General features: G+C 47.7%; 5 protein-coding genes and 2 long non-coding RNA genes across 20 annotated transcripts in view; 4 read left to right on the forward strand and 3 right to left on the reverse strand.

Moving 5' to 3' along the window:
- KAT7 (lysine acetyltransferase 7) overlaps positions 1–7379 on the reverse strand; it is a 13331-nt gene extending 5952 nt beyond the window's left edge. Inside the window, exons 1-10 of the mRNA XM_074849334.1 lie at positions 7158–7379; positions 5477–5624; positions 4018–4194; positions 3588–3827; positions 2944–3026; positions 2611–2700; positions 1792–1890; positions 1510–1620; positions 447–638; positions 160–249 (exon numbers count right to left, since the gene is read on the reverse strand). Of these exons, the coding sequence (XP_074705435.1) occupies positions 160–249; positions 447–638; positions 1510–1620; positions 1792–1890; positions 2611–2700; positions 2944–3026; positions 3588–3827; positions 4018–4194; positions 5477–5624; positions 7158–7172 (1245 nt within the window). The 5' untranslated portion in view covers positions 7173–7379. The remainder of the gene's footprint in view (positions 1–159; positions 250–446; positions 639–1509; positions 1621–1791; positions 1891–2610; positions 2701–2943; positions 3027–3587; positions 3828–4017; positions 4195–5476; positions 5625–7157) is intronic.
- A 9902-nt stretch (positions 7380–17281) lies between these two features.
- Positions 17282–41866, forward strand: FAM117A (family with sequence similarity 117 member A). Of its 9 annotated transcripts, XM_074849341.1 has the most exons (10): positions 17282–17938; positions 18327–18718; positions 31402–31527; positions 33224–33390; positions 36844–36960; positions 37512–37625; positions 37943–38077; positions 38573–38795; positions 39145–39265; positions 40082–41866. In XM_074849341.1, the coding sequence occupies exons 3-10, from the start codon at positions 31497–31499 to the stop codon at positions 40419–40421; spliced, it is 1248 nt and encodes a 415-aa protein (XP_074705442.1). In that variant the 5' UTR covers positions 17282–17938; positions 18327–18718; positions 31402–31496; the 3' UTR covers positions 40422–41866. The 9 variants fall into 9 exon arrangements, with proteins under 9 accessions (XP_074705442.1, XP_074705445.1, XP_074705443.1 ...); XM_074849344.1 differs by lacking the exon at positions 31402–31527 and having other exon boundaries at positions 17287–17938; XM_074849342.1 differs by lacking the exon at positions 17282–17938 and having other exon boundaries at positions 18050–18718.
- Positions 41867–42353: 487 nt separating this feature from the next.
- Positions 42354–51717, forward strand: SLC35B1 (solute carrier family 35 member B1). Its single transcript, XM_074849287.1, has 9 exons — positions 42354–42574; positions 42766–42869; positions 43632–43762; positions 44261–44291; positions 44476–44633; positions 44981–45107; positions 46885–46991; positions 47755–47908; positions 48237–51717. Exons 1-9 carry the CDS (start codon positions 42381–42383, stop codon positions 48287–48289), a joined length of 1059 nt encoding a protein of 352 aa, XP_074705388.1. The 5' UTR covers positions 42354–42380; the 3' UTR covers positions 48290–51717.
- Positions 51718–51862: 145 nt separating this feature from the next.
- Positions 51863–59811, reverse strand: LOC141934062 (uncharacterized). The gene is made up of 3 exons (XR_012626275.1): positions 59710–59811; positions 55349–58098; positions 51863–54060 (listed from the first exon to the last, which is right to left on the reverse strand). It is a non-coding gene; the product is annotated as an uncharacterized LOC141934062 (long non-coding RNA).
- A 1849-nt stretch (positions 59812–61660) lies between these two features.
- On the forward strand, positions 61661–90720 carry SPOP (speckle type BTB/POZ protein). 5 transcript variants are annotated; one of them, XM_074849799.1, is made up of 12 exons: positions 61675–61782; positions 62483–62626; positions 65194–65263; positions 77317–77459; positions 77830–77951; positions 79647–79798; positions 79900–80027; positions 83690–83867; positions 84450–84505; positions 84930–85052; positions 88585–88727; positions 89471–90720. In XM_074849799.1, exons 4-12 carry the CDS (start codon positions 77382–77384, stop codon positions 89613–89615), a joined length of 1125 nt encoding a protein of 374 aa, XP_074705900.1. In that variant the 5' UTR covers positions 61675–61782; positions 62483–62626; positions 65194–65263; positions 77317–77381; the 3' UTR covers positions 89616–90720. The 5 variants fall into 5 exon arrangements, with proteins under 5 accessions (XP_074705902.1, XP_074705900.1, XP_074705901.1 ...); XM_074849800.1 differs by lacking the exon at positions 61675–61782 and adding an exon at positions 63564–64251 and having other exon boundaries at positions 62357–62626; XM_074849801.1 differs by lacking the exon at positions 62483–62626 and having other exon boundaries at positions 61661–61782.
- Positions 90721–91757: 1037 nt separating this feature from the next.
- Positions 91758–102745, forward strand: LOC141934392 (uncharacterized). Of its 2 annotated transcripts, none has more exons than XR_012626309.1 (3): positions 91758–92076; positions 101315–102152; positions 102610–102745. It is a non-coding gene; the product is annotated as an uncharacterized LOC141934392 (long non-coding RNA). The 2 variants fall into 2 exon arrangements; XR_012626308.1 differs by having other exon boundaries at positions 101409–102152.
- NXPH3 (neurexophilin 3) lies at positions 102716–110754 on the reverse strand. Its single transcript, XM_074849803.1, has 3 exons — positions 109679–110754; positions 107694–108460; positions 102716–106908 (listed from the first exon to the last, which is right to left on the reverse strand). The coding sequence occupies exons 1-2, from the start codon at positions 109733–109735 to the stop codon at positions 107729–107731; spliced, it is 789 nt and encodes a 262-aa protein (XP_074705904.1). The 5' UTR covers positions 109736–110754; the 3' UTR covers positions 102716–106908; positions 107694–107728.
- Between the last annotated feature and the right edge of the window lie 28197 nt (positions 110755–138951).

Below are 138951 nucleotides of genomic sequence, written 5' to 3' on the forward strand. Positions count from 1 at the left end.
GAGCTGCAGGAATGGACAGATCAGACTCTAGTAGCTTTTCTGCAATTAGAGGGAGAAAGGGCCATTTGCATCCTGTTTCTCTACAGGAAAAGCAGTGCCCAGCACATCGGAAAGATGGACTCAACGCTCAAGACTGGCCTAATAATCACAGTTAGTTACCTTGTTCTTTTTCCCATCCACTTCAAACACCGAAATGGAGCCTTTGCGGTAGATTTCATCACCCGGTGGATGTTTCCAAACACATTTTGCCTATGACAGGGAAACAAAGTCAGGGTCACACTACTGTTTTAAGGACCGAAAAGGTTACAACAACTACTGGATATACCAGGAAACAGGCAGTCTTCTCACCTCCTAAAGCGAACAACTGAGCTAACAGTAATGTTTTAAAACATTTACATGCTGACATCAGATTAAAACTCAGGAAGCAGCTCTGCACTAGCCCTTACCATGTGTCTGCGCAGTATTGTCTGGCTCTTCATATATTTGAGACAGAACTCACACATGTAGAGACGTCCCAGACGAGCATACTCCTCTGGGTAGGGAGAATGATACCAGGTATCCAGCTCATAACGGCCAAAAGCGATTGTTTTAATCATATTGCTGCCTTCTGTGATCTGGCCCTGAAGCCGCAACTTTTCCTATGAATGAAAAAAACAGATGATTATTTTTTAAAAAATTTAAAAGTAGGTAGAGAAGAAGGGGGCCCTATTTATTTCACTCAAGGAAATAATTTACTTGAAGTCTTCTAAATTCATCTCTCATTGTGACCACATCTAATAATCCCACCCACAGACCTCTCCTCAATCAAACTCAGTCTGAGCCCTGTCCACAATCAGTACAGTTATTACTGACTGTTCCTTTCACCAGGAAATGTCTTGTGAATCAGCACTTAGCAGCACGCTAACACTAGGATCACACTCCTTCTGTCATGGAAGCAATGTAAGCTCCTTGCCACTTCACGCTTCTTTCCTAATCTGTAGGGAGAGGACACAGCCTAATGCTCTGCCTCAGATATCCCAGACTCAATTGTCACTGGTAAGCGTGAAAGTATCTTTTGGTTCATCTCTGGAGATGAAAGGTGGCTTTGGAAAGCACCTACAGAAGCCTCAAGCGATACAAGGTTTTGAACTCCATTCCACAGTCACCAGCTACTGCCAAGATGGCTTTTGTCTTTTGTTATCATCACTCCTTAGCCATTCTTTCAGCAGGTGAAGTGTCCATCCTTTCACTGAAAGCAAACACCTATTAAACGGGACTGTTAGTGATTATTCCTCTTGCAGGCACTGCAGCATTCGTGACTGAAAACGCTTCACTCCAGCTGTAGCTCAAGCAAACCCCCTGAACCACTTAAACAGTAGCTCTAGTGCAACATTGCTGACCTGGCTGGGCTGTAGCTGCTCTTCTTACAAACTCTGATTCTATCTGCACAAGTACAACAAACCCTCGCGAGCATTCACATTTCTAACAAAGACATTTCCTACGAGATATATGATGAGTTAGAAGTCTCACCAGGTCCTCAGATGCCCGTGCTTGTGCTCTTCGGAAAAGCTCGAGGTCATACTCACTCGTCAGGTTTTCAAGTAGTGGTTCCCTGGTATTGCCATAGGTTTGTCTGTGCTCCTAGAACAACAAAATAATAGGAGGTTTTGCTGTCATGCTGCTACTAAGCTGTTGGATCTTGCAGCTTTTTTAGCTGAGAATGTTGTAGGATGACTGGGAAAGCCCAACTCCCGCTTAGTGGTCTCATTCCAGACAGTAGGGAATGAAAGAATATAGAGTTATTGTTTTTACCATATATTTTTCTTTTTGCTCCTTGCTTAGTCCTGAGTTCCTCTTCTTCCTGAGCTCAGCTACTTTCTCTTTGTATCGCAGCTGTCGCTCTGTTGGTGCCTGAAAGAAGCCAGAGGTGGAAACCTTCACTAGGCGTCATCCACTTCAAACATTTTTCTTCACCGTCCCACCCTAAAGGACCCCTGTCCTGGCGTTCATTTTATTTGGTTTGTTGCCTCTGAATCAAATCCCGTGCTAATAAGAGGGCACTGCAGGTGCAACATGGGTATGTAAACCAGGAAATTTTTCTTCCTACCGCAGCTTGCCTTTCCCAATGTACCTCAGTCCCACAAGACAGGCTGCACTCCTTATGCGCTGCTTAATCATGGGGAAAAGCTCAGAGCTGACTCATTAAGTTATCTTGACTCAAGTCCAAGACTCGTGAGCTGAAAAATGTAATTCCCCTGGTTTTATTCTTTTCTATTTAGTCAGAGTAAAATTATAGTTTACAGTTGTGCAGGAATTCTCTCGTTCTACACATCAAAGCACACAGAAAAGATCATCCTGAGAACAGCTCCAGCCTCCTTTATAGTATTACTGGCCAGTGCCACCTCTCTGCTCTCACTAGCTGCTCCAGTCTCTCATTTAAGAGATACAATGAACTGCCCTTGCTGAAACAAACTGGAGAGGACAAATGGGCAGCGTCAGGACTCAGCACAGTAGCTTATCTGGGAAGTGAAGGAGGGAGATCCAAGTCAAAATCATTGTCGCCAGAAACCACAAGGTGAGGTTTTTCCACTTTTAACTGAGCAGCCCCTCCATTGCATCCAGATCACCCACCTGGTGCCTGGTGGCGTGCCGGTTGTTGTCATCCTGCCGATGGGCCAGCATCCTCTCCTCAATCTGCTTATCCCGGCTCTGCGCTCGCACCTGGAAGCCAAAACTCATCCATCAATGCTGCAGCAAACTACTACCAAAACCTTCATCTTTTCCTTTTCTCATTTAGGTGAATTTTCTGCACTGTCATTCACAGAGGATTTGACACACAAATGCTGTCTTACAGCTGAAGACATCAGCTGTAACATGTTAACTCTATTTTCTGTTCACAAATGACAGACTGTGGCATTTTGTTCCAAAAAAAAGTAAGGAGGTTAAAACAGAAGACTCATTTACCTTGCACTCATCCGCTGAGAGGTTATGATATAGTGGGCATCCTGATATGGAGAAGTGTCGCTCATGTTTTCCAGTTAGGTGTCCTGCAAAGGATCAGAAGAAAACCCCAACTTTCAACATGTGATCACAAAGACGTTTAAAAAGTATCCCAGATGGGCAGATCCCTCACTTGAGCTTCTCAAGGAGCATGCTCTGTTTATTACCAGTGTGATAGAAGGAGCACACTCCACGGTTCATGGCACAAGCTCTAAGAAGGAAAATCCTCTTCACGCTAACTCAAAAGCTGCACTCCATGCAAGCAGCCAGGTATCCTAGAAGTCTGCAATAATTTGTTTCTGAAAACCTGCTTCTGGCAGAGATCAGTACCCTACCTGCAAGACTCTGCGTTTTCCTCCCACACCTGTGCTCAAACTCCTACCTTGTTCTTTCCCCAATCATCCCCCTAACACTCCTAGCCAGAAAACACCTCCAGGAAAAATATACCTGCAGATATGCTGCATATCCCTTCTCTACACCCACTTCTCAGTAATACTTCTGATCCTAATTAAGTGCATATTGTTAAGGATGTATAACTTGACTGAGTGGGACTTTGAATATCACAGCAGGAAGGCAAAAACCAAGATTAATCCTGGAGTTGAAATTACCTAAAGAGTTACAACCAGGAGTGGGACATTTCATGTTGAAATTGTAGCTTTCATGGAAGCGGCGGCGCTTAGGGCGGTGAGACAGGTCACTTCCAGAATCCTTCATGGACATGTCCTTGGCAATGCTCTCATCATGGGATACATTTGGACTGGAGATATCAATATCAGACTCTGAGGAAGGGGCATTCCCGGTGGGGGTACGAGGTGGAGACTCATCGTGATCCGCTGCATTTTTAGTGTCTGAATAAGGATCAAGATGTTACAAATTTGCCTGAAAGAAAGCTTTCAAAAAAATACGTAAAGAAACTCCAGACAGCTGTCTCAAACCCTCTATCCTCAGGATATTATACTGTGCCCTCAGAGAATGGAGTCACACACTCTTTCCAACAGCATTCTGCAAGCTTTCAAGGCCTCACTGCACCCTACGTACCTCTGTCAGAGAAGTCAACCACTTGCTCAGTCTCTGAACCAGACGAGCGCGTCTGCCGGAGCGGGTATTTCTTTGGGGTCACAGGAGTCGGCTGCTGCTGGCTGCGGGTTACCCTCCTCGTAGAATAGACGGGCTCTTCTGCTCCAAACGACGGTGGATTACGAACTGGGCTGGAATCTAATTCCATAGAAACACCATAATTACACCCACAGTAACCACTGTAAGTCAGAGACCGGCCTCGCACGTGCCCTGGAGTCTGTAATAGCAACATCTGGTAGCTGGGTATTGACACAGGGTTCTGTCCTACCGCTCGCCGCTGCACATCATCACAAAGATATGCTGCTCTTCTGAGCTTAAATCTTTTGACACTTTTACCAACACTGAGGAATCAGGAATTAGATCAGCTTTCTCTGGACTTAATTACTTAATGAACTAGTAATTACAAACCAGTTCCCATTTGGAAAGCTAAAGAACCGTTAGTTTAGATAAGAACTATGAGTGTTTAGATAGCCCTTGGGAACAGCAAGATTGCTTCTGGTGTGGAGCTGTATTTGGGACCCTGTGCGTGGTTTTGTGATCCTGTACTGCTCATAAAACAATTATTTTTCATGCCAGGAATATCACAGGCATCCCATACACATTCAAACCACCTTTCCGCTTGTTTTTAAGACCTAATGACCAGATGATCATGCACATATGTTCCCTACCTGCAATAAAATTTGTCACAAACCAGATTCTTTATTCAAGCATATACATGGAGCAATGAAAAGAAGTTGTTATCTGCTGTCATTTCCTCCCCTTGATGCCAGATGGCAGCTTATTAACTAACAGCCAAGAAATGACTATACTAACACTCAAAATGAGGAGGTGGACACATTCAGTGTTTCCTCTTACAATCTGGATGCCAAATTAGAGCAAACAAAATAACTGGCAATATGTTGATTACATTCATTGCAGAGTAGGGTCAGCGTCAGCAAGTCATGAAAATACATCTTCCCTTGCAGTACAGAAAACCCCAAATAAACAAACCAAGCAAACAAAAACAGCTTTCACCCCTAAACAGCATCTCTCTAACTTGGCTCCAGTGCCAATACAACTGACTACATAGAAAGCAAATTTTTAGAGTTCTCAGAAAAATCAAACAAAGCTGGCATCAGTATCAGTGTTTGATTTTTACTTCCTTTAATGAGTAGACAGCTTTTTGAACAGGGGATACTCAAGGTTTGACTTCCACCACCAGTGTAATCTTCAGATTATATTACTTCACTTGTGCAATATGCACTTATAAAGACTGCTTTTTGCTGTGGTACATTAACAGCCAATGAAAAACTTAGCCAATTTAGGTATAAACGGCACACATTTAAGTTCTAAAGGCCAGGAATATGGAGTACATTGAGACTCTTGTTGCTTAAGAGGCTGCTGCTTTTCTTTTCCTTGTTAAAGAAAATAAAGCATTTACCTTGAGAGCTTTGACTGAGTCTGGCTGAGGAACGGGTCACACGGGCGGATCGTCTCGATGTGCCATCGCTTTCAGAGCTGTCTGTATGCTCAGGATCAGTAGAGAAATCAGAGTCTTCTGTTCCATCTGAGCTACTGCCCGCATTCCTCTGCAACACCACAGACCCAGACATTAGCACAGGAGCACTTAAACTTGCATATTGTATTTATGCCATAGAAAAAGAGAGAAAATACTTGGTGTAGGCAGATAAATTCAAGCTGACACAATGACATATGCAAACTAATAAGTGTCAAGTGTATTACTCTGGAGAAAATATTTTAGTTTAATAAACATGCAGTGTCAGACAGTGCCTTCAATAATAAAGAGTTACTGCAAACTGATCCACTAAGGAATATCCCAGTCGCACCCGATTTTATTTAAAGCAAAAGGTAAATGAAGTCTCAAGGCTAGACGGAATATGCTCTGAGGTTCACCCAGCCAAGCCAGCAGCCCTGCCGCACCATCTGCCTGCCCAAAACAGCAGAGGCAGCCCAGCAGAGCACAAGGCACCAGGGGAGCAGGTGGTGGAGAAAACAGATGGACTCTGGCAACGGCCAACTTGACTCTTCACCACGCAGCAACTGAGGGCAGCGTCAGGACCCCCCGGTGGAAGCAATGCAGAGAAAATGAAGGCACTCAGGGAAGTGGCTGGGCCAAAAGGGGCTGCGAATGCAGGTGTATTCACCTCATCTTGGCCCACCAGAGCGGCCGCCCGCACCACGCAGCGGCCTGGGCGGCTCTCTGAGGGAAGCAGGTCTCAGGAGTTGGCAGGCAGCCATCAGGTCTCCGAGAATCCCTGCCCTGCCCGGTAGCCCTGATTTTTTCCGGTGGTGGGGTGTGAGGGTGTCAATAGGTCATGGTCAGGGCGGCCAGAGGTACCCCCGAGCGACCGCCGGCCCTGAGGAGATGGCGACGAGGCCGAGGCAGCCGCCGCCACCCGCCTGAGGGGAAGGGCGGAGGCGGCTGCCGAGGCCCCGCGCAGACGGTGGCGCGAGCGCGGCCCCCGCGCCGCTTTGTTTTGCACCCGACGGAGACTCGCCGGCCGCAGCCAATCACAGCGCGCGTGGGAGGGGCCGAAAGGGGGAGCCCGCCAATGTCCGCTCGGATAGCACAAGGGCGGGGCCACCGGGCGTGACTGACGGCAACCGCCAGCCTATCAGTGCAAGCCTCGCTCCCAGAGAAACATCAACCCGGGGGGAGCTGAGCGGGATGGGGGAAGGGAGAGAGGGAGAAACAAGGCACGCGCGGGGAGGTGACCGTTGGGGGCGTAGATGGGCAGCCGCATACGCCAATCAGCGACAAGCCCGGCAAGACAGTCCGACCAATACGGGACCAGCTTCCCAACTGCTTGCCCAATCGGAAAAGCCAAGAGGCGGACCGCGCTGCAGGCGCGGGGGAGGGGAAGCGGTAACCGTTGGGGGCGATGAGTGACGAGCAAGACGGCCAATCAGCGCCCAGCGTGCCCGTGCGGGAGCCACTCAGAGAGCGAGCGGGGCGGGCGCTGGGGGCTGAAGGCCGCTATTTTCCCCCCAGTTTTGTGCCCGTGAGAGGTAGCGGAGGGGGTAGGGAAGGGAGAAAAGCTGCGGCCCGAGCTCGCCGGTTCCCCCGCCGGGCGCCTCCCCACTTCCCCGGCCGCGCTCACCTTCCTGCGCGGCATCCTCGGTGGGGGCGGGGGCAGCGAGGTTGGCTGGTCCCCGGCGCCCCCGGCCCGCGAAGCGGCGGTCGCCGCCGTGTTAGCGCTGGCGGGCTCCGTGGTGACAGCCGTGTCTCCCGTCCTGCGGCACGTCTGCTCCGGCGGCGCCAGTCCGCTCCCGCCGCCGCCAGTCCCTGTTCCCTGCTCGGTCCCCTCACGCTTCCGCCGGGACACGGTCCACACCCCCCCGTCACGTGACCCCGAGCCAGCCTCACGCCAGCGGGGGCTGCCATCTTGGATTCGGACAGGTATCCCGGCGGCGCCGCCGACAGTGAAGCTACCAGCGGCCATCTTGGGTTCGGGCGAAGGGGCTCTTGGCGGGGGCTGGGGCGGCAGCCATCTTGGGTCCGGGTGTGAAGTCAGTGGGCTCCCGGCGACGCCCGGGGACCGGAGCGGGTGTTTTCCCCGGGGAGCCATGTTGGGTTCGGGCAGGCAGAGCCCTCCCGCTGGGGCCATCTTGGGGCCGGGCAGAGGCGCGCCGCCGGCTCCATGGAGTGATTGGGTAGAGGAAGGCGGTGAGTCCCCGTTGCTCTTGAGGCGGAGGCGGGGAGCGCCGCGCCTCCGTCTCCCGGCCCCCCTCCTGCTGAGGGGGGGTGCCGCCGCCTGCCCTCTGTGCGGCCTGCTGGAGGGAGAGGCCTTTCCCGGGCCCTGGCTCCGCGCTGGGCCGGCCCGGGGCGGGCCGTCGCAGAGGCCTAAGGGGCCTGGGCGGGCCTCGCAGGACTGTGCTGCTTTGGGCTCTCATTCGGAAAGGCTGTTGTCGTTAATTAATCTTTCCGCTCTCAAAATACCGTCGGGAGGGGAGGGGCGTGTTGGTGAAGCTTTGCCTCTGTAGCTGGTCGTGTTTCTGCCCTGAGCTGATGAGGCACTTTGTTGTGAGGCGGCTCTCGCTAACTGGGGCCTCTGGCTGGCCTGGAGCAGAGAGGCAGCAAGTTCATCCCTGTGGGGCTCCCTGCACTGGCCGAGCACTCTGTGGGAGCTGTTTCCCTGGTTGTGATTAGGCTAATAGTTGGTTAAGCATAATATATCAATAATGTTAATGTGATAACACTGTCTGTGAGCAACAGTATAGTGCTTTATGTAAAAACCTGGGGGAAAATAGGAGTATTTAGTCAAACACATGATTTCTTTCCAACCGTGGTTATCTTTAGGGATTATGAAATTCTCAGGGCCTAATCCTATAATCCTCATGAGTGCATGTCATCCTTAGTCATGCAAGTAATACCATTTTTCTCATTCCAAATTGTTATTGCTCCTAGGTGTATCCACTCTCCTGTGAAATGTTGAAAAGCAAACCTGAAGAAGTCAAGATGAAATACCTCTGCTTTTGCCCAAGCAGAGAGGAATGGGAAGCAGTATGTGTGGTATGTGAAGTGGGAGTGTATGTACTGGTTGCAAATAAGCATACATACAACCTAAAAATTTTTACACATTAAGATCAGCAATACTGTGGGTGTGTGAAAAACTCGCTAGTAAGTGTTTTTTTTCAGTGAACTAAATTGTAAACCTACTGAAAGGTGGCTGCAGGAGAAAACACTACGGCACAAATGCATGAGTTCTTATTTAATAAGAAAAATAAAAGACTGCCTGGGATTTAATAGAATTTCAAATTGCAGTTGAGCCAAAATCTAGTGCCAGGCTAATAAGCGTTATGCTCTCAAAGTTATTAGACTGACTTGAAATGATTAATTTGAGATAAATTTGGGATGAACTAAAGCATTGCTTCAAAGGGCAAGAGGAATGGGAACAAAGAAAATTAGTGCACTATTCCTTAATGGAAAGAAAAGGGAGGAGTTAGTCTGGACACTTCATAGTTGCTCGTCTCTTGTGTATCGTCTATGAGACAAAGCTCAGGCCCCACAAGAGTGAACGTGTCTAATGTTGCCAACTGATGAAGGACTCTAATGGAAATGTGGGACAGGAGCAATAAAAAAGATTTCAGAGAGCTTGTAGATTGCAGCTTCTTCATCGTTTATCTCTTCTTGCATTAAATGGAATCTGCCTGTGGTAGAAAAATTACAGTTAGCTTAAAGACTGTTTCTAACAAAACATATTTGGACCTTGCAAATATGCAAATTCAATTGCAGATTTGCTTGAATGAAAAACACTAAAGAATACGATGACCATGTGAAAAGTTGCACGCTGCCACATCCCATTGAAATAGTTGCCTGTTGATGATAGCTAAAGGATTCCTCTTTCAAAAACTGGATTATATGCGAGCTATAGTGCTTAATTGTATCAGATAAGTAAAATATCAGTTAGAGCTTCTAGGTGTTACTGAAGGTTATGTCTGAAATAAGTTGTTTATGTTAATGCATATTAGCAGGATTTATCACCACCAACAGGATGATACTGGAAAAACAAAGCAAACAGAAGTGGGTGGTGTTTAATAACTTTCCTAGAGGTGGCAGTACTTGAATAGAAGCCAGGAATCCAGTTCCCTGTGCTGTCTTACTGTCTCCTGATAATTACAACGGTAACACAAATTGTAAGTCCTCTGTGCAGTTTGATGTAACTCTAGAGTAGCCACTGCCTGTAGAGGAAGGGGGCAATGAGAAGGGAAGATGGCCTCATATTTGCTAAACTGTCTTGTGCTCTCAGAAGAGCGTGCAGCAGAGCTTGCAGGAACTTTTCTCTATGTGTGTAACTACCAGTAGAACAGACTGCAAGGAGTAAACTTAGTAGTACTACACTTCAGTTCAAAATCCAACCCAAACTTGGGAGGCTTATGGCAGAAATAAAAATGTTTTTTCATTAATTTGTATGTCAAGGATGTGTCCAGGCCTTGGCCATGTGCCAGGGGTCGGTACTGAAGAAACTCCAGCCCTGACATTTGTCAGAGCTGGAACTGCAGGGTCTGTTCTAGGGGAAAAACACGAAGGGACGTGGAAGTTGAGGGGCTGCGTGTGGCGGCAGGTGCCTTCCCTGTTGGCATCACCACTAGATGTCGGTGCAGGAAACTGTTGCTTCGCCCTGAGCACGCTACCGAAATGAGGAATCGGCTTGGGAAGAGCCAGCGATTTCTTCAGGGTGCAGATCTGGTGTAGCTTCTGCTTACAAGGATCTCCACTGGGGTTAAGCTCATTTTGGTAAGGTTCTTAAGCCAGACTTGCAGTCTCGACTCTGTCAGCATTTTCCCAGTAGGAAATAGGGAATTTCCTGATGCTACACCAGAAGAAAGTTTAGCAAGTGCTTGATGACTTCAAATTTCATGGTAAATCACACAGAAGTGACTTTTGGTTTTTTAAATCCTTGGTTATCGAATATGTGTAGGTGCCAGATTGCCACTGATGTCAGCAGAGTTAACTGCCTGAAATACCTTGGCTCTGAAGATCTTGCTGAATCTTTTGAAATCTCTCAAGGCCCTTACTTCACTAAAACTCTTTGGAACTTAGGTTTAGGTACATCCACTGTTGTATTTAAAAAAAAAAAAAAAAAATTATCTCTTGCTGAATCTTAGAGGATATAGGCAATGAAAAGGGAATTTTCACCTAAACCAACCTCCATAAGGAGGTACAAGCATCAATAGATAGAAATTAGGTTTACAGCTCTGATCTCCTGCCTTGATTCCCACTTGCTCTGGAGACGTGGCATTGAGCGAGCTGCCTGTGGGACCTTAATATAGCCATCACTTATATTAGTGATAATATAAAGTAGGCTTGCTTATGTAGGGATTGTTACGAAGCAGAATAAATGCTTTTAAAGTACTTAAGGTTTTTTCAGTTGCTAAGTGCTTTATAAATGTTATTCACTTTAATTGTGCTTTATGTGTTACTTGCTATGATGCATTCCTGCAGGGCTACTTTACCTGCTTAAATGTGTTTTAAAGCAAATGAGAGAAATGTTATATAATGAAAATACACCATAAAAATATCTGAAGTGCTATACTTGAATAAATCTTACTTGTTTTTAGGTATCATCTCAGTCCAGCTCTGGGGGCTAGACTTACAGAAAGACTGGGATAATGGTAAAGTGCTGCAAATATCCAGAGCACTGTTACGCAGATATGAAGATCCAGGACCCCAGATGCTTATCCTTTCACATCTTCAGAAGGTGAGTAGAGGTGGCTTCCCTCTGGTTTGGGTTCCAGCTTAATATTTTTAATGTTTGGATTTTAGGTGTGGTAGGCCTAGACGATAGAGCAGCATCAGAGAACCTCTTGACCCAAGCATGTAGAGCTTGAATTCCTGATCCAATTTGATGTGTCTTAAAGACCCATATGGGAGTGAGTCACTGTCTCTCATGAGGGCACTTTTACTATAGAATAACTGAGGGTTAGCTGCTGTTTGCTGGTTGTATTTTTGGACAGGGACTGAGCAACCTGATCTGTGTTGGCCTGGCTCTGAGCGGGGGTTGGAGCTGAAATTATTCTGTCAGTAGTCGAGAAGCTTGAAGTTGGTTCTTGCCAAAGTGTAGTCAGTGATGTGCAAACAGGTTAAATGCAGATATGTGTATACAAATGGCAGAAGGTGCAGAATTTAATGTAGAAAATCTGTGGAACCTGGACTAGCTATAAGCTTGGCCCTATGTATTTTTAAGACTTTACTTCTGTTTACAGCTGAAGAGACCAGCTCTCCAATGGGCCTTGGTACACTCCAGAAGCAAACCCAACAGCAACAAATATGTTTCATTCAGACAATTGTAGCGCTGAAGCTAGCTTGTGGGATTTATTTGCAGGTTGGCGTAGTATTTTCTACTTTTGCATTAAAAAATCATCAGCTGTTGCACATCAGGACTCCAGTTTTTAGAGGATGTGTTTGCAGATAGTTCAGCAAATGGCTGGGGAGGGGGTGTGTTTATTTTTTTAAAGCCTGAAGCTGGTTTAGATTTGAATGGATACTGACCTGTAGTATAAGTAGTCACAGAAACCCCTGTGTGGAGAACTGTGGCCCTGTACCATGCATGGAGCTGAAGGTCTTGCAGAACACAACTAGCTGTAGAGGGACAGGGGTGTTTCAGTAAACTTGAACAGAATCCATGCACTTGCTCTTTTCCTGGGGCTCTGGCATGCAGACATCTGAGTGGAGCCTGTGTTTTCTGGCATCAGGAGCAAGGTCAATCCAGTTTGGCCTACATCTCTCTTTTTTTTATTATTATTGTAATGGAAAAAAATCCAGTCTGAGTTTTGCTGAAAGCCGTTGTTTTTCACTTAGTTACAGCTGAATATAGCCACACTTCCTGGTTCCCTCCCTCCCTCCCCTGGGTCTCATAGTATAATCTAATTATTAAATAGCTGCAATAAAAGTACATTTTGCCCTGGCAGGACTAAAGCCTATTGATAGGCCAGATATTTTTATGCCATCCTCGTCCTGTTCCTGCCAAAATGGGTTATTTTTTGGGCTCTCTTGTCTGCTTTTGGAGTTGTGATCTGCTCCTTTAATACATTCCTTCCAGTCTAGGCAGTGCTCTCCAACTGCCTGGCAGTGATGTTAGTGCCTTGCTTCCTAATCAATCAAGTCCTCTGCATACTTCCTTAAAGGAAAACTCTGTTCATGTTGTTCAGCCCAATGACACAAACTTTCACAGGTGCAAGAAACATTTGTCACCAGCGATGATACTGATGTGGGAAGCGAAGGCAAAACTCCATCCTGTTTGGTGTTTCTGAGCCCATTCTGTGGGCAGTTCCTTTTCATAAAACTTACTGTGGGCAACTAGCCACAGACTTTGTAGCTCAGTTTCCAGCTGACATGAATATCTTGATTGTAAGAACTATGGGGATATTAAGAACAGGTTATATGTGAGTATAGTAAGGACAGAATTTGTCTTTGCTTGCTCCGCTAATTAGAGAGCGGTCCCTAATCACCATATTCTGTGCCTCAGGTAGTTGCCTGCAGTAGTGGAGGTAGAGGGATTGTTTAGGATGTGCCTACTGCTTAGATCCAAAGTGAAAACAGGAGGCAGGTAACAGAAACCGAATGTCATCCCAGACTAAAGGGTGGAGTATACTTGGAGGCTTAGCCAAAGGTCAAGAAAATAAGCAGCCTCGAGACAAGGAGTGAGAGAATTGTAGTAAGACAAGGTGGAAGTAAGAACCAGAGCTAAGCAAAAGGATTTTGAGAACAACAGACCAGTTTGGTACATTGAGCACCACCATAGCTGGGATGGTCTGATTTACTCTGATATCAAATATGCATCAATTTGGCTGCTTCTCTGTTTAGGCAGGTTTATCTTTCCCTTAGTTTCCTAGGAAACTGATTAGCTCTGTGCTTTTAACACTGAAGGAGCCAAAGAAACACCAAACAGAGTGCAAATTGGCAATACAGAATGGAGGGAGAATGGGAGGATGTATCTGGAGGAAGCGTATCACAAGATGGGAACAGCAACTTTTATACCAGTTTGTATTGTGCAATATGATCACTGTCCATTATACTTCTAATTAGAAAAAAACATTGTCTTGGAGAAATTTGTCAGATAAGTAAAGATTGGGATGAGCAATGTTACTGCTTTCTGGGGGCTTGTGTCCTGTTAGAAGTGCGCTGCTGCAAAATGGCTGTTCCTAGCCTAAGGTTTATGTGCCAGCTGGAACTGCTGATTTCCTTTGAAACTCCTGTTTTTGTAATTATTCATGGCAAAAAAAAAAAAGTTTCTTCCCATATGAACTTCTGGCTTGCTGAGTTCTGGGGTGAGCCAAGTAGGTTATTTTCTTTGGTGTCTGCATTTTTTCCTAATTACATTGTGCCAGTTGTTGCCACACAAGTTTTTATTTACCTGTGCTTCCAAATTGGTAAGTTCCATGTTCTGGAAAAGCTCAGCAGCACTTCCTGGGGAGTTTGTCTTGGGACTGCTTTGTATCTATGAGGGAGTAATATTCTTGTGCCAAATACAGCCCTTTATGTAAACTTTTTTTTTCTATAATGTGTTTCTAACACTTTCTAATCTAATTTGGTTTCAGGAAATGGAAAGGTAGTGCTGTGTGTCTGAGCTGCCATGCTTTGCCAGGCAGTAGCTGATGGGTGAACTAGAGCTTTAATTGCTGACGTTCTTCTGTGCAAACTGAGAAACCATGGGTTTGCCTGTCCTAAAAACATAAAGTTTCCTCTAACAGTCTCCTAAGCAAGCTGTCATTCCTTAATGGTGAACATTTACATCTAATGCAGCCCATGTTATTCTGGGAAATCTTTACAAAGTCTCTGATGTTGGCTGACTCGTGAATCCATGTGGTTGGGCATGGGAAGAGAAACAAGATAATCTCTTAGGATGAGGTAAGTGGGATCTACCAGCTTAGATCAAAAGTCCTGGTGTCCCCTAGATGTGTTGTCCTGCTGCAGACAACCTCTGTGTGTCACTTTGAACAGTCAAATGCCAGCTCCTCTACAGATGCACGGCCTGGCACAAAACAGGGGGTTGCCCTGCATGTCACCAGCACTAATAGAGATAGAAAAGAAAATTGGAAGTCACGTACCCAAACTTCTGCAAGTGTATGATGAAAGGATCCTAAAAAAGAGAGTAAACTTCATCCCTGCTGTGTCTGTTTTCCAGCAGGAGAAGCTGCAGGGTCACAGTAGTGGGATGATGAGATGGCTCTTGTAGTGGGTAGAAGGAACCCAAGCAGCAGCGGAGGATGTTGCAGCAGCAGGTATGAGACATGCTTTATTATAGCTGTAGTTTTGAGTCCCTTGTCTGTTTTAAATTGATTGCTGGTACTTGACTGACTTGCTCTCCTTGGTGTCCTTGTATTCATTTAGATGCTCTATTACGATGTTGGCAGTGCTGGACATCAGTGATTACTTTTAAGTGCACTCTTTCTGGTATATTGATGATTCATACTATTAGGAGAGGCTTCCTGCCTTTCCATGACTTAGTGAAAGCAATCTATTTCATAATGTCTCCTTACTCTTAGCAGGGCTTGTGCTCTGTTCCCAAAACTCCCACTGTTTTCACTGCGAGCATGACCAGACTGTGAAATAGCTTGGCTCGTCTGGTGAATAATCTGTTAGTCTCTTTTAATAAACTGCAGTTTTATTTATCTTGCTGCTCTTTAGAGCTTTTAATCTCAAAACATTTGAGTGCAGAAACTGTCCAGTAGTGAAATGCAGCCATCTCTCTTGGGGATAGAGTGGGAGGCAGACAGGCAGGCATTTTACTCCACAGTTTAGAGTGAGAGGAATTTTGTTCAAGGACAATGAGGGAAAGCTTAGCTTGTATGCTGAATGACCCTTTGATCTTCCATGTTCATGCTCAGCTGATCAGGACTTTAAATCTAAGCTCTGTCTCCCTCCTACCCATAGCAAACAGCCAGAAATATCATCTCATTTAGGACTTGAGCACTGGACCAGAATGACAGGACTGCAGTGGCAACTGCTCAGCCTTATACATTTCCTATCTGCCTGTCACTTCCTCAAGGGACGCTGACATAAAGCTAAAGAATGGTGGGTAGCAGTTCTGGGATGTGGAGTAGGGTGTACTCCGAGGGTGTACAGAGGGTGCAGAGGGGAAGGGAAGGCCAGGTCTGTTACACAGAAATACTCTCCTACATGCCTGTAAATACTGAGGAACTGGACAGTGCTGTAGTGTTAAAAGGTGACTTTCTGGAACATACTGAATAGGTCGGTCCATAGCCATGAGATGCATTTGATAATTCTGAAGCGTTGTGGTGTTTGCTAATCGTGATGAAGTGACTGGCTTTCTGAGGCTCTGAAAACTGAGACTAGTGAGCTGGTGGTGTGGTAGGTCAGCGCTCCTGTGCAAGGGGAGAAGGCTGCAGAAACTGCTGTGGCAGAAGCAATGGAAACGAGCAGGCAGAGTATGATAAGAAGCTGGATCCTTGACCTGCAGCCCTTGAGCAGTTGTAAAAGATTGTGTTACTTCTGCTACTATGCAGCACATCATTAGGAACCTTAATTACGGGGAGATGACTGCATTGCGTAGGCTAGAGTGTAGCCTGCAGGAATGTAGGAGCTTTAATTTTATGCTTACTCCGTGGTGTGTGTCTTACTTGGGGAAGGATACAGAAAGGCCTGTTCTTGTTGCAAATAAACTTGGCTGGCTGATAATGTGCAACTCCTCTGAGCTAGAATAGCTGTAGCCCATTTGATAGGTAACAGCTGGTGCTTTTTTGCCTCTTCCTACATATTAAAGCAAAATGTGGGGTTTTAAACCTTGAGGGAAGCATTTGGTGAAAGCAAAACTTGGACTTGAGACAGAGTGGTGCTTAGCTTAGTTGTGCCGAATGCTTCATTATTTTTTTTTTTCAGTATTCCTTGCTGTATTTATAGCATGAGATATGGTGAGAACAATCAGAGGCACAGCTGTGTGACCTCCTTTATGCTAAAACAAACAGTACAGAGAAGTGAATATTTTTAGTTTGTTCCAGCTGTGGGTATTGGGTTCAAAGTGCAGTGCCTTAAAAAGACAGCGTGTCAGAGAAACTGAAAGGTGAATTTGAATTTCTAGGTTGGTAGGACTGACTCTGAAGGGTTGCTAGAAAAGTTGAGCTACTGGTCTGTCAGTGAAAAAAAGAGTATGGTCAAAACCCCTCTATTTGGCATTCATAACTCTTTTTTCATTGCAATTTTATGTTTTGAACACCTGTACTTTGGTTGTTCCCTGTCCATTTCTTTTTCTTACATTTAATTTCCTGTTTCTCTGCTAATAGCTACTATGGACCTTGGGAAGGAAATATTTTCAGGAAGAGTGTCTTTGACTTGAAGAAATGTCTGTATACAGAGTAGCAGCAGGATTTCAAAGATCGGCTAGGTATGGTTTTACCTTGTTGCTGCAGAGCTGGGATAGAAACTGTTAGGAGAACAGACACTTGAGGACCCTTGCTTAGTTTAAAACTTAATTTTAGGTTGTAAGATTAAGTGAACAGAGAAATACTTGAACTGTCTTCTGTTAACTCTCAGAAATGCCCCCTAACGCTACTGCTGTTCTGGAATGTTCCCCTACCCTTAGGACAGTCCCGAGCAGAGATCAGTGTGACTGGGTTTCCACCTTATCAGAGATCTGGCAGCACTCCTTGCTAGAAGAGATAGGACTGATTAGTTGTTTGGGTGGCATTTTGTTTGTTTACAAAGATCTAATAACCAAAGCTGTGGTTTCTGTCTCATCTTTGCTTCCATCAGGAGGTACGTTCTGTCTTTTCCTTGCAGTATTGCAATACACGCCACCTCTCCCCCTGCCATGGGGTTCTTCTAGAAGCGAGAAGATGGCACTGTCTAGATTCCCATCTGTTGCCTGATTACATGCAAATAGAAACAGCCGGCCTTGTGAGCAGAGAGATACAGGAAGAAGATGGGGAGTGCTGTGCTGCTGCGATAGCCGCTGGGGGAGACCCAACTGTCAGCTGCTTCCACAACCTCTCCTCTCCAGAGAGGTTGGCACGAAGCCCAGGCCACTCTGCCACCTCATGCTTGTCCCCCTGTTGTTATCTAGCCATGCCACAGCTTCCCAGGCTCCTGGGTTAGATAGATCAGCCCCACCCTTCGCTTGGACAGACGCTTCCTTTCCCTAAACCCACATAACTGAGTCTGTCTGGAGGCAGAATATGGGCCTGGACCCATAGCAGGTGGAGTCTGCTTGTAGGTTTAGTAGAGTTATAGTGAGTGGAAAGGGTGAAACGTAACAACCTTTATTTGAGGACTAGTTAAGACTAAAAATACGTTTTACGGAGCGAGACCAAGGGGGTAAAAAGCCTGCGTGTTGTGATGTCTTTTCAAGAAATCAAACAACATGGTATAGTTATAATGTTTAAATGGAAGATGTGATCAGAAATGATCCTGGAGGAACAGAAGGTGAGGGGATGGTGAGTGGTGGCTGCTGAGGGCCCTGGGCGGGCGGAAGGAGCTTTTCCTCTGCACCTGCCGGGTGTGAGGCTGCAGGGACAAACGGAGGTGAGGCACCTTGGAGGAACCTCCTCTTGGAAAAGGCTGTGGGAGCAGATTCCCAAATGCTGAGCACTGGGGAAAAAGTGTATTTTTAGTACTTACAGCTTCAACTTTGCCTCCCGCAACATCCTTTGGCACCCCAAATCCTGAGCATTCAGTTTATCCCTCTCCAGAGCTCTGAGTTTGTCATTCCTGAGGCCGTATTCCCCCACCGCCTTCTTTCTGGGCCCAGAAATAGGTCGGTGTTCTCAGGTTTTTATCCCTCTCCTTTTTAAGTAGCACTTGATTCCCGCAGGTGACATGAGATGGCAGATAGTGGAAGGAACAGAAGTTTTCTGGAAACGTGAGCTCAGCAAAGCTGACTCAAGTCAAAGGCACGTGGTGGTGGGGACAGGGACACCAAGACAAGGAACCAAAGGAGAAGGGTCCTCATCCAGCTGCGGCTGGAGCTGCTGTTCACAAGGATCAGGCCCTGCGAGCGGGCTGGGACACGAGTCACATCCTTGGTACAAAAGTCAGAACGTGCAGAGCAAGACCTGATCCTGCCCCGCCTCCCCCAGGGACTGCACCCCTCCAGCTCCATGACCCCCCATCTGCCAGCCGGGCCCCGAGTCTGACAGAACCAGCGTGTGACCAGCACTGAAAAAACACTTCAGCATTTTGATTTCTGTTCTCGTTTTTCCAGAGGTGTGTTGGGTTTTTTTAACTCTTCATTCAGCATGGGAGAGGTTGTGGTGAGTGATCTTGACTTCCAGCTGTCTGAGGGGTGCACAAAATGGGAACTTCACTCTGTGGTAACACTTGTGTTAGAGTTTTCCACAACAGGTTTTTTGAGTTAAAAGGCAAACAACGACTGTGATGTTCACTTTGCTTAGAGCAGAGCTCGGGTAAAATGGGGAAAAAAACAGCTAAAAGCTGGTAAAAGCCTCAAACAGCAGGAGGGGGGTGTGGGTGGGGAACCTGCGCTATGATCTTGACTGTTTTTAAGCTTTTTGCCTTTTTCTGCCTTTCTTCTTCCTGCGTGTAGCGTAAGCCCCGCTGTGGGGGAAGGGGGGGACGGGGGATGACACCCGGCTCGCCACCTCCTTGGGGGTTGCTGAGGCTTGTTGCTTCCCGCTGCCGCCGTGCCCTGGGGATGAGGCGGGGCGGGAGGGGCGGCTGCTCCGGGACGGCCTCGGTACCCCCCCCCCGGCCCGGTCTCCCTCCCAAGGTGAAAGAGAAACCGGGCCCGCCCACGTGACCCGCCGCCGTCACCGCCGGACGCAGAACACAAACACTGCCGGGCGGCTCTGATTAGTCCACGCGGGGAAGGGGCGGAGCCTTAGAGGAGGTTTGCGATTGGTGGTTCGCAGTACAGTGGGCGTGACGCAGCTGTTCCCTGTTGCGATTGGTTCTGCCGCCGTAACGGGGCGGGAGAGAGGGCGTAGCTCGAGCATCTCTTTCCTCTCGGGTTGGCTCTGGCGCGAGGGGTGACGCCTGTTGAGAGTGGCCGCGTTTCTGATTGGCTACTCTGACAGGGCGTGCGGGGGCGGAGCTCGCGGAGCGCTTTCATTGGCTGCCGTTAGGGAGGGCGGGGCTGTTGGCTGCGGACACCCAATGATCGCCGGGCTCCTCCCGCCGGCACCGCCCCCGCAGCGCTGATAAGCGGCGTTGGCGGCGTGGGGGGGTCAGTGCGGCGGGTGGCGCGGGCCGGGCATGGCGGGGGCCGGCGGCGCGTCCTGCTGCCGCGGCGGGGCGGGGGGGCTCCAGCCGCTCCGCGCCACCGTCCCCTTCCAGCTCCAGCAGCGCCGCGGAGACGGGGGCCGGGCAGGTAACGGTGGGAGGAGGCGGGCACCCCCCGGTGGGAGCCTGCGTGTCCCCTGCGCCCGGGGGCGGCGGACGGGCCCGAGGTGGGCTTCCGAACCGGCCCCGAGAGCCGCTCCGCCGCTTCCCAGCGACCCCTCCCGGCGTGGGGAGGGGAGGCGCGGAGGGGCCGGTCCTGGTGGGGACCGCTCCGCGATGTGCCCCCGCCGGGGAGCGCCTCTTCGCCCCGGGCTCGGCCCCTGCAGCGGGGGGGTCCCGCGGAGGCGGTACGGGATTAGCGAAAACTACCGTGTGCTCGGGAGGCTGCTCCGAATGGGTGCGGCGTGGGTGGAGGTGAAAGAGAAGTGAGAGAACCCAGGGCAGAGGCGAGGGGAAAACAAAACGGGGTGGGGGTGGGGGGGCCACGACACCAAAGGCAAGGAGCGAAGGAAAACTTCAAGCCGCGGGACGCGGCCTCGAAACAGCCGAGGCATTTAAAAATGCTGCCCGTGGGCTGTGATCACACACGCGAGGGGTGAGCTTTGATCTCCGGCCCCGTGGGGTCAACAGCTCTGCCTCCTGTGCTGGCCTCCTTGCAGGCGGGACGTGTCACCTCTTGCGGGCTCCCGTGACAATGAGTTGCCTATTTGGACATGGTTTCACAAAAAAACTGAACCCTGTGTTTTATGCAGCTGATCTGGCTTGATAAAGAAGCAATAATTTGATTTGCGCTAATGGCAATTTGTCCCTAATTGCATTACTGAGATTTTTTTCTGACCACTTCAGGAATGCTTATTTAAATATAACTTTTTGGTGACCTAATAATAGTCTTTGGCTTTTCTTTATGTATTACTTTTGGCTGTTCGTGGGACTGCTCTTGGATGTTGGGTCCTTGCTTGGCTGTTCGTTATCTCAAGTATTAAAATAGCAACGAAACACTTTTTGGATTAAATGTAAGATTAAACAGACTTCTGGAACAGAGAGAAATATTTGTCAAGCTTTGGGCCAGCTGATCTTGGTGGCATCTGTTCGGAGTGCTGGTCTCTTGTTTAATGCAGTGGCCACTTAATCTGCTTTGCAGAGGACAGTGCTGCAGCCCATCCTACAATGAGGATTAATGGCCCTTCCTGAAGTGTCCTGCCTTTCGCTAGTTGAGACTTAAAGTCATTCCTGCCACTGGCAGGGTTGGTATTGATCAGAGAAGCTATTAAAAAGCTTTTTGCTCAATTTACACTTGAAACAAGTTTAATGAAATAAATTCTTTTTGAGTGCTAGTCTCTCCTTACCTCTCAGCAGTATGCTGAAATCGAGGTGAAGTTGCTGTTAATAGGGCAATTACTCAGTAGCTTCAGATGTTACAAAGAAAATAAAGCAAATCTCAAAGAAAGGAGAGCCAGGCTGCCTGTGATCTCTTGGTTGTGTTGGAGCTCTGTGCTGTACCTACTCCATAGCGTGGTGAATACCATGCAGCTTTCTGAGGGCAAAACGGCTGGTGCTCCTCTGACATGAACCAGAATTGCTGGTCTTCATTTCTTCCTGGCTCTGTGCCTTGCTGTTCAGGCTCTAGGAGCTTGAATTTTTCCTCTTGATCATAGTAATTTCATCTACAGTTTTGGAAGTGTTGAAATTTCCATTGCTCTCTGCCTCATCACTCTTTGTAAGCTTCAATTTGCTCCCTGCATGTGTGGGAGCTGTAGCAGTAAACTGGCAGGGTTTGAGCGAAAACTGGTATCCTGGTGATTCATAATCTAACACTTTTGCTCCTACCTTTTGGGAGCTCAGCATGGAAATCCATTGCTTTATCACATCTTTCCCCATTTGACTCTGCTGGCTTTCTGAATTGCTCTCAGGCTGCACCACGGCTGGGGATCTCTGGGGGTCTGGCTCGGGGGTATAGAAGAAGAGGTGCGGGGTGATCTGGGGTCTGATCCTGCAGCTGCTCTGATAATAGAGGATCCCATTGAGATGAGGAGCAGCTGCTGAGTCTCTCAAAGGGCTTCTGTTATAAAAGGAAGAGCTGGAGCTGGGGGATGCCAGGAAGGAGGCCTAAGAATATTTTAAAAGGACTTGACTTGCTGTTTAGAAACCCAAGATGTTAGGGCTTTAGTGATGAATCTGATATGTGTCATTGGGGTCAATCTTTTTTTTTTTATTCCTTATCTCTTCAGTGATGTGGCTTTTGGTGATGAAGCAGGTAGTGTGTTAGTGTTTGATCCTCTTTAGGTGCAGGCCAGACCCATCCCTGTGGCATCCGTTTATGCCAGGGTAGGTGGCTCGGAGGCGGCTGCTGGGGTAGAGCTCTGCAGGTGCTGTAACACTGGCAAGGTTACACGTTCTCTGGGGTGGGATGAGCTTTGTGGAGAACTTTGAAGTTTAAATCGGTTAACGGCAATGCTCGTGCTGTTTGTGGCCTCAGTTGTTTCCTCCAAAGCCCTCACAGAAGCAAGTGCTGGTTGGAGAGTTTCCGTGCTTGCATCCAGACTTCAGCCTCCGTGAGACGCACGCCTTCGCACTTGTGAATCCACTGCCTGGGTGTAACCCTGTTCCTCATCAAGCTTTGCAGGTCTGAAACCTGATTTTCTCAATCAAGACACAGAGAAGTCTTTATTCCTCTTTTTTTTCAGTATGACACTAGAAAAAATAGGATTATTTAAACTGCAGCTCAGATTTTAATTTGTGGACCCGTTGGTGAACATAGCATTTTGGGAACAAGACCAGTACTTACCTAGTAGGCTTAGTCATCTAAACTGGTTCATGCACAGAGAGGGAGAAGATGGAACATGATGGAAAAGCAAAGTCGTGTCATGTTACTAGTTGAGCAGACTCCTTCAGTGCACCCCTTACTAAATGTGTAGGGGGGGGTAAGATGGGATGAAGAGCTGCACCGGGAGTTTGAGCTGCTTTTCTGTGTAGTGTTGGATTAGATTTCTTGGGAGGGGAAAGGAAAACTGTTGGTGTACCTTCTGAACACCAGTGACAGCGTGGTGTAAGAGAGGAACAACAGCGGGGTGCAGGTCCTCACCTCTAAACCTATAGGGTTGATTTGAGGGTTTCATGAATGGCTTTGACAAGACCTGTGTCTTTTACTTAATGTATTTCACATTAACCCTCCAGGAAGCCAGAGCTTTGCTCATAGTCTCTCTTCACCAGAATCCAGAGAAATTCACCAGTTTTCCCACCACCACCCCTACAACCCCAGAATTATGTGGTGCCTTTTAGCTTTTCAGGAAGTTACTGTTGGCTGAGCTGACTCATCTAGATGGGATTTTGTTGCTTGCCTGCTGAACTTGCCTGTTTTTGAGATGTCCAGTTGTTTTTGCTGTGTGGATCCTGCTAGAGAGACTAAGTGAGCAGACTGCCAAATATCTTTATTTGGTATCTGAATTAAACCCGTGCCTGGTGTATATTATAGAGGCAAACGAGTGGGACACTATTCATAGGCAATACTGTCTGAGTGTATGTTTAGCAAAAAGAAAATGTTTCTTTAGGAATAAAAATGTATGTTTACCACTTGAAAGTGCTGTGGGATTGCTGCCTACATAGTAGTGATACAACAGAGCTGTTAACATCTTTCTCTGCTTCTTTCCTTTGCTGCAGGCATCATGGATGAGTGTGGGGGTCTCCTCCCCCCTCCCTCCATTTTACTGGTTGAATAGCTGAGTGCTTCAGGCCTTACTGTGTTTGCTTTAGCAGTTGGTATCTGATGGGGTTTTATGTCCTGAGGGATGGGTATAAAGGCTTTTGTAACCAAAATAGTGGTCCAGATGTTTGTGGTGTCTGCTCTTGAGTTTTCTTTTATGCTGTTTAACACCTGTAGTTTTTCAGGGGGTGCTTAAGCAAATGAACATGGGACACACAGGTTCATAATGTTTATATTCTGTATCCAACTTGAAAAAGTCCATCTTAGAGAAGGGGTATCTCAGTAGGAGCAGCTCTTTTGGTATTAATTCTCTGAAAGAGAAAGAAGAACCCTCAAGCAGGGATGCAGAGTGCTGTCATGGGAAAACTGCTGCTGCACCGTGCAAACAGCTGCTTCGACAAGCTTTGCAATTTCCAAATTTTGGGATTCATCACTATGGAGTAATTCTGCCTTTGCCGTTAGGGTTTTGCTGTGGGTAGGCAGGCTGATAGAATTAAAGGGTTAAGCACAGGTAGGGAGCTGTAATGGGGAAAAATAGTCATGTTGGGACTGGTTGAGGGATGGGAAAATCTTGAAGATGTCCTGCTGTTGCACTAGCCAGGAAGAATCCTGCCTCTGTCCTATGGAATCAAATCAGTCTTTGTGCAAAACACAGCTGAATACAATATGTGGCTCAGGTTTGGAGGCAAAGCATTGCAGGTGGCTTTGTTTAATGTAGAACGAGTTTCTCACACAGTAATTGGAGCCCATTCATGGTATTGCAGTCCTCAGCTGATACAGATCATACCTTCAATCTAAACTTGCTGCTCCCAGTTTGTTAGCCTCTGGATACGGGTGTGGGAAAGGGGAAACAAAGGACACATCTATAACTAATCTTGACTTGTGTTGACATTCTGTGGGTGAAACAAGTTTTTCCCTGCTTTAAAATGCTGGAGATGACATTTAAAAACAAATTTGCAGGGGGAAGGGATGAGACTGTGCAGTCAGTTTGATCTGTCCCCTCTATAGCAGAATGCTCCAGAGGAACTAGGAAGCTCTCAGGTCATTTACCCTGGATGGATTTTTATTTGTTAATCTTTCAGCTGGGGCTTATCTAACACAATTGCATGGACCACAGCAAAGTTTTCAACATTTGTTGGGTGAGTAGAGAACTGATGGAACCTGGGCACCTATTTGTGCAGAGAAGCAGCAATTCTGTTCCAGGTGTGGTGAACGTTTTACTGTCTGTGTGGTGCAAAAGAAAAAACAAGTACTTTCCCTAACCCTGTGAGAGAAATAATGTCGAGCACCAAAGTGCAGTGAGTTCTCTTTATGCAAAGCTGGGATGTTGAAATACAGCGTAAATGGCAGCGTTGACTACACCGTGCTGGTCTGGGCACTTCCCTCGTGGCTCCTGCAGTTTAAGATGACAATACTGATTTAGTGGGATTCACAGTTGTACAAGAAAGGTCTCCATGGAAGACCAGTAGTGTTGAGCCTGTAAAAATATTCCTTCTTGGGATTGATATTAAACAGGTCTTTTTGCATTAAGCTTGTGGTGCTGCCATTCAAACCCCCTGATAATGCAGGGTTGACTGTAAAGGAAATGAGGAAGGTTGTGTGGTTAGCCCGTTCTTTGAAAATAATGGGAGATAATTGTTTCCATGCTTGCCTGGAACCTGCTGCATGACTCTGGGCAAGCTGCTTCTCCTCCTTGTGCCTCAGTTTCTCATCGTTTGTGTGCCATCCTTTCAGGCTGGAAGCATTCAGGAACAGGAATTACGGAGTTTGTACGGTTCCTGGCATGCTTGAGCCTGAGGCTGCTCTGTGCAAGTGCTGTATGCATAATGCTGTTGTGCTTACACTGTTTAGGCTGGCTGTAACACTGAGCTAATACTAGCTTTGGTATCCTGCTTCCCAGTTAGAAAAGGCACTGACAAGGTAATCAGAAGGTATATCAGATGTTGTGATTTATTATTTTTCTCCTTGCTGACAAGTTGTTTCGGTAGCTTCCTGTTGGGCCCTCCAGGCAGATGGTTTAACTGCAAGTAGCCATAAAGATGACTGTGAGTATGGGAGGAGGGCTTGTCAAAGTGTTGATGTGATTTATGTAGTTATATGTATATAAAGGAGAGGAAACCTTCTTTTTCCTTGTTTTCCACCTTGTTTGTAACTGTAGAAATATCAAGGATGTCTTACTCTGTTTGCATTTTACTTTGTTTTATCTGTACTGGAAGATTTCCAAAGGCTTGAGAATCAAAGGTTTCTCATCTTGAGAGTGAGAGCCCTGCCTTTTGCAGTAATCTCGATTCCTAGATGCTTATCAGGAATTGACTTAAGTAAAGTTAACAAAAAGGGGGGGGAAAAAAACCCAAACCCACAGTTCTATTTTCATTGCTTGAGTTTCACGGTTCTGATACGGGTGACTTGGATGATGCTGGTAGCTCCTTAGTCATCTGTGTTCTCCAGAATCAGAGTGAACAAGTCCTAAAGATCTAATGTTTGAACAAGTTTTTGCTTGTTTCTAAGCCTCTTATTGTTTGTGAGAGGCTGCCTGCCCATCTGGTTTTTTTCCTAGTTCTTACTTAAATTTCAGAGTGTAAAGCCAGTCCAGAAGCACTCCCGGCCTGCATCAGTGGGTAAGAGATGGGCTTGTTGAAGATCCCACCAAAGTGGTGCCTTGCATCAGGCTGGATCTAGGAAATGTGCACTTCAGCCAAAGACTTTGAGGATGTTGAAATTCTTCAGATTGTTTTATCATTTGAAAAACAAACTTTGCAAGAATTAAGTTAAAGGTGAAGAGTTCAGCTCTTTCTCCATCAACTGGGTGTTCAGCTTCAGGCCTTGAGCTGTATTGGAGGGAGTTGCTGTTTAACAATGTCTGAATCCAGGGAAAGAAAAAAAAAAAAAAAGACAGCTTGAACTGCTAGTGTCCGCTATTAATTTCCTTCAATGATATCTGCAGATGCTGTGTCCTTTGGGCAGCTCTCTCCAGCTGTACTCTTAACGCAGCTTGTAACCAGGGGAGTGATTACAAAGCCTGGAATTTCTTCCCTTGTGTTCCCGGGCCAGTTGTGAAGCCCTCGGGGCCGATTCAGCGAAGCCTGCGGGGCAAGTCACTGCTGCCTTGGATCAGATGGGAATCCAGCTCCCCAGCCTGGTGTAGGATCCTTTTTGCCCTTGTATTTTTGCTTTCCTGATGCCCCCACCTCGCTGGGTTGTTTGCTTCTGTGTCAGTGAAACAGAGAAAGGTTCTTGAGGGGTTTCGTAGAGCCCTGTGCTCTGGGAACAGCAGGTACTTTTTTTTGGGTGTCTCGGGCTGTGTGCGTACAGTTTGAGCAAGAGTCATGAGGGACAGTGTGGTTTAACCACAGCTTCTGCCTCTTCACCGGAAGGTGCAATGGATTTCACTGCTCTGAGGGGTTTGCGTTTCTGTATTAATGTTTACTGAAATGAGCAAAGAGCGATGAAATCCCATCCTGGCATGGGTGTGAATTTCCCTTCAGTTGTAAATCTTCTTTAAAGGCAAAGTATTATAATTGTAAAATACTGAGAGATGTAGAATACCTCCTTTGCAGAGACTTGAGGTGAAAAGACTTGGTGCCAGGAGTTACTGCTGTGGACACGTTAACTCTCTTGCAGGAGCAGCTGAGGGTGGTGTGTGTCATTACCTTTTAATCTGCCTATAAATTCCAGGTTCATTCTTCTCTTGGAAGCTCCTTAACATTCAAATTGTTCTTTTTCTCTACCTGTACATATCAATTGCAACTGGTTGTCTTACTGCATTCTTCTTCCCTGTTGCATTGCTACAGAACATAACTGTCCTTTCTCTTGCTTTTGGGATAAAGTGAGATTTTTCTTTTCCTAGAAGATGCAGACTATGTCCAGCCTTCAGAGTTACTCTGCTGTTTGTCCTGTACTGGAGATTTTTCTCTACATCCCTGCTTGGCTTCATTTTCTGGTGGGGTTTTTGTGAAGACCCCTCCAATGGTGTGGATTTATAGCCTCGCTTGTCTTCTGGTACCTTCAGTAAGCATGTTCTGGCAGGCTTTTCTGGATCTCCTACTCTGTTTCTGGTTAAAGCTTGAGATCTTCCCCTTGTCTCCTCCACTTAAAAAGACCTGTCTGTAGATGTCTTTGTGGAGAGGATATTCTTCTCTCCAGCTTCTATGAACTTTCATCCCAGCACCTCTCCTGCTTTTGATCCTGTCTCGGTAGCTAGCTCTGACCATGCTGTGAATTCCTGTGAAATGCTTCTATTTTCTACCACGTTTGCAGATTTCTGTAGTGTACTAAGCACGGGATTTTAAATTTCATTAAGAACAAGTAAAACTGCCTGTTCATCTCCTTTCAGGCTTTCTGGGATTCCCAAAGCAAAAGCATTTATTCCTTGCATAATCCTGCATTGCTTTCAGATTGTGTGATAGATTAAGGTCCTCTCCGGGAGTGCTTTTGCAGAAGCAGCATGCAGTAGCAGTGCTTTGGTGTGCCAGGAGGAAGTGCCTGGGCTGACTGCGATGGTTTCTTAAATCTTCACATTTTTTCTGAACGCAGAGAGTGCAGTAAAGGCCCAATGCTGGGAAAAGGCAATTCTTTCCCTATAAAGGTTTTTAGTCTTTGCTATGTTAAAGATGGGGACTGTTAAAAAAAATAACTGCTTCTGTTGCATTTCTTAAGTGCAGCAGTCAGGACACACAATTTCCTTTACCTGCTTCACCTGGGGGAAAAATAATTAAATAAAAACTGAGGATATATTTCTGAAGCTTGCTTGCTGCTGAGAATTTTTTGTCTTACTTGGTGACAACCTGTAGGTAACTTGAGTTCACCATGCTGAAACTGCAGAGAAATTGAAATGAGATTTAGATGGGTTATAACGTTGAAGGTTCAGTTTTGATCTTTATTTCACTAACACTTCTGTTGCTTGTCACTGCACTTGGAAATGCCTGGTTAATGTGGGTTTGGTCCTCAGAGGAGATACGTTTTCTGATCAAGCACCATCTTGCAGAGTGAGGTTAGCTGAGGTGCGATTCCCTGACGTGATTTGTGGATCACTGTCCTTAACATCCTCTGGAGGTCCTGCGCATGTCTCTTGCCCAGTTGCATTTGAAGACAATAAGGGAGGACACTGGGTTTCTTGCTGTGCACCAGCCTCACCTCCTGCTCTGTCAGACTGGAGCCAGTGAGCTTGGGGTGATGCTGTGGCCAACCCTACACCAAAACTGTTGGTGAGAGCTGTAACTCGTTAAGCGGTGCAGTCCTTAAGGTGAACATAAAGTGCTCTTCTAGTGCTCTGGCATGGTGGGATAGCTAATTTCCTTTCTGCTGTAGGAGCTGCTGCCCTGGTAGCCACCACAGCAATGCCAACCTTGTGTCCCTTCTGCTTGTGCCACCTGAACTGTGTCTGGTAGCTGTTGTGCAAAAAAAAAAAAAAAAAAAGTTTCATGTAGAGATTTCCCAGCTAGATTGTCTAGGAAAATGTTAAAGATCAAGGAAGCGGTGGTGGGGTGCAGTAGGGGACACTGATACACATCCAGCAGCCTGGTTTGGTGTGAATATTTTGTCTGAAAGAGATGTTTGTGCCACAGGGTCCTGCTGTGGTTTGACAGGCCCCTGAGAAATTAAATTTAGGCATTTATGTTATCTTACTGCCCCCATCCCCCAATTCGGGAGCATCATCTGAATAAGATGATGTGTTGTGAAGAGCATTAAAAGGTGTAGATGGGGGAAGCTGATACTGAATTTAAATAATTAGCAGTAATTTATTTTACACTGGGATGGAAGATACTTGCGTAAGTTATTGACAGAGTTGCTTATGTTCCATCTCAGCTAAACTCTTCTGGCAAATTCTCTCTTGAAAGCTTACAACTCTTGTTTGAGCCAAAAAACTGAAAACTGCATCCAAAGCCATTAGGTACGGCCTGATACTGGAGAATGAGGGGAAAGCTTCCCTGCGTGGTGGAGCTCCGGACAGCCCGTCATTCCATGGTTAACTTGAAAGCTGATTATATTTAAACACGGACTGTTATTTTATGTTTCATCGCTTTAAGACAGACCTTTGCAGGGGCATATTCCAAAAATGTCAGGGTCTGAACAGCATGTCCCTAAATTTCTAAACATTCTTCTGATATTAAAGGGTCAGTTTCCCCGAGGTGAAATCTGGAGAGGGAAGGAAGAAAATTTTACAACTCTAAAGAAGATAGTAATGGGAACTTTATTTTTTTGCTTGCCACCGTTTTTTGATGCAGCTGTAAGTATTCTTTATTAAAAAGCAATCCTGGACATTTTTAAAATCTTACTGAAGACTTCTAATTTCTCTTTTTAGACGCAGAGATTGGCTGGCCTAGGGACACTGTTTAGGAAGCTCTGAGCTCACTGATGTTGGTGCGGTTGGGAAAGACTAGGGACACTGCAAATCTAGAACTCCGGGACTGAAAAGTTTCTACTTTTCAACACATGCATTGCACCAGTCTCTTAACTTGTGGCTGCATGAAAGCCTCATGCAGCAATTGGAGGCAGCCAAATGGCTCCTGGAGATACGGTGACGATTCTGTTATCTGCAGCAGCTTTACTGTCACATGAAAAGTAAAAGCGCCACAACCTGACACTTCTCAGCTGTGGAGCTGGCTTGGACCAACTCCAGAGCTGGTGGCCAGGTGGCAGCTGTGCAGGCTCGGTGCGGAGGGATGATAATAGCACGGAGCTGTAAACAGGACACTCCACCCTGCCGCGGCGCCTCTCCCGCGCCCTCCTTGTGCCCCAAACGCCGTGCTGCGCACGCAGCCTTTGCACCCTGAGGAAGGGCAGCCTGCTTCCCTGCCCCGCGTCTCCCAGCTGCCCCCTGCCCTTCGGGCTTCTCGGTGCTGCTCAACGACAAACTGAGTTGTTCGATATCAGAGTTGTACTTTGTGAAGAGGAATGACAGTTGTTGCTGTTCGTACATTAATAGCTTTAGGTGTTTGTCAGCCATCGTCCACAATTGATGCAGTGGTCGCTGCAGGACGCCAGGGCTCCTCTGCTCTCGGTCGTGTCTGTTCTCCAGGTCCTCTCAGGCTGGTTTTGCTGTCGCCCTGTTGAAGGTTTGGAGTACGAAGGTGACCCCGGTCGCTCTGGATGCGATGGTTATATCAAAGGGGGCCTCTTGGAGAGCTCTGGGGGGGACGTGTGCTGTCAAAGCAGTGTGGGAGAGGCGCTGCCCTCTTGCAGTAGCATTCTGTTCTTCTGCAGCAGCCTAGCTGGGCAGAGCAGCGTGAGAGGAAGAGACAGCTGAAGTCATACATAATGGAGATGCAAGTAACACAGCCTGTGGGGGCAATGAGGCACTGAAGAGGAAGCTGCAAATACTGACGAGTTACTAAATTAAAGTTAGTGGTAGCTGTCTTACTGTTAACTGTTGGGAGCAGGGAGTGTGCCTTGAAATGCCAGCTGGACCCAACACAATAAGCCTTTAATCCAGTGTGGACCTTACGAGGTGTGGCTGTCATGCAAGGACTAATGCTTCTCTTGCCCTCCCACATGGCTTTTTGTTCCTACACTTTTTCTCACCTAGAACTGGAATTCCACTGCTCAAATGGTATTTTAGCTGATAAAAAGATGTATTTAACAGGCCATGTCCCTGGAACAGTCTCAGCAGTGGGTGCCGCAGCACCTTTGTATACAGAGGTATTTGGCAAACACAACATAGCGCTTAACAGTTTTAATGCTGGGTTTAGTGTGGTTAACTCGCTACCTGCCTGCCATGCCCTCATTTTGGGGAGGGAAAGAGAACATCTGTACACAAAGCACCTGGAGCATTGCGCTGTGCGTGGCCTTAATACCTTGCCAGGAGGCCACAGGGCCGGTTCTAATGTGCGTGGTAATTTGCATGTCTAATCAAAATGAAATGCAAACAAACCTTCCTGCTGGCTTGAACTTGCCTCTTTCTTGCTACCTTTTTGGTTTTGGCGATAACACCTTTTTTTTTTTTTTCCAGCTGCAAGGGTGACGACAGGGCTGCAGAAGAGGGCAGGTGCGCTGCCTGCCCGAGGGCCACGCGTTAATCACTCGTTTGGAGCTGGCCGGGGTGCGATGGAGGGGAAGGCACAGCAAAACGCATGCTGTACGTCTCCCCTTGCCGTAGCCTGCCAAGAGAGACACTTGGCTCTCCCTCCTTGCGACGGGATTGCGCTGGGGTGCATCACTGCTGACACACAAACTTAAACTCATAATGTTTACAAACCTTTTCTGCTAATGATGTTTCTAGCTACTGTTATGAAAGTAACATCTGAACAGGCGCTATGGCCATCTCGGGGAAGCTGGGCAGACCCAGAGCTCCTGGACCTGAGCTTGGGCCCTGCCACAGAATCACAGAATCATCCAGGTTGGAAAAGCCCTTGAAGCTCCTCCAGTCCAACCATGAACCTCACCCTGACCGTTCCCAACTCCACCAGATCCCTCAGCGCTGGCTCAACCCGACTCTTCAACCCCTCCAGGGATGGGGACTCCCCCCCTGCCCTGGGCAGCCCATTCCAACGCCCAACAACCCCTTTGCAAAGAAATCCTTCCTAAGAGCCAGCCTGACCCTGCCCTGGCGCAGCTTGAGGCCATTCCCTCTTGTCCTGCCGCTGGTTCCTTGGCTCAAGAGACTCCTCCCCACTCTCTGCACCCTCCTTTCAGGGAGTTGGAGAGGGCCAGGAGGTCTCCCCTCAGCCTCCTCTTCTCCAGACTAAACCCCCCCAGTTCCCTCAGCCACTCCCCATCAGACCTGTGCTCCAGACCCTGCACCAGCTCCGTTGCCCTTCTCTGGACACGCTCGAGTCATTCAATGGCCTTTTTGGAGTGAGGGGCCCAAAACTGAACCCACTCATCGAGGGGCGGCCTCACCAGTGCTCAGCACAGGGGTCAGATCCCTTCCCTGTCCCTGCTGGCCACGCTATTGCTGATACAAGCCAGGATGCCATTGGCCAGTGATGGGTTATGTTAGTGAAGAGGTTGCACACCTCCTCCTCTGGGCTTTGCTGAATGAATGCACCCACTGACTAACGCATCACGTGCTCACATAGTCCCGCTGGGGGATCCAAAACTTCACAGACCTTCTCTTGGCCTTGAAACTAGAAGCGAGCAATAGCCTGCTTCCTTGGGGGAAACGGGCACGCAGGCTCCCTTTTGCTGTTGGGTCTTACCATGGGTAATAGCCTGAGTATCTGACTAAGCATTGTGCTCCAGTTAGTAAGAAATACAGCGTTACAGACAGCGTAGTGGGTTTTTTCTAGTGTCCATGCGAAAGCAACGTGGACATGCCGAGTATTTCACTCGGCTGCGTAGCAGCTCCCTCAGCTTCGACTGGAATGTCTAATCAATGACTTCAAGCAGCCACTTAAGGACTGCAATAAAATCTCTGCTTCTAGAGAAGCAATCTCTTGGTGATAAGCCTGAATACGGCGCTCTGCGGAGGAGCGAGTAGGAGGGCAGATTGGGCAGTCAAGCCCTTGCTGGCCCACTTGACTAAAGTGGCATTTCTGTTGCTGCTTGTTTTCAGTAGCTGGCTTGGAGCAGCAAAACTGCCCGTGCTGAGGCTGAGCAGCCGCGTGGCCTCGGCGGGGAAGAGCTGCTGCTCTTGGGAGAGTGGGAGATCCCTGGGCGTGTTTGAAGCAATAGAACTCTGGTTTCCAAAAAGCAAATGGATTTCTCCAAGCTGGATGTGCTAGTTTCCTTCTTGTGATCTTTGCAACGGACGTGGGCTCGTTCATGGTGATAGCTGTTGCTGAATCTTGGCTTTGGAAGTCTAATTTTATTTTCTTTTCCCCCTTGTCTAGCCAGCGTTCCCTGTGCTGCTGCTGTTGAGAAGATCTGCCGTCCCCGGCAGCCCCGCGTGCGGCGCACCTCTTCGTTAGACACCATCGTGGGCTCGTACCTGTTGGGACAGTGGCCAAGGGAAGCTGAAGGAGCTTCCACTTTGTGCATGAATGACAAAGCTACCCAGGTATAACCACCTGCAGACCGCCCTTGGGGTCTCTGGGCCAGGAGAGGGCTGCAGAACTGAAAGGAGCTGTGTAAACTGGGGGTGAACTGGGAAGGCATTAAATTTCCATCCGTCCAGCTGCAACTTTCTAGGAAGGCTTTTTTTCCCCTTTTGCTTCTCAGCTTCAATTGATTCCACTTTGGTGCAGAGTTAGAATTTCCTTGGCCTTGTTTGGAGGCAGATGGCCTCTGGCTTGCTTCTCCAGTACTGGCTCACTGCTACTTTTTTTTTTTTTTTCTGGCTTGCAGTTCTGGGCCAAGTCCTTATACAACGCTCGCGGGCTGTGTGCCACACGCTGCGAGAAGTCAGGGGTGCTCCCGCAGAAGGGCTCACTAGCAGGAACAGCACAGCTCTCCACTGTAGCATGGAAAAGCTCCAGACCTCGAGGAACTCTTAGCAACCTGTAAATATTACTGTATGGCAGCAAATAGCGCTCGCCTATCTGCAGAGGTGGAAGAATTTAGAGGGATAAGAGCATCCGTTTGCTTAAGTTGTTTATTTAGTGCATTCAATCTCTGTTACCTTGCTGTTTGATCTTTGCTGTTCAACAGTTTATTACTGGGCTGTTTGCAGGAAATTCTCAATTGGATTCCAACTTCCATTGTCCTTTCCCAAAGTATTCTTGCCTGCTTTTGTTTCAGTTCTAGTGCCCAAGAGTGCTGCTGAGGGCAGAGGGCATGCTGGAAAGGAAGGGAGAGAATTTGTCTAGCTTTATTTCTGAGTGAGGGAAGCACACTCTTCCTTTCTGTCTTCATCAGCCATAGTGGGAACACTTAACCCTGGTGTTTTGGGGCTAATTAGTTTTTCTTGCTTGTGGCCCTTTTGGGGAAAGGGTGGGAGAAGAGGGGCACCTCCTTCTTCCTGGAATGGAAGGTACCATTATGTTAATCCAGACTCTGCTGAGCATGGAGCTGATTGCTCCTCTCTGCAGTGAATAGGCCAGGAGTGCCACAGGCTTTCATCGGTTATCTGCAAGTGTCTTGCAAATGCTAATTTTACCTTGCAACATGCCTGTGAAATGAGCAGCCATCTCCACTGTTCACATGCAAACACCTCTCTGTCAAATGACTTGTCTGTTGAAAGGCTGGGAATAAAGTCCTGGGTTCTAGACTGCCCTACCTATTCACAAAAGTATTAACAAAATATTCCTCATTGTAACCTGCAGGATTCAGCCTGAAAGGATGGAAGGAGTGACATAATAGTTACCAAACTTGGGACTTTCTCTGCTAGCCAGTACATGTTTATTCCCTCCTTATTCAGCTACTGATCAGCTGTTTTGCAGAGCTCTGTAGATTTACTATCATAAGGTGGTTAAGTGATACAACTGCAGGTGCTCAGCGTGGGGGTGAGGGTGGCAGCACTGTACATGATTGGAGCTTGTGGCTTTATCTTGCTGTGCAAAGCAGGTTTTTTTTCTCTCCTTTTTCTGAGGAAGCGGTTTTGCCGCAGTTAGTACAAAAGGTTCTGTAATTTCCTTCTGCCTTGACAGTCTGCCTGTGAGAGGTGTGACGCGTATGCGCTCTTCATTTTCAGGCCTTCCTATTGCAAACAGCGTCTTTTCTTCCTTTTTAGGCCCTAGATTTTTGTGAGCACCAGTGCAGTGCTCTGGATACCAGAGCAATAGTCTGTCTCAAACGGGGCTCAGAAGGCTTCCAGTGACACAAGGAGAGTTTCTGTCACGTCCTGCAAAGCAGGACTGTTCTTAGCAGCTGAAGTTCAGCTTCCCACAGACTTGCTGTTGCAGTAACGTGGGATAGGGCTGTGGTGTTGTCTTAGACCTTTGCCTCTTCTTATGTGCGTGATCTGCTGGGATATAAAATGACAAAATGTTTTAGGATAATGGCCAAATAATGATGTTTAAGTTGTTTAGGAGAGAATATTGGAGGTAGGAAATGAGATCAGATGTGCCACGCGCTGACAGGTTGGTCTTTGCCGTAGGATTTCCTATCGCTCTGGGCTGTTCCTCTGCTCTGGCACAGTCCGGGGTAGCATGGGGAGGGCTGCGACCTCAGCCTCAGCGGGACCTCGGAGGTGGCTCAGGCTGAATGGATTTCTTCTTTCAGATCAAACTGAACGCTGTAAATTGAATCAAATAACTTCTGTGCCACTATGTCTGCTGCTTACAGGCACTGCGAAATGGAGACCTGGACAGCAAATGGTTTAGCTGTAGGGAATGCAGCGTGCTCTGCTTAGAGTGGTGTGTCTAAGGAGGGGTTTCATTCAGAGCCTGCTCAGTCAGGAGAGGGTTGGATTTCGGCCTAGAAATCACCTGTATCCCTTTACAGACAGGAAACCTGGTACCTCTAGGTAACTTGCCTTGTTCCGTTGGTTCAAATAGACTTTAAAACCTGTTTTGAGAGAAGAGGCTTCTGTCATCCCTGTGACTCAACAGGGTTGTTTAAAACAGCTGCTGTTCTTGCAGTAGCCTCTGGGGAGATCAGTTAAGCTGCTTGGAAAGGAACTGTTCTCAGGCCCTTGCACCTTCTGGCAGGCTGTCACTGAGGATGGAGGAGGGAAGTATCATCCAAAGCCTCCCACAGAAATGGCAGACAGCAGTGACACAGGGTGAGTGTTCTGAGCAGCACTGAAATGTGATGTTGGGAAAAAATGATGGCTGGTCTTGAAAATGATGTGCCTTGGGACTGTTAGGATCCTGGAGTCTCTGCCGAGAGGGCTGAGTTCAGTGGAAGGAAGTTCACACCCTTTGCTGATCAGATTAACAGCCCCTTCTGATTTCCATTGATATTCAAACTGTAGCTGTTGCTTGGAAAACAGCTGTGTAACGTGCTGAGGCTGTTTTTCTGCATGAAGAGAGACAGCTGAGAACTGCCAGCCCTCTGCAGACGGAGGGACGTGAGCTGGAGAGGCAGCTGGGTTTTCCAGCGCTCCGGCAGCAGTCAGTCTGCAGGCCAACCTCTGGTTTTGGTTACGCCTTTGAACTCCGATACGGGAGCCTGAGGTCTCAGAAGCAAGTTGTGTGTTCTCACAGTTGGGTGAGGCTTTTCCTCTCGGTACTGCTGCTCTGTACAATGAGTGCCTGAAACCCTGCGTCACCGCTCATCAGACGGGAGCCTGTGCAAGCAGCGCAGGGGGCGGTTGCGGTTGTTTCTCCGGAGTAATGGTTTGGGTGCCCTTTATCTTGCCGGGTACTTGTGGTGATTAAGCCACTGACTTCTGGGCAAGTCTCTTGCCATGTAGGTCTGTGAGGTCCAGTTTCCTGATAGGCAGAAATCTGGCCAAAATGACTTTATTTTGGCAAATAATAAATAGATGGCTATCTCTTAATGCACATTACTGAGCGTTGTATTAATGGGGGGAGACTGGAAGAGGACTGTGAACAGACAGTAGTTGATTGCTTATTCTTAGGACTCTACCACCAGTCTCTAAACCAGTAAATGTTGTGATTATTCTCAGCCGTGTTTCTCATCACTTCAGACTCCAGTGTCCTGGCATGACGCGGAAGTGGGGAAAGCCAGCTCCAGTGCTCACAAGCGTTCTGCTTCTTGGGGTAGCACAGATCACCGCAGAGAGGTAAAACAGACCACTCCCAATGCTCGAGCAAGATCTGTGTTAGTTGCTCACGTACAGGATGCTCCTGCTTGCATGGGAGGGGAGTGGGAGGACAGGACGCTGTTGAAGATGAGACCTTAGCCCTTGTTCTCATCCCTAACACTCTGTGATTCGACTAAAGACTGATCTTGTTGGCTTCCCCTAGCAGGCAGCTATTGTAAAGTAGCTCCACTGAAACTCAGCACCTTGCTCGTCGGTGTGGTGGCCGATGTGGGTCCCAGGAGGACCTGGCTCCTCACGCTCTGTAGGTGGAGGATAACCCAGACCCACTAGAGGAAGGGCGGTGGCCACGTTGCAGCGGGGGAGTTTGTGACGAGGCCTTGCGAGTGCTTCTGGTCCATCCTTTGAGAGGTGGCCAGAGCCGCTGCTTGCGTGATTGAAACCGGCTCTATTTTGGCACTTCCTTGTGGGTTGGGAGAGAGGGGGAGGAGAGAGAGAGAGACAAGACATGATCCTTTTTGGTGGAGGTGTGTTGGCTTGTCTGGTTCTGTAGCTGAAACTTTGTTTGCTAGATTGCCAAACTGAAGCAACAGCTCCAGCGAACAAAGCTAAATGGCAGAAGTGGCAAAGAAAAGGAGAAGAGCTCCCCGCTCCAGGGGGACCATGCTGTCCTTGCATCGCTCAGGGTACGTTCACGTCTCCCCCTGCTCTGCTGTCACCGTATGTCCTAGGGAGGTGGAGAGCAAACTCCTCTGGGCAGGTGTCCAAGCTGTTCACAGACTCCTGCTCTCATGCCTGAGAAGGGAGAATTTTTTTTTCTTCTCTTCTCTCACCTCTTCAACGTGTCCTTGTGCTTTGATCTGCAGTTAGTGACTCTGCTGTCAGTCTTCTCCCATCAGCCTCCTGGAAGGCTTTGGCTGAGCCCTGGAGAGCTGTGGGAACAGGATGTAACTGCTGAGTTTGTGCAGCTATAACTCTTAATTTTGATTCTGGATTGTTACAGGACTCTCCTTCAGGCTTCCTTTCTCCGTCTCCCATTTTGAGGCTCAGCCCCTGCTTGCATAGGAGCCTGGAAGGGCTAAACCAGGAACTGGAGGAAGCGTTTGTGAAGGAACAGGGAGATGAAGAGCTTTGGCGGGTAAGCAAAGGCCACAACATTGCCCTGAATCTTCTGAGTGATCTCAACCTGTATCTGTTCTTGGCCGTGGGGACAGTCTCTTGTGTCTCGTTTTAGTTAGTTCCAGTTGTGTAACTGTCTAAATTGGGTCACATGGCTGCTGGCTTCCCTCTTTAAAACTTGCTGGTGCTCTGAGGGATCAGCCAGTAGCAATCTCGGGATAGATGACACCTCACTGACAGCTTTAAGACACTTAGACTGGCATTCAGAGGCTACTTTGTCCCGTGCAGATGTGGCAGAAGCGTGATCCCGGATGGCTTAGGAACTGCAGCACGTTAGAGATCCGGAAGGGCTGATGACCTGGTTGCAGAAGCTGCCTCGCTCCCTGCGGTGGAGGCTCTGCCCCTATCTGCATCCAGCACCCCAGGGAGCTGGACCTTGAGCTGCAACTGCTGTCAAACCTATTCTCTTGTGACAGGGGTTTCTTGCTCCTCTAAGACTTTCCTTCTTCCCCAGATACTGGATGTCCCAGATGGCCACAGGGCTCCCGCGCCTGCCCAGAGAGGCTCTGGAGATACGTCCCTCACTCTGGAGCCCAGCAGTGGCAGCTGTAGCAGCCTCTCTCTTTCTCCTTCCCCCTCTGTGCCTCTCCACCTTTCTCCGCACACCCCAGGGAGACTGGCAGCAGAAGAGCCCTCCTCTGCAGCAGACGAGGGGCAGCCAGATCCAAAGGAGAAAGGTAAACACTGAAAGCAGAGGCGCTGGGAGGTCGGGGAGACAAAGGGGACCAGGGCTACGAAAACCACAGTGCCCACGTCTGCCTGCTGGGCTGGAAGCTGCAGCTGAGATGGGAGAGAGGGTCTCAGCTAAACTGTAGTGGACTTCTAAAACTCCAGTAATTACCCTCCAGGTGGGTGGTTTCCAGTATAAGATGGAGGATGTGAGCTGGGAACTACACAGATGAAATGCCACAAGCTTTGGGGTATTGTAGCCTGCAGCCCTCAGAGTCTAGAAGAGCATGTCTGGTGTTGAGTTAGTGCTTTTGAATTCTTTTTAAAATTTCTCAACAAGTATCTTTTTCCTGCTAGAGGAGGGCAGCCCTTCACCAGTCCTGGCCTTTGCTTCTTCTCCTCGACCCAACCACAGCTACATGTTTAAACGGGAACCTCCTGAGGGATGTGAGAAGGTCCGGGCCTTTGAAGAAACTTCGTAAGTATGAGGAGTTGTTGGCAGAAGAGAACTCGTGTGAGGTTGGTCCTGTGGGAGGATGCTGGAGTGGGGGCAGCTGAGGCTTCTCTTGCTGCAATTGCCACCCCTACCCTGTTTTAAAAGTAGGGAGGAGCCTCTGGGAAAACACTCCCAGGAAAAATGTGGCTACTCAGACCCTGGTGAGAGCTGAAAGCTGGAATTGCAAACCCTCAGCAGCTCTCGGAAGGATCCTGTGATTCCTCGCCCTTCCCAGGCAGAGGGTTTTCCTCAGCCAGCAGAGCCCTTGAGGAGAAGGGGTGGTTCTCCTATAAAAAATGTGCTTCCAAAACAGGAGGTTGCAGAGAGGTGGGGATGAGTCTCTTGAGCCAAGGAACCAGCGGCAGGACAAGAGGGAATGGCCTCAAGCTGCGCCAGGGCAGGGTCAGACTGGCTCTTAGGAAGGATTTCTTTGCAGAAGGGGCTGTTGGGCGTTGGAATGGGCTGCCCAGGGCAGGGGGGGAGTCCCCATCCCTGGAGGGGTTGAAGAGTCGGGTTGAGCCAGCGCTGAGGGATCTGGTGGAGTTGGGAACGGTCAGGGTGAGGTTCATGGTGGGGCTGGAGGAGCTTCAAGGGCTTTTCCAACCGAGATGATTCTCTGAAAACAAAACTGGCTCCTCGTGCTGCTCTGTACCTGAGGAGCGATCCAGCTCCCGGGGGCAGTTCAGCTCTTAGTCGGGCTCTTTGCAGAGTGCCCAACTCCAGGGTTTTCCCGGTGGCTGCCTGCTGCCCTTGGCCGCGTCCGTTCCTAATCCTGCCCGCTCCGTGTCTCTCCTTCAGCTCCCCCAGCCCCGATCAGCCCTTCCGGCCTTCCTGCCCTGATAAGAACAAAGTGCACTTCAACCCCACCGGTTCTGCCTTCTGCCCCGTCAGCCTGGTGAAGCCTCTCTTCCCAAACGTTGGCTTCCTCTTCCGGGGTTTTCCGCCTCCTTCCAGCCCTGGCCCGGGCCCGTTTCCATCCTGCCAGCCCCCCGCCCCCAGCCCGTTCCTCGGGGTGCGGAAGGACGCTGCGGTAGACGGCTTCAGCGAGGTCTCCAAGTCTCCTTCGCTGAATTACGAACACTGGAAGCGCGGCCAGCCCGACGAGAGCGTCGTCTTCCACAGCTCTCTGGTGGTGTGAAGCCTTTGGGAAAGCTCAGCCAGCAACAGCAGCTCTGGCTCCTCAGCGTGTCTCTGCCAGCCTGGGGAGACTTTAGTGCCTTGAAGTTGGGACATGACAGCCAAGAGGCGGCTCTGGAATTGCAAACCACAGCAGTCTTCCTCCCGAGGACAACAGAAACTGTGAAATACGGCGTGCCACGGGACTCCTCACTGCCGGAGGGGCTTGTTTCTCTGAGCCTCCCCTGTTCAAAGCACTTTCCTGTGTTGAATTGTCTTTGTTTCCTGTGTGATTGTTTCGCTGGTGAAGAGCAGCCGGGTGCTGCTGCGGGGGAGCAGAGGCAAACTCCTGCTCTGTGGCTCTGGGAACAAGGTTGAGCTGGGAGAATTCAGGTCCGGGGGGGAGGTCTGTGGCACCGCTGCAGCTGTCTGGGATTGCTGAACCGTGGGGAGTGGGAAGGGGGGAGAAGGGACATGTTAGGGCAGCTGCCCCTGGGTGTATCGGAGTAGAAAACGTTGGTAGCTGCACTGTGAAGACGGCTCATCGCCCTCGGAGCACAGAGAGGGCTGGCGAGCAGCAGCTCCCTCTCCGTGCCTCCCCTGGCCACCTTCACCCCTCGAAACAAGCCCGGAGCTTTAAGAAGGCCGGTGCTCAATGGGGGGGATGTGGGTGGCTGAACGCAGCTGCCACAGATCCGTGCTCTGGAAAGGGGTGACCAGGGGTGAGGGTGGAGCCAGGAGCTGCCTCTCTGCTCTCCCCGCCCGTGGGCAAAGGTCTCCCAGGAGCCTGTGGGAATGGAGGGAAAAGTGGCAGTGCAGGAAGGGCCCTGCTTGAGGGCGGGGGGGTGCTGCTGTAGAGAAACTACCTGCTGCTTTCCAGCCCGGAGCTCCCAGGCCAGCGCTGGCTCCCTGGGGGTGGAGGGATAGATGGAGGGATGGGAGAGAAGAAGGGAGGGATGGATGGATGGAGGGATGGATGGATGGAGGGATGGATGGATGGATGGATGGATGGATGGATGGATGGATGGATGGGGGAGCCTGGGACCCTGCTGGAGGCTCTAGGGGGTGTGCACAGCTGTGACCGCAGCTGGGCCCAGGCCGTCTCCATCAGCGCTGCCCTGGCGCGAGGCCTCGGTAGGTGACGCGATACCACGGGAACACGGATTGTAAAAGCCTCTTGACAACAAAAGTATTTGATTTTTGTGTTCTGTTGCAAAGGCTCGGGGTTGTATTGAAGAAGCCTATTTTCTTGTATCTGATGTAGAAACTCTATTTTCTTCCAAAGACACTATTTTTGCAGCTGTTTGAAGTTTGTATTTTATGTATGTTTTGCAAAGCTTAAAGGAGGAATGTTTAGCTTTGGAGTTCCTGTCTTGTGTTTAGAGGGTTGGTTGTTGTTGTTTATTTTTTGCAGATGCTGGTATTGCCAGTTAAAAGGAAACAAAATAAATATTTCAAGCATCCAAAGTACTTCTTGGGGATTTAATACGCATCGAGTCTAAAGTGGAGTCGGGAGGGAGTTCAGCAGATGCTGAAGCCGTTTTACGGCGGGCGGGCGGCGGGACCTGCGCGGCGCCGCGGGCGACCCTGCCCTCTGCGCATGCGCGACCCTGCCCGAGTCGCTCAGGCGACGGCGGGAACGCCAACCAAGTACCGCCCGTTAGCTCCGCCCACGGCCGTGCAGCCAATCACCGCCCTCCACATCGGGTTACGTCACCGCAATGGCCGTGCGCAGCGAAGGTCCCTAGGCTGGGCCTGCCCTGCGCGCTGCCTGATCCGAGGGGCGCTCCGCGGCTGTGACCGCGGCCGAACCGCGGCGGGGACGGCCCCGGTGTGTCCCCGGGAGGTCTCGGTGTGCCTCTCCTGCCCGCCGCGCTGCCGGAGCCGCCGCGGGGCGGAGAACCCGCCCCGCGGCGGCTCCGGCGGCGCGGAGGGCGGGCCTGGCGGGCCCTGAGCGGCGGGCGGGCGCAGGCCGGGGCGTATGAGGCCGCCCGCTCCGCCGCCGGCCGCGCTGCGGGATGCGGTGCTGGACGTGGCCCCGGTGCTGAGCGGCCGCGCCGCCGCCATGGGAGCGAGCGCGAACGGCGCGGCACTGCCCGAGCGGCTCCGCCTGCCCGTCTGCTTCCTCGGCGTCTTTGCCTGCTACTTCTACTACGGCATCCTGCAGGAGAGCATGTGAGCGCCGCCCCGGCGACGGGGGGACGGGGCGGGGGGAGCGGGTGGCCGCTCTCGCTGCGGGCCCCGGCGCGGTCACGGCCCGGAGGAGCCTTCCCCGGGTTGGGGCCCGCCCGGTGCTTCAGCGCGCCCAGGGGCTGCTGCTCCAGGCCGGGCCCCGCCGCTGATGTCAGCGTGTCCCGTTCTTGCAGCACGCGGGGACGGTACGGGGAAGGCGCCAAGCAGGAGAAGTTCAAGTACGCCCTGACCCTGGTGTTCATCCAGTGCGTGATCAACGCCGCCTTCGCCAAGCTCTGTGAGTCGGGTCTCGGGGAGCTGCCGGGGCGCCCGGGGGTCCCCCTGCCCGGGGAATGCGGCGGGTCGGGGCGATTTAGCCCTCAGAGGGGTCAGTTGCCGCCATCCTCACGGCGGAGCGTCACCATCGCAGAATCATCTGGGTTGGAAAAGCCCTTGAAGCTCCTCCAGCCCCACCATGAACCTCACCCTGACCGTTCCCAACTCCACCAGATCCCTCAGCGCTGGCTCAACCCGACTCTTCAACCCCTCCAGGGATGGGGACTCCCCCCCTGCCCTGGGCAGCCCATTCCAACGCCCAACAGCCCCTTCTGCAAAGAAATCCTTCCTAAGAGCCAGTCTGACCCTGCCCTGGCGCAGCTTGAGGCCATTCCCTCTTGTCCTGCCGCTGGTTCCTTGGCTCAAGAGACTCCTCCCCACTCTCTGCACCCTCCTTTCAGGGAGTTGGAGAGGGCCAGGAGGTCTCCCCTCAGCCTCCTCTTCTCCAGACTAAACCCCCCCAGTTCCCTCAGCCGCTCCCCATCAGACCTGTGCTCCAGACCCTGCACCAGCTCCGTTGCCCTTCTCTGGACACGCTCGAGTCATTCAATGGCCTTTTTGGGGTGAGGGGCCCAAAACTGAACCCACTCATCGAGAGGCGGCCTCACAAATTGAGGTGCAGTCGATTGTCCCTCGTGCCTCTGGTGACATCCCGAAGGTGCTTCACGCTGGCAGCGGCTGTTCGCAGCTCTCCTGACCTTCGTCTTCTCTGTTTGCCTTCCAGTGATCCATTTTTTCGATGCTGTCAAAGCGGATCGCACCCGGAGCTGGCTGTACGCCGCCTGCTCACTCTCCTACCTGGGCGCGATGGTTTCCAGCAACTCGGCTCTGCAGTTCGTCAGCTACCCGACTCAGGTGGAGTGGGGCGAGGGGGAGGCAGCGTTACCGTACCCCCTAACGCTGGGGGTGCCCCAAAAACGGGCACTGTGCTGAGGAAGTCAATGCTGCGGAAGAAACGACGTGGAGAGAAACTGCGATTTTGACACTTGGTTTTTTTTGTAGCTGCTGTCGTGGGGCCGTGTCAGTGGGTTTCAGTCAGCACAGGGGAGGGTTAAGAGAGCTCAAACAGTTCCAGAAAGGGAATAGCAATCTCTAGAAATCAGGGGAATTTTCTAATTGGGAGTTGGTGCTAATGTTGGAGGCCTTGAGATGATTCTGAAGCCTTCACTGTTAATTTTAGCAGTTGCCCAGTGCTGGGGTTTTTTGCCTTCTTTTTGTGAAGCACCTGCTGTGTTTTATTGGAGGGGTGTGTCAGGGTGCTCTGACCCGTACGATCACCCTCCTGCGGCCGCCTCGCTCTGGTTGGAGGCAGGTGATTATACGCAGGGAGTTAACACAGTTTTTCTTTTACAGGTCCTCGGCAAATCTTGTAAGCCCATTCCAGGTGAGCAAATTTTACGTTTCTTCTTGTTCGTTTGCGTGGATTTCTCGTGTCCTCAACGAGGATCTCAGTTGTCAAAACGGCACCTTTGCCGCGGGAAGAACACGTGGTGTTTTGTTCTGTTGGGCCAAGTGAAAATCCCCTGAGAGGGTTTTGGGAGCGGTTTGCTGATGTTGCTTCTTTACAGTCATGCTTTTAGGCGTGACTTTGCTGCGGAAGAAGTACCCACCGGCCAAGTATCTCTGCGTCCTCTTGATAGTCGCAGGCGTGGCTCTGTTTCTCTACAAACCGAAGAAGGGGGCTGGGAGCGACGACCACGTCTTTGGCTACGGAGAGCTGCTGCTGGTGAGCGCTGCCCGCGCACGCATCACCCGGCGGGGGCGAGGAGGAACGGGCGGTTCCGACACCGAGAAGGCCGCGTCCTTTGACCCTCAAGCGTCCCCTAAAGCTGGTGTGGAAGCGCTTGCGCAAGAGGGCAGCCGGGTTTGAGGGGTGTGCTCGTAAGCTGTGGTATGAGAGCGTGTGAGTGCACATGCACTGCTCTTAGTGTATGTTTTGAGGCCGTCTAATTGTGTTTAATAGGTGATTGGGGTGTAAAAAAAGGGGGGAGAATGCTCAAGATCTTCCCCACAGAGAAGAAGTGAAGAGTGCAGGTTTTCTTGGCTGTCTCTTATCTCTGTCTCTTTTCTTAGCTGCTGTCGCTGACCTTGGACGGGCTGACTGGTGTCTCTCAGGACCACATGAGAGCTCACTACCAGACAGGCTCCAATCACATGATGCTGAACGTTAATCTCTGGTCCACCTTGTTCCTGGGGGCTGGTAAGGAAACCCGTCACACCCCCCACACACCCCCCCCTCCCCGCAAAACCCACAGCCACCGCGCCCAGAGACTGCCCCGGGACACCCCGCGGGGAGAGACGTTGTGTCCTGCCAGTCGGAGAGGGACCTGGGGGGGTTGATCGATAGCCGGCTGAACAGGAGCCAGCAGTGTGCCCGGGTGGCCAAGAAGGCCAATGATATCCTGGCTTGTATCAGCAATAGCGTGGCCAGCAGGGACAGGGGAGGGATCTGACCCCTGTGCTCGGCACTGGTGAGGCCGCCCCTCGATGAGTGGGTTCAGTTTTGGGCCCCTCACCCCAAAAAGGCCATTGAATGACTCGAGCGTGTCCAGAGAAGGGCAACGGAGCTGGTGCAGGGTCTGGAGCACAGGTCTGATGGGGAGCGGCTGAGGGAACTGGGGGGGTTTAGTCTGGAGAAGAGGAGGCTGAGGGGAGACCTCCTGGCCCTCTGCAACTCCCTGAAAGGAGGGTGCAGAGAGGGGGGATGAGTCTCTTGAGCCAAGGAACCAGCGGCAGGCCAAGAGGGAATGGCCTCAAGCTGCGCCAGGGCAGGGTCAGGCTGGCTCTTAGGAAGGATTTCTTTGCAGAAGGGGCTGTTGGGCGTTGGAATGGGCTGCCCAGGGCAGGGGGGGAGTCCCCATCCCTGGAGGGGTTGAAGAGTCGGGTTGAGCCAGCGCTGAGGGATCTGGTGGAGTTGGGAACGGTCAGGGTGAGGTTCATGGTGGGGCTGGAGGAGCTTCAGGGTCTTTTCCAACTGAGATAATTCTGTGAAAACCGGGCCCAGAACACTTTTTGCCAATAGCTTTATAGTTTGGGTTGTTTTTTTCTTGTCGGTTGTGTGTGAGGAGTTGGCGTTGCTCGGTGTAGCTCTCCCGGTGCCCACTAGAGGACACCGCTCCACGCACAACGTGGCTGCCCAAACCCACGGGCTGGCTCAGGCTCCGGCCCGAAGGCTCTCCTCTGCCGGGAGCAAACATGAAGCTTTCTGTGCCAATTAGGGAGTAGCACTTCTAATTAATTGCTAGGGACTGTTTTGTCAGAATTGGATCTGCAGTTAATGATTGCTTCCTTCATTAATTAACTAGGAAGGTGATCACTTTTTCTCCTGTTCTCTTTGTTTTCCACTGTGTAGGATGGAGTCTTTGCTTTTAGTAGCTCCTGTTGAGTTATGAATCACAGGATGGGTTGGGTTGGAAGGGACCTTAAAGTTCCAACCCCCTGCCCAGGGCAGGGACACCTTCCACTAGCCCAGGTTGCCCAAAGCCCCGCCCAACCTGGCCTTGAACCCTTCCAGGGAGGGGGAAGCCACAGCTTCTCTGGGCGACCTGTGCCAGGGCCTCATCACCCTCACAGGGAAGAATTTCTTCCTTAGATCTAATCTAAATCTCCCCTCTGTCAGTTTAAAACCGGTACCCCTCGTCCTATCCCTACACCCCCCGATCAAGAGTCCCTCCCCACTTTCCTGTAGCCCCTTTAAGCCCTGGGAGGCCGCTCTAAGGTCTCCCCGGAGCCTTCTCTTCTCCAGCTGAACCCCCCAACTTTCTCAGCCTGTCCTCACAGGGGGGTGCTCCAGCCCCCCGAGCATCTTCGTGGCCTCCTCTGGCCCCGCTTGAGCAGGTCCGTGTCCTTCTGCTGTTGGTGTCCCCAGAGCTGGACACTCCAGGCATGGTAAACTGAAATTATACTACATAGGCAGTGGCTGCTCAGGCTGCCTCTGGGCTTGTAATTCAGGCTTTTTATCTTGATCTTTCTTCCAGGGATACTGTTCACTGGAGAGCTCTGGGAGTTCTTGAGTTTTACGGAACGCTACCCCAGCATCATTTACAACATCCTGCTGTTTGGCCTGACGAGCGCGCTGGGTCAGGTAAATACAGAATCCCAGAATCATCTGGGTTGGAAAAGCCCTTGAAGCTCCTCCAGTCCAACCATGAACCTCACCCTGACCGTTCCCAACTCCACCAGATCCCTCAGCGCTGGCTCAACCCGACTCTTCAACCCCTCCAGGGATGGGGACTCCCCCCCTGCCCTGGGCAGCCCATTCCAACGCCCAACAACCCCTTTGCAAAGAAATCCTTCCTAAGAGCCAGCCTGACCCTGCCCTGGCGCAGCTTGAGGCCATTCCCTCTTGTCCTGCCGCTGGTTCCTTGGCTCAAGAGACTCCTCCCCCCTCTCTGCACCCTCCTTTCAGGGAGTTGGAGAGGGCCAGGAGGTCTCCCCTCAGCCTCCTCTTCTCCAGACTAAACCCCCCCAGTTCCCTCAGCCGCTCCCCATCAGACCTGTGCTCCAGACCCTGCACCAGCTCCGTTGCCCTTCTCTGGACACACTCGAGTCATTCAATGGCCTTTTGGGAGTGAGGGGCCAAATACACCTCCCTTGTCGTGCAGCCTTCCTGGGATGTGTTTGCCCAGCAGAGTGAGGCTGCTTCGCTTTCCGTCGCTTTGGCTGTTCCTTGCTTTCTGTACAGGCTGCCTTTGGGGTAAAACTGGTTTAAGTTTGTATGTAAATAATCCAGATTTGAAGTAAGATTCTTTCAGCTCTGGCTTGATGGCTTTTCACCTGAAAATATGACCCGTGTTGTACTTTTTTTCAGTCAGAGTGACGAAAGGTGTCTTGTTTGGTTTTTACAGAGTTTTATTTTCATGACTGTGGTATACTTCGGACCTCTGACTTGCTCCATCATCACCACAACCCGCAAGTTCTTCACCATTTTAGCGTCCGTCATTCTGTTTGCCAACCCCATCAGTACCATGCAGTGGGTGGGGACAGTCCTGGTGTTCTTGGGTAAGTCTGGGAAGCGAAACACCTGAGGCCTGGCCCCTGTTAACAAAAGGAGAGCTGATAAAAGATGCTGGTCAAGAAAAAAATCTAATTTCATTAGAATACTCGTTGGAAGAGCATGTTAGTACCTCACCAGCACGGAAAAGGGGAAGGTGACTTCTACCAGATCTATGTGCTCCTTTCCCCCCACACTGGTTACGTCGCTGCCTCTGAGTGACCGTTAATAAATCGGTGCTGTTAAGCTGATTTTTCACAAAGTTCCTTGTTTTATGTTTGTAGAAAGAACATGAAGAAATTTTCTGTGCACATGGATTATTTTATCTCTTTGCAGGCCTTGGACTCGATGCCAAATTTGGGAAGGGAGTAAAGAAGACATCGCATTGAGGAAATGGTTGATCTCTGCAGTTGGAATGAACTTTTAATTTATTGTCTTGTACCTCAAAATCTGTTATGAAACTGGACTCAGGATAGGTAATCAGAAGGGGAGTGTCTGGATTTTTTTTGTTTTAGTTTTTTATTTCTAAATTGTCTTAAAAGTGTAATACTTTAGTTTTAACTGTAATTAAGCTTTTTTTTTTTTCTGTAATCAAAGCTGCATTACTAGATCCTAGCAGCAGGATGAAATTCTTGCCTTAACAGGAAAAAAACCTTCATATCTTTATTAAAGAAAAAGAGACAATGGCCACTTTTCCAGAACATTAATTTCAGTATTGCTGGCTGATCTTGGGGAGAAATGGCACACTTCTCTCCAAGGAGAGGACTAGTCGTAGAATTATGTTAGTTCTTTGGTGTGGCCTGGAAAGATCCCTGGATTAAAGGCCGGTGTTGAAGACCACCCTCTCTTCTGACTGCTCGTATGGTTTTTCCAGAACTGGGTTGGTGGAGCAGCCAGTTGGACGTTGTGCCGTTAAGGTCATGTGTGTGACCACCGAGATGTGTCACATCCTTCATCCCAGCCCTTCTAAACCAGAAGCAACTCTTGGCATATGTCAAAGTTTACAGGAAACCTGTTTAACCAGTGGGGCCCCAATGAATTCTTTTCATCCCCTCCGCTAATGAAGGAAGGGGACCCTCTGCTGCTAAAACCATGCCAAGGTTGTGTGACAACGGCTTCTAAACGTTGAAAGGGCCCTTGTTAATTAACCACCATCATGGTGAGCCTTCGAACACCCGCTCCTGGGCACAGGCTGGCTCCCCAGTGTTGTACGGGGAGGAGTTATTACCATAATGATGCCTTCAGAGTTGGAGAGCAAAATTCTCCAAAGAGCAAACTTTACACATGAAAGCATGTTTCTACCAGCTGTCGCTTGGTCTCCATCTGTTCTGTGGCTTTGGCCTTTTGCCCCTCCAGATGGGATCTTGATCTCTTTCCTGAGCGGCTGTTGCAAGTCTCTCTCTCTCTCCATCCCCTGCTTCCTCCACCCCTCCAGCATTTCTTTACAACTTTTTTGGCCTCAAATTTGGTTTTCATTAATCTTACTATCCTATAGTTCTACTCAAACAACACGTTTATTGCAAAATTAAACCTGAGGCTATTAAAGGGTTTTTCTCTGTCACCTTCACCTCTTTGCAAACTTCCATTGTCTTAAAGGTCAAGTGATAAGTAGCAAACAAACATGTTCTCAGTAGAGAAGCCTGAAGTAAAAGCTCCTGTGACTTAACTACTGCCTGACAAACACCATGCACTGGCATCTTCTGCCTTCCCTGAAGACAGTCACACTTCCCAGTATCTCTAAGGTAATGAATACTATTTCCACTTTATAAAAGGGAGCAGAGAAATTTCATGACTTGTTCATGAACACTGTGGCAGAGATAAGAATTATCTTCTGTGTGATTTAATCATAAAACTATCTTTGCTCTCTGTTTATAGGACTTGTATTCCTCTCTCTCAGCACTATCTTAAACTTAATCAATTCTCAAACTCAGCTACCAAAAGCAGCAGAAGTATTCTAGGCGAGCTCTCAATTCTATTAGTTTTGCAGACTTGTTTTCCCTTCCATTAAATTAGTAATCTAATGTAGGAATAGACCCAGCTCCCACATCACTGTGCAAATACAAACACCTGAAAAATGCATTATAAATCACTGACTCCCTCAACCATCCACTTCCTTGTGATAATCTTGGAATTTCTGTTCAAACATGTCGCCTGTTAAGAATATTTGAGTCATTGCTGTTACAAACTACTCTGTTCTAGCGAGTGTGCTACAAATCAAAAGGGAAATAGCTCTGTTTTGATTCCACAGAAGCAGAATTGTTTATTAGCAATAATTCTATACTGACTAAAGCTCTTGAGAAAGTATATGATCAGAAACTACGGGAGTGAGATAGCAGCAGCCTTTCTCCGCTGTGCTGTCAGTCTGTTATCGGTGATCTCCTTTTTATTTACAGCATCTCAAGCCAAATTGCCTTTTCTGTGTACAGAGACTGCTCTTCTGAACTCTTCTCCCCCTTTTGCCCCAAGTCTAGGTGTAGCTTTACTGAGTCTTAAAGAAAAAAACACCAAAACCAAAAAAAAAACCCCACAAAAACAACCAAAAAACAAAGACTTTGTTAATTCTTTTCTTAACCACTAAAAAGAAGCCACTGTAGTTTCAAGGGAACTTGCTCAAAGCCCCAGGTCTGTCCCCTTGCCCACACTGCAGCAGCCTAGAGGACCAGCAGAAAGAATGAAGCTGGGAGCTTCCCAGGGTCTATTTTCTAAGCCAAGATCTGTCTTTACCAATATCTTCAACTTGTCTGTATTCAGAGCACAGATTTAAAGATCAGTCTGCCAAGAAGAAAGAAAATAAAGGAGATTTTTCTCTCTCCTGATTGCTGCAGACTCCCTTGACCCACTTTAGCTCTAAAGCCTGTTCCTGGTATTGCTCCAACTTGGTTCTTGCTGCACCTCTGACTCTTAGTCAATACGAATTTCTTAAAACAAAGGCAGCTTTTGTACCTACCTTGAGTCTGAATCCTTTGGATTTCCTTGGACAGCTTGCTGTCTTCTCTCCAGACCTCACGTACTGCGAGATCCCAGAGGAGGCTACAAAAGCAATTCAAGAAGCTATTTTCAAATCAGCACTGGCTTTTCTTGGACAGTTTTAACAACGCTGCCACAAAGCAGGTCCCCAGCACGGAGCTGCCGGGAGGATTGCTGTAATAACTCTCCCCAGTGACAGACTGGTTACCACATTTTGAGAAGCCTGCCTGGTGGCTTTTGGTATGTTGCTGCTCGAGTTCAGCTGTCTCTAAATAAAGACAAGTAAACTCCAAAGGAACTGGGTTAGGATCCAGTAAAGTTTTCATCTCCTGTGTTACTTTTTCCAATTAGAAATGGTAGCTCCTCTTCGAGGCATCTTTTGCAGAAGGATAATTTCGTTTAATAGTTTTTTGGCTTTGTTCTCTTTTTTTTTTATAAACAGCTCAAGTGTCTTCAGAGGCAATGCTTGAATTTCTGGTGAAGTGTCAGGAAAGGCTTTCTGTCTTCAAGTAAGAGATTAGTAACCAACAAAGTGTTGACAGAACTTACTCTAGTTTATCTAGATACTGCATAACACCCAGGGTATGGCTGTGCAAAGGAATTCTTAACTACTGCTGGCAAGTTATATTTTGCTTACTCAAAGAAGGAAGTGTTCCGTGGTAGCATGTGCACCTGTAAACATTTTCGAGGTTTCAGGGAATTAAAGCACAGCGCCCAGGTTCTCCACCAACTGGGCTTCACCAGTTCTGCTATGACTCAGTTTGTGTGTCTGTTTTTTTTCCTAGACATTCTCCAGTTTATTAAAGGGTGCAAATCTAGTTAAATAAAAACCACTACCTTGTTCTTTTTAGTCCTGTGTGCTTGATCTGTCTTTCCCAGCCTGTAAGCAAGCAATATTTTGTGATAATGCCATATTTTCCAAAATGAAAAGTTTTTGTAAAGTGTAAAACATCGCCATTCGCAGCCAAGATGGTGGGTGCTTTGAACACCCCCTGGGTAATGTTTGGAGTTTGGGTTGACTTGCCAAGGAGTTACTAAAGGGAACACCTGTGGTTTGCTCCTTCCTTCACAGAGGTGACTGGTCTTTCTCTGAGTAGAAGAGGAAGGGATATCAGTTGAGCAGGAGATTAGTTAATTAAGTGCCTTAGACAAAGCCCTGCAAGTGCAAAACATGAAAGTTAGACTGAGAAGTTATGAAGAGATTCCATTTTCTTCTACTTTTTGTTGGCTCCAGAGTCCCAACCCTGAGTCCGTTTATGACTCAGCCAGTTACCAGCAGGGGGAACCCTTATTTCAATCATTTTCAAGAAATAAAGGAGAAAAACAACCAAAAAAGCAGCTCCTGTTTAATTAGCGATATAACTGTACTTCTAGAGTCTTTGTGCTTACAGTAAAAACATAATGTGGAAATAAGGTCTTCCTCCATTTTTATTCTGTTTCTTTTTGACCGTCAGCAGAAGCGAAGTCGTTAGAAGCTTTAAGACAATCCCCATCTCTTCTGCAGAACAGCCTTCGTTACAAATAGCATCAGTATAAAGAAGTATGTGCACACCTGCATGTCCTCGTGTCCTCATGTAACACAAACAGCTGGCGTCCTGCACAGCAGCAGCCACTGGCGTCACAGTCGACAGTTTTGAAAACATTTCTGCCAGAATTCTCCTAGGAACCTTGTCAGTTCTTGGAGGTTCCAGGGAGATGAGAATAAACAGATTACATTGCTGCAGTGTTTGTGCCTGTTGTCCCTCCAGGAGGAACTCGTTGATGTATCAGCTAAGAAAGGTGAAGTTTTATTTCATAGCTAACTGAGGCACGGCATCCGCAGGGGGGAAAACTTGGCAGCTGTGTTCCTTTTCCTTTCATCTTCCTTGTTTTTACGAGCTCCTTCTGCAACTCCATCAGCAGATGTTTAAAAAAACCCAAATGTTTAGAGAGCGCATAGAATAAGGTAGATGATACCGTGTGCGTGTATATTTTGTAGAGGTGGATATAATTGTGTAACACTGATAATTTTCTGGTCACAGGATAGTAAAGACTCATACTCAAATGACAACAATTTAAGGGACAAGGAAGTTACTGAAATCAATGAATTGCCAGTCTTGAAGATACCACTTAAAAACCCAACCCTAACGGTCATTCTTCAAGAATAACTAGGATTTATGCTGTGCCACTCGGTTAAAAGTTGCTGATTATTCTGCATCAGAGGATAAAAAAGAAAATAAATCAGAGTTTATCCTCTTCCACAGTCTTGCAAAGGAAATAGGAATTCCTAACAGATTTCATGGACTGAAAAGCACATGAGAATCAAAATAGCACCCATCAGGGAAAACACATGCTAGCTTTAGAGTCCCACTTCAGCATGTAGTAGGTTTATGCTGACTAGTAGTAGGAAGTTTGTAAGGCTGATAGGGGTGGGAGATGCATTTGAAATAGATCCTCTATAATAAACAGTTTCACATTTACAGTTCGTAAGTAATAGATCTGCAGCAACAGGAATGCAAGTAAAGAACAGCAAAACCAGTAATTGCCTCAGACTGAAACGGAGACAGTCAGCTGTTGTTGTGTGTCACACTGGAATGAGGTATTTGGTTTAAATATTTTAAGGAAAAAATGAAGATGAAGACTGCATTTAAGGCTTCAGAATTCAATTAGCAAAAATGGTCATATGGCTTTTTTTTTTCCTTTCTCTTGCTGTGCTTTTCCACAGTGCTTGCAATGTCACTTTCATTCTTTCAGTCTATTTATGCACATAGAGGATCCTGAATGCTTTTCATACCTTCTTCATCACCACATTTCAGCTACTTTGGTAAGCCCACAGCCTATTTCTGAAGTTTTTATCAGCAATTAACGTGTGTTGAAGAAAAAAACTGTTCAGAAGACGGCATGGTTTTCATACACAGTACTCGTTGAAATCCTGACTCATTCAGCAGAGATGTTTTGCTAGGAGAATGCAGGACCAGCCTGCCAGAGTCTGGGATGGTGGTGTGTTTTTTTCCTGGAAGTAGGTTCAGGCCCTTTACCGGGTCTTCAGTTACTCCACGAGCAGCACGGACGTGCAGCATCAGGCACTCCCAGGAGTGGTTCTATTAGCACAGGCCAGATGCTGAAGAATCCATAAAAGTTAAAATCCAGCCAGGTCAGTCATGGAAACCTTCCATCGCTTGGAATGAGTACGAAGTCTTTTGTTTGACTGAAACTTGAAAATGGGAATGAAATATTTTAACAGGCATCCATAATTCTGGGGACAGCAAGGACAGATTTCCATAAGGGTCCTTGTACACTGCGATTTGCTTTGCAGGACCAGCACCCCACCCTTTAATCAAATGTTGTTGCAATTTCCCCTTTATAACAGCCAGTTTAAAGACACTAAGGAATCTTGCAGCAGCCCTGGAACATGAGCAGAGGGCATACTAGGCCCATCTGTAATGGCCTCTTCCCACTGATAGCAGAGAACTGTCCTCCAAAGGACAATTTCCCACCTAAAATTAAACATTACAAGGCAATAAAAATCTCAACCCTCTCAAGTACACTCAAAACAGTAGGGATCATTGTCTCCAGTTTCTGAGGGAGTGGAAAAAGTAGCGTTGAATTTGTGTCCTCTGGCAGCATGACTGCCTGACATTCATTAGCTAAACTTCTAAAAATCACTTCTCAGAACAATGCAAATGGTTTTCCAGGCAAAGGCTGCCTCTCTTATTCCTTATCAGCTTTGAGGAGCTGAGGCTGCTTTCCAGACAAATTTGCTGCCTGCTCTGATTTAGTTTATTCTCAGAATTACAGCGTCACGTTCTCCCAAGGTCTTAAGAGATCTCATTCATTGAACGTGATAGGCTATAATTTGTTAATTAGTTTTACAGTGAATGTGGCAGGAAAAACCAAAATCCTTGTTTTGGGATTAAGAAACACCACCAGTTTGGATTAGCAGGTTCTGCCCCTGCCTTAGGACCCGTGTGGCAATCCAATAACCCAAAGTGGTTCAATGATTGCTAAGTTTTTTATTTTTGTATGAACAGCTAGACTAGATCTGCAGAAAGGGAGTGTTCACAGCCACCCCTGGGGAGATGTAAAACCTGGATCTGAACACACTAAATACATCTGAATTACCAACTTCTCTAAATAATGAGGCCTGGGATATATCAAGTTGGGCACTTTAAATTAGTGCGTAGTTTTGACATAAGCTTTATTTTCCCTGGTTTGATAAATTCTAAGATTTTCTTTTCCCCTCTTGTCTAATACAGATGTATATAATACCCGTGAAGCGTATTATCACTTAAAATCACAGGGTACCAGTTAAGATGGCTTCATTGATATTTCTAAGCAGCAAGACACTATTATCTGATAATTGAGGAAATGCCCATTATTTTTGCAGTCAGTAAATACTTTAGGAAGTGTGAGTTACATAAAGCTTGCGAACCGATACAGGAGGCAACATTTAATTTTATTTTTTATCTAACATTTCTACATTTAATCATGTATAAACTTACCCAGTCACAGAAAGGGACAGCACAGTCCAGTGCAAAAAGGTTCTGTAAGTGCTGGAATGAGCAGTGCCTGGTTTCCTCCAGATTTGAGGGTTGTGGCTGATTGTGGTTCCCATGTCAGCTTTCTCCACAGCATATTCACAGAGTTTCTCCCCCATGCGGATGCGTTTATGAAACTGGAGTGTAATGTCTTTGAGCACTTGGGGAGGTCCCTTTTCTCCGGGCAACCCCTACTTTAACGGAATGTGGTAGAACACAATGAACTTTGTGACTCCTTTTTTTTAATTCGGTTGGAAAATGCTGCTGAATTAGAAGTTACTGAGGGCAGGAGGATAGCAACATCGACAACATAAGCTTTGTCTCTAGGAAATCAGGTTAAAGATAATGGGATCGTGCAATTAAAGACTACAGCATACAGCTCTCTACAATAGGACCAAAATATTGCATGGACAACCTTACTTTTTGTTGGTCCTCATGACTCCTGAACGCTTGGTTTTGAAATCACTGTTCTAGAAAACAATTTTCTACGCAATAACTGAGTGCATCTTCAAATGAAATTAAACATCTGAATACTCATTACTGCCATTTTGGTTGCAGTAACTTAATGCCAGGACATTGCTAATGAGAAGGCAAAAACAAAGGACTGATTAGCTCTACATTAAGCAGTTCAGTTCTGTAAGAATGTTCTAGAGTAGCAATATTTAAGTCATAATACTTGCTAAAATTTATGCAATAAAGTACATATTGACAGCTAATATTAATCTTCATCATTGTGTTGAAAGTTTAGAGAGCTCTCCTCTTTTCCACCAGCATTAAAAAATAGAATAAGACTAAACTGTCATCTAGTTATAAATCCTGATGCTGAGCAATTGAAAAATTATTAGTTTGTGGATATGTTAAAAACCCTGCTTTTCCCTTAACTGTTATTCCCTGCGAGGTCCAGACTGAAAATGCATTTTTATGTTGTTTTTTTTTTTACTACATCACTTCTCTTCATTGTTGTTCCCTACTTTTTTCTTACTTGATTTACTTCCTCTTTTTTTTATTATTTTTGCAGCTGTTTGAGCCCTTTATGCTCATTCATCCTTCCATACTCTGTTATACAGAGTGAATCTTACCCTCAATTTTCAAGTCTTTTGTCCAATTATCTCTCTGTACCTGTAGAAGGGGAAAACAGGAGTGATAAAAACCTTCAGATGCTGTTGCAGTCCGTTCCCACTTCTCCACCGAGGAAGATTGCTGTGATAATATTGAAGATTAATTCTTGTTTGTGGAGAAAAGCTGGTTTGAATAAATCAGAGGACTTTTGACAATGTTCTGAGCTCCTCCACTCTGCAGGTGCTAGCAGAGTTAACAGTGTCTTGGAGAAAGGAAAATAATTTCACAGACCATTAGGGCTGGTGGGAAGCAGCAGGATCAGGTTTTAATGAATACAGGATCAAAAGCATCTTAAAGCAAACCAGCACTGAAAACAAGAGCAGGCTCATCAGGGAAGACAGGAGATGCTTCTAACGAGAAACAAAGCACCAACTCAAAGACATTAGGGAGTCACTTTCTCACAATAGTGCATTTTAAAGTATAATTTCCTCTTCTAAAAAATTAGCTTTGGTACTTTTCCAATACATGTAAAAATAGCACTATGAACAGATTCCCTGCAATTAAAATCTTCAAGTCAGAGTTTTTCCAAAGGAGGTCACGATTTTTTAAACCATGTTTGTTTTCTCACAAGTAAAAATACTTTTTAATCACAACAATGACTAAGTTAAGTTTCTTACAGTGTTCTGAAGTCAGGAAAGCAAATTCTGACAAGAAATATGCCTAGCAGTAAGCTCAGACCTGGGAATGGTTTGTATGTGAAAAAGGAGACTATCCCACCACTACCAGCAGGCACTTTCTCACAGAAGTGCTGGTTGTTATTGTGGTTTCTACTGAATTTAATGTTGTGTATGTGGTGGCTGTACTAGAGCGAATTTACCCCTTCATGCTCCAAGGGACACGTAGGTGCTACTGGATCCAAAGGGAGGAAGGGAGGAGCTAATTGCCAAAGTGCTCAGGCAATGACAGTTCTGAGCACATGCATAACCTGAACCTGGCAACGCTTCAGTGAACTTTCAGGTCAGAAAGGGCAGTACCTGAAAAATTTGAGTACCTGTAATTTTATATATCTGTTGAAAAATAATTGTTTTCAGTCATAGTTTTGAATCTGGATGTGTAAAATCCATCTAATTCCTATACTCTCTGGATTTATGCTCTGAAACTGGAAGCAACCAGTTTCCCAAATCTGTCCGTTGTTTTTTGTTTTTTTTTTTTAAATATGACTAAGCTGCTTAACTTCTCTATACTTTTAAAGGTTTTAAAAGATGGGTAATATTTAACTTACCATCCTACTCCATGCAACACTGAAGATTACTTAATTTATAGTGAAGGAAAAGTGAGGATACTGGACTCAGTATCTACCTTAGTACTTGGTGTTCTGTTGCAAATTAAATTTTGAGGAAAAGGGATGCAAACGAAAAAAGCTCACCAGTTTCCTTTCCCTGGAGGATGCTCAGACTTACGTGGTTCAAAGAAGCCAGTATCTCAGAAGCTTTTCCTTTCATCACAAACCATATCAGCACTTACTGTCCTCTAGCGTGCTCTGCTAGTGCCAAAGCTTAGACTCCTTTGACAAGAGAAATAATAACGTAGGCTTTGTGCTGGGCTAGGTGAGAGCATGACATTTTCAAGATGGAGATGCCCTGGCAGAAGTCAGACTGGAATGATAACATATTAGATACTAGATTTTTAATTGGCTATAACACAAATATTACTATTTCACAATGAAACCATAAAAGCCTATAATATCAAGATTCTTTTTATGTCTTAAATCTAAAATAAAGAGTTAACCATATCCTCAAGCCAAGGAATGATTCCATTACTGTTTGTGAATATACCACAGCATTCCTTTTGTGTTACATATGGAAAATGAGTTATATAGATGTCTCACTGGTGTAAGGAGAGGTGAATCAAGCAACTTCAATGTCTGTGTGACTGTTGCGTCTATAAAAGCCTCATTAAGTCTCCCCAGTGATTGGAGATGGGTTTTGTTTAGAAGGGTTTTGTTTGTTTTTGTAACAAAGATAGCAAATACAGGAAATAATTAAATAACTGTGTTTTCATACTCTCCTGATCATCAGGCGCCTATATGAGATTTTAATTAGTGCTGCATTTTCAATAACTCTGTATCCGTACGTGTTGCAGATTCTTTCCTGGATAACAGGGAGATAATTATGAGAATCCTGTTTTTCAGTCTCTCACTAAAGGGATGGCTGATATATTTAATCATGATGTAGAAATGCTGGCAGCTTTTTCTGAGTTCAGCCTCTCTCTAATTACATTTCTAGATTTTTAGTAAATTGAAAGGGAAAACGTAGGAACAAAATAATTAAAACTAAAGAGGAAGTGAATATTAAAAAGCAGGAGCTATTTAAAATTCTTGCACACAACTCTTTCACAGACATCAGTTTAATCAGCTTCACATAAAAATCAAACTTACATATGCACAAAAGTAACACCTCCAAACCTATATGTACATTACCATTTACTGGTTCTTTTCATGCAGAAAAAACCACCTGTCTTTTATCATTCAGACGATACTGAGAATTATACCCAAAGTGAACGCATTTGAGAATTTGGTACTCTCACATGCACAGTAGTGTCAAAACACACACACATCAGCATATCCCCAGGCAAGTTTTCAAGGTTTGAGCAGTACCTGCACCTAGGAATTGTCCTGTAATTTTATTACAGAATTGTATTAAAGACAGAAGGTGATAGGGATTGTGAAGAATAAGTGGCAATATTTCACTTCTATCCGCCACCGAGGAGGGTAGAACTGACCCTAAATAACTTTATCATATGGAGGAGAGGTGAAATTCGATCTTCATTTTCACAGATACCCAATTTAATTTTCCACTTCCTGGGAACAAGAGAATTTTGAGCAGGAGAACGTCATGAACTGTAAAAGAGGTTGACCTCCCTACTCCTAAGCGAGACATGGCCAGCGTTGAATTAAAGGAGACATTTCTGTTTGTTCTATCTAGAAAACCCTTGTATAGAGTCCGCAGCCTACGAGCTATAAGGGAGAATCTCTTTGTTTTTTCTAAAACTGGTGCTGTAATTTCCTTTTGTACTTCAACTAAAGAGGATAAACACATCAGTGAAAATCCACAGTTTATATTGGGAATACAAAATCCAGAATAATGGACAGGGTATGAAAATGAGTTTCTAGGAGAAATGTGTAGCCAGACTAGGAATGCTAATACCAATTCTGTACTTCCCAAGAGGCAGTTTTATGGCATTTCTTCATTACAATGCAGCATTACCTGCTGTTTTGTCACCATGGGCAGCAGTTTGTGAAATGAAGGAATGAAGCAGGGTCCAAGAATTGGTCATGACTTGGATGAGATACTTGCCAGGAAAACCCAGGACACTGCAGAAAATGTTAGCAATAAAACAGGCAATATTCTCTGAGTCAGTAGTGGACAAACGTGGCAGCCCAGTGTACAGGACCAATTGTGCTATGAGAAGCAGCATTTTTCATCTGAGACAATGAAATATAAGGGAAAAAGACTTTGCATCTTTCATTTAAATAAGTGTAGCTGTGGTATGTATTATGCAACCTGCCTCATTTGGTTATTGGGGTGCTTTGTGTGTAATTGTATTCATTCACTATAACGTGAGACTGAAGCTGGCAGGAAAGGCAGGCTAGCTCTGGATAAGCTTCTCTACAAACATTTAACTAATTAAGGACTACTAACAATGAAAATTTTGCTTCCCCTGGTTGCAAACCATTACAAATTAGAGGAGAAGACCCACATGTAAACGAGATCTTAGGATCACAGGATGATTTGTGTTGGAAGGGACTCAAGACGTCACCTGGTCCAACCTGCTCAAAGCAGGATCACCTATGAGATCTGCCAAGGTTGCTCAGGGATTTAATCAGGCCTTGAAAACCTCCGATAGAGGCTGCATAATCTCTCTGGGCAACCTGTCAAAATCCTCATCTATGGTCATGATGAAAAAGTTTCTTCTATCTAGTCAAAACCACTCGGTTTTTTGTTTCTCATCCTCCTGCCATATACCACTATGAAGCACCTGGCTCCATTTGCTTGATAACCCTCTTGTAGGTACTCAAAGGTCTATGAAGTGTCCCTTAAAATTTTTGATCTAGGCCCCTGAATGACAGGCATAAAGGATGTTTGCTTTATAATCCTTTTCTCAAAAGGTTAAAAAAAATGCTGTGGTTTGAGAAAAACTCACCAATCATCCTCAAACTTGGCAAAAAATTCACATTGTGCAGAGTGAGGTGAACCATTCTTCAAGCACTGGTGACCCACACACTGCAGTGGCCCATGACCCAGCCTGAAGTGAAAGAAGGGAGAAAAATCGTTTGTGTTTTTACTACACAAAAGCCCAAACCTCAAAGGAATGGGGGGGCAAGGTGAAATCAGGCCACACAGAATCATCAAGGTTGGAAAAGATCTTGAAGCTCCTCCAGCCCAACCATGAACCTCGCCCTGACCGTTCCCAACTCCACCAGATCCCTCAGCGCTGGCTCAACCCGACTCTTCAACCCCTCCAGGGATGGGGACTCCCCCCCTGCCCTGGGCAGCCCATTCCAACGCCCAACAGCCCCTTCTGCAAAGAAATCCTTCCTAAGAGCCAGTCTGACCCTGCCCTGGCGCAGCTTGAGGCCATTCCCTCTTGTCCTGCCGCTGGGTCCTTGGCTCAAGAGACTCCTCCCCCCTCTCTGCACCCTCCTTTCAGGGAGTTGGAGAGGGCCATGAGGTCTCCCCTCAGCCTCCTCTTCTCCAGACTAAACCCCCCCAGGTCCCTCAGCCGCTCCCCATCAGACCTGTGCTCCAGACCCTGCACCAGCTCCGTTGCCCTTCTCTGGACACGCTCGAGTCATTCAATGGCCTTTTTGGAGTGAGGGGCCCAAAACTGAACCCACTCATCAAGGGGCGGCCCCACCAGTGCCGAGCACAGGGGTCAGATCCCTTCCCTGTCCCTGCTGGCCACGCTGTTGTTGGTGCAAGCCCACCACCACATCAAGAGAAACCTTCACCCTCTCATTTCCCCCAATGCTTCCTCCTTGGGTAAAGGGATTTTATCTCTCCCCTCAACCCTCACGCATCCCCAAGGGAAGCTGCACAAGAGGGAGGGCGGCCAAGTCCTCACAGCCCCCTGAGGGAAGCGCCGACGGGGCGCGCGCCACCACACTCGACGCCTCCTCCCCCGCCTACCTTGGCCCCGCCCCCGCGCATGCGCCGTGCGCGGCCCCGCCCCGCTGCCGCCGGGGCGAGAGGCGGGGGCTGTGGGGAGCCCGGATGTGTTAGTTTAGGGCAGTTATAAGGAGACCGCAAGGGGACAGCAGGCAGCCGTAGCCTTTTCAGGTGAGGTGGGAGGGGTTGTGTGTGGGGGAAAGAAGCAAAAGGAACTGGGCGAGGACTGGAAACCTCCCCAGGGATGGGGGGAAGGTAGCGTCGTCGTTCTCCCTCCACCGCTTGCCTCTGCGAGGTGTGTGTGGGACAGTTCCCTTCTTCCTGCGGCGGCCCTGCCGCACGCCTGGGAGCTGAGAGAGACCCGCCCGGGCCTGCCCTCCCTCCTCCGCCGGCTGTTGAAATGGCACTGCGACAGGAGTCGCTCTTTGCCAAATAGCGAGCTGTGACACTGAGGGGACTCCGAGGCACACAGCGCATGCTCCGCCGCTCTGCCAGATTAGGAGCCGCGGGGAGGGGAGGTGGGCGGGGCTGCCCGAGCGCGCATGCGCGATGGGGGAGCGGCGTTCGGGGCGCATGCGCGGGAGCTGACCGGCGCGTGCGCGGGAGGCGGCAGGCGGTTGGGCGGCGAGCGGGGCGCCGCGCGCATGCGCACTGGTTGCCAGGGAGGCGGCGGGGGGGTCGCAGCGCGCAGGCGCGGCCGGGAGGGGAGCGCTGGGAACAGCCATATCCTGGTGGCTCGGCAGCTCGGCGCATGCGCAGTGCGCTGCTGCGGGGACCTGCGGAATACTGAGCCTCTGCATCCGCTGGGGGGAAATCGGAGGAGGAAGACATGCTGCCAAATAGTGAGCCCCAACTGCTGGTGTTCTCCTAGGGGGGCTGGCTGCGGAGTGGGGGGCAGAGTCCGGGGGAGCCATCCCCACCCACCGCACCTGCTTGGGCCAGGACTGCTCGGGCTTCCCGGCCTGCCTCGGAACCGGGCTTCCTCCGGCGGTAGGAGTCACTCGTGGGGCAGGAGGTGAGAGCTGTGGGGAAGGGGGCAGGAGTTGAGGGGGCTCGGGAGCTCGGCGGGGGAGAGGGGTGCGAGCGAGGGAACAGGGCCTGAGGGGGGAGAGGTGCGGTGGGGAGAAGTTGGGGGGAGGCCTGCTGCTCCTCGAGATCCCCAGGCAGGGATGGACGTTCAGTGGGGTGCCAGGAACTGAGTAAGGAAACACGAGTGGGAGAAAGGAAATAAGGGCTGGAGTGGAAAAACTGAGATGACTAAAAGCATAACCAAGTAAGGGATGACAGGTTGTAGCTTTGCCACTGAGGGCTGTGAGGCACATTTCTAAATCAGGAGGGAACTTGGTCTTCGTATGAATTAGACCCCAGGGTGTCTGGGATCAGTACTGGTATTTCTTAGCTGTGTCTTAGGCCTGTAGTGGTGTTTAAAGGAAATGGTGCATCATCATGCAGTATGGAAAGGCAAAAGAATCCCCTTTCACAGTTAAATGTGTCACTAATGCGATTTGATAGCAGAGTGCTAGTGCTTGCTGCAAGCATTATCTTGATTAGTGATAGATGGCATTATAAAGGTAAAATATTATTCCTGGAGTATTTGCCAAGCTGCCTGTGAAATGGAATTGCCTTTTTCTGCCAGGAGTTTTTAGAGGGAGAGAAAAATACAGAATGTAATGTTATTTGTTGTCATTTTTCTGTAACTCAGCATTATTAAATGTGTTTGCGTTTGTGATTGTAGAGCATCATCGTGACATAATGAGGAGGAATACTTTTTTGTGATTTCCTTTTTTTCTTTGCCTTTAGAGTTCTGAGTGGTTATGTCTGGGGTGGCTTGATGTGAAGCCCTGTAAAAGTCTGAAGAATTACACTATTATTTATGCTTTATAAAATTGAATTCTTTGGTTGTAAAAACCCCCTAAATTAGTTAAGTAAAACACTTTTTTTTTTTTTTACAGGAAGGCTTGCTTCTTTCTCAGTGACATTTTCTAACCAGATGCCCAGAATGATTTGCTTTCATTATGTCACATGTTTCATTGTAACCTGAAGAAAAAGCAGATTTATTTTTTTTTTCTTAATGGTACTTTGTCATGGATGGGTATCGAGATCAAGACAACATGATAGCAGAAGTACATTGCAAACTGTCATCCTGTCACTGTATCAGTAGAGGACAGTAATACAAAACTGTACCTTCCATGAGATCGTAGAAACTACCATCAAATCTGATATCCTGATTTACTTGACTATAGTTACCACTGTTACAAAACTAATTGTGTTTCCTCCCCGAAACCTCCAGTATTTGCATATAGATACAGATCAGGGAGGGAGTTAGAATGGAAGGGGTTTTGGTTGACACATGGTCTCAGTGAGCAGTACCATCACTAATTGCACAGGTCACAGTGGAGTGCTTGAAAGATAGTATTTCTTGTGTAATTGATCTTACAATTTGCTGATGTTTTAACACGGAGAAGGTACCAGTACTGGCTATAGTATTAGGTTGATTAGACCTGTTAAATGTTAAAAACAATTCCATTCACCAGAGTCTTCTCTCGGTTAGTTTCCACTGAGCCAGCTTGCCCCGTGTGGGGGGAGGTTTAGGGTAAATCTCTGAACTGCAGCTGAGCCTGTAGACGGACCTAGTGTTAGGTATGTACTGTGAACTGAGTTTGTTGCCCTGTGTGATTTTTCTAGATACCAATCCAGTTTACAATAAGAGGGACTTACCAGCTTTATTCTTGGCACACCCTTCTGTTCAGCATTTTACTCGTGGGGCTTGCCATTCCACTGCCTGGCTCACTGTGGACCTGTAAACTTGAAATCATCTGTTTCATTTCTTCCTGGACATTATTTCTGCAAAATTGGGCATAAAGCTGGGAAAGATAGCTATTTCTTGTACGATCAGGAGCTATTGCTGTTATTGATTGCATTCATAGTTCCACGCTTGGAAATACCCACTGTAATTTTGTAAAATTCCTTCTCTCCTCCCAGCTTTGGCTCGATTTTCTGCACGATTGGAGTATTATGTAAGATCTTGCTGTGTTCCTCCAACCTCTGACTGCTGGTGTTTCCTACTCGGCACGGAGAGGAAATACAACAAAAATGTGTTTTTAAAAAAAAAACACAAAACCAACCAACCAAAAAAAAATAAAAAACCCCAACCAAAAAAACCTTTAATGAGACTGTTGCTTCTCGATTCTCAGTCGATAAGCTGCTACTGCATTCTGTCTTGTACTTTGTACTTGAGAGACCTCTTAAATAAAACACGTGTCCCAAGTTCTAGAAACACATGACAGTACAGGAAACTAGCATGAGATTAAAGTATTTGTATCCTTGAGGAGGCAAAGAAGCTGCTGTTTTTCAGAAACTATATCTGTAAATATATTAGAACTTCTTTTCTTGGTTTCACGTTGTTAAGTGTCCCTTTACTGAAATCTGTAGCAATGTTTTGGAAGGAAGGAGTTGAGTGATTCTGGAAGTCTCTTCCTCTTTGCTGCTGTTCATAGCTGAGAATTCAAGAAAATATGTAGCACACATGAAATGTAATTTGTGGGTTTTCTGTTTGTTTTTTTTTTTCCTCCACATTTTTAGGACCAAAAAGATGCAGAACCACTGACTCTAGCAAATGCCCGGAAAAGACTTGGGAGTTCATCTTTATACTGTGAGTAAATTCCAACAGACCAGGAGTTGGTCTGTTGCTTTCTGTGAGGAATAGCTGGCCTTACAACTCTGTGGATTTTTAGACATCCATAGAGTTTATGAAGTCAGGACCATGGGAGGGATTAAACACTCCCAACACTAAATTCATAACTGGAAGATACTGTTTTGGCCATTGATACAGTAGAAGCCAGTAGGATACTGGTGACTTTAGATGCACTGACTGGAGAAAATAGTACTAAAATTTTCCTATTGAGATCTCAGTTCAGCTCTTCTTAGCCTGTGTTGTAGGTCTTATTCAAGAGGTTATATTGTATGATTGGGGACTTCGCTAGAAATACAGCATGTATGTTGTGCATTTTAAATTCGGTCTGATGTAATACTTGGGCTGAGAATCATATACAGTAATGTTAATGCTTTTAAAAAACTGATCCAACTTCTGATAACAGAAATCATTTTGTAGCATAAAAGGATGCCCTTGTGCACACCTTCAAGAGACGCATACAGAAAAAGTCAGATTGTTCATTTGAAAATATGCTCATTTTTAAGCATTTTAAATATTTAGAAATCTCATAAGTTCAGTAATACTGTTTCTGAAAATATACTGGAAGGTTTAGAGCTCTTGGATTTATTACATATTCAGAAACATTTCATGTCATGTAAACTTACAGGGTATAGCTGGACACTAGGATACTAAAATTGCTGGCTGATAGTTTAAGGTGCTCTGAATCACTCCTTTTTCTTTGGAGTTAACATGCCACCCTTTGAGTTAATAGAGATACAGTTGGAACACTCTCACATGTGTGACGCCAGACATGCCGGTGACATCTGTACAGCATCAGTCTGAAAAGACTGATGTGATGTTCTAAAAATGGAAACTGTATCTTCTGATGTCAAACAGAACTTAAAGAATTAAATTACACTTTTTCTAACTACAAATATGCCGGAATGGTACAAAATTACTTGTGGGACTTAAACAGCAATGTGTAGTTGCTCAGGTTTTTTTCCTCCTTTTCATGAAGTCTGAGTCCTCATATTTACGAGTAAACAGCTATCTCCAAAATGAGTATAACGTGAATATCTTTGTAAGGGCTGTGACAAGAACTGATACTTAGCAAAATTGCATGGGCAGAGAAGACAGTCTAGAAAAACTTACTGATCTTAGAGCCAAACAAAAAGTAGAAGTTTCCTTACAGGAGTTGATCAGATGAAGAAGTAATTTAATTTAAGAATATGTGTGGTTTTATTTAGTGTGGCTTTAGTTACTGCTCTGCCCACATTCTTTGCTCATTGCTGCAGATTCTTGTTCAACAAATCATAAATCAGATCACAATTGTATATAGCAACTTTTATCTAACAGCAGTGGTTTACTAGTGGGAGACTTCCTAAGATGATGAAGTTTTATTTCTTCAGCTCAGATTTTAAAGCTAGTGAGGCCTCCCTTATCTTCTCTTAAAAAGAAATCCTTTTTAATTTTTATTTTTTATTTAAAATAGTGAATTTGCCTTTGTGTCTGAACGGAAAGCTCAGATGACAGCCCTGGTTTTAGAGACAGGCTTATAGTGGTGAGGCTGGAGAGCAGGTGGAGACAAATACACGAAGTCGTCTGGAGCTGCTGTATAGCAATGCAGAGAAGCTGCCTGGCTGCCTCCCAAGTGTTGCTGCATAAAGAGGCTAGAACAGAGGCTGACTGCATTGGTGGAAAAGTTTTTGGTTAAAATGGCTAGAATCATTCCTACAGATTAACTGTGTTGACTGTTAAAGAATGTTGTCGTATCCCCCCCCACCCCCAGGAATGCTTTATCTTACGGTGAAGACATCCTACAGTAGCTGCTCGGATGCCTAGAAGGCAGGCTGTTACAGGCTGGGCGTCCTGACCTTATAGATCTGCCTTTATAATTTCAAAATCATATTAAATGATGCCACTATATTGGTGTCTTCATTTCCTCAGCTGCTTTTTTGTAGAAGTGTGCAACCTCAACAAGTTGTGCTTAAAAACCACATGTATCACATTTGATTAATTTCTTAGAAGAACTTGTGGGCAGTAAATTAAATTCGGAGAACAGTTTCACTACTGCATTTGAGGGACAGACAATTTTTCTTAAGATTTCATGCTAGCTTGTGATTGTGTCCATACTTGTTCCTGGAGAGAACAGTGTGTCAGTGTAAGTGTTTGAGTCCAGAAGTTTTGAAAATTGCCGTCTAGTGTCGTGTTCTGCCTTATAGACCTCTGCTTTCTAGCAGAGTAAGATTACAGTGAAATGACTGACACTTAAATTTTAATAATATAATTTTCATCAGGGAGCACAAGCATTACAGTAGGTTATATTCAGCTCTATCCTGGAAATGTTCTGCAACATCCTTGCTTTAGGTTGGTGCCAACCTTACTGAACCTGCAAGTGTGATAAAAGTCCCAGTGTTACTCGGTAGTAAAGATTTATAACGTGTGATTTCGAGTTGGTTCTTGGCTAGCAGATAATTGGTATTTCTCTTTAGATAATATTGCCCAATAGCTTATTGAGTTTTAGTATTGATGGAGAAAATAGTAGGAAGACTTTTTAAAGAGTGTTTATAAGAATGGAAGGGGTAACAGGAAGAAAACAAAAGCAGCAAGAACTGGTTTCTTCTTTGAGGCTGGGCATGGTTTATGGAGATGGCTTGTTGGTGTAAAAAGGGAAATAAATGTAGATATCTTCTGGGAATTTACTTTCATGTACTTTAAATTTACCTCTTTTTTAAAGGTTCAATAAATGGCTTATGCCAACAACAGTTTAGAACATATAATTAAAAGTCAGCAAATCGGTTCTTTGTGTCCAGGATACTTTGAGGATTTTTTTTTCCCATTTATAACACAAGTTAAAACATTAATGCCAAAAGCAGTGAAAAGAATGCACCTTGCTGTCCTGCTTCTGAAGTGTCACTAATATAAACAGACATAGAATAATGCCTCTGGCCCAGTCTTTTTTCCTATTGACTAAGAACCTATTAAATATAGAATATCTAAGCTACCAAAATTTTTCTTTGCTCTTTGTCATATTAATTTGATAATCTTGCTCTTGAATGGTTAGGATATTCAAATATGGGTGGAGGCCAATGCCATAATTGCTATTTTCAGAGTATGATTTATGGTAAACTGTGGGGTTTTTTATGTTAATGGGAGTAAGATTATCAAAATCATGCTAGCAAAACCATCACGCCTTATTGAAGTTGGTGTGGTATGTTTTATAGAAAATATGGCTGGCTGATTTTTGAGGAAAATGCAGATGGGTTGGAAGTAGAAGTTGATTGGAATTTGATTCCCATCTCCTTCCTCTCCTTATTCCTTCTCATGTTGATGTGTGATGAGGTCAGAGAAAAGGCTAAACGATGTAACTTTGAAAATTAAGGACTCTTCCTGCCTGTAAAAACAAAAGTGTTGGAGAAGCATCAACTGCTAGGATAGGCTGCAAACAGGAGTCTTTGAGTGCTTGTAATTGCTATTTATTATCTGTTAGAAATAAGTCCCAGAGTGAGCTTTCTGTTGGAATGAAGCAAGCGGTTGATTTCTTTTCATGCTTTTCCAAAAACTTGGGTTTGCGTGCTGATTCTAAGAGTGCTTTTATTTAGCAATCATATGATCTTTATGTTTAACAGGTTGAAATAATTCTCATAACTATTTTGAAGTCATGCTGCAATTGCAAGTAGGTGAAGGAATCCAGTAGTTTGCTGTCTAGTTCTGGCCGTGCATTGTAATCTCTAAATTGATTATTTGAAAGCTTAATTTCTAGAATAATAATGGCAGAATCTGTATTTCGGCTCAGGTTGGTTTTGATAAGCTCTTCGAAATATTAATGCAAGATGGCAACTGGAAAATGTTATGTGAGGACTACCAGATGTTTATATTACTGGAAAGTTGATATAAATAAAAGGCTTCAGAGGGGATTATAGTCTTGGTGGTTTGCTAGAGGTCAGATCTGCAATCCCATTTGAGTGCTTTAGCGGTGTTTTGTACCAGGTCTCACCACAGTAGATTGAAAAATGCAGTCCTGCTTAATTTTCAGTTTTTGCTTGTTCTCTGATTAGACATCATATCACTTAAGCATTTTCTTCCAGTTATTTTCAACTCCCCAGGAATCTGTTGGGATTTCAGAGGTGTGTGGTATTTCTAGCAGTGTGTCACTCTTACAGGAGAACAATCTACAGAAGGGAGAAAAAGTCCTGCTGCTGCCAGCCTGCTTTCAGAGTGCGAGGCTTCCCCAGATTGTTAGGAAGTTGTCTGAGAGTAGTTTTCATGGTTTTATCTCTTAATTTGGAAGATGACTTACATGCTATGAAAGTGCAAATATTTTACTTTAAAAAAAAAAAAAATTTGCTAAAGTGGCAACGGAGTTACTTGACAAGTGACAAGTAACAATTTACCCTGCAAGTAGAACCTGAAGCTGTAAAACACTTTCTATGATTTGCCTGTGAGGGAGAATCTAAAGAGTTCACGGGCAATAACAAACCCCTTATTTTAAAAAATAAGATCAGGTTTCTCACTGAAGACAGAAATCTGCTCAGGCTGATTGTTTCTGTAAGACCTAAACTGGTGTGTTCAAATAACATTTTTCCTTGTGAGAGGAGAGAAATGAGCAGGAATGGATTGGCAGGAGGAAAGAGAAAAAAGGTGAAAAGGAGAATTTGGAGAAAAAGAAATAAGACATTTATTTCTTTTTAATGCGCTTATGATCTGAATTAAAAAATTATGAGGAAGGGTAACTTCTGAGGAAAAACAGTTTTGAAGATTTATGTTTTAAGCATCTCAGGACGTACCTCAGGAGGATTAAAGATGGAAGTAGAAGGAGTTAAAGAAGTGCCAAACATCTGGTGCAAATAGGAGTGGTGACTTAAATGCAACAGTAACTCTAAAATAAAGTTTTGTTTGCTTTTAAGAATCTGATTACTTTTTATATTTACTGGTGTGGATATAATTCTAATATACTTTGGGTAATTTATAGTTAGGGTTGGATGTGATTAAAGGGGACACAGTTTTCTGCATCTGTTCAAACACGGGCATGAAGCAGTCTTAGAAGCATGTCAGAAATATGACTTAATGACTGAAAAGCAGAAATTTTCAGTGGAGGATTTGTTTATAAAAGCAGAAGGTTATTTAGAGAACTCTGGGCTGCTTCTTACCACCAACTTCCTCTCTTTTTCATTGGTTTGGTTTTAGCTGTTTGCTATTTTATCTGGGGATGTTTGGGGAGGAGGGGGAAGGGATGGTAGATGGTCTACAGCTAAAGAATGATGGCGTTTCGTTTCTTTTCTTATAAAATACATGTAAAACTTGTAATTCTTACAGTGCTGATGTTTCACTGACAATTGTCCCATCCCTTAATAGTTTCACACAAATTATGATTTCTTTAGGTGACCAAGCCTTTCCTTTTTTCTTTTTCCTGTTTTATAACTGGAGCATTGGTTCAAGGGAAAAAAAATAAAAACATTCCAAGAATGGAAACGAAACCCTTAGTCTTGGAATCATATTTCTCAAAGTGGAATTCTAGTTACTGAATTCTAGTGGGCTGCCAGTATTCAGTGTGTTTTCAGATAACTATCTCCCTAGCTTACTAACAGTGTTGAAAATGCTTTTTCTAGGTAACTCCTCTACTTTTCCATGTTCTGACATTTCAAAAAAAAAAAAAAAGTAATTCTGGATGTTCTGACTTGATAATGAGTTTTCTGAAATAAACGGAATTAAAATGTATGTGTCTGCCTTAATTAAAATCTTCCTTTTATGCGGTGTCCAGAGGGCCCTGTTGTGACCTCAGGAATTTGGCCTTCTGTAGTGTGCTTGGCAACTTTGGGGTATAATAAAAAGAAGGTACCCATCCAAGTTCCTGAATGCTACTGATGGTATAATGGGGACAGCTTACACACTGAATTAGGACTGATAGATAGGGCCTCGGAGAGATCATTTTCACTGTGTTTTAAGAAAGCCAGATTATCTCTATTGTTTCTGCCTCCCAAATGAGAAATTGTAGGTCCTTTAGCCTGGTATGCGTCTTCCACTGGATGCCAGTTCATTCCTTTTATCTCTGCTATGATTGTGTTGATTTTCCAGTCTGTTCTCTTATGACTGAAGGTTGTAAATGAAACTCCGTGTGTCATTTTGAGCTCAGCAGTTTTTGTGGCACTCAACAGGGTACAGGTTAAGTAAGATCTTTTTTTGGATTTAAGAGCACAGAAGGTAGAGGAAGGTATAATGCACACACTCCTGGTTTTTAGAAAGCGTTCAAGCTTAATTCACCAACCACTTTTTTGGCATGAGTTATTCTTCCCTCTACTTCGGGTATAGTTAAGTCTGTATATATCCGGTTCATGTTACTCCTTTACAGTTTGTTTTTTTGCAGGTGGTGATTGGCTTCTTGTTGTAGAACTGTTCACATTTCTTTGTTCCAGAAAGATAAGCCTCTCGCTCTTGTACACCAGACTTTCTTTCAAGGCGTAGCTTTTTGGTGTGGGTCACTTTCATCTTTCATAAGTGTTGATTTCTAATCTTAAATCTGTTTTTATTGGTACAGGTTGTTTACTACCTTGGTGCAGTCTCTTTTGCACCACCGTGTTAATAATTAGGCAACTTTGTGTAACCTCTGGAATTCACTGTGCCTTTCAACCTGCATTTCTAACTAGACAAGATTTCCTGCCACACAGGAGACTTTGCAATCGCTGTCACTTGGCAGTCGTTAGCACAGGCTGTGGGAATGCTTTGCCCATCATTGCTTTCTTCTGTGGTATGCCACCCTATTTAGTATATGCATTAAAATCTGAAAACTTACCCATTTTATTCATCCACTAGTTAGATAGCATTGCATCCCACTTTGCTCTTTCAGTTAACTTGCCCTTTTTTTCCATTTTTCTTTTTTTTTTTCTTTACAGCAGCAAATTCAGACCTTCTATTGTCCTTTCCAAGGCTTTGAAGAATGCAGGAAGATAATGGCCTTTTCCTGTGCTTCCATATCTCATCCTCTTGTTTTATTGCTCCAATTATCTTGTCCTGCTCCTTTTCTCTGTGCTTTGTGCTGTTCTTGGATAGTCTTTGATATGTTGCCGGTCCAAGAAGCAACCACCCCTGTTTTTGAAACACTTAATTAAAAATATACTTCTTTTACAGGCTTCTGTAAGTTATCTTTTGCTAAATAAAACATATTGAAAACGAATATACTTGCACATTTCTGGTGTAAACCGCTGGTTTATCTTGAGAAGCAAAAAGTGACCGGCTGTTTAGCAAAAGTCTAGTAATTTTAAGGCCTCTTCTAGAATTGTTTGTTGAGTTAATATTCCCTGCCTCTCTCAGGTCAAGTCTCTGCTGCTCACAGAATAGTTTTGAGTGTTGATTCCTACAGTAGATAAAGTTTTGAGCTGAGCTGTCTTGGTAGAGCTGCTAAGTCAGGAGGTAATTAGGAGGACAAGGTGTCAAGGGAACATTTCCTCTGCTTCAAAAAGGTCTGATTTGGCTTTGGTTCTTAGATAAAATGTCTTCATCTGGAAGTGGTTGTGAATGAGGTGAGAATTATACTTTCTTAACTGTAATCTTAAGTATGTCCAGAGGCAAGTGCTGTTTGTTATTTCTATCCAGGCAAGTAAGAGACTTGCAGACTGTACATGGGGTCACAGGGGTCCATAAGATAATATTTTATATTTTGTTTCCTGTGACTTGAAAGTACAGGGATAAATATCAAGTTTGTCCCTGCCTCTCCTGGCCAGAAAGAATTTTGATATCCAAACTATTTACAAAATGTTTTCCTAAAACTTCTGCCTGCAGCCCTTTTTAATTCACTCCTAGTTCAGAGGTGCCAGCACTGTTAGTGAAGAAGTGTGAAGTGGTGAAGTATTAAGTGTTCATGAGCAAATAAACACCGGGGGTGCTCTGCTGATTTCAGAAACTTAAGGGAAAGTTAAGTCAGCTGTGGTTCCTTTTAAAATGCATTTAGTACTGGTCCCTGCCAGACCAGCGATTCAGCATTTGAAGGTGGAACAGGGTATGGCAGTTTCTAAGCACTTCTGAGGGTGTATTTCAGTGACCCTCGTGCGCTTCCCAGACAAGGCAAGCGGCAAGTTTTTCCTTACTGGTAATTTTTACAAAAAGACAGTGGTGGATATTACCTGTTTATTCCCATTATGACTTGCTACAGCAGTAAAAGTACCAGTGATGTCATTTGATGACAGGTATTTGATGGTTGATTGCTGTATTGATCTAGGGGTGTGCGGGGAGTTTAACATCTTTTTTTAACTGTATTTAACTGCCTCACAAAGCATCTGTAAAAAGCTTTGACTGAAAGTATTTTCCAAATAATAGAAAATCTTTAAAATCTAGAACCTTTGTCCCCTTTGGGCCATTTTAAAAGCATAACAAATGATGTGCTGGCATGCAGCAATTCTATTAGCACGTTGTCATAACTTTTATTACCACCTGTCTATCCAAGCCATCTGGGAGGAAAGGATATAAGATACAAAAGTGACAGTTACTCAGAGGGTATTAAATAGTCCAGTGTATCTCAAGCTCACACATTTGTCTTCCCTTTAGACCACAGAAGCTTTCTAAAACTTCTTTGCGTATGTAAGACGGAGGTAATACTTAGGTTCATCTTAAAATCCTGTTGAAATACAGAAAGTAGCTGTTAAAGTTTTGATTTTTGCATCACATGTTTATCTATTTCCTTCCTCAGTTATATGATTGATGGCTACAGCCTTCTGGATTTTGCTCCTTGGAGACCAGTGAAAGGCACAGGAATTTAGGGTTAACTTCTGCCCTCCATCCAGCAAACCTTCAACTTCTCAGGGTGTTCCAACCTTGAATGAAGGAGCCCTTGTAACATAAAAAGTTGTTGTCTCCTCTTTCTTTCCTCATTAATCCCTCATTTTAATGCCAAAAAAGGAGGTGTTACCCCTAAATTTACCAGTCTGTCTTCAAGAAGGACTCACTGGAGTCTTTCACCTGGTAATTACCTTTAGTGTTAAACCACTTCTCTAATGTGTGTGTAGAGATACTTAATTGTTTCAGTTTACCTGGAAGGAAAAGTCATCTTATAGAAAACTGCTTATTGTTGATAAATACCTTATGTCGAAATTGGTTCCTCATCCCAAATGTTCTGTAATTATTCTGGAGCCAGGCAAGTAGAACAGCAGTGTGGCCGCAGAGTCGCGACACCGTGATCCTCACATGGAGCTTCAGCGTGTCTCGCAGTGATGGGCTGTGCTCAAAATCCCTGGTCAGAGGAAGACCAAGTAGTTTATTGTGGCTTGAGGTTTAATTCACACCCCAGTTTTGTTCGGGTATATGGGGAGATGTATGGAGGGCCATAGTGTCGTGGTTTCAGAGAATTCAAAAGTTCTTGTGAGCTAAGTTACTTCTATGTCTTTTCTTTATCCCTCTAATGCTTCTTAAATAGAAGTTGCTTTATTTCTCACTCTGCATAAGGATTTTAAGAGACTGGAATACTTCTGTTTTGCAAGTAGTTTGAGTAAAAAGGTGTTAGTTAAAAACTAAAATCACTGAAACTAGCTACAGTTCTAACAACAAAAATACCTAATTTCACATCCCACTCTTGTGTTTTATTTACTCGTTGTGCTTTCTTCTGGTCAAACCTTTTCATTAGGCTTAGCATCTTGTTGCTCAATGTGCAGACAGATTGGTGAGAAGGTGAGATTAAGAAACTTCATCCTTTCCCTCTTCTCAGGAGTTTGTGTCCCAGTTGTTTGTGCCTGTGCTATAAAACAGATCGCTGGAATAATGTAGATTAAAAATAGCTGTGAACAGAACAATGTAAGAGCCTGGGTGGAGTTGAGCAGCGCTTCTGTGAACCCCGAGGGGAAGGAAAAAGCTTGGGTCTCTCCTGCCCATAGACTAAAACCAGCAAAAAGGCATCATTTCCCCAGCCGGCAAGAGGAGGAGGTGTTTCTTGCTGTGTGTGCTGGAATTTCAGGTTTTATGTGTGTCCCCTCAGCCCCCCCAAGATGTGTGACTGGAGACAGTGAAGCGTTGATGTCCTTGGAGTCAAGACTGAGTGTTGCCCATGGAAGGGCAGCTAGCCAAGTATTCAAAAGTAGTGTCTGTAATTTTGGCTTAATTTGAATGACAGAGTGGTATAACTGAATTTCTTTGGAGGAAGTGTGGTAATTTTGAGTTTAATGTAATAAAACCTGCAGCAAGTACCCAAAGTGCATATTGATGTCCCGTTCTTTTTAAGATGTTGATATTTTTCAACATTTTAAAATCAACACTTTAAAACATTTTTTCCCCTCATTCTACATGCACAGCACAAACTGCAAATGCAAGAAGTTTGTAAAGCAGTTTGATCTGAGAGCACCTGGTTTTACATTAGTGCTAGCTGTCTGCAGCTCAGATCTTACCGAGTTAGTTGTTTGCCCCTGAGCTTTGCTCTGGGAAATAAATTTCCATCCAGTTAAGTGTGCGTCTCTGCAGGGTTAAATACTGATTTCTTAGCTCTTGATAGCCAGTATCTCTATTTCAGTGTTTATACGGGCTCACTTGTGCTTTCTTAAAGGAAATTAAATCTGAAAAGAAACACCCACCCTTGTTTTATGGTTAGATAATGCCTGTGTACTGGTATTTCCAGGTACTTTCTGAAGGTGTGTAGAACTCAAAATCTGAGTACGTGGTCGTAAACTGGAGTGGAGGCTGATGCGAGTCTTGCCTGGGAGAGGTCTGGTCTGCAGCTGGAGCCTGCGCTCAAATCCAGACCTGCCCTGCAACTGTGCTTAAAGACTCCAAATTATGTTGGTAGCAGTTTGGGGGGGGGGTTGTGTGTGTGTATGTTGATGTGCTTATTATGAACATTCTCCTGTTGTTTTGAGGTGTGGGATTTTTAGGTGTATATTCTCTGTGCTTTCCACCATTTCCTTTCAACAACTAATGACTCGGCCTTCCTCAAGAGCGTGAGCCTCTCTGTGCTTTACCTTTCTCCCCAATGAACCTGGCTGATAAATACAATATATATTGTATATATATTTTTTTGTATATAAAGCAATTCGCATTGCAAGATAATTTTATGTCTCTTTCTCCTTTCGAGGACAAAACTAACAGCAGTGGAATTCTTGTGGTTCACTGGTGGTTCTGTGCAGTAAGAGGAAGGCAGATAAATACTACGTGTGGAACACAAAGTGTTTAGCAGAAGGCTAAACTGTAAGGCATGTGATGCTTTTATACCTGCCAAAGTTAGAATCCTAGTTTTTGAGCTCATCTTTGAAGACGTTTTGTGTATCTGCCTTAGGGATCAGGACTCAAAAGTCAGAGATGGGTTGATTATTCTATTTTGTTTTAAAAGCTCCCTTCTGGTAACTGGGTGCCTGTTTTATCAGTTGTGCCTCTGTAGTGGTTCAGGTGTGCTGCAGTGGTTTTAACCCCATACGTTCTCTGCAGATGACAATTTGACTTGGCACTTAGAAGTTGGGAACTTCACTAGCATATAAAGGCAATGAGAATTCCCCTCAGGCCAAAAGGATTCAGTTTGAAGTAGAGAAATCGTTACCAACACCTTCCCTAATAGTAAGGCTTCAGGAGAAGGTTTAAACTATAGGGAATTACTCTGTTGATGTTACCAGAGTCACTTTGAACCTCGGGTTTTGTTTTGCTGTTGAGTTTGGGTTGCGTGTTGCTACCTGTAGCTTTTTCAGTTCAAGAACTTAATTTGTCAAATCTAATCTCTGATAGTCTTGAGACTCTCAAAATTAAAATAGGGAGTAAGTAGTGAGTTGAAATGGTGGCCTCAGGGTAAAGTAGTAAATCCCAAGTCAAGTAGGGAGTCTCCTGTTTGAGTCTTGGACTCCTTAAAGGAAATTATATGCTAGGCTTATTCCTATAAGGAGCTGCATATTGAAAAAATGAGTGGAGGTGGTATATAAAAAACATATGGTAACACTTTAAAACATTTAAATGTAACATATTTTGAAGGTGCTAGGGAGGAGGAGAAAGCATGATGGCTTTAACTTGTGTCCTATGAGATTTAACAGCACTCCTGAAGGTGTTGGGGTTTTTTTTGTTCTTAGTTTCATTTTTTTTCTCTTTTTGGGGACTGACAGGCTCAAAATCAATTATAAATTTCTTCTGCCGAGTTGTGAAATTCTGTTTAATCTTCAAACTGGCGATGTCAAGGGTGCCGAGTCCTCCTCCTCCGGCAGAAATGTCGAGTGGACCTGTAGCAGAGAGCTGGTGCTACACTCAGGTAAGTCTACACTGTGCTAAGATATTCTTGGCATAACGTGATTCGAATCTGTGTTAAAAAATATATTCAAAACAAGTTTAGAGTTGGATTTTCGGGCAATGTTGTGTTCGCTAGCAACAAGCGTTCACCGGGGCAACGGTAGAATGTTGCCCTCTGTCCTTGGAGCAGGCATTTGGACCACTCCAACTGCCACTTGCCCCGGCAGCCATTTGCAGACTCTTGTCTCATGCTTGGGGGTTATTTGTCATGCTAGTGACTCAGTAAAACTTCCAAGTTTTCAGTTTTTGCCTTTAAGATGGACAGGGTGAGGCGCTGTGGCCATGGCCATGGGCAGCGTGACCCTGAGAAGCTTCCTGTCTTATCTGTTAAGATCAAGGTGGTGAAGTTTTCCTACATGTGGACCATAAACAACTTTAGCTTCTGCCGAGAAGAAATGGGTGAGGTCATCAAAAGCTCAACCTTTTCATCTGGAGCCAATGATAAACTCAAATGGTAAGAAATTGGGGAGGATCTGGGTAAGAATCTGGAGCGGGGAGGTTGAGAGGTTCACCCTGTTTATACAACTGTGTGAAAGAATTTGGGGAAGGAGGAGATATATAAAAAAATAATTTGTACTGCACACGGGTTCTTGCTTCCTTGGATGTACAGCACATGCCCAGGGAGAAAGTGCTGTTGCTTCAGCACAGTGTTTGGACACACAAAACAAATGTGAGGATCTGGCTGTTTGCAGTGTTTCTCTGATAATGGGAAACGTCAGAAGTAGTAATAGAAGCTGTAGCTGGAAGGGAGACTACATCCTGCCTTGGAGCAGAGACCTGCCATGAAGGACTGTTAATATTAACTTAATAATATTAAGTTTGGGGGTTTTTTGACTGATGTTTAGCTTAACAAGTTCTTATAAGCCAATGAGAGTCCACAGCCGGTGTATTCAAGCTCTGTTTCAGCCTCCCAGTTTCAGTCCCTAGTACTGCATGTTGTTAAAAATATAATTTTTGCCTGCACTCTAAATCCTGCAGTTTAAGATTATTGCTACTGTGTTGCCTTTCTCTTATGGCAGCTTTTTCTGAATTCGGAGGCTTAAACAGAGGTGACTTAAGTGACAATGTTCCATAACTCCTTCTGCCTGGGAGTTTCTGATTCTTAAAGATGACATTATTTTTGCCCTTTTCCCTTCCCTTAAAACCGTTATTATCTTCCCTGAGTTCTCAAGTAATTTCCAGTAACTCAGAATGGATTTTGGTCAGAATGTGTATCTGCTGTGAGTTGTGTCTGACCTTGCAGATCCATGGACACCTGGTTCCTTATTTTATCCGTCGTTGCTGATGTTAAGTGTTTTAGCATTTTTCTTTAAACCTCTTTAATATAGATTGTGGCAAATCAGCCACTAAATAATTTAGTATGTGTGTGTATATGTGGAACAATTTGTGTTCCCTTCCTTTGGGTGGCAGACCTGTGCTTTCCTTGGACTGCTTTTTGTTATTAAATTACTTACCTTTATAACCTTTGCTTGTCAGATCTCGTTTTAATGTCTAGATCTTTCTGATTTTTTTTGTCCTTATGTATTTGAGCTGTTAGTCATTTGGCCTAGTTTTTGCTTCTTGTTAGATTCTGTGTCAAGTTTCAGGTCATGGAAGTGCTTATGAGTTAGCCTCTTCCTGTACTTACTACCTTTTCTTCACACCAGAGTAGTTTTTTTGCCCTAATATTATGTTTCTGAGAAAGTACCAGCTTTCCAGAAATGCGTTTTTTCTTTCAGTTGCTTCCTGTGGAATTTTACCTCCCCATTTCTCTGGATTTGTTGCACTTCTTCAAATCCATTACCTCCATTCTGCTATTTCTTTCACTTTCTTTCTGTGAAAGTTAATATCCAGGGTGTTTTTTCAGTAATTTAAATCATACACCCCTCCTCTTTTCCCCCCGTGGTTTTGGTTTTTTTTTAATAGGTTTGCCCATAGTTACTGCCTGTATATTATTATCTGTCTTGGAGATGTAGCATGAGGCTGACTGTAACACACAGTTCCACTCTATTGACCCACCTATTATTTCCTCGTGGTTCAGTGGCTGTTAAACAGAACTTGTTTGCTGTACACTTTATTGTGAAAATTCTACAGTGCCCTTTCTTTGAAAGCTATGAATGACCTGCCAAAAACTGTTCCTGACATCTCATTCAGATGCTTGCTTCTACAGGTGTTTACGTGTGAACCCTAAAGGCTTGGATGAAGAAAGTAAAGATTATCTGTCCCTCTATCTGTTGCTGGTGAGCTGTCCAAAAAGTGAAGTTCGAGCAAAGTTCAAATTCTCCATCCTGAATGCTAAAGGAGAAGAAACAAAAGCAATGGGTGTGTAAAAACTCTTTCTGTCTGATGGGGTCGGTTGTCTTTTGCTGTTTGATCAAGCGAGTCACTCAGCTGATGTTTGAAGCACCGTATCTTTCTTTCAGAGAGCCAGCGAGCGTATCGATTTGTACAAGGCAAGGACTGGGGATTCAAAAAATTTATTAGAAGAGACTTTCTTTTGGATGAGGCCAATGGACTTCTTCCAGATGACAAACTCACTCTCTTCTGTGAGGTAAGTCTTCTTGTGCAGCTGAAAGAATAGCAGTTCCATTAGCTTAAGGTAGGTGTGACCTTATTTTTCATCACTGCTTTTAAGGAGTCAGAGGTGTCAGGAGAAATACTGGATGTTTATATGGCACTTAGATTTTATTTGTGTGTGTGTGTACCCGTGTGGCTGGTGGCTTTTTCTGTGTGTGATTCATCGCATTTCACTTCCATTTATTTTTTGTTACTTTATATCTGTCTTTTACCTGTGATGATGATAGGAATTAAGCATGTTTGATTATCATTTCACTTCTGGTTTAGTGTTATCATCCATCTGTTTGTACTCCTTAATTTGAAACTCACTTGGGATAATAACCAACACTAGCTCTGTAGTGGAAACTGGCCCACTTATTACTTGCCTACTGAATAAAGAGCCTTCTTTATTTTCCTAAGCCAACAAAAAGAAAATTTTAAGAAAAAGGAATTTTATAGTAAACCACAATTTTCTGTTCATTGTGTTTGTATTTTTCTACAACTGCTTACAAAACCATTATTTCACTGCTACTCATTTCAGACAAAGATGCAGACAGTTATTTCTAAAACTAAATATTTAAGTTTGGAAACCTTAATGAGCAAATTTAAACTCTCTAATTTAGTGTCTTCAGAGGTTCTGCTGTCTTATTTCCGTTGTCCTTCTAACTGCAAAATACCTCCTGTAGCTGTGATTTTTGCCAGAAGACAGGTAGAACAAGTTGTTCTCTCTTTGGATCTCCTGCAGTGTTTTTTATGGGAGTCTTTTCTTTTGCTGTGTTTTCTTTCAGGAATGAAAGAAATGCTTCAGTCAGAGTTGTTCGACAGCTGGGTTGGGGTTTTTTTTGTGGTGGGGTTTGTTTTGTGGGGTTTTTTTTCCAGTTTTGATGGCCATCATAAGCATGCACATATTTAAATTGACAAACATCTTCTAAAAACATGTGTGTTCAATCAGTAGCATAAATTATTACTGTCATGGAGGGACCCCTTCTTTCAACACTTGTAGCAATATGGGAGGAGCAGAAGACAGTGTCTTGGATGACACCTCTGTAGGTCTGGCAATTATTCTTTCCTTCATGATAAAAGAGCCAGAAAACTTACAATTGTGGAGTGAAACTCAAAAATTAATGTCTGAGAAGGGAATTTGTGAGGTGTGATGTAGATAAACCTGAGATCCACCAGTAGTCTTGGCAACCAGTACTAATACAAGTCAGTCCACCCTTTACTGAATTACTCCCTTCAAAAGCTTCAGCTCAGTGTTCTTGTTTGTTCTGGATGAAGAGAGAACTTGTTGCTGGCTTCACCTGGCCTTGATATCTTCTGTTTTCTCTTTCAGTTTGTTCTACAGTCTAACATGTAAGAAAAGTTTAGTGATATCAGAAGGGAAGCTTTTGCTGTCTGGAAACAGTTTGTCAAGAACTTTTAACAGCTTGGGTTTGTGGTGGTTTTTTTTTCCCCACTCCCTCTTTTTTTGCTTTTTCTTCCCTGAGCTTATAAGTCTCTTAGCATGTAAACCAGTGTGCCATATGCTCTCCTAATGCTTCCCTGCTGGCCACAGGTGCCAAGTGATGCTGCTCACATCTGTACTTTCAGCAAGCATGTTTTGTATGTAGAAACTCTCCCTAAAGAGTTAGCAATACTGGATGTTGAGATGCTTGTTATGTGGGGATATGTTGGAGTTTTCTGTAGACCAGAAGGTTGCTGAGTGTCTCTGCTGCACCTTCTCATTCCTTTATTAAAGTTAAAAGGAAAAAGCCTTTTGCTCTCTGCTCATGTCTGGTGCTGAACACAGATAACATCTTGCTGAAAACGGTGTTAAGGCAGAGAATGATGTTCCTTGTCAAGCATTTCAAATCTGACCTCGTTTAGTTGTCAGTTTGGGGATTTTTCAACCTCTGTTCTGCAGGTGAGGTTGATTGCTCGTATCCCAACTGCATTACTTTTTGCTGTTTAAATTATATTCCAGCATCATAAGTAAATATCATTCTGGTAAATCTTCAAAAAGAATGGTGTTCCCAGAGTTACGGTAATAGCTCCCTTCTGAGCTGGGCAGCATTGCTTCTCTTGCTAAGATGCTGAAAATAGCTTAAGCAAAACCTTATCTGTTTTGACCTCTAAGGCTGGTCACCACTTGGAATGTACCAGTCTCAACTCCTTATGTAAAAAGCCATGTAATAGATTTTCATGCCAGTAACTGCCTTTCTTTCATATATGAAGATTCATTTGTTGATTTGAGACACGGTTTGCAAGTCTTTTTGGCTCATCTGTAACCAGTATTGGACTCTAGCAAGGGATCTACATCTTAGAATTCCTTTTTAGTGAATCTGAGTTTTCAGCCATCCTCGAGTCCATGTTGCTGGGCTAGATGTCGCAGGGCAAAAAGATGATGTAACTGTCAGATTAATGATGAAGAACATTAGCTTCCTCACAATTGCTCTGGCTAATCGTTAGTGTCCTTTGGCAAGCAGCGTCCCATATTTGTTTGGTTTTGAGTGTTGTATAGTTTGCAGAAGATCTGTCTGCTCTCAGAAACCCACTGGAGGTTTCTCAAGAGTTGGGGTGCTGTTAGCAGGAATTTTCCTTAGAAGATGCTTCTGTTGTATGTCTCACTTCATAATTTACTTCTCCTTTTACATAACTGTGAAGCTTCCTTTGCTGTCCGTTGTTGTTCTTTGGCCATTGGTTATTAATAGAACTGAAATTTAACTTGTACTTGACAGAAATCCAGGAAATAGTCTCACGTCTGCTTCCCTGTCAATCAGCTTCTTCCTTTATTCTTTGTTATAGCGGGGTAGTATTAGTCACTCTGATCTTTTCTAATTGGAGTCTGCTGTAGAAGGCATGTGATTTACTGTGTGTTTGACAATAATGCTTTGGTGCTGAATAGGCTCTTCTTGGTTCCCTTTGTGAAGGTTATTCATCAGCCAGTACGGCGATGTATGGTCCCTGCCTAACCACGTCTGCTTTAGAGCAGGTGATAAGGGAATCCATCTGCCTTCCGCAAATCATCCTAGTTACTTGACAGAAAACTGCTTTTTTTAAACTTACTGATTAGGGTTTCTTTTTAATTTTATTTTGTAATGTGATGGAAGCGTTGAACTCTCGAAGAAATTTAGAATCAGAAGCAGCAAGACATTTGGGGGGTCAGGCGCGGCCCTTGTGTACATGTGTGGATGCAGTGCTGGGTTGTAGAAGCTCTGTGTATACTTAATTTTCATTTGTACTGCTGTCTGTATTGCATTATTGATTGAGGAGGGTTTCAGAGTGTTGATAGAAGGAAAAAACTAGGTCAGGTATGGTGTCTGTAAAAGCAGAAAAATAAGATTCCACTTCCTTAGGAAACCATCTAATAAAGTTATGATTAAATTGCGTAGAAGTGCTGTTAGTTTGGGGTCAACAAGCAAATCTGCTGGTGTGATTTAGGACTTGGGATAGACACTCTGGAGGAGCAGAGAACCGGGTTAAGACAGGGTAGAGCAGATGCTTTAAAGATGGAGACATTTTTAATCATACAGCGATTCTGCTTGAGAAGTGTGGGTTTTGCTTTGCATTTCCCTTCACTTGCCCTGGAAATAAAAACTTCCTGTAGGGAGATTAGTTTTTTCCAGTGTGGGTTTTTGAGTTTTTGGGTTGTTTGCTTTTTTTTCCCCCCCCCTCCAGGTGAGTGTGGTCCAGGACTCTGTCAACATCTCTGGCCAGAACACTATGAATATGGTGAAGGTACCGGAGTGCCGCTTGGCGGATGAGTTGGGAGGACTCTGGGAGAATTCACGCTTCACGGACTGTTGCCTGTGCGTTGCAGGCCAGGAGTTCCAGGCTCACAAAGCCATACTAGCAGGTGGGTATTGAGTTGGATGGGCCTTAGTGGGATAGGGGACAACCACCTGATGGCAAGTGGGTTTTTTGAGTTACTTCATTTTTAAAGGAGGCTCCTGCAGCTCTTTTAACTGCAGAGCTGTCGTACAATACTGTTTCGTGAACTGTTATAGGTAGAGAAGAAATACCCACTCCATTTTTAATTGCCTGTCTCCTCCTGTGATGAGGATGGTAGGAGGATTCTTTTGTGGCTGCAGCGTGCTGTAATGGATTGCTAAAGCATTTGTAAGGAGAAGTTAGTGCATTGCCAGAGGAATACTTTATTGTAAAGTCAAGAAACATACCTTACCACCCATGTACTCTTCAGCCTTGGTTAAAAGGACATCATAAATTCTCCTGTGCCTGCTTTGAAGCTACGTTGGCCACCGTACATTATGTCACAACCTATGCTTGTTTACCAGTTATACCCAATTTGCCCTGTCTTATATATAGGAGGATTTTTCCTGCATTAAGTAGCAGCAGAGGTGTTGGCAAGCTACACTTAGCACCTTCTGAAGAGTAAAAGAGCATCTCTAACTGTGTTTTATTTTCCCCACTGCTGTAGCGCGTTCCCCGGTTTTCAGCGCCATGTTTGAGCATGAGATGGAAGAGAGCAAAAAGGTAAGTTCCTGAAGGAAGGAGAACTCCTCTGGCTAGGTGAATAGCTCTCTAGTCAACTCTTAGCATCACTAGTCAGATAACTTTCTTGGGTAGTGTTTGTGACTCTTGTCACCTTTTAACTGGTTTCCTCACATCAGATACAAGTCTCTGCTTCAGCTGTCGTGAAGGGAGGAAGAAAGGGATCAAGGAGGCAATTGTTACCTTTGTTACTCTTGGGGACAGAGTCTGGGGTGGGATAGGGAGAAGTAGAGAATGTGAAATACAATTTAGAATTTTTCTTACTCCATCCACATCTTTTTTTTTTCCGCAGGTAGTCACATTCTAAATAGTTTGTAGCAAATTTCTGAATATTGAAAGAACTTGAGTAGAAGGAAGCCTTTAGCCTTTTGTCAGGGTCTTAATAAGCTTCATTTTTCTGATACAGAACCGAGTTGAAATCAATGACGTGGAGCCTGAAGTTTTTAAGGAAATGATGTGCTTTATCTACACGGGGAAGGCACCCAATCTTGACAAAATGGCTGATGACTTGCTGGCAGCTGCTGACAAGGTACAGTGGGGGTTCAGAGAACTGGGAATGACATGCGCCTTGCGCAGTGCTCCTTGGGGATTGTAGCAGTAAGATTTTCATGGGATCATTGTGGTTGGGCAGTTTCTTTGAACTGGTTGTGGCTTGCAGGTAAACCTGGATGTAGTGTAAGATACCTATAAGATAGGATATACATGTAAGATACCTATAGCTGTATAGATACTTAACATATAACATCAGGAATTTCTGTCTCTACTGCTCATTTTTAAGCGCCATTTTAACCTTTCAGAGGACATCTCTATTCAGCATAATTTAGCATAAGAGCTGGGGGTGAGAAGAAAATTTCAAGGTGGACCTGGTGATATTTTTTTTTTTTTTTTTTTTTAGTGTGGTTATTACTAAATCTCAAAAGTAGTGTTCTGCCTTGGCAAACAGGGCCTGCTGCTTCTGGTCTGGCTGGTATCAGCAGCTCCAAGAGATGCTCTAAGGTGATGGATAGCCAAGAGTGGGACGGTCCTGCTGTTTATTTTCTTTTTGCAGTGGCAGTCCGTGCTGTTTATGGAGAGAAGGGGTGCACTGGAGGAAGCCCTGTTGTCTAACCCATCTGTGGTTTTGCAGGGTCCTTGCCAGGGAGGTGTTGGGGATGGTCTGACTGGAAGGCTGCTGGTAGTCCCCGTGTAGCAGGCGCAGCGCTGTGGCCTTGTCAGCCAGCCTCTGCCTCCTTCCCTTTGCAGCCCCAAGGACAGAAGAGTGCTCTGCTGGCCACTGAGCCGTATTAACCAGTGAAAATCTGTAATATATAATGAAAATTTTATTTCCTTTTTCTTTTTTCTCTTAAAAGTGAACTCAGTGCTGGTGAAAGATGTCAGTGTGACAGCACTGGAGACTAAAGTCCTGAATTTATCCATCGAACAGGTTCAGCACGGGTAGCAGCAGTGCAAGATTCTCCACACTGCCCTGCCAATGTGCCTCAACTCTGACCCGGAGGGACCTCCTCTAGGGGTGAGAGCGTAGTTCAGTCTCCATGCTTCTTCAGTCCTTGGATTCTCTTGGGGGTGCCAGTTAGGGTGGTGGATTTTGAGATGTGGATGCATGTAACCTTGTTCCACGCAGCCACCACACAGTCATCAAATTCCCTGTCGCTGCAGCCCTGGGCTTCATCAAAAATGCTGATTTTAGAGGTGAAATGCTCCATATGCCATTATTAGGCCACTGCAACTAGAATTAAAATGGGAAATAATGCAGGGAGAATCTTGGCCTGATTATACCCATTGCCACATTTTATTCAATATTTAAAGAGTATTGATCGAGAGCTCACATACCATCTTTAACTGAGACAAGTGTAAGTAAGAAGCAGTACATTAAGGACAGAGTAGGCTTTAACTTTGAGTTTCCTGGCTTTTAATGTAGGGTTTTTTTTCCTTTTAAACTCATTGTGTGTCTTTTAAAAGCAGAAATAAAAAATCTTTCATGAAAGCACATAAAACATCTAATATTTACCCAAGAGACTGAAACAGCTTCTTCTGAGTTCCTCCTGTCTCTTGGGGAAAATATGTAATTAGACCAAAACCAAAACAAAGCATGTCTTTTCAACCCAGGAGATACTATTTCAGCCTCTTGGGTACGTATGCTGTTAGGTAGGGTGTTCTTTTAAAGTGTAATTAAGAAAGGGGGGAAGGGGAAATTCTGGTACCTGAGAGACCAGAATGGCTACTTTTGCCCAACTATGTAATTAGCAGCTGAGCTATTTGTAGCAAAAATCGAAATAAAAATTGTATATGCATGGGAAGAGAATATTCAATTTACAAAAGGAATAATTTTAAGCTTCATTTACTGCATTTTAAGCTACTGACAGACAATAACATAAACTAATGGCTTGCCCCTCATTTGAAACTGTTTTAGTTAGTAATACAGATGAAGCAAGTAAATTTGATTTGCCTTCTCAGATGTTCTGGTGGGAGAAAACTGTCCTGGTTATGAGTGCCATGCCTCAAGACTCAGTGATAATTACTTCAATTAAGTGAAAAAATGTTTTTTATAATCTAAAATTATTCATTTAAATTTAATCATAATGGGATGAAAATTTCAATCGGAATATAAAATCATTTTGTAGTAATAGTGCTTATCATATGGCACACACTCCTGTCGTCATGCAGATGAACTTGTTACCAGCTCTTTATTGAGGTTCAGGACAGAGCAGTCCTTACAAATCTGGTATCTTTTCCAAATGCAGCCTCACATAGTGAAGCACCTGTATGCCACGTCATCTCTAAGTTGTTCAGAAAAGCTGTATAAATGGTACGAAGGATACTCTCAGATGCAGTTACCTGTCAGATGAAAAAAATTAACAAACTCAAAGATTTTTTTTTTAGAATTGTCATTCAATTTGAAGTCCTAACTTGAAGACTTAACTGTGTTTACTGCTGTCCTAATCCTTGTGAAATGTAGTCATGGGATCTAGAATATTCAGAATTATTCAGAAATACTTAATGTCTTTCATCCAAAGAGCCACAAACCCCACAATCAGATCACACACACCCAGGTTTTCAGAAGTATCTCAGTCTCACAATTCCCAGCTATGACATTCTAAAAGACTGAGGTTTGGGTTTCACTTGTTGATACCAAGTGGCTTCCCGTTTTCTGACCTTTTTGAAGTCTGACCAAGACCCCTGTGTTGCTTTTGAAAGTCTCAGCTGTGTCTGCGTGTTTCAATACTGCCTGAAGTGCTGCAGAAAGTAGAGTGTGAAATTTCTTAGGCAGCACTCTTCTTCTAAGCATATCCTTTGAATTTCGCAAACCACTGACGTGACCCAACCCCGTGGATCTAAAAAATGTTGAGGCAAATGCACAATTGAACGGTAGAAACTCTTAGATTGAGAATGTGAAATTAGAATAGAGCATTTGCCAGGGCATTACAGACACGCTGTGATGTTTCATTTCCAGCTGGATAGCTGCAAGAAATCAGGGGCATTTGTTTAACATTGTAGTATTAAACTAGTAGCATGTAGTTGATTGAGCAAGGCTGATCTTAACGTGCAGGTCATCAGTGGCAAAGGGATTGAGTGAAAACTGCCTAAACATCACTGGAACACCTATGGAGCATTCACTGTTAGATAGGTCTTCCCACTGAACCCAGGTAATACTGTCATGCAGTAATAGAGTGAGAATAAAGATTTGGCTTTAGCGTTCTGTGCCTTGAAGTAGCTGAGATAGTAAGTATTACAGGTGACCTGAAATTCTCGCTTCAAAGCATGAACACAGCACCAGTGAGCCTGTAACACAAGAAGGCCGGGATGAGAGTTATGGTGGGTATGTTTCCTCTCCATTGCTTTCCTCAGGGTGGGCACATCGTGATTCTTTATTTATTTATTTAAATTTTTTTGCTGGTCACTACTTCTTTGAGTACAGTTCAGATGCATACAGCAAAGCAAAGAGGTCTGTTCAGCGTAATATAGTTTGTTACCAAAGAGTGAAGGAGCACGAGTAAGGCTTCACATCAGGCCTGGTTAGATGTTTTCTTCTTTGTAACTCTACTTTGGCTTGTATTTTGCAGTATGCTCTAGAACGTCTGAAGGTGATGTGTGAGGATGCCCTGTGCAGTAACCTGTCTGTGGAGAACGCAGCTGAGATCCTTATTCTAGCTGACCTACATAGTGCTGATCAACTGAAAACTCAAGCGGTGGACTTCATTAACTAGTGAGTTTACTGTTCCAGGGTGCAACAAATCTAGAGGAAAGGGGTGTTTGTTAGCAGTAGGGCTCACAACTTGTGAACTGTTGTATGCAGAGGAGATTCTCCTGTATTACTTTTCTCTTTTAGTTCTCCCATTGCGATCTGTTGTTTATCTGGCACCCCAGAAGTGACGTTGCCCTAAGGGCAGATTAGTCTTGTCCTGCTGGGACAAGAAAGTTCTTGTGATCTTAGAAAGAGATCCGTAATAGCTCACAGACAGTCCTGCTGTCTGCTGAACAGATCACAAGAAGTTTCAGGTAGTAGAATATCAGGTAGTCCCTGATATTGAGGGTCTGTTTGCAACTCATAATATAACAGACCTTTCAGTAGATGTAAAATGACTACCATGTCTGGAAACGTTTTTAGTCCTATTTGTCAGTTAATACAGTTTTTCTCAGTAATTTCTATATTGATTTAAAATACTTCTGTGCTAAGTAGTCGGGGTAGATGAGCACTGTGTTCCTGCTGTCCTCCACCTGGGATCATCATGTGTGTTTGAGCTTTCCATCCAAAAGTTGAAGGACTGTCCAGCATACAATCGTGCCAGCAGAGCCAAAGCTTGCAATCTTCCCAAAGCATACACCCAGGGCGATCCTAAAACGCTACACTAAAAATGTCAGGTTTCTCAGGCACATGGAAAGAATCTCCCTAGTTAATCCTTTTTATCCCCAGTTGATAACTTCAGATTTATTCTCTCTTATTTCTAGTCATGCTTCTGACGTCATGGAGACATCAGGCTGGAAGTCCATGGTAGTATCACATCCGCATCTGGTGGCTGAGGCGTATCGCTCTTTGGCCTCTGCGCAGTGCCCCTTTCTGGGACCCCCACGTAAACGACTGAAGCAATCCTAAAGCCCTGTCTGTCACACCACCCCATGTTTTTTTGGAAGCAGCATCAACTGTTGCTGCTGTAACCTTGACCACCAGGTAGATGACGAAATCTGTGGAGCTTTTACTCTGTTGTTGGGGGGAAGAGACTGCTTCGTGACACCCAGACTTTTTAAAACAGCACCAAGTAACTTGGGGAGAGGGGGGAGGGTGGGCCTGGGGCTCTGGGGCTGTTCAACCTAACGAATCCCTGTTGCTGCATCGTCTGTGTGTTCCCTTCGACTTGGCTGAGTCAATTAAGTACAGAGTTTGGTTTAGGCACCGACCCAAGTCGGAATAACCCAGCAGTGGTACTGGGGAAAACAACGTCTCTGCGTCTGGCAGCACAGAACAAATCGTCAGATGCCTGGAGCAAGAGGACTTTTTAGCTTTGAAGAGCGTTGGAAGGTTAAAAAGAATTTCCAGTGAGGTTCTGGAAAGGAAGCACCTGATGAGAGCTCCAGTAGTATTTATATAAAAAAAAAAAAAGAGAATTTAAGTCCTTCCAGCTGAGCTAAAAACTGGACGTTTGTGTAACTCCTTATTGCCATCCAGCAACAAGAAGATCAGTTTCTCTGTTAGTAGCACTTGTATGTTAATTGCAAAAAAAAAAAAAAAAAAAAAAATAAATAAAAAACCCACCTTTTATAAAATGACAGATTGAAGTGAAAGGGGACAGTGAAAGGCTGTGTGTTCTGGAGGGTGTGAATAGACTGAAGGCAGCCTTTGGCAAGTCTGTATTGGTTTTGAAAGGTCTAGAAAATCCTTGATCTGGAGTGTGCTGTCTGACAAGAACAACGATTACTGTTTTTAGATATTGTGGGAAATGTTTTTGGCATTTTTCCTTGCTTTATTTCCCTCCTCCCCCTTTTTTAAAAAAAAAAAAATTTATTGTTCATGAACGCTGCGTTAAAAGTCCCTGTTCTGAGTTGCTAAATGATTCTTAACAACTGTTTGTACCTGACTTGCCGACTGTATAGGAGCCAGTCCTGTTCCTTTCTATTAGTCACTCTTCTTACAGGGAAGAAGTTTCAAAATAGCTGGTAACTTTTTTTTCTTTTTGAAAATATAAATAATTACTATTTTGTACTGTGTGGTATCCGTTGTCTTTTTTTGTTTCATTTTTAAGACTTCCCAGTTTAAAACCAGCTCCCAAAAGGCTCACTTGCAGTCTGCTGCCATGTACTGGTAGTGACATGCTGTTCCTGGAACTGGAATGGGATTTATTAAGGAATGTTGCACACACAATTGCAATGCAAACCTGTCTTATTTCTCATAGCAGGTATTCCCAAAATACTAGAGAGCCTTGGTTTTTATAATAGCTGTGTGAAGCTGACCCAGGGTCCTTCCTTTCACCTGTACCCGTTCAGATGTGGGAAGGGAGAACCGTATAAGCCACCATCTGTTTTATAACATTAAGGTGCAACGCGGGATGTCTGGGTAGGATAGACACCATCCATTTCTGTCATCATTAGCCCCAAATCTCCAGGGAGGTTAGATTGAAATACGCAGTGCCGGGGCAGTGGCAAATTGCTCTGACCTTAAGATGGTCAGGTAGGGCATGTAATGGATTACAGAGAATAACTCTGTTTTGTCTAGAAAATAGATGAGGTATCTGCTGTCTCTGATTTTTCATTCTGTTATCATACTTTCTCTCCCAGCCTCTTGTCCCTTGTGTGAAGGAGAATTCCGTTCATACACTCGTGTGTTTAATCTAGCTGCTGTCTATTTTTATCAAACGATGACTCATGAGAGGGTCCCGGCCCCTTTTTGTGTTCCCCCACCAAGGCTCTCATCATGAACACACAACAGTCAGTATAGTAAAGCCTTCCTTTTACCTGGTTCACAAATTCCCACATTACAGCTATTGCTTGAACGCCACTAATTCCTTTTATATTGGATTTAACGTGCGTTTCCTTGTAGGTAAGCAAAGCATTTAGTCATAACGAGATTCTCCCCACTACCCTGTCAGAACTCAAACCCAGCATTTCGAGCTTATAATTGCGTACAGACACGAAAAGTTCAGTGCCAGGTAATTGCAGAAGTTGTCTGTGTGGCACAGAGATGTCTAATTACGCTGCAGGAACTGCATTGTTTACTGAAATACTCCAACCTGAAGGAGACCTTTTATCCTTGTCACGTTAGAGTGACCAACTGTTGGAGGAGTGTCCCTGGCTCAGCCTTGCCCTGGAAGAAAGTAAACGGGTGTTCACGTCGTATGTCCTCGGCCTTTTTTTGGGGGATGTATTTACAGGAGAGCGATACGGGTTTGGCAGCCTCCTTCCCCAGAGGATGGCGAGATACCTGCAGGAAAATAATCTGTTCTGGGGCTCGTCTGTCCCAGCCCTTCCCGCGGAGCCAGGCGCAGTTGCAGAATTCGCTGTCACAGAAGGGCTGAAATGAGACCCGCGATGGAGGCGACTTGTTCACGTTGTTCCGGTTGCAGGTGAATTAATGATTTATTTGTCAACTTCACTTTTTTTTTTTGTTTGTTTTTTATTGTAAATGATACAGCTGAAGCCATCTGGTTATAACAACATCAGAGCTAGAGCATACTGTTCATAAACCTCCCACTGACATCCTCCCCTCCCCAGATCTGAAATGTAATTCAAGTTAACTCACAATCTGTGGCATGTGTTGTTACTGCAGAGATGTCCATGCCAGTTGAACAGTTGGAGATTTGAATTCCACAAGGAGATGGCATATTTATCAAAACAATATTTCAGAGAGACATTTTTACCGGGTCTTCTGAATCGCAGCGTAGCTACCACGGGTCTGGATTCAGAATTTAGGTTGAACCCTGCGCTCGTGCTTTTAATTCCTTCTCTTCCCCCTCCTCAGGGGTGTTACAGAGAGATATTTCATCCCTGTGTGCAGTCTTTCATGTGCTTCCTTCTCCCTATTATCTCCTTGCTCCTGCTTCCTCCGCTCGCTTTTGTGCTGACCTACGAGGGTTGCAGCCTTCATCTGGGTGTGGGGAGGAGAGACAGGAATGAGAAATACCTCAATGAAACCCCTGACCTCCTCCGCCAGCGCTGGGATGTACGTGTGCCCTAAACCCAGAAGCACTCAGCTCTCTCTGAGGATGCGAACACCAAATATTTTTTACTGGCCAAAAGATTTCTTTCTGCATGCCCCTTGGGCTTTGTTATTACAGACTCAAAGTCTACTTGAGGTATTTTTCTTATTGTGTGAGTTTTTCCAGATGAAAGGAAACAGCTTGTCTGCTTATGAGCAGAACAAACAGCGGAGTGGGGAGAGCTGCTGCGCTTTGAAACTCTCTCTGGCTTTGTTCTGGTTCTCAAACTGCTGTTAAGGACACAATACCAGCTCTCTCCTTTTTTTTTTTTTTCCTTTTTTTTTTTCCTCCGCTTCCTTGAAGGAGCCAAAGATGATTTTATTTTTTTTTAAAACTTCATTTCAGAAGGTTTCTCAACTTCCGTGCAAATTATTTTGCAAAAGGCTTTGCTAAAATAATTATCTTGTTCAGTCAGCTTGGGCCATGCAGTTTTTCTTTCTCTCATGACTGCCATTTAACTTGTGTTGCAGAATTACTTAACTCATTTATTTCTAATGACTTTTTTTGGTTAATCTAATAGGAAGACATTTAATTACAGAGGGTGTATTTTTTTTTTTTTCTGACCTGCTGCCCACTTGGATCTTTGGCTGCAATTCCAGACACATGCTGCAGCAAATTTTGCCTTGGCGATTCCAGTTTCTTGTGTGTGTTCACATTTAACGTTAACTTTAAAACTGCTGGTGGTGGTGCCGATGGGTGCACAGCAAGAGGGGGTACAGCAGGCGTGTGCTTGAGCCACGCAGGAAGACAACAGGTGAAAGAAACTGGGAGACAGCGGGGGGGGGAAAAAAAAAAAAAAAAACAGCCCTTAAAATAGTTTGGGAAATAAATTGCAGTGACCTGGAAGGCTTTTGGAAAATATAAATGATAAATAAAACAGAAGCGGTTCAGCGTAGGAGGTGGCTTTTTAGCCCGTTTCAAGTTTGTTGGGCAGAGTGCGGGCAGGAAAAATCAGCTGAGTTTTGGGTGAACTTTGGGTTTGGATTTTGCATCTTGCTACCATTTTGTTGTTGTGGTTTAACCCCGGAGGGCAACTAAGCCCCGCACAGCCGCTTACTCCCTCCCGCCCTCCTCGGTGGGATGGGGGAGCGGATCGGAAGGGTAAAAGTGAGAAAATGGGGGCTGAGATAAAGACAGTTTAAAAGGTAAAGCAAAAGCCACGCACACAAGCAAAGCAAGGAATTTGCTTGCCTGTTCCCCTGGCAGGCAGGTGCTCAGCCATCCCCAGGACAGCCAGGCTCCATCACACCTAACGGTGACTTGGGAAGACAAACGCCATCACACCCAACGTCCCCCCCTTCCTCCTTCTTCCCCCAGCTCTATATGCTGAGCGTGATGCCGTGTGGACTGGGATAGCCCTGGGGTCAGTTGGGGTCAGCTGTCCTGGCTGTGTCCCCCTGACTCCTTGTGCCCCCCCAGCGTGCTCACGGGTGGGGTGAGGAGCAGAAGAGGCCTTCGCTCCGTGTGAGCACTGCTCAGCAATCGGAAAACATCTCTGTGTTATCAACACTGTTTTCAGCACAAATCCAAAACATAGCCCCATACCAGCTGCTGTGAAGAAAATTAACTCTCTCCCAGCCAAAACCAGCACACTGATACGTTAGACTTTGTCTCTAAGACTGAATTATTAAAATCACTTGAGGAAATGTGTTAATTGATGGGATAAATTGGGAAGGAATGGAGAGAGGATTGCAATTATTCCATCAAGTTATGAAAAATCACAGACTGGAGAGGTATAAAATGTAGGGCTCCTCTCTGAATAATTGAAAAGCATCAATGACAAAAAAAAAAAAAAAATAAAGTAGCTAATTGAGATGGTGCATGATAAACTGGATGGGAACTGGAACACTTCCCCCAGCCCTCCAGAAGAGAAATGATGTCTAATGTTATGCTGGAGTATTTTTCTCTAATCCGATTGCAGAAACGCCCCTTTGAGCTCTGCCATGGGGAAATTGAGGAGGGATTGAAGAGAAAATCATTGACTTTGCCACTGGGGAGCAGTGTTGAGGACAAGAACTCTTCAGGTGTTTGTACCGAGCTGCTAATGAAGCTTTCTGAGCCTTGAAATAGCCAGAGGTTTCGCATCTAGGAGTAACAGGATGAAAACAAACAAACGAAAACCATTTTCAAACTGTCGTTCCACCACTTCTGGAAGGCTCCTGGCAGACACGGAGGTTATCCCTGAGCATTTTGAGTCATTTAAAACCTACTAGAGAAAGCGCTTTGTCAAACAGGGCTCTGGTTCCCACACGGGGGGGAGGTGGGTGTGCTGCTCCTCGATATTTAATAGCGTGGCATCCTGGAGAGTGACGTCCTTGCGTGGATGTCTGCAAGCCCGCTCCTCGCCGCCGCGTCTCCTGCTGGAGCTGGAGTGCTTTTTATCTGCTTTTTTATCTTTGCGTGGTAAGATGAAGCAGTACAAGTGTTAGCTCCTAAGATTGTTGCACCTCATAGCTGGGGTGGGTCCTTTTTTCCTGTTCACGCCTACTTATTTCAGTGTTTCCGAGGTTTTGGTTGCTTTTTTATTTTGCGTTAGGAGGAGAATTTCCCACTGTTGATTCCGGTTGTTGCTGCATTGCAGTTTGTCCGCGCTTCCTTTCTTTCCCACTAACTTTTTTCACTCCTCTAGGCAGGTGGCGTTGGCAAAATTATTGCTTATTATTGAATTTTTGCCAAACAACAAAACACTCGACAAAAATAGCTGAGCAGGATGTTGGGTTTTCAGTCTGTGGCCAGGATACAGCTCGCAGCCAGCTCCGGCGGTTGTTGGAGGCTCGTCAGGGGTTTCACCCCTATTGCAAGGACAACTGGCCAGTGCTTTTTGTGGCCAGCGATGAGACACTGGAAGTTTTCTCTTTGTATTGTCTGTGTTGGTGGATTTGGGGACGTTGGCTTCTATCCTGTGTGCTATACAGCAAGGAGACAGCAAGGTAATTACTGTGCCTCGCTGTCCTGATGTGCTTGTTGAAATAAAGGTGTTCTGGAATGGTGTGTTCACCCAATAGCAGCCTCAAGATAGTCTGTCTTAGGATAGGGTAAGGATAGGATAGGATTAGGATAGGGTAAGGATAGGATAGGGTAAGGATAAGGATAGGGTAAGGATGAGGATAGGATGAGGATGGGATGAGGATGGGGTAAGGATAGGATAAGGAGAGGATAGGATAGGATAAGGATAGGATAGGATAAGGATAGGATAAGGACAAGGACAGGACGGAATGGAATGGAATAGAATTTGAATACGAATAGAATAGAATAGAATAGAATTCAAATTCTATTCGAATTCAAATTCTATTCGAATTCAAATTCTAACAGAAGAAATTTTCACTTGGAAGGAACCTATGATCATCTAGTCCAACTGCCTACATCTCTGTGCAGCTGAGATACGAGTATTTCATTGCGTGCTTGCCCCTGCGTACGTGGGCTGCCGGGAAGTCGGTGCAGGTGCTGTACGTGCCCTTTGGGGTGACTCTGCTGAGGGGCCGGCGGTAACTCCACCGCTTGTGACTGTAAAACATTTAGACATAAATGAGCAGGAGATACTCTGATGGGTTGTTCTCATAATTCCTCTCTCCAGAGGATGTGAAATTAAAATGCCTTTTCTTTATTTTCCTCTGCCCAGTGTGATGTCACTCCTAACAGATTCTCCTGAGAGGTTTTTTTTAAAAAAAAAAAAAAAGAAAAGAAATAATCAAAAATAAACCACCTTGCAGATTTGATTTCTAATGTGATGTGCCAGATGGTAAAACCTGAATTAGGTAGCAGGCATTACTTAGCTGGGGCCTGTAAACAAAACTGAACTACGAAATACTCTTTAATGAGCTAGATTTATTTCTAGGTGCTGAAGCCTCAAAAGGCAAGGGAAAAAGAGAGGCTTTTCACATACGGTAAATGTTTAAATAAGCTTTTTCCTTCCTTTCAGCACCACAGCAATAACTCCATCCTATTCCAGGGCTGCTGGGACTTCTGAAACGCGTAATTCTGCGAGGTTATAATTATTGTGGGTGCTTTAGCGTGGCACGGAGCTGGGCTGTAGGACGTAAGTGGTGTTTTTGTTATATTGATGAGTGGTTTGCTTTTTAAATCTTGTCTATATATCCTTTGACAGCGTGGTTCTCCAAAATTAAATCGAACAAATGCCTTTTACCTGATGCCCATGAACCAGCACTGCTCTTCTTCAGCCCTTTTCTGCCGGCCGTGACGATACAGAGTGATTGATAGGGACGGGTAGATATTTGCAGTGTCAGTTCAGCAGCGGCTGATGGGCAGCATCGCGGAGATGAAACGCTGTGGATTTAAAAGCCGCAGCTGTTTGGACTGGTGGCTCCATTTGTGTTTCCCCTCCTGCCCCCAGCACTGGCATCCCGTGCTGCTCAGCACCGTGCTCTTTGCCTGCAGTGGAGAGGAACTTGTTGGGGTTTTGGTGTGAGCAGACTTTTTCTGTTGGTGAACGGTCACTCGATATTTAAAACATGCGTTATCACCTTCCCCCTAATATTTGAAACCTCTGGCTATGGATTGGTGCTATACAAAAAGCATGTGGGTGTGTGCTTCTGTAAAATGGGAGTGTAAGGAGGAGAGAATAGGCTTTAGAAACGGTGGGAGGAGAGCTTGATGCATCGTAAAACATGTAGGCTGTGTTTAAGTGTAGATAATGCACACAATAATACTTCGGTTTTCAAAGCTCTTTAGTTGTTTTAAAAAAACAACAACAAACCAGCCCGAAACATCAAACCTCTGCTGTCTTTTGGCTCTCGGTATCTTAGCAAAAATGCTTTTCTTTAACAGACAGAGGTCTATTAAAGACAGGGATCTCAAAGCACAATTGGTTTCGACACTCACAGGTCCCCCCGTTGATGGTCTCAGCAGAAAGCCGTGCCTAGACTGGGTCTTCGTGTTTATTCCCCATTTGTTAGCATGGGAGATTTGGGGACGCTTGCATTGCCACTCCCTCTGCTCATGCTGTTCTTGGCAGTGGATGCATGGCTAGAGAGCTGCCAAGAAAAAATTGGGCCAGTACCTTGTTTTCAAAGGTTTATTGGATGTTGCAAGCGTGCTGTAATGTCACATCTTGTGGTCAAAGAGTTTTAAGCAATTTCAAGCGCTGCTTCTGCCTGTTTTCCAAACTTCATTCCCAAAATACAAATAAAAAAATCACAAGAATGCCAAGCCCACCCTTCTGCTCATAAAAATGTAAATGGGAAGTTGAGTCTTCTGAGACCTGCTTATGCTCTTTTGGTGCTTTGGGGATGAAATAACCCTCTTCCAACCAGATGAAGAGGGATGTTTTTCCAAAATTCAGTTCCATCCCTAGACACAAACAACCCTGGGTAATAGAAACAGACCTCAAAACGATGAGTTTTCACAAAATAGTAGCTGTGGGGAGATTTCTTCCATCAGCACCTATTAACCGCAAGTTTGTCCTTGTTGTCTCAGATCAGCCGTAGAGCGAGACTCATTATAACGGACCCCAACTACGATTTATTTATGTAGGGCTTTTCTTAGAGAATAATTTTAAAAGGGAGCAGAAGAAATAATCTGGCACATCCTTATGTCCTAAGGCAAGATTATTTTTAAATCTGGTTTAGACCTCTTAACTAGCATTAACTGGCAGGTTATGATCTGTAAAGCAAAAATAAATGGATCTTCTTCGGGTTACTTGCTGTAGCTTGAGATGTCAGGAGGACGTGGGTTAACATACAGGCACCCTGGTTTCCAACTGATTTACTCATGTGTGTTGCCACTTCAGAGCTTGCTTCTGGTTATTTTCAATACATAAGGGAAGAGATCATGCAAAATTTCCAAAACTGTAGATAAAATTCAGCTGCTTTTAGGGGTAAGACGAGTGGTAGAAAGAAACCACTGAACAGTGTTTACTGCTTATCATTGATAAGTGTATGATAGGATTGATAGCTGCTCAGAAAACCTTTCACTTGTGTCCATTTTTTTAAAGTCCTACTATAATAGGTAATTAAAGTATACTAATTGAATTAAGATCCCATCTGTCTGAGTTCAGCAAGCCAACAAGTCCCTTAATTAAGATATCATGTTTGCTATAACAGAGGCTGCAAACACAGAGCTGGCCACCAACGGTATAAGCAAATATCTGTCTTCCCATGACAAAGTGCCAGAGCATCCAGTGGGCTGAGGAGATCAAAATAAAATCTGCAAGGTAAGCAGCACTTCCTCATGGGATGACAGTAAAGGCAAGAATAGTTATGCTTCCTCTGATAGCTGAGAAAAATGCCAATTTGAGCTGGGTGCAAACATTTTCAAGCACTCGGAGGTAGACGGCAGCGATAGTAACTGAAAGACTCTATATTGGGTATCTCGGCATCTGATCACCGTCTCAGTGGAACGATGTCTAATATTGGAGGCAAGAAGAAAGAACATAGTAGTTAAAATCAGTGTCTTCAGGCTGCAATTTCAAAAGGTTTATAAAGCATCAGTGTATCCTCAAACTGATTTGCAGACACAGTAGGCTCATGGGCTGCTCCACCATGGGCTGTCTTCACTTCTTTATTTAACCATCACTCCCACACGCGTGTAGAGAGTCCACTGAGGAATCTCCTTTTAGATGCCGTATCTTCAACGGGTTTGTTGTTGGGATTGTAGTTTTCTGAACAAGACATAAAATTTAAGAGCCCCTGTGCCTGAAACGAAGGATTTCCTTCTAGTTTGGGCTGCTGTGCCCATAGCACTGGTCTCTGAACAGGACCCTTCCCGGGAGATGGTTTCAGCCAAGCAACCTGCTGAAATTCTCATTTAGTTTATAATTGTCTTTCTACATTTCCTCCAGTAGTTTCAGCCTAATGAAACTGTGTTAGGATGCTTTTACATTTACAATTTACATCTACAACATTTACAATTCTGGAGGAAAAACGTGCACATGAATGTAGGTGCCTCTTTGCAGTTGGGGGACGAGTCCGTGTCAGCAGTGCCCAGAAGCAGGTACCCAACGCCTGTAGTTCGGATTGAGACGTGACACGGAGGCGGGGAGAGGAGGTGGGTGACTGTGAAGGGTGGTGGCAGTGACTGAGCCAGCTGCATCCCACCCGTGGTGACTTGCTCCTGAGTGTTTGTCCTTTTCCTCCTGATCTGTTTTGGAGCAAGAAAACTAGATTTTATTTTGGTCGTAAAGGAATTTTCCTCAATGGAAGCTTTGGGAGGCAGTGTAGGAGGTAGAGTGCGTCTTTGTTGAGTGCGTGGGGAGCTTTCAGGAGGAACATACGCTGTTGGGGATCACCCCATGGTCTTCCCAATGCACCGGAGGGGACCAGGGCAGGCGTGAGGCCGTCGATCTTCCAGAAGGATTGGCCGAAGTGGGGGGAGCAGGAGAGCTGCTGGTCTGGGGTAAAGTCCTACAGACACGTGCTGAAGATGCAGGCGTGCGTCCTTGACGGTGCGATGCTTTGAGTAGATGGCAGAAGATAATTTTTTTTTCCCCTTATGGGAAAATTTCCCAATGAGGAGGCTAGATGAAAGCGGACGCTTCTTCATGCAGTTTGAAAGCGGAGAGACATCTGCCACAGATCAGAAAAGCCTGGCAGGTGGAAAACACACCAGCCCTCCCTTCTCCCTGCCTTTATCCTCCTGTACGTGGCACATCTCTATTCCTGGTGTGTCGCAGCCACCACGCTGACACGGGCTCTGCGCAGCTCGACGAAGAGCAGCGGCACCTGAAACCAGAGCTCTGCTGCCCCAGAGCGTGGCGGTGGGCAGACACACCGACCTCCCCTCCCTCCATCCCAGCCACTTTGCACCTTCCCCCTAAAACACTGCACAAAGCTACAGGAGCCGGGAGGATTCTGCAGCTCGAGAGCACACGAGTGAAAACTGAATTATTTAGCATATTTTTTAGTGCAAGCAGGTGTGGGGTTTGAAGCAGTTTGAGTTGGGAATTCTCTGCAGAGGAGTTAGGGTCTGGTGGGATTTGAAAGAGCTGGACAAGTTTTCCATTCCTGTCCTCCTCTTGCTGTCTCTTGACAGCCTTTTTTTTTTTTTTTTTTTAAGGTCTGAATTCTTGTTCTCTTTCTTGTGTTTTCCATCCCCTGTAACTTCCCCCCCTCTCCCTTTATTTCACCGCTTCACCTGCTGAAGCGCGGGTGGATGCTGCCGTAACGATCTATTGAGCGCTGACAGCGCGCTTGACGCCGCGGACCAGCGTGTGCGAGGAGATGTGGCCCCTGGTCCCCGGGGACTTGGCAATCTCCTGCAGACACTGACAGTGCAGTTCAGACCATCGCCAGCAACCAGATGCTAGTTCAGCTGGAAACGGAGCCGCCGAGGCTCGCCGAAAGGCTTGGCAGGAGGCGAGGGCTGGCTTTGGAGGTGCTTTACTTAGGGGCGGGGGGGTTGCTTTGTGCCTGCGTGGCTTTTGGGGCATTTATTCGGGTTTTTTAAATTTTATTTTATTGGTTTTAGAAGGCGGGGGGGGTGGTTTGCAAAGCTGTGCGAGCACTGAAGCAGCGTGCCCTTCGTCCTGAAGGGAGAGGACAGGGGCAGACACATAGAGGTGGCTCAGGCAGCTCCACTGTGAACCACGTCCAAGCAGATTTGGATCAATGTTCCCCTAAAATCTCTTCCTCCCCGCAACCTCTTTGTTCAGGCACTTGGGACTCTGTGTGTGCGTGAGCATCAGACAGACACCGTTACTCCTCCACGATCTGCTCAACTCCATCTCGCCCTGATTTTTCCTGCAGCCTTTGGTGCTGGTTAATCCCCGACTCCGCTCCCAGGGAGGGCTCCTGTCTGCATAAGCTCAGGGCTGTGACACCAGCTCTGCCTGTCCCGGGGGGCACAGGGAAGGGCTCTTTGGGCAACAAGTGCTAATTCAACGCTGCTCCTGTGCACGCACAGAGCCAAGAGCTGTGACTGCAGCCACCCTCGCACCCCAACGCTCTTGGATAACTTTCTGCAACCCAAGGAAGTCTGAGTTATCCGTACAGCACTTAAATGGGAAAATTTCTATTTTTAAAAAAATCACTATTCTTGCACTCAGCTCTTCTTGTCTCTTTGTTTGCAATCTAACAAGACACAAGAGGAAACCCTCACCACAATCTGGATGGGAACAGATACGCTCCAGCACGACAAACAGCAAACCACGCCGTGAGCGGTGACCTTAGGGGACTGGAGGAGAAGGGGTTACTGCATCACATCTCCCTCCTACTCTTTGGGCACAAGCCTTTAGGAAAAGAGACATTTGGGTAACAGATGGGTGCTCTGGTAGGTCTGGAAACCTCTCAGGCAAAAGTAAATCCTTCCTTCCCACCAGGAGGTTCAGGCCTTATTCTGCAGAACAGTGTGTACGAGCTGAGCTCCCCTAAGGGAGCAGATTGCCCTATTCCTCCAGCGCTGGCTGGATGCCGTCCTGAACAGCAAAGCAGCCCCGTTGCTTAACCCTCGAGCCCTGTCCCTCCAACCGAAGCCGTGTTCGATGCTCTCAGGTAGGTGAGGGTTTGGGGGGGGCATGCCAAGGGGTGCTTTTCTCACCCACCCACTCAGCACGGCTCCCTCTCGGGCAGGAAAAAGCCGCTGATGTTGTCATGATGTGACATTACACGTTGCAGCTTCTTTCTGGGAGAGCAGTGCACTCTGCCATTAATTGGAGGGAAAACAATCAGAGACCTGCTGCTTTTGGAGTTTGTTGAAAGCACAGGAAGATGGGGAAATGTTGGTGTTTATGAAACGGCAGCTGGTGCTAAGCTCTGGCAGGGGAGCGGGAGGAGGAGGAGAGAAGTGGTTGTATTTGGGTTCTGGGTCTAATTGGCAAAACTGTAATAATTCTTAGATCAAATACATGATGCATACAGCCCACTTGCATTTTTAGTCTACTGCGTGTAATAGCAAGTCATAACACTGGGGATTTCATGAATAATCATTTCTGCTTGCCTCCCCTTTCAGTGGAGGATTTCCAGAGTGCTTGACGATCGTGCAGTCTCACTCCATCCCCAGAAGGCAAATGAATATTATCTTTATAAAGAGAGATAAGGCAGACTAGACAAAGGCCTGGAATAACTTGGTTAAGTTTATTAGAAAAGCCAATAGCACGATCAGGATTTATGCCCAGGAATTAAGATTCTTGAATTGTTTGAAGAATGAGACGTCTGTCCTTAGCACAGCTTACGTTGGCACGGCGAAACGTGGTCTGCGAAGAGGAGAAACTCTTCCCTTAACAAAGGAAAGATGGCATGGAGCGGTGGTGAAGAGAATTCAAGAGGACTTGAAGGGCACATCAGCTCCCTGGGGGAGGTGGGGGTCATGGGCTGGAGCGGGACCCCAGACACCCCCACTGCCCCCGGCCAGCGCCTTCGCTCTGCGTTCAGCGTGATGCTGGCCTGACGCTAACCGTTACAACAAAACTGCATCCAAAGTTGCTTTTATGCACCCAGAAGAGCAGGAGAACCAGCAATACTAATGCATCCAGGAGCTACCTATGGCTATTGAAATGGGGGATTACAAGCATAAAGCCTTGGCTGACTCACTAGACCTCATTAAAGTCTAATAATCTCTATAAAGATGCAGCGCTGCACATACGCAGCAGCCCCAGCCCGTCTGAGCTACAGCTCAGCAAAGGCTCTATTAGCCATTTGATAGTTTGGGCATGAAACCATAAAATATGTTTATTTGTGTTGTGAAAGCACTTAGGTCAGGATTCCCTCTGCGAGGCTCAACCTCAGCAGTTTGGTTTAGGAACAAAAGGGCCGGGCTTGTCCCACTAAGGGATGTTCTGGGAGCTGCGATGTCACTGGTGACCCAGGGAGCTGTGCTGGAGACTTGGGGGGGACACAAAAACCAGGAGCAACAAAAGTGTAAACGCTTTGAGCTTCCAATGCCCCCCAAGCAACATGTTATATACTCATCCAGCTGCAGGAATTTCAGTACCACCAGCCTGAAAACATCATAAAAGAAAACCTGAGATGGCCCGTAAAGAGAGAAATTGTGAAATCTAACACAAATTGAGGTTTATATTTGTGTTTTGACGTCTAAGCCTCTAGAAACCCCATTTTCTTGGGTTTTCCTGTGATTAAGCCAATTGTTTGTTTTTCTGGAAGCTGAACTTCTTGAGTAACCAAGTGACTGTGATAGCCACCACTCTGGGAACTCCTCCAAATATGGCAAATTCTGGTGAAAACCTCAAAGATTGCCACTTCCACAATGTTGATGCCTTTAAAGAAGTTCTCACGTCAAGTAGGGCTCTTGTGACAACAACCTGTTGATGCTCGTTAGTTTGTCCGGAGGCTTTTCGTGAGCAAACTTCCTTCTTGTTCGAGATCTTGGCGTCTGGCTGGAACCTGCTAAAAATGTTGATGTTTGGAAAAAAACCGACTGACCCTGAGTTGAGGAAAATTGATGCCTTGAAGCTGTCGTGGCGGTGAGAAGGATCCGGTTGTGCCACCCTTGCGTTAAATTGTACCTTCCTGCGAGTTTTGTCCTTTCCAAAATCCTGGAGCAGCGCTTTAGCATGTTTTGGAGGTGATAGCTGGCCACGAGAGTCTCATTTTGAACCTGAGGCCACTGCTGGGTTTTTTGGATATGGTAAATAGGAAACGGTAGAAAGACAAAGTCTGATTGACTGGAAGATTTCAAAGGGAGAAAAGTCCCAGTAACCTACAGAGAGATGGATTTGGGTTGATTTGAGGTTGATTAGTCCCAATTATTTTTTATGACATAGGGCAAAATTAATAAGGGAGCACTTGAACTGTGCAGAGTTGAGAAAATTATCTTAATGGGAAAATTACTCAAACATTAAAGAGCGCTGTAAGGAATCATGGAATCATTTAGGTTGGAAAAGACCTTTAAGATCATCAAGTCCAACCACAAACCTGCCACTGCCAAGTCCACCACTAAACCAGACGTCTCATCACTTCGGTCCTTAAAACTGGAGAAGACAGAAGCGATGGGAGCCAGTGCCCCGGGACGGAGAGAGGTGTCGGGGACATGTTGGGGTGGTTGTGTTCCTGCAGCAAGTCCATCAGCTCCTGATTGTCTTCTGACTCATCTAATCCCAGTGCTGGGGAGTCCGGATCAACTGATCCCCACCAGCTCTAATGAGTACAATTAATGGCCAGGGGCTGCTGATTGACTTTGGTGGGAGGGTGGAGCGGGCTCTTCTGGGAAGCCAGTTTCCAAATGTGCAGAAGCACAGGTTAGCTCAGCTGGGTGACTCATGAAATTTAAATTAGGAGGATTTTGTGGGGAAGAGGAAGAAGTATTAACAAACTAAAGAGAGCTAATTACTGGAGATGGAGAACATTCACTGTGTAGTTGTAGATGACAGTGGTAAGTAGTTCCCATCAGGGCTTTTCCTGCTTTGGAGACAAAGAGATCGGCCATCCACTGAGTTGTCAAAGATGATAAGGGGCTGCATTTTATAAATGGAGATAGGCTCTAATTGCAAAAACGCCTGCAAATACTTCTGTGGCACTTTGCTGAACCCTGGAGTCACCGAGGATTTTTGAAGTCTGCTTTCGACAGTCCTTACACACTGCTTCATTTGTAATGAAGTTTGCAACGCATGGAACTTCATTTGGATAAATTTTAGCTCCCCCCACCCCCAAATCTATTTTATGTCCAACTACTAATGGGGAAAGAAATTAATCCTTGGTTCCTTGTGTAATATTGCAGCAGAGGCAGTGGCAGGGATTTAACTCCTCCGCTCAAGAAGCAGAAACAGCTCCGCGGTCAACCTCCACTGTGCCGCACAGCTTGAGCAACACCCCACAAAGCAAATAATCATCAACTATACGCGAATGCATTCAAGTACACCTTGACTTAGCCTCTAACGAGGGAAATTTTACCGAATGAGTTGGTGGAAAGGCTCTCCCTTGCACCTCATTGTGGCGGGGGGTGAGCGGGGGGGGTTAAGGGCAGGCGGATTTAGGGTGCGGGGATTTTTTCCTCTTGTATTGTTTGCCCACCAGCTCAGCGAAATCCTCCTTTTCTGAGCACGGGTTGTGACTCCGCTAGCAGGAATCCTCTTCTCCCAAGCCCGAATAATGGCCCGTCCTGGTCTCCTAGTAACTGCGGCCGCCACATCACTTTTGACAATGGTGCATCCTTTGTAGCCTGGTTCTCTGCTCCCGCTGTCTGCTCTGTTTCTTCAAATGGCAATTGTCTGAAATTTCTCCAAATGAGCAACTTCTGTGTGTGGTGGTTTTGTTTGTTTTGTCTGTGCCGGCAGAAATGGGTTTAACCTGTCTTTTTGTGTTCCTTCCTTAAAGCAAGCATGAACCCTTGGGGAACACACTTTTGTAAGACAGCTCCTGGTAGGGCTTTTTCACCCCCCCAGTACCAAATATTGCTCCTGTTATTTTCTGCAACTCTGCTCTCAAAGCATTTTAAACTTTCTGTTCTCAGAGTAAAAGTCTTCTCATTGATTATTGCACTAAAAGGCTTTCTTTGCTCGATGTATTTTGGACCTGGCCTCTGTCTAGATGTAAAAGCGCATATCATGAAACTTTGCCAGCAGCCAGCAAACCTCTCTCCAAGCTGTAGAGAAGGAATTTGACTTGTGAAGGCTGAAGCATAAAACCTGCTCTGGGGGTAATACCTGCCTCCTAACTCTGCTGGGGTGTAAGGGGATTTTTGGAGCTGGCCTGGTGCTGTGGATGGGGAGAGATTTGGGGGAAAAGGAAGGGGGCGGGGGGGGGAGCTGCTTTTTTTGGTCTTCTCTGTAAGAGGGAATGCGTCCACATAAGTGGGAGCCTGAAGTTTGGATGTATGGGGAAGGGGAGGAGGTTGGCAATACCCATCAGTGGTGCAGAATGAGCCCACGCACGAGCAATAGCAACCAAACATCCAGGTGAAAGTCCAAGTCCCAACAGACCCCAAAGCTGGACCCAGCGCCTGGTTACGAGAAGGGGCGAGTTCAGATGCACCTGAACGGAGCTGAACTCGGGCACAGGTCCCCAGGCCTCACTCACAGCCCCGCCAGTTCATTTTCCTTCTCCCCTGAGGAGGCTGAAACTGCTCTGAGTAAAAACACTTGACCTGCCTCGGTGCCACTGTGAAAACTTTATTCTCTCTCTCAAGGACAGTGTTGTTGTGTGGTTTGTTGGGTTTTTTTTTCCTTTAAAGTAAAATAAATGCTACAGTCAGAGCTCCACTTCACACAGGCGTATGCGCGCGGGCGCGCACCTTTTCACCGAGGAACGGCAGCGCTGGGAGCTGGATGTGGCCGGGCGAGGGTGGCAGCGGGCGCTGGGGAGCCGGCAGTGATACGAAGCACGGATGAGATGAAGGGGAAACACATGAATCACAGCGTGTCAGGGGAAACACATGAATCATATATTGTGTCAGCAGATATGACAGATTCCACCAGGATTTCTCTACCTGCAGATCCACAGTTTCAAGTCCCCGAAACCCCCCGTGCCATGATGCCCAGTGTCAGCTGTGGTGGGATGGCTCCCTGGGAAGGTCCCTCCCTGCCCTCCCCGGCTCCCCGTTTCCATCCCGGCCGCCCTTTGCACCCCAACGTGGGAAAACTGAGCTCCAGCTCCTGCCACTGCAGAACTCGGATGTGGGGGAGATGATGTGGTTGCCCATGGACATCTTACAGTCATGGAGGGCATCAGGTGCCTTTCTCCCCCCCCTGAGGTCTTCCCCTGGCTCCAGGGTGTGTCAGTCTGCTTCTGGAGCCCTCTTTGCCTGGTCACCAACCTTTTAGGACCATGTGGCCTAAATCCAGGCAAATCCATTATTGCACTGAGAAACACAAGTCCTGATTGTGGCTTTATGTCCTATTTTCTGTATCCTAAATTCAGACCCTGCCTTCACATACCAGTCTCTAAAGACCATAGATCCAGGCCAGGTTTAGTGATGCTGGTACCCCATAGCCTAAAATTCCTCCTCTTGACATTGGAGCTTTTGGGGAAAATGGAAAATCCTCCTCTTCCTTCATTGCTTCTGGTTTCTAGGGACCGCTGTGCTCCCGCCCCCGCTTACAAAACCATCCCCATCCCTCCCCCCGCCCCCCCAGCACCCGCTTGTCACCGGGGCATCCTACGATGAGCAGAGCGCATCATCCTGAGGGGTAGTAGGGTACGTCGCTGTGATAGTTGTAGTCGGGACACACTTTCTGCACCAGCCTGTAGTCTATGCTGTAGAAGGTGATGTAGATGCAGATGACTTTGAAGGGCTTCGAGCAGACCCAGGAGACGTGACTTTGGGTGTGCTCGTGGTAGCAGGTCTTAGACGGGTCATAAGTGCAGAGTGTGGTCTTCTTGGCACGATCCACTTTCTCATACTCCACGCGGCAGTTGAAGATTTTGGATTCTTTGGCCTCAATGAAGATCTGTTGCTCCAGGTCAAACTCCACTGCCTTGGTGGGGGGGACGAGGCTGACAGAGATGTTCCCTTGCCCAGTAGAGTTGTGTCGGAAGAAGACGTTGACGGTGCCGTTGCCGTGATCAACCACCTTTCCAGTGATCAAGAGGTTCAACTTCACTGTCTTGATATTGGAATAGAAATCTCCCCAGCCAAAAATTTTTTTAAGCTTGCCTGAGGCTGGCCCCAAGTCCCTCTGTCCTCTGGGGTGTGGAGCGTGGTCCTGCTCGGACAGGTTATCCAGGATATCCCATAGCTCCCGTGAGCTGCTCACCAGCTCCAGGAGGGTCATGTTCTGCAGTAAAGTTGGAGTTAACAGGGACTTTGGGGAGAGCAGCCCTCTCATCTTCTGCACTTGCGCTCTCTCCTGGGTCTTGGGTTCACGTCGCTCTGCACCTTCTCCTGGATCTCCTTGGCCACAAACCACCTGAACATAGCGATGGTGAACAGTGAGAGATGGGTGAGGGGTGCCTGCCCCCCTTGCCCAGTCTCACTCTCCAGAGTCACCCCCACTTCTCCAGACATGACCCAGCCAACCTTTTTCCCATCCTTGCTTTCCTTATTTCCCTTTTCTCTTGCCTTTCCTCTTTACTTCTCTCTGTAGTTCCTATTTCCCTCCTGGTAGCAATTTTCCCCTGCTCTCCATCTCCTCTCATGGCTGCTCGGGGAATGGGTGAAAGGAGCTGGGACGGGTGCGTTTTGCTCACTGCTGGTGCAGCCTGGCAGTGGCACCTCTCAGGGCAGACCACTTGCACCCAGGGCATCTCTGCAGCTGCCCCCGGGGAGAGGGTGCTATGGGGGAGGACGCACACCTGCGACGGGGGTGCCCTCCTCGTGGCCTTCGCGCCGGTCTCGCTGCTGACGGCACGGCACGTCGCATGGAACCCTCGTCTGACCTCCAAACCGTGCCGTGGGCCGGTGGAGAGACGGAGCTGGGAGCAGCGGGTCAGGCAAAGCGCAGAGGTGAGAGCCCACGGAGATGCCCTTTGCCTCTAACAGCCACGCACGGGCTCGTCTGCAAACTCCCCTCTTGCCAGCACAGGGGTTCTGCTGTGAACCCCAAAATAAGCGCATACAGTGGCTGGGGGGCTGCTGGGGTGGGGGCTGCCTTGCTGCCACGGTCTGTGGGCACCCAGCGGGTACCCAGCGGGCTGGGAGGGTGCCCGGGTTGGGAGGTGGATGCTGCAGCCCCATCGCCCTGGGTGCTGGGCTGCCGAGCAAACACCCGCCGTGCTCCCCGGGGTGCGAAGGGCTCACCTGGCAGAGGAGGCAGCGGGGACGCCGAGGTCAAGGTCGGCCTGGCAGGCTCTGCCCCAGCCCGGGGGTGCGGGTGAGCCACCCCCAGCAGCTCTACCAGCACTGCTGTGCTGGGCGGGGGGAGCGAACTGCAGATTTTTAGGGTGATTAGGAGGCACCGTTACCCCCAGCCCTGCCTGCGAGCCCACCCTGCCCGCTGCCCACCCGCTACCTGCTGCAAAATAACAGAAGTTTTGGGACGCTTGTTTTTTCAGGGGATGGGGGGGGGGGGGGGGGGAAGGGGGGGGGGGGCGAGGGATGGAATTAATTGATCATTAACTGTCAACCCCCCCTGTCGCTTTGGCAGCACGACCCCCCCAGCCCCCCCCTTCCCATCCCCAGCGCTCACCAGCAGAGAGATGCTCCCCTGGATGAGGAGGACGATGCAGCTCCGAGGAAGATGCATTTTCCAGCCGGTGCCGCCCGCCTTCGCCGTATCTCAAATTTCGAGAGGCTTTGGGTGGGTTTGTTGTTTTCTCTTATTATTTTTTATTTTCCCTCCCTTCTTTTTAAGCGAAGGACGTCAGCGAAGGGAAGGGGGTGTCCCCCTTTATAAGCCGGTTCCTAGGCCCCCCCCCCGGCCCATGGTGGCTCCGGCAGCTCCCACCCCGCTGTGCCGGACCGGGCGGCGGGAGGCGGCTTCACCTGCTGCCTGCTCCTCTGCCTGCTCCTCTGCCTGCTCCTCTGCCTGCTCCTCTGCCTGCTCCTCGCTGCCTTGTTGGAGACTCAATGAAACTCCGCTCCATCCCCTCCTCGCTCCCTCCCCTGCCAGGTGCTGGGAGCAGAGCGGCACCTCCGAGCGTAACCCTTTGCTGCCTGCAACCCAGGCAACCCAACCCGGCCCGGGGGTCCCCCGGGGGCTGATGGGGGGTGCGGGGGGCTCAGCGGGCTCTGGCAGGGTGTGCGGGAGCACCGAAGGAGAGTGGGGAGCCGTCGCGCCAAGGAGTCCCCATGGGTCCCCAGGGAGGAGCATCCCAGGCTGGGAGAACTGGCCCGGAGGGAGTGAACTGGGGTGGGGGGACAACTGGGGGGACCCACGGGGGTCACTGGCTCTGCCCTGAGAAACTGTTTTATCTCGCACCGGGGGAACAGGCAGCGTTGTGGCATTACCCTCTGCCCCAGGGCTCAGCTCTTCCCCATCCTGATCCCTCCAGTCCTGCCATCAGGAAAAAGGCAAAATTCTGCTTCTCCTCCCAGTTCCCCCACACCCCGGGAGGCTGCAGGACCCGGCTGTGGGTGTGGTGAAGGGAGGCACAGCGTGGGGCAGAGCGGCTGAGCCCTTCGGGATGGACAAGGCGAAGGGGAGACTCTTTGGGCCTGGATTTATTGGGGAGGTTTAATGTTTGTTCCTCTAATGCTGGCTGCTGCAGCGATGCGTCCTCCCTTATCGCACGACTGTGCAGTCTTCTTTCCCTCCCCGCCCATAAAATAATTAAAAATAGAGAGAATTGTAGTATTTCTGGGGTCTTTTGATTTTGGGGTCTGTGTCAGTGTGTGGCCCCTTCTGCTCAAAATGGATGCAGAGCATTTCCCTCCTCCCCAGAGGGTCCGGCATCTCCTTTGCCAGAGCTGCAGGCCCGATAGGAAGTTTATTTTTAATTTATTTGTGATTTTGGTTTTATGGATGTGTATGTAAGCCTGGGCGATAACGTTCTGCCCTTCCCTCTGCATGGCAAGGGCGGGAGGTGGTGAATTGTAGCCGTGCCAGGGCACTGCTCCTCTTGGACTTGGGAGATCAGAAGAAGAAGAAGGAAATGCAGATCCTGTTCCCCCAAGCTAGGCAGTTTGATTTCTATATTATTCTAGAAGTAAAGGGATGTCAGGTTGTATTGCGCTTAAAAAGGAAACAGAAGCTACTGGTTTGCTGCTATAGAAAGACAGATTTGCTTGTGATGGGGTTTGTCCCACGGAAGGCAGCAGTCGTCCTTTTCCCTCAGCAGAAGTTGTAGTACTGAGAAGTAACTTGCCAGGGGCAGGACTGGAATTAAACCCGGTATTTTCTCACCCCCTAGGAGACGATTCCTCCTCTTTACCTCACTTTACCTTCATCTCTCTATCCTTTTCATATTCCCCCTTTTCCTGAGCTGCTTTGGAAAGCCAAATCTTGCAGCGACGCTAAAGATGGAACAAACTACGGGGGAAAGAGCACATTGTGAGATGCAGGATGCTCTCGCCGAATGCCCTGCTAGCACTCCCATCTGCACAGCAAACTGGTCCAGCTTTTGACTGCGATTGCGGTGCTGGGATCTGGACAGGGAGGTTTCTCTTGAAGTTTTGGGGAGGGGAGGAAGGTGGGTGACAAATCTGCGTGGTGGCAGCAGGCATCTAAGGTGCCTGCCTGCAGCGCTGCCAGTCGCCTCCTGGGTTTGTTGGAAACCTGAATCAGGTTGGAAATACCATCTTGGACAGATGCCACAGGAGTTACCTGGGGGTTGAATCACTTTTTACTCGCTATTGGGCAACTTGCTTGGCGTTGATGGCACTTGCTGCCCTGGAGCGGTGGCATTTTGGGGCACGGGAAGACAAGGCACCTCCTTAATGCCAACGGAGGGCGAGAAGCCAGAGAGCCCAGTTCCCCCGGCCGACCTGTGCAGAAGGGAGCAAAGGAGTGATGAATCCCTCAAAAAAAGCTTCCTGGTAGCCAGGGCTATTAAGCTCCAGAATATTCATCCAAGAGTGGTGCTGGAAGGACCCTGGGGCCTCCTAAAACTAGAAGGAACACAGCGTTGGAGGATATATGGCAGCACTAATGCTGTCCTGGCCCCAACGGCGTGCTGGATACCTTTAATAGGCTGCACGTCACTAACTACTGTGATTTCGATAAAAGATCTTCATAAAACTTCCAAATGCCTGTGCCATCACCTGCTTTTCAATCACTCCAAGCACTGCATCTTCCAGAGCCGTCTGTGCCGTGTGGGCTCAGGTCCACACCACCCCCCCACGATGCTGGATGCATCCCACCTATTCCCACACTGGTTCTGGGTGGTGAAATACTTTTGGGGAGCAGCTCTGTGGCTCCGATTTGGCTTCTCGTGACTCAGTGAGGCTGAGCTGAGGTCAGCGCAGCTCAGGACGAGGAGGAAGAACAAGGGATAAAAATGATTTAATGTGACTTTCTGGGTTTCCTGGTGTTCAGAGGGAGCTGGGGACTGGAGTGGCATAAAGAAGGACTGATTTAGGAGCTGCTCTAGCTCGTCTTGTTCTGTGATGGCTCCCTCCGGAGCTACTTAAATAGCCCGTGCGTGGTGAGCATCGGGCTGGCGCTTCCACCTTTCTGGGGTGGTGGTGGGGATGTCTCCCCCAGTCTAACCCTGGGACGTGTCCAAGCCTCCGTGGCCCATCTGAGGGGTCTGTTCAATAAAAGTGGGCTCCTGCACCTCCCATGCAGAAATGACACCTTGGCAGTGGAAATAAAACCACTCAGGCAAGTCCTGGGCCAGCATTTAGGGACAGGTTTCCTTTTGAACACTGGTGTATATAATCCTGGCACTGTAAAATGGGATGGGATTGAGGTGGGAGGAGGTAATGGAAAGGCTGGGTGCTGCCTTTCTAAAGAAAACTCTTGTCCTTGCTGCTTTTTCCCCAGGAGGGTCTCAGGCTGGGATGATGGTGGGGTTGGAAGGGGCATCCCAGCCTCTCGCCGGGCTATTGAGGGTGGGGTGAGTTGGATGCCGAGGTTTTGGCTCTGGCTTTGCTCAACTTGGCTGCTCTGAAGCCGCAGCTCCAGCTGGTGGGTGCCAAAGTGGGTTTTGCACATTTATTCTGCTGGGTTTTGCAAATAAAGGAAGGTCCAGTGACCAAAACTGCTCCTTGTCCTGCGTGGGCTTCTCCAAGCGGGTGAGACGCCCTCCTGGGGTGCGATCGCAGCGGGGCCATGGGGCTCTTCCAGCTGCATTTCTTTGTGCAGAACCTGACACGAAGGTCCGGCCACCCCAGCTGGGGCTCCAGGGGCTGCTGCTAAAATATACTCTCGGATTGTGCAAATTTTCAAAATCAGACGTTACCCATGTGCTTCTCGTGCTTGGGAAACCTCTTTTTTCCCCAAGTCCAGGGCATCCGACTCTCTGGGAGGGATGTTGCCATTGCAGCGAGCGGGAGCTGGGTTTGGGGGGGAGGAGGACGCAGCCTCTCGCACCTCTCCCGATGCACATCCCGCCGGGGGGAAACAACCTGGGCTCTAGGGGAGCAGCTGAGATTTTTTTTTTAGGGATGATTTAGCTGAAAGCTGAACTGAAGGAAGCCTTGGCAGTGCTGCCAGGCCCTTTCTCCCCTGTGCTGCTCAGCCCAGCTCCGCATTTCTTTTCCTGGGTTTCTATTGCCCTCTAGTGGGACCCTGTGCTGGGAAGATGGGCTCAGCCTGGGGGTGCTGGGGGGGGACTCAGCTCTGCCGAGAAATCACAGGGTGCTGAGCACCAGGAGGGAGTGAAATGGGGAGGGGAGAGGCTCTGGCAAGCACCTCCCGTTTAGCAAAGCAGCTTTCTATTAACAGATCTTATTTTTGGAAGCTTTTTTTTTTTTTTTCCACGAGGCGTTATCAAGCTCAGCAGAATTAAGGATAGAAGGAGATGAGAAAGACAAAAAAGGCCGGAAAGGGGGAACATATTTTTAAGCAGAAATGTTGCAGGTGTGCGATGGTGGGGGAGAGGCTGGCTGTTGGCAGCATTGCTGGAAGAGGGGTTTGCAGTTATCTGTGGCAGGGCGCTGCTGGGCTTCTTCCTCCGGTAACATGCCACCAACATCCACGTACGCAGAGGCAGTTTGGCTACACAGGAGACACGTGCCGGGGAGTCCTGGTGGCTTTGGAGGATGGCAGGCAGGTGTCTTGAAGGTTCATCGCCAAAGAGAAAGGGCTCGAATCTCTGGTGTCGTGGAGGAGGAGAGAAGTGGCACGATGGAGCTGCCCAGGGGGTCTAATGCCCCCGTAAAGCCACGGTGCTGCTCTTGCAGAGCTGGAGCAGCTGCCTGGCAAGCGGCGCTGTCAGGACTGTGAGTGCCAAAGACCAAAAAAAAACACCCAACCCTGAGAGCAAAGATGCTCTGGGAGAGACAGCAAAGATCGGGAGGTCAGGGAGACTGGCTTATGCAGAGATTTAGAAGCAGCAAGGGAGCGTAGCAAGAGAGGGAACCCAAGCCTTCAAACGCCTGACAGCTGTAAGGGGAGGAGGATAATTAATTCAGGTGTTGATTAAGAGGGATATACAGCCTGAGCTGCTGTGTATCCCCTGATGCAGCCCTTTCCCCCTTCTGGGAAAGAGGCTACCACCCTTATTTTTATTTTGCAGCCCAACACCCCAAGGTTATTCGGCCACAGTGGTGAGATTTGAGCTCAGCTCTGCTGAGCCACGGTTCAGTGCTCTGTCTCCTGTGTCCTCTCCAGGAGCTGCCGGCTGTGCTCTGCCTTCCTCGGCTGGGCTGATGCGGAGGGACGTGCTCCCAACACGCAGGGAGCAGGTGGATGCTCTTAGCACCCAAAAATACATGAAACATGGTTAATTCATACTTTGCTCTCACAGAGTGTTTCGTTAGCAGGTATCAAAAGATTTCTCCAGGCTGGTAAATATAGTTATTCCAAACTGATTTGAGTTTAGGGGCCCAGGAGGAAAGCTGGGGGGAGAAGGCACGTTCCTGGGTATCAGTCAGCTGCATCTTGCTGCATCCTCTGCTGCATTTGCAAGACAAGCAGATTCCACCCCCAAATTATCACTGTATGTGTGCATGCATCTGCTGCTGTTCATGGACATAATGCAGCTCCATTTTTTTTTTTAATAAATGTATATGAAAGGGCTGTTCATGCTCTGGGCTCCAGCACTGTCCTGAGGAAAGTTCTCCTAAAATCCTCATCCTCCTAAAACCCCCACCCTCAAACCTCAGCTGCCAGACAGGAGGTTTGGAGCCAACAGCCCCGTCCCTGGCTGTGCTCAGCCCTTCTCCGGATCCAGCTGAACCCTCCCAGCCAGGTGGGTACCTCCAAGGAGCAGTTTGGTTTTGCCTTTGGAACACATTAGGCTGCTTTGTTGGATCCTAAAATACAAAATAATGTTGCTCCTGGGAAAACTGTCTCTAAATCCTGCTGCTTGCACTGTCCCAGCTCTCCGCCCTGTTCCCAGCCGTGCACGCGGGTCTTTCTCCTCCCTTTTCCAGTAATGAAGAATAATCATTTCCAAAAGGTGACACCTCATTGCAGCGCGTTCACCAAGTGCTGAGACCTGTTGGCTAAGGCAGAGGGAGCCTATTTGGATTTTTAAGTGGGAAAACAAATTAAAAGGGTCCTCCCTGTTTCTTTTATCTCTTGTAGACACCTGCAGACAAGGGGGTTTTGTTAAAGAGCTGGGGGAGCGGTTTAGCAAAGCATTGCCTAAAAATAGAGCAAAACTGGGGCTTTATGTGAAGCTGGAGCCCAGTATCTCGTGATGCAGATGCGATTGGGGATGCACCCCTGCATCTGGGGGTGATGTGATGTGGGGTACACCCCGGTGGGGAGCAGGAGGGTGGGCTGGAGAAGGACTGGGGGTAAATCCTGCCTTTGCGAGAGGCCAGGCGGGAGGCAGAGGAGGCTGCGAGCTGAGCGAGCCCTTCTGCCGTGAGACTGCAGAGGGTAGCAGGGAGCTGCTCTGGGCATCGCCTGGTTTCTGGGTGCACCCACCGCTGCCGGGGCTGCAAGGGCAGCGAACCCCAAAACCTGCCGGCCTGGGAGTGGTGGATGCTGCCCAAAACCACCGTCCACATCACGGTGTTATTTATGGCCCAGATCGTGCGTGAAAATCGCATCACCTAGGGAACTTTTAAAGTACCATTCTGCAAGCAGAAATCATGTTTATCCTGGGAAATCTGGGGACCCAGCAAGGATAAGTGTGTCCTGTTTTGCTGTGCTATGGAGGCTTTTGATGATTTTTCGTTCCCATCTCCGCTGAGTTTCTGTGTTGATTCATTTGGTTTTCTCAGGCCAAATGGGAGAGAAAATAAATTTCTTGCTTCTAATCTGGGGAGTTTGGAAAGAGGGTCCCCATTGGTCTGGGGTGCTGGGAGAGGGGTGTCATGTCCCCGAGGGTGCTCGGCTTCAGCCTGAGGGGCCCAGCGGGTCCCCCCCTGGCCAGGAATGGGTGTCTTCGATTTCCTTTCCCACCCTCCAAGGCTGAATATCATTTCATAAAAATAACCAAAGAGGCAACTGGAGTCTCTCTGGGAAAAGAACTAATCCCAGGGAAAACAAAGCTGTGCCAAAGGAGTTTTGTGCAGAGATGGGGTTTGGAGCCATGAGCAGCCTTTCCCTGTGTTATGGGTGTAGAGCACAGGATTTTTCTCAAAGCAAGGCTTTAATTTTACCTGCAAATCCTCCCATAGGACAGCAGAGCGTGTGCAGGCGGCCGATATAACCCCAGCGCCTTGAAACCACAAACCTCAAGGAAAAAAAAGTCATTTATCCTGCCCGCTCAGGCGGTGCCGGGCGTTCTGCTGGATGAATGGTGGAGGTGACGGTTTGCATCTCACACAGCATCTCCTTCCTTCAGAGCAGGACAGAGATTAACAGCTCATTTCTGCTGGGCTCAGCAAACAGCAGTGCCACCGGGTTTCCAGGGCAGATGTGAAATGATAAATTGGAGATGAAAAGGGTTCACGTCCCAGTAACATTTTACCGGGTCATGTCCCATATTTACATCACGGTCCTATCATTGTGAAAAGGCAAATATAAACACGATACAATCTATTGGCACAAAAACTGCACAGCTTGCAGCCATCAGGGTTTCTTGCCCGGCTCTCGGAGTGGGGCAGCGCTGAATGAAATTAAAATGATCAGTAAAAATGCTGTGATGACTCTGGCTGGGACTGAATTGCTCGCATGCCTTTGAAAGGATAGGAGAAAAAAAAAAGATCTCCTCGTGCAAAATGCCCTCCGTGCTATTTTAGTCTGGACAGAGAAGAGGCTGAAATCTTTACAGTTTGCTGCTCGAGCTGCAAGGCGAGGAAAAACCTCTTAGCAGCAAATCTCAGCGGCTCAGAGCTCTGCTTTGGCCCCAAAAGAGCAACTGTCTGCAGCTCCGCTGCGTTAGGATGGGCTGTTTTTCCCCTGTCTCGTGTGTCGGCTGATATTTAAGTCGTAGCTGCTGGAGTCAAGGGATTTATGCCGGGATCTCACCTTGCGTTTTAAATGTGCTGTAAACACCTGACGTTTGCAGAGGGAGGTTTGGAAAGACGACTGGTGCGTATCTAACAGCAGAGGAAGGAGATGCCCCCGCCAGGCCCCTTGAATTAACGCAGCTTTGCTAGAAAAATCTTAATTTCTGAGGCTTATTTTGGAGGAAGATGGTTGAACTTCTCAGATTCCCGAGCGCGTGCAGGCAGGGACTCTCATTTCTGTCCCCTCCAAAAACTAGGAGGGTTCCCCCTCCCACGCTCATCTCTAGATAAGAGCTGCTTTAGACCTTCACCCCTCAGCCCCATCCCCCCCTGCATCTCCCTGTGCTCGTGCCTGTGTTGGGTGTTTGTGTCTCTGCGCTTCCCCGGGCTGGCTGCGGATGGGAGATAAGCCCTGTCTAGGAGCCACGTAATAATACTGATCATTAATATTTCTTAATGCTAGGGTGGGCTGGACAAGTGGTGGGGTATTTTTCCCCCATGGAAAATTTTGCCTTATTGCCATAAAAAATGTGGGGAGAGTGTTTTGGGATAAGAAGTGAGGGAAAGAGGATTCTCATTCTGTGATACAATGTCATTTATTTTTCCTGAAAAATTCAGGGAAGGGGGGAAAACCTGCTCCTTTTTTTATTATTTATTTGTATTTTCTTTTTCTGGAAATATTTAAGCTACTCTCTGAGCAGTCCAGCAGGCAACCAGGGCTCCAGCATTGCCCCATTTTCCATGCTGCCCTATTTCTCGCAGAGCTTCTCACCTGCAGCCTGGGCCATAAACCCCCGGGACTCTTCCAGCCTCATCTCAAAACACTTCTTCCCCCCCTTGCTGAGACTCCCCATGCTCTCGGGGGGAGATGAGCCCCCCAGGCCAGGGCAGGACGGGGTGCCCTGGACATCGCAGGGCTCCCAGCCCTCCCACTGGCTCCAGGCCTGCAGCTTCACCTTGTGTCAGAGCAGAAAAAAAATCAAGGTGAGGGGCCCTTTTGCTAATGTTTTACATCTGCCCGAGCAGTCCGAGCGCAGTGGGGTTTCTTGGGAGAGGCAATTTCTTCTATGACACCAGCAGCGGCAGCTCCTCGAAAGGGCTCTTGTGCCCTAAACTTGATCTGATTATTATTTTCAGCTGCATTGGCTGATGTAAGAAGAAATACCTGCCTCTAGACCCTCCCTTGCCCATCGCTGCGGTGACAGAATATCCCACCCAGGGCTCTATGCTCTGTCAGCACAGGGGGGTGCACGACGCTGCATGTAGCGGGGCCACCCACCCTGCTCCCTCCCAGGGCTCCCCACTGCTGTTCCAGCATCGATTGTGCTCTGCCCAGGGGCTCATCGAGACTTCAAATGACTTTGCTAACCCGATTACACGGAAATAATAACATTTTTGCGATGCGTGGTAGCGGCTGAGAGTCCTGGGGGGTGGCTGGGCACTCTCGCAGGCTTGGCTAATGACCTCCACACCCCAACATTTCCTCGTAATAATTAAAAATGTATTTTTAGCAGCCTGTGCAGAGGGGAGGGTGGCGAAGGACCAGCAGGCGAGGCAGAGGGCAGGTATTCAGTGGTGTGTTTCCAGCACTCGCACTCCATCAGCAGCCTGGGTTGGGTCCAAGCTGGGGGCGGACGGTGCTGGCCAAGAGCAGGAGCTGCTTTCCGTCCCGGGGATCAGATTGCCCAGAGAAAGATGCCTGGACCAGGTGTCTTGGTCTTGTTTTGGGGTGGAGGTGGGGGGGATTTGGCTGTTGGGCTGAGCAGCGCATGGGCTGGGGGGACGTGCGGGAGGAGGGGGGCAAATGGGACAGGTGCTCAGTGCTTTAAAAAAAAGGAGGTGACCACGCGTTGCACGTGTGTTTTTAAGCGACATCTCTGTGTGCTGGGGGGCCAGAGCAGCACCAGCCCTGGTCCTGTCCTTGCCTCTGCGTTTGGGGGCTCCCCGTGCAGCTGAGACCCTGCGCTTTCCAGGGGGGCTTTGCCTTCTCAGCCCTTTCTTTCCATTGTGGCACTGATCAATGTGCCCCATCCATCTCAGCGGTGATGGAAAGGCTGACCTGAGCTTTTCCAGCCCAGTCCCCTTTGCCATGGCTGAGCCTTCAGCTGTGACCTGGTGTCGGGGGGCTGCTGGGGGGGCTCAGCCCAGAGCATGAAGCGCTTTCGGTTCAAACGCAGGGTCCTGCGGGCTGGTCCTCATGAGAGCTGCAGGCTGAGAGCAGCCAGATGGGTTTGGATGTGCGTGTTCGACCCGGACCAACACACTGAGACGTAGCCCAGGGTTGTGCTTGGCTTCTTCCCCAAAATAAGGCACCGTCTGGCACCCCAAGTGAAAACACTGCAGCAATTGCATGTGCCCCCCCGCCCCCCGGCTCCGCTCACCCCTTGACCCCCCAGCTGCCTTATCCTCACTGAAAAGCAACAAATCCAGCCAGAAAGCTGCAAATCTCCCCCTTGACACCTGCACTTCCAGCCCAGCCTTGTCCCCGAGGAGGGGACGGGGCCACGCAGGCAGCAGGTCCTGGCTCCCGGGGCGGGGGGGGGGGTGCGGGGGGGCTGGATGGGGCAGTGATTGATGAGACTTCCCTGCCCTCCAGGGCGGCGGCGGCGGCACAGTTTTGCTTGTTCAAGGGCTTTGGGGGAATTTCTGCCTTTCTTTAGGCTTTGCTTTTCAGTTCACTGGGTTTTAAGCCTTCCTGCTCTGCTTGAGAAGGCTGGAAGGTCAGTGGAGGGAGAAGCAGCTTTTAACAAGCAAAAAGGCTGCACCATTGTTCTCAGCACTGGTTTTTTCGGTGTGATATCGTCCCTTTTACCCCAAAACTGACCTGTTTGCTCTCTCCGAACCCCTTTCCCGCAGCCAAACCCGGCGCTTGCCGTCGTGGGAGGGGGTAGAGCGCGACGCGTTGTGTGAGCTCGTGTTGACAAGCTCAGACTCCCCAGGGAATAACCCAGATGGGTTTGCTCTTGGAAAACCGTGCTTCGGATAACGATGCGGCTTTCCTAATTACTCCAATGGCCGGATCCCAGACAGCACAGAGCGGCTTGTGGATCAGGGCCAGTTTGAAGCAGCTGAGGCTCTGGGTCCATTGATGCTCTAATTCATGGGACGAAGCGGCGAGTGGCCTCTGTCCGATCGCCTCGAGCTCTAGCAGCAGCAAAGGGAGCGATTCATGGGAGCTGGGGAGGAAGGGGGATTTATTAGATCAGAAAACCTCCTAGTGAATGCAAGATTGTTTTTTTTTTCCTCCCAACTATCCAAAGCCAAAGATGAGCCTCAGTGGGTGCTGGGGGATGCTTGCTTAAGGGTGACATCCCAGACTAGCAAGAAGAGAAGCACCCAAAGGGATGAAGCACCCAAAACTGGCACGTATAAAGGTCATGGGGACTATTAGTGCCTCTGTGGGGTGGCTTATGGTCCTTCTCCTGGTTGGGGGAGACCCCGTCCTGGTTCTCTTTCCTGCTGGTGGAGGATTCACTCATGTCCTTCATCCGTAGGCCAGTGGCCAGGGGTCAGGCACAGCTCCCCACTGGTGACCACCCCTTACCGAAAGCTGCGGCGGGGGGTCGTGCGTCTCTGGCCAGTGGAGCCACACACCCTGGGGAGAGGGAGCCCTGGGCTTCCTTCCTCTGCCAGCGCCTGTTTATGCATTTTATCCAATTACTGCTTAATGCAAAATGCATAAGGAGCCCTTGGAACAGGGACAGAAACCCACGGCTCATTTTTGCTGTCCTCTTCGGCAGAGCCGACCTTTTAGGACAATTTCCAGCCTCAGTTGAATGACTTCATGAGAAGATTTCTCTGTCTTTTTTTTTTTTTTTTTAATTTAGTTCCAACCAGTTTCTGGTTAATTTTTCTCTGATTTAGGAACAAAAACCATGTCTGGAGGCTGCATTTGCTTCACTTAAGCATCCCACCGCTGCGTCTCAGCTAGGCTTTTGCTGCTAGATTAAAAGCTTTTGCGCTGGGGAATTGGGGCTGCTTTCAAGAGGTCTTGAGCTGGCCCACCTCAAACACCAAAAGTCACAGGGGGGCTCTTTGAAAGCATAAGCCACCACCGGCATCCCAGCTAACCTGGCAGGGTCCGCTGCCGGCTGTCGCTTGACCTGAGACAGGAAAGAAACAGCTTGTACAGCCGAGCCCTGTTGTGGCTTTTGAGGTTTTAGCAAGTTAAAGCAACAAATTGTCCATTTAAGTGAAACCTACACTGCAGTCCCGCTCCCAGGGGAGCCCCAGATCCTGAGCCAAAATCTGAGAGAGCAGCGGGAGAAAAATCAATCATTATTATAGGAAATCAAGCAAACTCCAAAGCGCTCTTTCCCTTCTTCCCTTGGCAAATCCTTGGTTTTTGGCACAAATATTCCCATTCTTGTTTCTAAAGTGGACAAAGAGATAGGGATGGGGACGCACTTCCCTGCCTCCAGAGCCAGATTTTACCCCAAAGGAGAGGCTGAACTAAGACCCAAAATCTCTCTATTATTTTAATAGAGATGCACCCTGTGAGATGATTAACCACAGACCTTTTGCAAAGAGTTTTTCCAACCTAATTGGATTTGCTTTCCCTATTTCTGCAGCTTGTGTGCTCTTTATTTTGTTATTTATAGCGAACATCTGTCTGAGTGTCGGCCAGCCCTCAGGTGGGAAATCGGGGCTTGGTGATTTCTTTGCTCTACAGGGCTGGGGTGAAACACCAGCTCTGCTGAAAGAAATAGTGGTGACGCTGCTGGGTCCTTCTGGGAGAATAGTGGCAGGTTTCATGGGTGATGAGCTACTCACAGGTGCCTCCTTGCACCTAATGGCAGCAGGAGGGCAGGGTGAAAACCACAGTTGTGTGAAAAAAGTAGGTAAATCCTGGCTGAAAAAAAAAAGCCTTCTGGGAAGGCAGGAGCTTCCTGCACCCCAGTCCTGCTGAATGGGCAGGGAAAAGCCAAGGGATTGCTTTTCCAGGTAAGAAGCAGACCCGCAGGATGAGAGACTGTTGTAATGCTGACTAAGCCAGTTATTACAGCTGTGATTAACCCGGGTAATTAATCTCAGGCATTGAATGTGGTAGAGGTCAACATTTTCAAGGCTGGTTGGGAGACGTGATGATGTAATTGCTTTGGAGATGTTAATTCTCCCCATCCACCCCCCCGCACCCACTTCTGTTCATATTTTATGGGTTTGGGAAGTTTTTTCTCATCTTTTCTACTTTCCAGGAGCTGAGGCTGAAGGGGTTTGTACCGACGGTAGAGACAAACCCTCCCTCCCCCTTTCCATGCCTGACGGGGCTGGGGCGGGCACGTGAGGTGGGGTCCAGGGCCAGCTGTGCCCTGGATGGGACAACCCAGCTGCAAACCCCTGGATGTAAAAGTGCTTTACTGGGTGGAAAAGGGGAGGGAACAGAGCCAGGGTGGTGGATTAGTTGGGTAAGATGGTGCATTGAATTTATGGCAGCTGGAAATCAGATGCATCCTCCCCAGTGCTTCATTAACCCCAAAGCATCCCCCTTCCTCCCTGGGCACCTTTCTGAAAGCTTTGCCCTACATGTAACAGCAAGCAGGTAAGAGCTGAGCTCCTGAACACCTTTTATCCTCATGGTTTTGGATCACAAGAAATAATGTAAGTCAAAAAAAGTGATGTGCAATTTGCTTTGAAGTCTTGGTGGCTTTTATTTGTGATAACGTGAAGAGGCGCTTCACTCTCCGGCTGCGGGGACCCGTGGTGCCGACACACGGTGCTGTCTGGATGTTTTTATTTGTATCACGAGGCACTGCTGGCAAAAGGAGCTCTTGGTTTGTGAAGAGAGGATTGGCTACTGATAGCAAAGTGATTTACAGTGAGGCTTAGGCCAGCCAGCTCCAGGAGTGCTTTTACGTGATGGCCTAATGGTTATTAATTTGTCTGGAATTTACTGTAATGCTATTAATCCTGATAGGCTTGTTGGGTATTTAATGCAAATATTTTAAGTGCTTCTGTGGGATTTTTTTTTCCCTGGAATGGCGTGTTTAGCTGCACAGCCCACATGCAAGTAGCAGCTCCTGTTTCTAGGGGCATTTCAATGAATTTCCCCCCCACTTGCGACGGGTGCCCTTCCCCATCCCCTCAGGCAGGGCTCCCCAGGCTTGTCCAGCATCCTTATCCTCTCAGCCTCGAGGTTTCAAATTCCCGTTCTCTTTTCCAGCTCTGAACATCTTTCATCTCTTCTTCTTTGCGAGAGCCACCGAATTGCCCGTGTCCCCGGCTGGCTGCCCCACGCTGGCTCTGCCCAACCCGCTCCCGTGGGTCAGCGCTTTCATTTCTCCCTCGCTTTGATTCCTCGCTTTACATTGCTGGCTGGCAAGCTGAGCTGCAACCATGTGTTTCTGTTTAGGTGGCCTGACAGATTGAGGTTTCCAGCTTTCTTGGTGGGAAACACGGCTCCAAAAGCCTGGAAACGTGTGAAGGTTGCAATCTGATTCCGGCTGCGTTCCCTGCTCCCCCCTCCTCTCTGTCCCTGCAGGGAGAGCACAGCTGATGCCAAAGCAGGGGAGGGGGGGGGGAAGGAAAAAAAAAAAATCCAAACCTCCCAGGGAAACTGGAAATATATGTAGGATTTTATCCAAAGATCACTTAAATAAATCACAGGCTGGGACTGTGAGAGCGGCAGGTTCCTTTGGAGGGATCAGCTCCCAATTCTGCGGCTGGAGCAAGCTGGCTGGGGGTGGGGGGTCTGGGCTGCACAGCCGGCGCCCCAAATGCGAGGGGTGAAAAGATATTAGCTTCATGCAAGGAGTGCACGTGTTTCCTGTGCATGGGCAATGGGCCCCGGGCTCAAGCCTCCTCCGAAGGGGTTTAAGCCTGGTGTGGGCGAGCGGAGCTGCCTCGAGGCTTCACCACCCCATTGCAGAGGGAACAGGAGAGCATCCCTGGGCGCACGTGGCTCCTTCCCTGCCATCCCCAGGGCTTGCAGCATCCCCACGGGCAGAAAAACATCTCTGCCCCCATCCCGGGCCAGCAGGCTGGTGCTGATGGGAGACAAAGAGCCCTTTGAAGTGTTTGGAGATGTGAGTCAAGGGCTGGCCGTGCCCCTGTGCTGAGGGGCGAGGGCTAGGGTGAGCTGTCTGCCTCAATTGATGGCTTTATCCTTTATTTTCTGTCTTTGCTCGGTCTGGAGCTCCTCAGTGGGAAGGGAAGCAGATGCTTGGCGTTTTGACCAGCCGAGGGCTGCCAAGCCTCATCGCTCAGGATCGTGGCCACCACTGACAGCCCCTCCAGAGCCCCGTGTGCCCCCATGTGTGGCGTGGGGCTCAGTGGGCATCTTGGCTCGGCCATGGGGGTCTTGCATGGCTCATCCTTCTGCGTGTGGCTGGCTGGAGCCTGGGCTTTCAGCCTCCCTTGGCTGGAGGAAGGCAAGTGGGTCGCCTCTGGTGACCTTCTCATTGAGCCAAATATCAGGGCTTGGCTCCCGCTGTGGCTGAGCATATGCAACCATTTCCTTCCCAGCAGAAAAAGCCTTTCTTGGAATGAGGGGGAGAGAGGTGCTTTCCATTCTTTCCTTCCTTCTGGGAATAGGTGGGTCTGGAAATACCCCCCAACGTGAGTGCCCCCGCATCGCCCGCTTGGGTGCAGCTGGATGATGCCAAACACGTGGGGATGGATCCCACCCCATGTTTCTGCCATTGCAGCTTCATGGACCCCCCCAGGGGATGGGGGGGTTGGGAGAAGGAAGGTTTACAAAGTGGGATCGCTGGTGTTTACCGGGTCAAACACGATGCCACCCCGGGATAACAGGCGTGAGGTTCCTCTTGATGTCATTTCACAAGAGAAGTGTCCAGGGACAGCCCTGCCTTTTTGCTGAATGATTTCTGATGGGAGTTGAGTTTTCTCCAGGAAAAGTGTGGATGGAGAGCACACTGATTCTTGCTAAAAGCACCCAGCTTGTTCCCAGCAGCCTGGCAGGAACCGCTTTGGTCTCACGGCCCATTCGGAGGGTGATGGGAGAGAGCAAAGGCGAGCACCGGGTGTCAGGCGGCTCGCTGCAAGGTGCTGAGCTGCTCCGTGGGGTGGTGGGAATGTGGGGAGGAAACCCAGAGAGATGGGAGAGGTAGGAGGGATTTTGGTTTCGGAGCAGAGGAAGGAGCGGGGGTCCTGTGGCACGTGTTGTGGGACCGCTCCGGCAAGTCGGGCCGGCGTTTGGCCACTGTGCCCGGGTGGCTGCGGCTGGTCCCGGCCAGATGTTCTGTAATTTCAGTCTGTTTGGTTCCCAGCGTCTGCTCTTGCCATCAGCCTGGCCCCCAAGCCTCACTCTCCGCAGGCGGCAGATTCCCCTCCTGCCTTCACCGATTGGGCCAAGAATAACACTCGTTGGTGGTGAAATGCCCGGGTCTCCTCTGAAGCCCCCCTGAGTCTCCTGACTCGTGATGGGCTGTGAGAGGTTGGGAGCCCCAACACCTTCGGGAGGTCAGGACCGGGAGGGAGAAGCAAATAACAGGGCTGGGGAAGGCATGCAGGAGGCAGGGCTGCTGGAAAGATGCAGCAAGAGGGTAGGGAATAATCAAGGGTATTTATAGAATTCCCATCCATCCATGTTCAGCATCTCACTCGCACAGGCAGACTGTCCCCAGCCGGGGACCCAGGGCACGGTGAGGTTAAACATCAAGGCTTAGTGCCTTTTGTGTCTCCAAAAGTCGGTGTCAAAAGCAGAATCTGCAGTGCCAGGGTAAGAGAAATGGTCTTACAAAAATAAATAGTGTGGGTCACATGAGTTACTGGCTTCTTCTGGAGGAACTAAGTGTTTACATGAGTTCTTGGAGGCTTGGCTGTGCTTCATGCTCGCAGAAAGGGTCCTGGAGGAGAGGCTGAGGCTGAGCTCGAGTTAATTAAGAGTAGGCTGTCATTTGGGAGGCCTGGCTCTGCCCTTGCCTGCGCGGCTGCAATGTTTCACTTTGATATACATGGGGCTGGTTGCTGACAGAGCAGACTCAGGACAAGACGGGCTGTGGGGCGGCTCAACTGATGTCTTTGCCCTGTTAATTGGGTGTCTCCGGGTGCTCTCTGCTTCCAGAGACCCTGCGAGAGCTGCTGGTGGTTGGATCCAGTGTGAAGCCGTGCCCGGAGACTGGCCAAGCTTCCCTCAAGATGCCTGGAGGTCCCGGCACTGGGTGGTCCTTGCCCAAAGCTGGGGCTGTCAGTGGGGTGACCCCAGCCCCCAGCAGACTGCAGCATCAGTTGCCGGGAGCGCTGCCAGCACCTTCTCTGTTCCTTAATTAGCAGCATTACCCGCACATTTGGGCATCCCTCATGTTGGGAGAAGGATGTCATTTGTTCCTCCTGCTTATTCTTCCTTTTGAAGCCGTAATCCTCCCACTCTGACACCACAGCCCTTCCCGCCGCAGCTAATTGCGATGCCACGCGGGCAGGTGGGAGCAGCTCGCGGGCAGAGGAGCTCAGCGGACCTCGCTCGGGCGTCCAAGCCCCGTCCAGCTGTCCCAATGACGGGGGGAGCTGCAAATGTGATACGGGGACAGAATTGATTCGGCTCAACGCCTTCTCAGTGCGAGGCTGGCGGCTCAGGGAGAGCAGCATCTCCGTGTCCTCCCCATGGCAAGCTCTGGCCCAGGGCTACTTTCCCCTGGGGAATTAAAACAAGGGGAAAACTCCTGCGAGCTGCTTTCTCCCTGCAGGTTACCCTTCATTTCATGGGGTCTGGAGCAGAGCTCTGCTGTTTGATTTGCTTTGCAAAGACAACCAAAAGGTGTTAAGTGCTTGTTTAACACTTTCTAAAGTGCTTTAAGAAAACCACTTTTACTTGGTGCAAGCTTTTGGGATAGGGGTGCCAAAAAAGTTTTAACATCATTACACTTTTCCAGGATCTGTTGTGAAAGATCCCACCCTGACACAGGTCACGGTTGTCTTTTTTTTTTTTTTTTTAATTAACTTATCACTCATTCAACTATTCTCAGTCTTCTTTTATCCCTTTTTATCCTCTTTTATCTCCTGTTAGAGTAAACCTCGGGCGTTCCAGGTGCCGGAGCAGGAGCAGACACTGGATCTGTGGCAGGGTTGGGTTCCCACAGCCCAGCCACCACCTTCCCCCCCCCCCCCCCCCCCCCCCCCCCCCCGCACAGGGACCCTTATCAGATGCTGCAAAACAAACAAACAAAATAATGGAGGAAACCAAAGCCCAGAGGGCAAAGAGGGAAGGGATGGGGAGGAGGCTGTGTCAGGAGAATATAGATTTCTTTCTCACATCTTCTAAGGATCTTCGGTTGGTCGGTGGTAGCAAATGATCCCAAAGGGACTCTCATTTTTCCAGGGGCTGCCATCGCTGCGTGGGATCCACGTTGCTTCTGGTTGTTGTATCGCTCCAGAAGACTGAAGCGAAAGAGCACATCCCAACCACGTGTGTGAGCGTGGCTCGGTGGCCTCACGCCCCCAGCAGCCATGAGGGCAGCTTGCCTTTTGCTGGGTTCATCCTGAACCTGTTTTGCTGTTGTTTTCTTGTTTATCGATGGAAGCAGAGGTCTGGGGTTTCTTCCTTTAATCTTTCTTACTGCTCTGCTCCCCGCTGGGGGCAGGCAGATTTACTGCTGATCCTATATTCTGGGTTTGCCTCCTAACATCTGTGTTAACTCTTCCCTCAGCCATCAGGAACAGCGTGGCTGGCCCCAAGCCGGAGCTTCAGCCTTGGGCAAGCGCTTCTGGACCGAGCTCAGAGGCGAGCGGGTGACAGCGCTGAGTGTTTTGCCATATTGCAACGCTGGGTGGAATGTTCATGTTCCTGGACAGGAGAGATGTGCTCCTCCTCTGAGGATGTACAGCACACACATGTTGTGTTTTACGTATCAGACTTTCCCACATTGTTGTCCCATCCATCCTGTCCCCGTATTTACCTGCCACCCCCCAGGCTGGGACCTCTGCCAAGAAGAAAGGCGATATTCGTGTTAGCAAGCCACGGTTGCCACTACAAGAGGACAGATGGATGGAGCAGATCAGCTCCAGTTTGCTCTCCAGAAGCTGATGTAGCTGCTGGGGCCAGGCGCCGTGTCAGCATCTCCTCCGGGAGCTCTCGGTTAGATGAGTTACATTTGATGCTACTTCTTGTGCAGGCACGAAGGTGTTTCCGTGGGTTTGGGAAGCTAATCTGCCTCCTAGCAAAGCCAAAGTTTCCAAGTGGAAACCCTGGGCTGCTCCCCAGTGATGTTGTTTTATTGGTTTTGAAGACTTAAGCTCTTTGCTGGAAATATCGGGGCATCTTTAAAGATCCCCACAAGTCCTGCCTGGCGTAATACACTCATTTTTACCAGGTTTCTACTATCTGCTGCGGTGGAGGGAGGAAAGCTTTCTCTTTACCCTGCTCTTAGGTGACTGGTGTGATAATTGGGTCTAAATTGATTTGAACCATTTCCTGTAAGTCTCCAGGGAATAAATTTCCCAGATCAATGGATGCCACTAGCAGTGGCTGGAAATCCTGCTGCCCTAAGCAAAAGGAGGAGCATTTTATTGAACCTGCAATGCTTCCCACTTGTCCCAGTTAATGCTGGTTCGAGCGAGGAGCCCAGTTTTCCTGGGTGCTGATGCTCTGGGCACAGATCCCCATATCTAATGAGTAGGAATAAAACAAGATTTGGGTACGCTTTGGGTGCAAGTGCTGCTGTAGCCTCTCTGTCCCCAGCACACTGTGGCTGGTGGCAAAAAGAGTCTGTTTTTTAGGAACAGGGGCCAGGGGCAGACACAAGGGATGACATGATGTCTGCACACCAGGAGCTTGTCCATCCTGACTCTCCAACTGAAGGTAAAATCCAGCAAAATCCCCATTATGCAAAGCATCTTTTGAGATCCAGCTCGGAGTGCAATGAAGCATTTTTTGATACCCTCGTGGCATTTCCACATGTCCTACCCCACACCCTGAAACACCTCCCAGACCTTCCCCCCTAAGATCCTCTCTTCTTTTTGCTTTGCTTGCTGCTTTTTTGCACAGTTACGCAGGCAGGTTTGGGGAATTTGCTCCCCCTGACCGCAGTACCAGGGTCTGACAGGCTGCAAACTGGTGCTGAGTTTTCTCAGGGATGTTTCCTGCCACCTCCAAGGTCCCAGTTTAAATCACTTAGAAACCAGAAATGCTTTTGGGTGCAAAAAATCTCCCAGGGCTCCCAAGAGCATCCCCACTGCTGTGCTCCCATTCCTGGCTGCTGCAAAACACAAACCTTTTCTGAATTAACCAGGGCACGGAAAGGATCTGGGGAAATGTTTCTCCTGGAAAGCAAATGAATCCCATTACGTTCGCTGCCTTCAGACCCTGCCCCATTCGATCCAAAGCTGCTCCCTCCAGAGCTCAGACCCACGGTGGGAGATTTATAGGCTCTTGGATGCCACTCTCTCCTGTTATGTGTCTTCCAGGGGCTATTTTACAATGATTTCTTGCCTTCACCTTCTCACCAGCTGTGTGGATGGTGTTTACTAAGTGTATTTTAATGTATTCACCTTTCACCTCTTGACTAGACATGTATTGATCTGGTATAGATCCCTGGGAAAGGCCGCGAAGGGGATGGGGAGCTGCACCCACCCTGGGCTAAGGAGAGGGGATGGTGGCAGCTGGGGACGAGCCTGTGGCAGGGCTCAGCATGGAGAAGACGACTGGTTCCTACAGTCTGTCCATGCTGGGAAATGGGTCCACACACCTGAAAATAGATAATGGCAGTGCTGCTGTTGAGGGTGGTCCTGGTGGCAGAAATTTGGGAAAGGACCTGGGTGCTTGGCTTCCACCGTGGCTCTGCGGTGTGTGGCAGGGCATGGCAGGGGCATTTACCCACAGAATAACTTTTGATTCTATCGCAGCCCAGATCTGGAGCCTGATACAAGCCAGTCCTTTGGGATGCTGTGTTGGTCCAACCGCATCACGCAAACCCCTTTGCTCATCATTCCCCAGGCATAAATGCTTGGGAAAATGCACCTTTCTCCAAGATTTTCCTGAGACCAAGCTCAATGTGTCACTGTGCCTCCAGGAGCTCCTGGAGTAGTTTCCTTTATTCCTTGGGCAGATTTTATAGGTGATTTGGGGGCAGAAACGCTTGATGCATAGTGAAGGTTATGCATCCAGTGAGGCACCGGCGCACGTGTTGCTGTTGCTGCTGAGCAAGAAACATGTGCAACCATAAACCACAGCCTGGGGAAATGGGCTGTGCTAATCTCGGACCTGAAACTGGGAGCAACAGGAGGTAAGAGGTAAAAGCTGAGATGTCCCAGCTGTTGCCTGCTGTGCCTTGGTAATGTCATGGGGAAAAGGCATTTCAGTAGGGTCGCGGGAGTGATTTCATGTCTGAGCTCCTCGCTGTCCTTAGGGCAGGTGGAGGGGACCAGGACAGGCTCTTTCCAGTGTTTTTTTGCCTCCGGGTCCCCTCCAGCCCTCCCCTGTGTCTGCCCAGACTGCACAGCTGGGCTGCAGCCCCCACAACCTTCCCACAGCTCGTGAGGGCTGAGGAAACCTCCTGGCTCCTTTCCTGAGCTGCTTCAGCTCTTTCAGAGGCTCCCACAGCCTCAGGACCAATCAAGCCTCCTTACTGCAGGGAGCCAGCGGGGAACGTGGAGAGCGAGCAGGCTGTGTGTCCGAAAACTGTATGATAACCCCTGTAAAATAAATAGGATGCAGAAACCCAGCAGTGCTCGGCGGTGTCGGGAAAGCGAAATGATGCTCCAGCGGAGACGGGACAGACAGCCACCCTGTGGGTGTCTATGAGGCCATTTCCCACAGGGCTGAGCTGGGGATGGGGTCACGGCAGCCCTGGCCCATCCCTGCCGTCGCCAGCCTGTGGTGGGGGTCCCCAGGAGTGGAGGGAGACGGCTGCGGGGAGCATGACCTCCTCCAAAGAGCATCCACACAGGCAAGCACCCACAAAGCGAGCCTGAATCCCCTGTGAGACTGTCTGCACCAAGCCCCAGACAGACAGCACCATTTGTCCCCAGCTCAGTTTTTCCCCCCTTGGTCCAGATTTTCTCTCTTGGCAGGGGCAGTTGAAAGCTAAACCCTGAGGTCATCGATGCAAAGGCAGAGTTGGAGGATGGACTGGCTCAAAGGTCATCAAAAATCTTCTCCCTCCCATTTATTTTTTTGGTAAACAGGAAGCTGGGTTTTCATTTCACCCCAAATCTTTACAGAATGTGGCTGTTTTTATAGCAGCTTTTATTTATTTGTTTCTTCCTTTCATTGGGAACCGGAGAGTTTGCAGCTGACGGAAAGCAGGGGAAGTGTCAGCTGCTAAAAACTGGAATTATAAGTATATGCAGCGACTTTCACTGAAAACCTAAAACCTCCTCACAAGGGGAAGTGGAGGGGGAGCAGGGATGGAAAATGGGATAATGTTTCCTCCCATCCCCGCTTGTGCTGGTGCTGGACTTTGTTTGAGAAGAGGTGATGATTTACCCAGGGTGATCCCCAGGCCGGAGGCCTGAGGGCTGATTTATGGAGCAGTAAAACTGAACAGTCTTGTCTTCATCATCGGTTGGGTTTTTTTTTCCCCCAGAAAAGCTCATAGACATTATCTTCCTTCCGGTAAAAATCCCAGCCAAGCAGAAAAGCCCTCCCAGCTACTTACAGCCTCATCTTCCCCGCAAAATACCGTCCCAAACCCTGATTCCCACGGTTCGACGTCCTGCACGGACCCAGCCAGGGTCACATTGCCAACACCCATCGCCCATCTGCAGATCCCTGGGGATCCCGTGCCGGGGATCGGGTGGTCTGGCACCCTCCTTGCAGTGCCCAGGTGATGGTTAACGGATCCACATCCACCCTCCTGCCCTGACCCCGCTCACCTGCATCCCCCCAGGACTCCCTACAGGCCCCCCCGCAACCAGCCAGGGCTGCCGGGAGGGAGCCAGGTGTAGCCAGAGTTTAATTTGTTTTAAATTAACGTGGGAGGTGTGGGGGAGGCTGGAAGGTGAAGGGAATATTTTCTGGGAAAAAAACAACCTTCTCGGTTTCTTCGGGAAGCTCTCGCTGCATCCGGGGGGGAGGGAGAGGTCTGTGAGTTCACTTCAATTAGGGGTAATAAAGCTGTTTTCCTTTCCCCTCCATCCTAGGGAAGTGTGGCATTGAGGCTGTAATGGGTTTAACCTGCTGCTTGCTCAGGTGATCCTTCTCCCAACCCAAATTTTCAAATATCCACAGTTGGTGGCAGCAGGAGCAGCAAGAGCGAGACCTGGAGAATCGCCTGGAGATGGAGGTAGGTACAGTGCAAAGCAACAGGGTGCTGCTTATTTGGGTCTTGTGGTGCTTCTGCTAGCAAAGAGGGGAGGAAACTCAAAAAAAATCCTGTGTAAAATCTTCTATGAGCTCTGCAAGTGGAGTGATGTCTTTGGGATGAGGTCCTGCTGTTGGATTTTCCAGGGATAAGACCTGGCTGCTGGGGATGGTGTTTTGCCATTTAACCTGCTAAAGCTCTTGGAGATGCTGGTTTGGGGAAGGTTGGGGCTGCCAAGGCCCATCCCCTTGGGGTCTGCAGGTAGAGGCTTTGCCTGGAAAGTGAAGGGAGATGGGGGGAGCGGCATGTTTTGGGGGTGCCATGATGGTTTTGGGGAGGGGGATATTCCCAGGCTCTTTCCTGCTCTGGAGAAAAAGCAGGACTTGGCAGAAGGTGGCCTTTGCTCAGCTGCAAAGCCAGCCCGGTGGGGAAAGTGTGTGGAGTGTCGTGGTGTTTGATCAGTGCCGAAAGCCCGTCCGGGACAGACAAACTGCCAGCTGACGTTCTGCTGCAGCCCCGGAGCATCGCGATTCGCTTCCCAGCTGCTCCATCCCCTGGGCCCTGGAGCAGCCCCACGTCTGGGGCTAAATCATTCCCCTCTGCTTCCCCTCCTCGGAAATGGGGGGGGCTGATCCCATTGCAACTGGGGGGGCTGACACCGTGACAACTGGGGGGCTGACACCGTGACAACTGGGGGGCTGACACCGTGACAATTGGGGGGCTGATCTTGCTGCCTGGCGGGGGCAGAGGACGCTGCCAGCAGCACGTGCCCTGCCAGCTCCTTTGAGACACCGGCCGTTTGGGGACTCAGAGCTGAAGTGACAGCCTGAGCTACAAATGCCCGCGGGTCCCAGATGCAGCCGGCGTTAAGCTCTTTCAAGACACTTCATCTCACTGCTCAGGCAGCGCCGACGCTTTCCCAGCCTCAGCATCGCCCCTTTTTCGCACGCGACAGCGAGACCCTGCGGGGACACGGTGCTGTCATGTCCCCATGTACATCAAGCAGTCGGAGATGTTTTAATTAACCAGGGTGCAACAAAAATCACAGAACTGCCTCTCAGCGCTGGAATAGAAGAGGCAGCGCTGGGAGCAAGCCACAGCTTCCCTGCCACCCCTGGAAATTCATGAGCAGGTCCAGCTTGTGGTTCCCATGGTCCCCATCGCATCCCGTGGCTCTTCCCAGCAGCATCATGCTGCCGTGGCCCTGTAGGCGGTCAAAGAGGGGCTGGGATGGGGGGTTGTGACACCTGAGCCATTTCTTAAGGAAAGCGAAGCATGGCAGTGGGCATGGGGGAATCAGAGCAAAGCTCTGGCCCTGTCTGGAAAGGTTTTACATCTGGAGGCAGGTTGGGCCATGCGTGTTCAGTGCACATGTGTTAGCTTTGCTCCTGCTTTATACTCCGGCCATTCATGGATGGGATGAGTCAGAGGGGCCACGGAGAGATTTTTCAACTCAGATAAAAATTTTGAGGTCGTTTTTCAAGTCCCTGCTTTTGTGGCTGCGGAAAATGCTGCGGGAGAAACACAAAACCATGTGAAACTCGTTGAGGTTTCAGCTTTGTTACGAGCACGAAACTCGGACCAGATTTCTGCAGGGGCTGTTGCCGCTCCTCTCAGCCTGGAAGCCAGAATTAGACTTGATTTTTTTTTTTTTTCCCTTTTCTGTTTATTCACTGAAAACTCCTTGAATGCCTTCTATTTTTGGTGCCTTTCATTTAGCCAAAGAGCAAACTGAGTCACCTGATGGATGAAATATTTTCTTGATAAGACACTTTTTTCCCCCCTTGTTTTGCTCCCCGAGGCTCCCAAGACGGGTCGGTCCCGGCCAGCTGCTGGTCCTCACGGAAATATTTGCTATAACTAAATGTTACACAGCTGTTTCTCACTAGGGCATTCTTCAGAGGTGGATTATTTGTCATTCCCCAGCTTAATAATAATAATCCGTTAATGCATTTTTGTCATCCAATGAAGGAACAAAATGCTCCCATGTGTTTTTACAGCAACGGTGCTTTTGCACACATGCAGGCAGAGTTTAGGCTCTCCCTGCACCCTGGCCTGACTAAATACACTAAACAACTCCCACAGCACAAGTATTAAGTCTTATAATATGACAGGGTGGGTCAGAAGTGTATTAGAACCACTGACTAACAAGCATATAAAAAAGATGTAAAAGGGAAGGGAAAAGTGAACGTTTCCGACATGCTGGTGGCCGTGGAGATCCCCTCCTCTCCCCCCCTACTTGTGCTTCCTGGGAATCTTGTGAAAATATTTGTTTTTTAATTCTGCGCTGGATCAGATGCTGTCCCACAAATGGGGGAGTTTGCAGTTCCCTCAGTGCACGCTCGATGTTTCGCAGCCGGCAGGCTGTGGGCAGATGTCCTCATCCAGATCCAGATGTGCTGCACAAAGTTCTTGCCTTCCCCCTCGCCCCCCTCCTGGCTCCGGGGTTTTGCCGGAGCATCTTTCGGGAACATCCTGAGCATCTCTGGGGAACAAAGTCATCCTTTCAGTGGGTTGTTGGGTCTCTCATGAAAAGGAGCTGCTCTACTGTGGTCCCTTCTCCTCCTCAGGTAGGACTGGTCTAAGCCCGCTGCCAGCTTCTGGCAGTACAAATGGGGCTTTTTGCTCTTTGTTGTTGTTGTTTCTGCTGTTGCCAGTGCCCTGGAGCCGGGCAGCGGCTGAGGACAAGGGTTTGCCCCACGCCTTGGTGTAAAGATCCATCTACAGCTGCCATCAGCCCCCCCAGACTGCAACAACCGCAGCATCGTATGGTTATAGCCTGGCCAAAAACCTCCTCGGCAGCTGGGCGGGAGCACAGGAGCAGGCTGAGCATCTCTCCAGCCGTCCCTGCCAGCAGCAGCCGTGCCGGCTGGTGAGAGTCAGCCTCGCTCAGCCCCCGCTGCCATCCCGGCGGTCGCTGCAATAGAGCCCTGGCAGAGTCACGGGTGTGAGTGGGGACGGCTGAGCCCCAGAGTAGCTGGCAGGGTTCCTCGGGGACATTGGGTCCTCGGCTGCATCACCCTCCCAGCCAGCACTTCAGAGCCAAAACTCAGTGGTTTGTCTGCAGTTCCCAGGTCAGCGGCTTTGTCAGGATGGAGGAGCCAGCGGCCAGGGGCTGGGGAGGGATTTGGAAGCCCAACCTTGAGCCAGTCCCACACGTTGGGGTGATGCAAATACACGTGTTAAAGCTTCAGGGGCACACTGGGAGCGAGGGAGGTCCGGGGGTCACGGCAGCACCTTGGGTGGTGGCTGCTGCAGCTGTCCCTGCAACGCAAAACTTCAAATGAGGGGCCAAATTCACCAACAGGAAAACTGCTGGGAGCTGGAGGCAGCGTGTGAACGCAGCACTGAGCCAACATCGGTGCCAAAATTCGGGCGACTCACTGCGCTTCAAGGAAATTAAAAAGTGCTTTCTCCTGTTCTTGCTTATCCAAACGCTCCCAGCCTCAGCTGGCCTGGTACGCTGGAGGAATCAGCGTTTGGAGCAGGCTTGGACTTTGATTTGTTTCTTACAGCTTCCTGTCCTGATGATAAAGGAAAAATTATTTTGGTAACATCATGAATGAAACCCAAGAGGTGACTGAAGCATTGGCAGGGCGGGCAGGAGTGGCGGGAGCAGCCAGAGACAATATTTCTCCTACCCGCAGGAGAGATGCTCTGGAGGCTGTTTGCCTTTGATTCCTTCTCCCCACTGCTTCTCGGTGCAATGAAGAGCAATTACCATTTCCATAAAAGCCTCCTTATTTTAGGGGACTTCCAGTAACTTCAAAGAAGGGGCAGGTTTCTCTTGGGAACAAAGTCATGGTTTCAGTGGGTTGTCAGGTCTCTGATGAAAAGCACCGTCAAACACTCGCTGCTGGGTGCTGGACCTCTGCTCTGTCCCCATGTCCCTGGTTTTGTTCAAAGCAGCGTCCCTGGAGGAAGATCCTTTCTGGGCACCAATCCCACGCTGCAGGACCCCATCCCCGCCCAGGCTGAGACTGGGAATTGCCAAAACCCACCTTGCATGGAGCGATGGAGATGCCCCCAGCTACGCAGGGATCTGCCACGTCTCCCAGTCCTCCGCTGTCCAAGGGAGCAGTGGGGAGAGCACAGAAACACCCGGCTTTCCAGCTCCCTTGTCCCAGACAAATATTGCTTCTCCTTCCGAGGAAAAGGCAGCATTACCGGAGCCAAGGCTTGGGATGTCAGAGTGAGCAGCGCTTGGTTGGATCAATGCATTTTTTTCCCTCCCCAACCCCGTTCTGAGCCTCCTGTGTTAAGAAATAACCTTTCCTGAAAGCCAAGAAAGGCTGTTGTGGCCAGGGGATGCTTTTCATCCCGCCCTGGCAGAGCACTGTCCCTGGGCTGCTTGTGCAAGGGCCGAGCAGCACTTTTGGGCTTGTTTTTTGCATCCAGGAGCTGCTTCCCAGGTGCTGTGGGGACCTCGAGGGCCAGGCTGAGCTCAGGGCTCAAGGGCACCAGGTGTTGGGGAGATGGCAGCAGAGGAATTAAGCTGTGTTTAACCACCACGGCAAGCTCTCTGGGATGTAGCCTGGTTTTCCAGGGTGCTCCCATTGCTGGGATTGCCCAGGTTCAAGCTGCTTGGCAAAGCCACTGAGGGTGTTGTGGGATGGAACATGCCAACGGAGTTGTCATTTCATCCCCTCCATCCAAAGGGGCAGCGCGGCTTGGGGAAACACTGGAAAAGCTGTGCAAGGACCAAGCAAAGGGGAACGGCTGTGGTTTTGCTGGAGCCAGAGCCCTCAGGGCTGTGCTACCCAGTGCAGCGATGGGAGGGAGCGGGTTGAGTTGCAAAGAGGCAGAAGGCACCAGAAAAATCTCTCTGGTTTTGGGTGCTCAAGGGCTGAGCCTTGTCTTGAGCTTTGATCTTATCTCACCAGGCAGTCTGCTGGGGGCAGGGGTTATCTCCGCTCCACTGGCAGCGGGGAGGGGATGAAAGCACCGAGAGCAGGGCTGTGTCCCTGTTTGGGGACCCCCAGCCCCCTGCCGCCAGCACCTTTGTCCGTGGGGTAACCGTAGCCAGTGGCGGGGGCAGCCGGTGAGGGGTGAAGCGGGGAGGAGAGGAAGAGATGGGTGTAATTTGGTAACATGACCTTCCAGTTTTTCATCCAGACAAAGGGGGTGATTACAGCTGCCCAGGCTGGGATTACAGCAGGGAGGTGTGGAAAGGCTGGTGACCCACCTCGCCTCCCCTTCCCCTTGTATCCCCCTCCTTGGGTCCAAAATAGCTCTGTTCCCCCCGCAGAGGCCAGCAAGGTCTGTAACCCCTGCGTATGTCGGGGGGTAAATGAAACATGGACTGCCCTGGTTTTGTGCTGATGCTCTGCAGCTTCAACCCCCCGGTTCCTCTAAGCCAAAACTCCCAACCTCTGGATTCAGCTGCTGCTACTCCCCCACCTCCAGAGCTTGGTCTCTATCCCCGGAGTTCAGAGCCAAACACCCTGCATTTTCCTAACATCCGTTTTTCTCCCACATCAGCATCTTCCCTCTCAACCCATCACCAGGGCTTTGCATCTGCTACAGCAGAGGCTGAGCACAACAGCCTGGGGGTGATGGGCCACGAGGGAACGGGGCGGGTGGGGGGGGACAGGACTGGGGAGGAGATGGGGATGGGTATAGGAAATCTTGGCAGAAGCCCACAGACCCTCGTTAAGCATTTCTGGCACCCTTAATGATGCTCCAATCTGCTAATTGTCTGCACGCAGCCCCGGCTGAGTGCTGACTTCCAGCTTGTGCCTCGCTCAGCCCAGACACACAGAATGGAGGGGGGGGCGGTGTCCACCTCATCCTCACGTCGCATTTTCTGGGGAGAAGGGGGCTGCCGAGCAAAGCAAACCCTGTGTGGGGAGACCAGGGGCATCTGCCCCACTGCCCTCCCCAAAAAGCCACGGCCAGGGCTGTGCAGCAACCGCTTTCCCCCAGTGTGTCCCATCATCCAGCTGGAATTCTCCCAGCTTGTGATTTAACCTCTTTCTACCTGTTTTGGCCCAAAAGGTGTGGAGGTGATGATCCTGCAGCAGATTTCCATACCGCGGGGTGCTCCCCAGCTCTGTGTAACAGGGTTAAACAGCCCTGGGACCCTCTGTCCCCACTCAAAAGTGGAGATTTTTGCCCCTTGTTTTCTCCATCCTGTCCCTCTCCAGCACAGGGGGGACCCCAGGACCCTTCTCAGGTTTTGCAGCAATCTGAGCTGCAATCACCCCCCTGAGCAGCAGGGGAAGGGTCATATAACCACGGGGCTGGTGGGGGAGCCCCTCAGGGCTGATGACAGAGCCCAGCTGGCCTCACTTGCCTCCCGGCTGGGGCAGGA

This window comes from Strix aluco, chromosome 24, assembly GCF_031877795.1.
Source record: "Strix aluco isolate bStrAlu1 chromosome 24, bStrAlu1.hap1, whole genome shotgun sequence".
NCBI classification, from domain to species: domain Eukaryota; kingdom Metazoa; phylum Chordata; class Aves; order Strigiformes; family Strigidae; genus Strix; species Strix aluco.

Coding starts and splice junctions, on each gene's coding strand:
- FAM117A (XM_074849336.1), top strand. CDS start 19,727: ATGGCGGGGGCCGGCGGCGCGTCCTGCTGCCGCGGCGGGGCGGGGGGG. Junction 37,626..37,942: donor CTGTCCTTGCATCGCTCAGG/GTACGTTCACGT, acceptor GGATTGTTACAG/GACTCTCCTTCAGGCTTCCT. Junction 38,796..39,144: donor GCCAGATCCAAAGGAGAAAG/GTAAACACTGAA, acceptor TTTTCCTGCTAG/AGGAGGGCAGCCCTTCACCA.
- SLC35B1 (XM_074849287.1), top strand. CDS start 42,381: ATGAGGCCGCCCGCTCCGCCGCCGGCCGCGCTGCGGGATGCGGTGCTG. Junction 42,870..43,631: donor CGCCGCCTTCGCCAAGCTCT/GTGAGTCGGGTC, acceptor TTTGCCTTCCAG/TGATCCATTTTTTCGATGCT. Junction 43,763..44,260: donor TCGTCAGCTACCCGACTCAG/GTGGAGTGGGGC, acceptor TTTCTTTTACAG/GTCCTCGGCAAATCTTGTAA.
- SPOP (XM_074849801.1), top strand. CDS start 77,382: ATGTCAAGGGTGCCGAGTCCTCCTCCTCCGGCAGAAATGTCGAGTGGA. Junction 77,460..77,829: donor AGAGCTGGTGCTACACTCAG/GTAAGTCTACAC, acceptor TTATCTGTTAAG/ATCAAGGTGGTGAAGTTTTC. Junction 80,028..83,689: donor AACTCACTCTCTTCTGTGAG/GTAAGTCTTCTT, acceptor CCCCCCCTCCAG/GTGAGTGTGGTCCAGGACTC.
- NXPH3 (XM_074849803.1), bottom strand. CDS start 109,735: ATGCATCTTCCTCGGAGCTGCATCGTCCTCCTCATCCAGGGGAGCATC. Junction 108,461..109,678: donor AGGGGAGCATCTCTCTGCTG/GTGAGCGCTGGG, acceptor CGCTATGTTCAG/GTGGTTTGTGGCCAAGGAGA.